The following is a 131,587-nucleotide window of genomic DNA, read 5'->3' as shown; positions in this document are numbered from 1 at the left end:
GAAGGATGGGCAGCGGCCCGGGCCGGCCGGAGGGAGGCGAACGCCTCTGCAACGACAGGGACCTCTCTCCGGTTTGCGCTAATCTGCTTTAAAAACCCGTCGCCAGAACAGGATTCGCCTAATCCAGCCCTGCGCTGGGAGGCCGCCGTCTCAGGGGACACGAAATGCTTTAAAGACACACGCAAAAACCGGGGCGGCCTCTCCAGGCGCCCTCCGCCCTCCTGCCTGCCCGCACACGGACACGCACCCTCGGCTCTTCAGCGATTTCTGGATATTTCTTTCTCTCGCGCCCCTTATTTAGGGCATCGCAGCGAATCGTGCCCCTGTGGGACACGACTGTCCTTGAAAGTGGTTTGCTGCAGAGCCTCTGCCTCAGCATCGCGCTCCCTTCGCAGCCCCGCTCCGGGAGGGGACGGCGTGATCGCCCCGCCCGGCCCCACCCGCGCCCCGCCGGGCTGCGAGCGCCCTGCCTCGGACGCCTGCAAACCCCAGTGCCCTTGCCGTGCGCAGGCTCTGCACCGAGGCTCGCCGGCCTCCTCGCCAGCCCCCGCTCCGACACACGGGGGCACTGACGGATTTTCAGAAACAGTTCTAGCAAAGGGTTCTTTTTTTTTTTTTTTTTTTTTTTTTTTCTTTTTTTTTTTTTTTTTTTTTTTTTTTCCCCTCTAACTAATAAGGAAGCAAACGGTATTTTTCCTTGCCTTCCCCTCTGCGTCCCCTGACTGACACAAATGATATAAACACAAGCTGGCACGGATTCCCGGGATGGTAAACTCCGGCCCAGACTCTTCCAGTGACACGAAAGTGTTGGTGACTTTAAGGTGAGGAGGCGGGTGCTACACGCAGCCCCTCTGCCTACGCGGCAGAGCGATGCAATCCTCGATACAGCTAACCCGGCCAAATTGACTGCGTTTAATCGATGCTCAGATCGAGCAGTATTTAGCCCTGTATTTTGAGTGTATTGGCTCAGGCTTTCCAAACTCGTGGTGCCCAGACACGAGTGAGGGGGGCAGAGATGTTGCCTGACCTTTGCAGAGGCACCTGGATATCTCCCTCCCGCCCTCACAGCCCCCCCCCCCCCCCCGCCCTTGCAGTTATGTCAACAACCCCGTGGCAGTAGGATGCTGGAGAAATCCAGCGTGTCCCTCCGCGATTCAGGAAAACGCAGCCAGGAGAGGCCAGTTGCAGTGTCACCCGGTGCCTGGTGCTGCAGGCAGACACGTTGCAGATCCGCATCCATAAACCTGTTAAGTTCCATGTTAAAACCCCTCCTAACTTCTCCAGCTCCTCTCAGCCCTGCCTGCTACTCTCAGGGGTGGGCGGTGATAGGGCTTCTAGGGAGGACAGTCTGGGCAGTGTATTTACCGGGAAGAGAGGCACAGAAATTGCAGGGCACCTACCTCCACCCAACAGCCACAAAAACGAGAGGGGAGCTCCTGAGACTTCCTTGTTTCCATGCCATGACGCTCACGGTGCCCTGCCCAAGGCAGATGTGCAGGAACCTTGCCCACATACTTCACTGGGATAAAACCAGGCAGATGTAGCAGTTTTCTCCCCCCACCCAGTGCTGTCCTGAGGATTATATTTGGGAGCTGCCCCGCTCGTTTATTTTCCCCACTGAGGGCTCCAGTGACATCTGGGTTGTCCCTGATGCCTTCTCCTTTTGCCCTTAGTGGTCCCACTGGGGTCCAGCCATGTCCTCAGCACTACCTGCTGTAACAGAGGGTATTTCTTGGAAAATAACAGGGAACAATAGGTTTAAAAACACCTGTAACTGAAGACAGTGCTAGAGAAAGCAGCTGTAGCAGTGCTGTCTAGAGAGGAGAGAAGATTGTTCCCCAATTAACATGGACGCTGGTTTCTTACTCTGATACTGTGCTCAATCTGCATAAGCAGATGACATAAGTGGATTTCACATAAACAGGCAAGGTCTGGGGTTTGCAGGATTTCCTTTCCTTTTATAAAATATTATTTTGTGCAAAATGTCATTTTGAACCAACCTGCACAGTTTTAGCTGGTCACTTGTGCTTATGAAAATGCTGCTATTCTTTCTGCATATTTTATAGCATTGATCCTTCCTCTCCCAAAGGACTTCTGTTCCCTGTTGTCCTGGTTTCAGCTGAGATAATGTTCTTCTCAGTAACTGGTGTAGTGCTGTGTGTTGGGTTCAGTATGACAGTGATGTTGGTAATTACTCTAATAAAGGACTTGTCCGTTTCCCGTGCTCTGCTAGGGAGCAGGTGCACCAGAAGCTGAGAGAGCTGAGAGAGCTCGGCCAGCACAGCTGACCCAAGCTGACCAAAGGGATATTCCACACCACAGGACATCATGCCCAGTAAATAAACTGGGGGGGTGGGGGGGTTGCCCAGGAGCCACTGATCACAGCTCATGGGTAGGCTGAGCATCAGTGAGTGGATGGTGAGCAATTGCACCGTGCAGCACTGGTTTCTCTTGGGTTTTATCTCTCTCTTCCTCTTATTTTTATTGCTGTCATTATATGTTGTTATTGTTATAATTGGTATTATTATATTTTACTTTATTTCTACTATTGATTGTTCTCAACCCACAAGTTTTACCTGTTATTTTTTCCTGTTTCTCCTCCCCATCCCACCAAGGAATGAGGGGGTTGAGCAAGGGCTGCACAGTACTGAGTTGCCAGTTGGGGCTGAACATGACACCAGTTTAAAAAGACACAGTTGCATCAGAGCTATGTGGATGCTCTCTGATGGCTTCTCTCTCAGGAAGAGATTGCCTTTTGCAAAACCAAACTTCTCTTGGGGTGCTCATACACCTACTGCCCAGCCATTAATCCACATCTCATGCATCACACAGGAAATGCCAGTATGACAGGCTCCAGATCCTGGCACACAGTCTGTGAGTTCCCATTTTCTGCATTTTTTTCTCCCCCCAAACTCCGCACTCTTCAGAGGAGGCACCTAATCTTCACAGCAGCCTGCAAGGTGTCAGTGTTTCATGATTAACAGAGTGTTGTTAGCAGCTGCCTCCACCCATCCTCGTCACTGGACCACACAGGCTTAGTACTCATGCTGTCATGACAAGGAGCACCAGGCAGCCCGTGTGGTATGGGCTAAGCTGCACCTTCACACTCCTGCTCAAGTTTCTCCCTCACAGCGCAACCCTCCCAATCCAGCAGTTTGCATGTATATCCCATAATGCCAGGGGAAGGGGCAGCTGCAAGGCTTGGAAACCAACTGGGGACCACTTGTGTAAGAAGACTTGTGACAGAAGTGTGCAGAGACACCCAGCAGAGCTGGTACTGTGCTTCACACATCCCCTGAGGCTGATGCAAAAGCCTGGATGTGCCAGGCACCTTCCCCATGCCCTGCCACAATCCAATCTTGACATGTACAGAGCAGCCACTGCCAGGCAACAGGACCCAGAATCCCAGACCAGCTCCAGAGACATCCAGCAGCTGCAGGATGCTGAGACCGTCCTGGATGAAGAGCAACTCCGCCTTCACCCCTCCAGCTACAGCCAAGCAGCTGTGGATGTGCCAGACAAGAGTCATTCCCCGTCCTCGACACAGCAGCTCTGGATATTCTCAGTGTCGCTGTATAAACATTAGTATTAATTTAATCCTAATAAGTTTTGGCTTCAATACCTTATGGCAGAGACTTCCATGTACTGAGACTAGCCAGTTATTAAATGATTCCTAAGTGAGGAAGTACAACATTTATGAGGCCACTAACATTATAATTTCCTCCCTTGCATACTTTGCTGCATTTTTGCCTTCATTAAAAAATGAAATAAAGACACCATTTGAATCATAACACGGAAATTCTAAACACTCTTTTCCCTTTTGAAGCACTTTCCCCCTGAAAATCTTGTTTATTCCTCTTAATCTTATTATTGCTCTTCTACACGTAGCAAACCAGGTGGCCAGGTAGGTCAAGAGTTTCTGACCAGATCCACGACAGATGACTGATTGATACCAAACCCCAGGAGTCCCAGCTTCCTCCACTACCCCCATTTGAACGGGAGCACCATTCCCACCAGGGAGGACAGCAGCCTGGGCTGGAAAACAGCCTTATTTCTGTCTGAAATAACCACAGCAAAGTCAGGAGCAGAGATATCCTGAGCTTTATGCAAAAAGTAGCAGGTCATGAAAAACAAGCATGGATGCTATTTTGCAGAATATGATCTAGGAAAACACTGGGTAATCAAGTGAGTAGTTTACACATGGTTTTCACTTGCAGTCTTTGCCATTGCACCTCTCCCGAGCTCCAGGCAATAAGGGGAATAGTGGACAGTTTATACGCAGTGCAAATGGAAAAATTATGTGTCAACACATCTTTCAGACTGGCTTCCAGCCGAATCAGGAGCTGTCAGAGCCTGAAACTGGGCTGCTGAGTCTGCTTGGGTAAAGTCTGGAGGAGAAATAAAACAGGGAAAAGAAATAAGCTGCTTCTTAAAGAGAAATGAGTTTTTAAAGCGTTTAACAGCATAAACTCCAAATCAGAAGAAAATTTTGCCCGTTAGGGAAAAACACAATCTTTCTAGACCTGCAAACTCTGAAAGCAGAGTTTACAGGTCTAGAAAGATCAAAGTGAATCTTTGCCAAATACTGGTGGTAGCTGTCCCAATCACCTCACAAAACAAACCATCATGCTGTTAATTGTGGCCTGGTTAATCCTGCAGATGCAGGCTCTTTGGTTTCATGGTCTATTATCCTTTTTAGGTGTACACCAGCTGCCCACAGGGTGATGCTGTCATGGGAGAGGGATCAGAAGAGCTGCTTCAAATGCTCTTAGGGGCAGGTTAGTCAGCAGTAGTGCACATGGCCGCAGAAGTCTCCCAGAACTGTCTGATCCTGGTGGGAAACTTGACCACAGCTGTTGGGAGTTGCAGCCTGCTGGGAAGTCCTGCAATCCCTCTCTGGCAGCTCTGATCACAAATCCTGTTATTTGTGCACATCTCACATTTTTCTTGGAGCAGCTTGAAGCTTTTTGCTATTACACCTGAGTGGCTGTGCCCCCAAGCACCCACAGCAGTGAAGTTCACAGCAGCGTTAGCAGCTCCTCTGAGCCTTGACAAAGGTCCATGCTTTCCACCCACCTTGCTAAAAGATGAAAAGAGAGATGTAGCTCCTTGGGTTGTGTGCTAGGAATGTGGCCAGGAGCAGGGAGAGGCATTTCCCAGCCCTGAGTGTCTTCGGGCTTCTGCAGTCCTGAGTCTTGGACTGGAGACGCAGTGGGGCTGCTGTTCATGCCACACGGTGTGAACACAGCTCAGCTCCCAGTCTTAAACGGTTACAGCAGCAAAGAATAAAGTCCATACTGGTATCAGCTCTTCTTTTCCTGGCCCCATAAGGTTGCAAGGTTGCACACCACTGTTGAAGTGGGTCCCAGCAAGGAACAGATCTTACAGCTTGCAGCAATGGGGGAATTGTCAAGGTGCTGCCCCAGCAGCACTTTGCAGGCAGCCTACTCAGTCTGAGAAAAATCCAAGTGTAAGTGCCAGCTGAGTAAGAGGCAGGAGAATTGGGAGACATTCCCCTTTTTACCTCCTGCTTGAGCAGCCCCGGTGACCAGCAGGCTCACTGCTGACCCCTGGGTCTCTGCTCAGCAGCTGCCTGCCCCACGGCCAAGGCAAGGAGCTGGCTTCCAGATGTGCAGCAACATGGGCAGTGCAGGAACCCCGCTCCCAGCTACAGTCTGAGTGTTTTCATGATGTATGTGGGTTTCCCACAGCTCCTTACAAGCAGTGGGGTGTGGGCACAGGTGGAGGGGACTGCTCACCACATCTCTTTTTCCCAAGAGGCTAGTGAATGGGAAGTAAATCCAGAGCTGGCTGCTCTCTAAAAATCCACATGTATTCCCTCCAACCTAAAGGCTCTGCTAAAGGCTTGGGGCCACTGTGGGCACCTGCATCCACCTCTCCTTCACCATGCTTAAAGGGGATGATTCAAAACAAAGAAGCCCAGTCTGAAAGTGCCTGGGTTTTGAATGTAAGCAGTAACTTGTGTCATTTATGAAGTTCCCCTGAAAGAAAGGATACACAGGGATTGAGGCAGTTCACCCTGTGGTGGGATCTTTCTCCCAAAAAGGTCATCAAGGCAGACCTGCATCATGCTCCAAGTGGCAGAGTCCAACACAATCACAACATTGTTGAGTTTGTGCTCTCAGTAACACCTGCAGGGTGCCACCTCCACGAGTCAAGGCAGGAGGCAGCCCGAGTGCACCCATTCAGGGAGACACAGGAGATGGAGATGTATCTGGGCCCACACACTTTTCTTCAGTCTTATCTCAAGCTCACATGGCTGCCCAGAGCTGCTCTCAGCTCATGCTCCCTTCCCTCTGGAGCTCTGGGTCAGCCATCTGGCCACTGGTCAGGATTACCTTTTTGCTGTTGTATCTGCTCATATTCCTTTTTCAATCCCAGGTGCACCTTCCTCTCCTTCTTTTGTCCCTGGAGGACACCCAAGAGGCTGGTACAGCATTTGCTACAAGCAAGGGATTTAAAATCTCCACCATTTAAAGGCTGCATCTGAGAGCCCATCTGTCACTGAGAGAGCATAAATTTTGGGGGCAAAACAGAGACACCTGTGCTGTAACCTGCTCCCTATCTCACAGCAGTAAGGGAGTGCTGCTGAAATGATGAGTTCTGAAAGATCAGTCCTTCAGACCATCACTGCTGGGCTAGAGTCAGCCTCTGGGTGATGGGTTCAGAGGCTGTTTCTATGGCTTTGGGATGTTTCTTCCAGCGCAGGAGCTCACATGCCTCACAGTTCCCCATATGGTGGCCCGGTGCCAGTCCTGCATCTTACAGCAGCCTGCACAGTGATGGATCAGTTTTCCAAGCAGTAAATTGATGGGTAGCAACAAATGACCTGTAGAAAATAATTTAATGCTTGAAAATCAACTTCACAGAATTTGCAATGGGAAGGCTTGGGAACAAGGCTGGCTCAAGTTCATATTACCGAATCTGGTTCTAAACTTCAGAAATTATTGGCAGCTCAGTGCTGACTCTGGACTGATTTCACTGTCAGTTTGTGAAATCTCTGTAACCTAATCTCGCTGGTCCTCCCCCTGGAAACCATTGGGTCTTCAACACAAAAAAAACCCTTATCTGAACATAAATTCCTTTTATGGCTCCCTGTGCCATGACCTTGTGCTTTGAGGTCATTCACTGAAGGTTGCCACAGCTCTTTTTTTTTTTTTTTTTTAAGCACCTCCAGCATCAGTTGAGAAAAACTAATGGTTTTGAAGTTCTTTCCAGGACCTCCTAGAGCAGCAGTCCCAAAGGACCCCCCAGCTCCTGATGAGCACAGGGGATGGAGGAGGATGCCACAACGGGGGCAGGAGAAAAACCATGCAGGGAGCTCCTGAGAGGAGTTTACCTGCCCTCAGCAGTACCCTGCGGGTGAGCAGGAGTCCCAGCCTCGGGGTGGGGCCCTGCAAAGTTTCATCCTGAATAAATCCAGTCACATCAAGGGTTCAGCTCTGAACAGGGCTCAGCTACTGAGCTGAGTTTCTAAACGCTTCCAAAATTGCACGGGGTCAGCAGGAAAAAAAAAAAAAAAAAAAAAAAAAAAAAAAAAAAAAAAAAAAAAAAAAAAAACCACAAAAAACACGGAAATTGTGGTAAGACAAAGGCAAGCCAGAAAATCACAAGCAGTAGGCTGGGCACAGGCTGACATCTCCCCCTTCTCTCCCTGCTGGCACCTTGGCTCGTCCTCACTTATACCCATTTGGGATGAGTGCCGGCTTGGAGGATGAACAATGTGGTCTCGTTGTCCCTGCCTCGCACCCCAAAGATGCCTCTTTAAGACAGTGCAGGGGGGAACTCTGCAGGGAGCCTTCCTGCTGGGAATGTGGTGGAAACACACAGTTCAGACTCAGGGAGAGGCATCCCTAATATGGTCTCAGCCATGCTGACTGGCTGGGGGCTCCTGGGGGAGGAATGGAGCCCCTTATAAAAGCACCCAGGTCCTCCCACAAAGGCAATCCTCCCTGGACTTCAGCAGAGCCACAGTGAAGCTAGCTTGATATGGGAATTTCATCCACCCTTTGGAGATTATCCAAGCTTTCTTGGGTTTCATATGGCATGGGGTGATGGCCTGGTCTGTGCGTGCCCTGGCGGATGCCAGCAGAAAAAGCCCCTTTTCAAGGAGCACTCGGCTCCTGCCAGCACCACTCTGGGAAGGAAAGCTGCCGGTATCCCCCTGCCATGGGCTCCTGCCTTGCTCCCTGCTCCCTGCTCCCCTCTCCCTGCCAAGGCAGCAGCAGCACACACCTCAAAGGGCGCAGACCTGTGCCACCACGACAGCCCCCACTCACTGCTCTTCTCCGCAGCAGAACCCGCAGCAGCTCCTCTTTGCTTTTGCTTCTTCCAAATACGCTCAGGCGCCCGTTCCTGCGCTGTCATCGCCCCGTCCTCACCCTAAGCAGCCTCCTTGGCCCCAGGAGCCATGTGGGGGAAATTCCCTGACCTGCAGCGCTGACCAGGGCCGGACACACAGGTCAGACCCCTGCCGCCGGCACTGGGGAGGTGGCGGCACTGCGGGAGCCGACCCCTGCAGCCCCAAAGGGGCCGGGGGGGCTCGGGCCACGGCTGGGGCTCACACGAGCTGGGCTGGCTGGAGCACAGAGGGGTCCAGCCCCAGATGTTTGCTACAGCACACGGCGAGGACGCTTGGAGGAACACGTGTGCCAGGTGGCACTGCTGGCTGCTGGGATGTCCATCCCAAAAGGCAGCACAACCATCCCACAGGGCCAACACGAACACGTAGCAAAAAGGAAGGTGCTTTTCTAATAGGTATTCTCTGGCTTATCAAAAACAAACAAACAAAAAAAAGTTAAAAAAAAATTACTTGTTTAGAGAGAACTCACTGACTTGCTCAGAAATATAAACCCATTATCTGCTGCCTGTCGGGGCAGGGCTGCGGCAGGAGCACCACAGACATGCCAGCAATCACAGTGCAGTTGCTCGTTCAGAACAGGGCAGCCGGGGGCAAACGCAGCCCCCCGAAATAGCACTCAAAGCCGGGAGCCAGCCCGAGCAGCCGGGGGCTCAGGAAAGAGAAAGAGCCTTGAACAAAATGCCGCCACCATGAAGGCATTTGCTCAGGTCTCGCAGAGGGCTGTAAGGATGGAAATGCATGGCGCACCTTTAAATGGACATAAAATGTGCCATCAGCGGGGTGGGATCTATTTTTAACCCCTGGGAGTCTGCAGATGTGCAAACCCCCTGAGAGCGGCTCCCGGCAGCAGGAGACAGGCATGAGATCAGCCTTTGGCTACCGGGCTGGGAAATGCCACGGCAGTCAGGGTTCGTTTATCCCCAGTGAGGAGGGAGATTAAAGTCTTATCGTGCCCCTTCCTTTGCCTTGCCAGCAACCGCGGCCGGCAGCCCGAGCGCGCACGAACGTGCTAAGCACCACCGACCGCTCGCCAGCTTTGCAGTTTTCTTTTCGGAAAAGGACTTTCTGGGTCTGGTAAATAACCTCGGCATCCCCCCGGCTCTGCATGTGGCGGGGAGCTGGAAGAAATGCTGCTGCAAGGCGAGGAAAAGGAAAAGGAAGGCTCCCTGGGGAGGCGCACGCCGGTGACCCGCTGGCGGCTGCCGGCGGCAGGACAGCCCTGCGGCAGGGGCTCAGCCCTTCTGTCAGCACCCCTGGGAAGCCATCCGAGCTGGATGCCGGCCCTCCCGGCCTGTGGTCTGGCATTGTCCTGCACCCCCGGCCCCTGCTGCAGGGACACACACCCGCCAGCCCAAGCCCCCTCCGGCTGCGTAGTTAAAGCACCAGCCTACCTTGGCGGGGAGCGGCGTGTGCACCTGCAGCCCCTCACATCACACAGCATCCTGTAAAATCGCCCGTCGGGTCTTAAGGGTTTCCTCATCACTTCCAGGGAGGAAATCCAGCTGTTCAGCAAACCCAGTACTGATTCAAAATACAGAAAAGCAAACACTACAGCCATTTCCCTGGGTCTCTCCAGATTAAAATTTTAAAGCATTTGTCTCCAGGCACCTGTTTGTCCTCTCTAGTGCTCTCCATCCTAACCCACTCCAGCAAAGCAGCCTCCTCACAAGGACAGTCACCAAAAAGGGCAGCTGCAATCAAAAAGCAGCCATGGATCCTGCAGCATCCCTAAGAGAAGGGTACTTTAGTTCTGCTGTCACATGGCTTGGCAATCAGATTTCAGTTCTCAGAGGATGGGGAGGAAGCAAAACCTGTGCCCAGTGGGAGAAGCCCCAGCTTGAAACACAGCATCCCTCCGAGGCACCAGAAATTATTTTGAGAACGGTTTTGACAAATGGGTGCTCTTGAAAAGAACCGGTGAACCACTTGTGAGCTGCTCCCCTGGAGAGTGCTGACATCTGCGTGTATTGTTTATAATGAATTACCCACTCAGCACGGGAACCTGTCGGCTCTGGAGAGCGGTGTTAGGCTGGCTTTCATCTCCCCAGCCTGCTGGTGGGAATCCAGCCTGAGCCTCCTGTGAGCCAGACTTCTCCCTGCAAAAGCCCACCGTGGTGCCTTGACCCCCTTGTCCTGCCACCCCACACAAAATGAGCTGTCCGTGTCCAGGAACGCCACTGCAAGCATCAGCCAGGCTGCTTCTGGAAAATTATCTGCTCATTTTGCCACTGACGGGGGCCAAGGTGGTGTAAGGGGATGTTTCTGGAGCAGAGAAGGAGCTGGCTGGGGAGCTTGTCAGATCCTGCCCCAGCACCAACATTCACCTGCTGCCCCACTTGCCCTGGGTCAGAGATGATGAGCACTGTGAGGAAACTTGGGGGATACAGAACTAAAAAAATCTTCACTGAGCCAAGCTCACAGGAGAAGCTTTCTGAGCAGGGCATTTTGCTAGCAGTGGCTGATGAGGTGTCTGGCTTTACTCTTGAGAGAGGGGACCGGGAATTTGGGACTCTGGCCTGTGCTCCTGGCACTCCCATAGCTGTGTGGGCATCCTTGTCAACCCCACAATCCTGCTCCCCCTGCCCTGCAAGACCAGAGAAACATATTCCTCTGTTTCAAATGAATGAAGCACTCATTCATTTGTCATTGGACAGCCCTATGTGACCGCTTCCAAATGCTGCCCCGTGGTGCTCAGACCCATTGTCTGCTCCAAAACCTCTCTGCAGGAAGGCACTCAGGATAGGTGAGTGAATGCTGCCTTGCCGAGCTGGACAGGAAAGAGCCTGGCTTCCTGTGAAGTCCTTCAGAGCCAAACCATGCCCAGCAGAAAGCAGTTAGCTCCTGCACACAGAAAGAGGTGAGCAGGAGTAAGAGCAGTTCTTTCAGTCACTAAAGTCTCAGAAACAGGGGATGCTGTAACCCCACTGATCTGCTTTCCAAGGTGCTGGTTTTGACTGAGGTAGAGTTCATTTTCTTCACAGCGGCTGGTATGGGGCTGTGTTTTGGATTTGCACAGAACACAGGGTTGATAATATTGAGATGATTTTGTTATTGCTGAGCAGAGCCAAGGCCACTTCTGCTGTTTGTGTTACCACACTGGTGAGGGAGCTGGGGGAGCATGTGAGTCTGGGAGGAGACACAGCCAGGACAGGGGACACAAACTGACCAAAGGGATGGTCCAGACCATGTGTCGTCATGTCATTATGTAAAGTGGGAGGAAGGAGGAAGGGGGGGGGACATTGGCAGTGATGACATTTGTCTCCCCAGGTAACCATTACATGTGATGGGGCCCTGCTTCTGCAAAGGCAGACTCAGGATGTGCTTGTGTCCCACATTCAGCCCTCATCTCTCATTTGCCGAGTCATTTGCAGATGACCACCATGGAAAAACGACTGACAGGGAAAAAACAAGATCATGCATTCATCCAAACCACTCTTTAAAAGCGATGTGCATGTGTTTGTCCCTCCTCCCCTGTTGTCTGTGAAGAGGAGATGGACAAAACTGGTCAGGATGTTTCCTCCTGCCTTTAGTGGCACCCCTTCTGTGCTTCCCAATACAATTTCCGCTGCATTCCTCGTGTCCTTTTGCCTCATCTCCCCCGTCCTGCACCTGCTTGATAACCACTATGTCATCAGCATTTGGAAACACGCTTTATTGCAGCTCCAGCCGGAGCCCTGGGGAGGAGGATGCAGCCCTGGAGATGTGTCCCTCCTGTCCTGCACATCCGAGCCCTGTCAGCACCGAGGCAGCCCCCAGCCGCAGCCAGCCGGGGGGCGGTGACCCGGAAAGGGCTCCCTGTGCGGCAGGGACCAGGGCAGATGCCTGCAGGGACCCCCAATGAGGCTCCACTCCACACCTGCAGCGGGGAGCAGCTCCCCAGCCTCCCTCCAGGCACTGTGCACAGGGAGAAAAGCACTGGCTGCTGGCTTTGTTGGCATGCTTCCCTGGAGTAACCTCCCCTGCTCCTCCACACACCCTGGAACACCTGCAGGGGCTCGGCTCAGACGAACCTTCGCTCTACTCTGCTTTCTCCACCTTGTGCCCAGCAGACTGAAGCCCTCCACCCCTGCCTCCTGGACGTTTTCACAGTGAAAAAGCCTAGCAGCACATTTGATCTGGTCTTCAGAGGGCAGTCAGCGTGCAGTGATTTGTCACGTCCTTTCTAACTTCCCTTGCTCCTCCAAATTACTCCCTGGTTCCCACACTGTGCTGCTAGAATCCCCTCCACAACTTGAAAGGATTATTTAGCGAGTCAGATATAGCAAGGCACGGCTTTATAAATAGAGAGGGGCATGGTTGGGGACTGTGCAACATGACTCACAAGTCAAACTGCCAGTGAGGAACTTATCAGACATTTGCTTGAAATATTCATTTAGCAGTACCAAGCCCTCCTTACAGTTACACCTGCCATATAAAAATACCCTTCCCATATGCAGTCAGCGTATTTATGTTACTTTCTCCGAAACTCTTCCAAAGCCACTTACCGTTGGGCTGGTCAGAGATAAACCGGAGTCAGAAAGGAAAATTCCTCCTTGGAGCTTGAGCTTGCCATTGTTTCCAGCTCTGCGGCTCAGCACTCTTTTCCCAGCACAAAGTCAATGGCAGAACAATTATGTCATAAAGCATATTCTCTTTTAAGGCTTTTTTTTTTTTCCACCCACGTATCTTATTCGTCAAAACTACAACAACTACAGAACACCTGTGGCCCAGACTTGGGTCTTACTGCTCTTCAGCTTTCTTCTATACTCTCATTTGCTTAACTGCTCCTTAATTCAGATAGATTCTTCCACAGAAAATGGAGAAAAATAGATGTGAATTATGAAATGGGCAATAAAATCTCTGCAGAACAGGCAACGGATTCAATGCATACATCTTATACATTCCATGGTCTCAAGCCATGCCAAGTTCTGGACCTCCAGCAGCAAAATTAATTATTCCTTCTTTCTCCTTTCTGCTTCCTCTTATTGCTATGGCTTTTTTTATTCAATCTGGGACCTGATCATTCAAGCACTTAAAAATTAACCAAACCTGCTGATCCCCCCTCAGCTTCAGCGGGGCTGAATCAACTCCAGCACATTTGCACTGCAGCAGAGGGCATCTGAGACTGGGAACACGGGCTGAAACTTCTCTGCATGCTGAAATGGAGCCAATCTAACATGCACAAATAGTAGAAATGGATACTGAGTGTAATGTCGCTACAGCACCCCGGAGCCTTCTCCGTTACTGCTGTGCTGCAGAACATCCCAGACGCCTCCTCTTTACGTGGCTATGCCTCCACGCCAGTATTTGTCCTGTCCTTGCCCAAACCCCCCTGCCCAGGCACGAGCCCTTCCCCTGCCGTCTGCTGACCTTGCAATGTTTTCCGTGTTATTCTTTTCTCTCCCCTTTTTATTTTTAAACGGTGATGCACGTTCAGCAGGTGCGCTCCCTGCGCTGCCCGCAGTCCTGCTGCAGCCTTTGCCATGGGAAGCTGCAGCTGGTGGAGAAGCCAAACACCTCCAGTTTGGGCAGAGCTACACCTGGTTTCTGGATGCTGATCAAGCTTTTGTGACAGGAGTTACATCACCTTTCTGTCAAACAATTACTTCTCCACTCAGAAACTTGTGCAGCAGGCACTAAAAATAAATAAAGCAAGATGTCAGCAGAAGCTAAGTAGCTCAAGGATTAAATTACACCCTTTTAACATGACTTTGGAATTTAGCTCCAAGTTCCACTTAATACCATATTTTGCTCTCTAAGCAGAGTCAATCTTTATTAACCTGTCTGGCATTTAACCTATCAAACGTGAACAGAGGAATCATAGCACCTTGACCATGCAGTCTTGGCCAGGATGGGCTGTCTCCAGTGGACTAACGACAATTAAGGAAAGAGGGGATGAATCTCAGAGTAGAAGGTCTAAAATCAATCACCATGTTTCTCCTAAAAGATTTATCCCAAGAAAGATTTTGCATATTCTCCCTGAGTAAGCTAGTTTGAACACTGTAATTCTCCTAAATTCGGCACTTCTATTAGTTTTGAGGAACAGCCATCACAAAAGGCTCTAGGAGGCCCAATACAGAGGCATCAGACCCAGAACAAGAACAGAAGCTCCTGGAGTTTTGGGTTGCTGATGGGAACAGCTTGGGTTAGGATGTGGGAGGTCTGGGCTCTCAGCAAGGTGAAGGACTTGCAGGCAGCACAGCCAGAGAGCCCCAGAACCGCCTGTGGCTACTGCAGCCTCCAGCTTGTGGCTGCAATTGGAAAATGTTCAGATTTCAAGACTTTCTCTGGTATTTGTGCCAGGAAACTGGGCTGCATGACTTTGAGTGCTAAATTTAGGATCACAACTATTTCACATTTCCCAAACACCTTCTATGACAACATCTCAAAACCCTTCATGAGCATTAGCTATTCCTATTTATCTTCCTTTGAGATGGAAAATAGAATAGCCACTTTACTGGCAACAAACAGAGCTATGAATGTTGACTTGCTCATGGTCACAGAGGAAAACTGTGATGGAGGCTTGGTATGGAGAGGAGAAAGGAGAAAGAAAATCAACTTTCCAATGTGAACAGCTTGGTTCCTGCAGTCACAGAAATATGGGGCCTGTCACCTGCTGCAGTGCTGCTGGGATTAAGTAGGTATAACACCGCCACTACTTCAAAATTATCGGGATAAGGAATCTCTGGTAGCTCTTAGGTTTTTAGGGTTTGCGTGGGTTTTTGTTGGTGGTGGTGGTGGGTTTATTTTATTGTTGTTTCTGGTTTTGTTTGTGTTTGGGTTTTTTTTTTTTTTTGGGGGGGGGGGCGGGTGTTTTGTTTTGGGGTGTTTTTCCTAGTATTGAGGATAAGGGGTTCCGGAGCAAGAAATCCTTAAAGAGAAAATACCCTGCCTTTGGAAAAGTGCCTCACCACTCTGAAAAACCTGTGGCATGAAAGTGGGCAGCCTTAGCACGTGGACCTGCTAATTTTCAGGGCAGAATGCAGTGCGGGACAGGCAGAGCTCCCCAGGTGCCCCTTGGTTGCGCTCCGCAGGCAGACAGCCCTGTGACAGCATCGCTCAACGCCGGCAAACTCAGACCGGATTAGGCTTTTACGCCTCTGTTATTGTAACTATTTTTTGTGATTATTGTTGCTAAAGGGAATTTAAAAGCCTTACAAGAAGCAGATACAGTTGCCCTGAGATACATTGTGGGCTTCTTCCGTGTGGATCTGCTCCAGATCTCCTGCCGCTCGCAGGGTCCCGTCCTTCCCCCTGCAGGCAGCCCTGTCCCTGCGGGCACAGGGAGGTTCGGGACGGGTTTGACGCTGTTCTGTGGCTGTCTGCTCCCTCAGCACGGCTGCCTGTGCTCCGGCTCTTGCACCGCTCCGGCCTCCAGCCCTTTGCCCGCTCTCCGGCTGTCCCTTCCCAAGGCTGAGCCACCCATCGCAGCGCCAGCAGCTCGGCGCCGGCCGCCATAAACCGCAGTGTAACTTCATTTTGCACTCGAGTAGATTCGATTCAATTCGATTCGATTCGATTCGATTCGATGATGTCTGTGTCCAGGGGGTTTTGAGGAACCAGTGGTGTGAGATGAAGGTGACTCTTCTGTGACCACCATCACTCTGCCCTGGGAGCACCCTGGTCCCTGCCCACCAGGCCAGCTCTTCCCCTGGGAAAAAACCAGAGGTACATCCATCCAGAGATCTCCTTACACACCTGTACCTGAAGACTTCTGCTTAGGAAAGAGGACAACCCAGCAGAAGTGTGGCAAGGTGTGACCCCGCTGCAGACAGAGCCCAGCTCCTCGTGCCTTTGTGAGCCGGGCTCGAGGGCTGATGCCTGCTGGTCCTGGCTTTGGGCTGCTCATCTCCGAGCTTGTGTGAGAGTCTTCTTACAAGGAGATCTTCCCCCTTTTCCCTCCTCCCTCCAGCAGTAGATTTCTCAACTTTAGAGCCTTGTTTACCCTGGAAGAGAGAGAGAAGCTGCTGGAAGCCAAGCAGTGAGGGCACAGGGGAGCAGGGAGCGTTTGTTTGGAGAGAGTTAAGGGTGGGAGTGATGTGCCAAGGAAGAAAGCCGCTTCCAGGGATCTATATATATGCAGCTCCCTGAGGTGGGGTTACATAGAGGCTCATTCCCGGGCTGCCTGTGGCACTCCCTGAACAGCACCAGCCAGGACTGCCTCCGAGCTGCAGCTTTATTTTCAGAGCGTGGCCTTGAGCAGCCGGGACAAGACGGGGTTTGGCTGCGGTCCCTGCCAGCACAGAGGATGAGCTGCCCAGGGTCCCCACCGTGCGGGGTTTGCACACTGCTGGCCCCAGCTCTGCTCAGGGCAGCGTAGTTTCAAGGTTGACAGGGTGCCCTGGAGGGGGGAAGAAGGAGAAAAGCGGAGAAATGAAAGATTTCTCCAACATCTGCTCATCCCCATGGCACACGGCACACAGCCCTAGTGGGAGCCAGCAACACTCCAGCTTTCCCTGCTGCACAACACTCAGAAGCTGCTTTATTTTTTCAGATCCTAGACAAAAGAAAAACAGAGTCTCTGCAAGCTGCAAACACAACTGCTTCCCAAAGCCTGCAGCCAGGGCCTTTTGGTCCCTCCAAAATATGTTCTGGTTGTGATGGTCTGAAGAGGATCCCCAAAGCTGTCAGCGATTTCCAGGAAAGTGTGCAAGGCTGGGGGATATTTTGAATGGTCCTGTTGCTGGAGCAGCCCACACTGACTGGCATCTGTCCCACGTGGGAGCCCTGCCCACCAGCAATGCCTGCGGTTATCCACTGGCTGATCAATAGGTTACAGTCACCCTTGTGTACTCCATTTTCCAGGCCCGGGAGATGAACCATGAAAATCTAAAATCTATACAACTGCATAACTCTTTAATATATATATACATATATACATATATATATAAAAAAAAAAAAAGAAAAATGCCTGTTTGGTTCAAAATATATAAAAATAAACAATAAACCCAAGAAATGTTCCATTAATTCCCCCCCCCCCCCCCCCCCCCGGATTAATGAAATAGAAACAGCACAATTTTTTCCTATAAAGTAAAATTGTTCAAATCTTTGAAGGCCTTCATTTTAATGCCTCACTTTCAGAAATAAAGATTGCCACAGAATTTTTTGCTTAGGAGTTTCCTGTGAAAAACAATGATAATTTTCAAGAATATCTCTATTCTGTCCCTTAGTAAAACTCATTGAATAGATATTACTGGCCCAATGTCCATGGGAGACACACAGTCAGCAGAGTACCCAGTGGGGCTGCGCTGATGTCAGGTCTGAGGGGTGTTCAGGTCCTCTCAGCAAAGCCAAGCCCAGTAAATTCTGTGGGTCAAACTGCTTTTTGTTCCTCCAGTTTTGGGACCCGAGGGTGAAGAATGTTGGGGTGCCAGTTCCCTTTGCACAAAGCCATCACCCTTGTGGGAAGGTAGCCCATCCTGGGTCACATTCCGCTGTCTGCACAAATGCAAGTTTCCAGTTTAGCAAAATTTATATCAAAATAAAATTAGGAAACCCCTCCAGTGTGCTCATCTTCTTCAGGATTTCCTTTGTTCTTTGTCCAGAGGCTTCCCAGATTTTCCCTCAGCTCCTTATGTCATAACCTCAGCTTGAGGTAATGCCCCAGGCATCTTACATCAAAACCCAGTCATGACAGTGCCTCCCAAGCTCATCTAAACAGCCCCACATCATTTTTGTCTTTTTGAGGGCTCTTCATCTCCTGAGATTTTCCATCCCATGGTGATATTTGGACTGAGGGCAGGTTCTTGTGTTGCCCACTGGATGTAGACCTAAGCTATGGAGGGTTGCCCAGCATTGGTCCAGCCATGGATCCAGGTGTCTGTAGAGCAAGCACTGAGCTGCAGCCCCAGAGGATGTTTTTGGTGCAGGCAAGAGCCATTCCCCTTCATTTCCTCCCCTCCTGCATCCTTCCTTCTATCCCCTTTTACTCCTCCGATGCCCCATTTATCCCTTTGTCTTTCTCAAAAGAGAGGATGCTGCTCTTGGGGATCCTTTGGGTCCTGGGGATTCTTTGCCTGCTGCCAAGAGCACTGTTAGAGGTGCAGGGAGGGTAATGAAGTTATTGAGGACAGCACAACAAAGACCAAACACAGGCCACTGTGCACAAGCAAAATTTCCCAAAACACCTTCCCAGCAATGGGGCTTGTGAGCCATGCGAAAATCCAACTCACCTGTTTCCAAACAATCTGGGTCTTCTATTACTAAAAATATTAGGGAGCACCCCAAGTCCAAATAAAAGTATGGTTTCAGAATAGAGTGCTTAAGTTTGAAATTAAAACCTGAAGATGGTGGTTTCATAGGCTTAAGACTCAGGGCATCCCTGTCCACTGGCAACAGGGACCCAAAAACAACAACAAACAAGATTTTTTTTTTTTTTTTTTTTTTTTTTTTTTTTTTTTTTTTTTTTTTTTTTTTTTTTTCTTTCCCCAGCTGTAAGAATGCCCTTTAGGGCATTTATCTTCAACTGGATGAAATTGGCACTGAGGCTGTTGAGAACACCTGATGCTCTGTGTTAGAGTGAGACCAAATTCTGCTGTTAGAGGCAGCAGACAATGACATGCCAGTGGCAGCATCAGCCTCTTGGTGCAAGGCAGTGCCTGTGCAACACCCTGACTGCTGAAGGACTCACTTAAACCCAAGTTTGGCACTGCACAATACAGGTCTTCATTCAGAAGAAGTAAGCAGCTCCTGATCTCTTTGATTTTGATCAGGCTAGAGAGAGTGGCCGGCTCAGCATCACTCCCCCTTTCAAAAATCAGCCTGTTCCACTGTGGGTTTAGGACCATAAATTAATATTACAGGTGAAAAAGTGGAGCATGTGAATGCTGTTTAACTCATAAGGCTACTATTCTAAGCTAACTTTTATCTGTGTTTATAAAACAGTCTTTTAATGAAATAACAGAAGCAGGTCCTAAAATCCATCTCAAAACACCACCTAAGCCACAACTGAACCTGAGATCAGTGGTCAGGTACTGAGGACTTCATGTCAAGCACCTCCCAAAATCCCAGCAGGGAGCTGACAGATGGAGTGTGTGCCCCTACACAAACGGCAATAAAAGTTTGTGTTTGCTTTTTGAGGAGTAGCTGTTTTTTGAGAAGTGACTGGTTTCCAGTTCATCCCAGTCACTGAGAGCCCTTAGGGCTGCCCTGAGGCCCCCCCTGCCCTCAGATACCAGGGAAGGACCAGGCAGCTCCTCCCACAAGCTTTTGCTTTGGGTTAGCGCAAAACAAAACAAAAAAATGAACTCATGTATGGGTCTCACTATAATGCAAGTAAAGCCAGCCAAAAATGCAAAACAAATGCACCCTTAGCATAGCCACAGCAGAGCAAAAAACCTTCATGGGCTGGAAGTTTACCTGAAAATCATCTTTTTTTCCCCTGGTACTGCTGTTCCCCACGGCAAAAGAACACCCCAAAACTCAGGCACTGCTTTCATGACAGGGTCCTGAGCTCCAGGCGTCCTCCCCCTTCAAAGGCTGATGGCTCCTGCACGTGTGCCCTGATGCAGGAGCATGTGCCAAGCCTGGCGGGGCTTTAAGGGAACACCTGGGGGGTGTGTCTGAATGCTGGAAATAAAGGGAGGTCCCGGAGCCCCCTCGCCCCAGTGAGAGAGAAATGAAACAGGCCAGGAGCATCTTTCCCTCCTCCCATTCTGCTCTGCCTCCTCTTCGGCAAACAGGACAGGCAGATGCCCGGCAAGGGGAAGCCCCTGGAATTTTCCTTGGGGCTCCTGGGGAGTTCCTGAGCACAGGATGTGATCCCGGGAAGGGCTGGGTGGTTCAGGGGGGCAGAGGAGGGGGTGGTCCCTTCGCAGGCAGCTCCTCATGTGTGACCACCGGCAAGGGCAAGCGCGTCAGGCAGGGCGAGGAAGCGGCCCTGGCTGCCCTCAGCCCCCCAGGGACAGCACCATGGCAGGTGGGCTTCCCATAAGTGGAGTGGAAAGCTCTTTATTTAACCTGCACCCGCCACCTGCCCTCAGCCCCAGCCTTGCCTTCCTCGGGAGCTTGCCAGGGCTACTTTTTTGGCAGGCTGAGCCAAAAGAAATATTTTGCAAGCAAAGGCTCCAGGTAACCCCTTCCCTCCTGGGCCTGGCACACTGCAGAGTGCCAGGGCAGCCCCCTTGCAGCAGCGTGATGCAACACACAGCCCCCTCCCGAGCAGCCTGCGCCCCAAGGGAGTCACAGAGCCGCCTCCTCTGGCTGGGGTCCTGTCCCCTCCCCAGTCCCATTCCTGTCTGGGGAGCTCATCCCCACCGCCCACTGCCCTCACGCTACCACAAGCGATGGAAGAACCCGAGCAAATGACGACAAACAACAGCGTGAGGGGTGTGACAGAATGACCGGTGATTTAATGCTTCTTGAAGTTTTTTGTTTCCTTCCACAGGGCGTTGGTTTTAAAAACAAACAAAAGGAGGTAAAATAAATTAATTTATGTACACTTTACATACACTGTGTCACGTGGAGCTTTGCAGCAACAGTAACCAGAAATCGTTACAAAATAGAAAGTTACATGGCTGTTGCAGGCCCTCGGCCGCCTGCAACCTTGAAGGTCGTCATCCTGAGCGCCGTTGGCAAAGTGGTCATGTAAACATGTTTAGAAGCATTTACGGTGAACAATGGATGGGCCAGCTTCATCGTATTCCTGCTTTGTGATCCACATCTGCTGGAAGGTGGACAGGGAGGCCAGGATGGAGCCACCGATCCAGACAGAGTACTTACGCTCAGGCGGGGCAATGATCTGGAAAACACCAAGAGAGCAGACGTCAGTAAACACGGCTCTGCTGCGGGCGGCAGGAGCGGGGCTGTGCACTGCCCCACGCTCCCGGGACCTTCGTGCTCCAGCCTTACCTTGATCTTCATCGTGCTGGGGGCCAGGGCTGTGATCTCCTTTTGCATGCGGTCAGCGATACCTGGGTACATGGTGGTGCCCCCGGACATGACGTTGTTGGCGTACAGGTCCTTCCTGATGTCAATGTCGCACTTCATGATGCTGTTGTAGGTGGTCTCATGGATACCTGCGGACTCCATACCTGGGGGCAGCAGGGGGAAACAGGCGGGCACGAGTTAGGCGCAAAGTGAGAGCTCTGCGCGAGGCTCCGGAGAGAGGGGAGAGCTGCCGAGGGAAGAGAGAGGGAGGGGGGCACGCACCAATGAAGGAAGGCTGGAAGAGAGTTTCTGGGCAGCGGAAACGCTCGTTGCCGATGGTGATGACCTGCCCATCAGGCAGCTCGTAGCTCTTTTCCAGGGAGGAGGAAGAGGCAGCAGTGGCCATCTCGTTCTCAAAGTCCAGCGCCACATAGCACAGCTTCTCCTTGATGTCACGGACAATCTCACGTTCAGCTGTCAGGGGGAAGCAAAGGCAAATCAGTGTCTGCAGAGGAGGAACAGGGAGCAGTTGTGCTGCCTCCACAGGTCTGCTGGGACTCCAGACCCCCAACCACACGGAAACTCCCACCGGGGACTGTTTCGGGGCTCGCAACGGGGTGGGAGCATCTCTAGAAGTGCGAGGGTTGGAAGCGAGAGGGAACTTTTTGGAGGAGGGAATGGTGCTTACCTGTGGTGACGAAGGAATAGCCACGCTCAGTCAGGATCTTCATCAGGTAGTCTGTGAGGTCCCGGCCGGCCAGATCCAAGCGCATGATGGCATGGGGCAGGGCGTACCCCTCATAGATGGGGACGTTGTGTGTCACACCATCGCCGGAGTCCAGCACGATACCTGGGGAGACAAGAAGCAGCCATCTGAGAGATGTGGCCCGCAGAGGGTCCTGCCCCGGGGGACAGGGCGCTCGTCAGATGTAGGGGACCAGTCCTGGACGTCCTTGCTCGGGGGAGAGGGGCCAGCGGGACTTTGCACTCACCAGTGGTACGGCCAGAGGCATACAGGGACAGCACAGCCTGGATGGCCACATACATGGCAGGGACGTTGAAGGTCTCAAACATGATTTGGGTCATCTTTTCACGGTTGGCTTTGGGGTTAAGGGGAGCCTCAGTGAGCAGAGTGGGGTGCTCCTCTGGGGCAACACGCAGCTCATTGTAGAAGGTGTGGTGCCAGATCTTCTCCATGTCGTCCCAGTTTGTGATGATGCCGTGTTCAATGGGGTATTTCAGGGTCAGGATACCTCTCTTGCTCTGGGCTTCGTCTCCTACGTAGGAGTCCTTCTGACCCATACCCACCATGACGCCCTGCAGGGGAGGAAAGCGGGGGCTCAGCAACCTCTCCCCGGGCAGCAGCACGGGGCTCCTCAGCGAGACGGGAGGATGCGGAGGGCCGGAAGGCGGCGGGGATCCGCAACCGCGGCCGTGGCGGGGCGTGCGGGGAGGCTGGGAGGGGGAGCGCGCCGTACCTGATGGCGGGGGCGGCCGACGATGGAGGGGAACACTGCCCTGGGGGCATCGTCCCCGGCGAAGCCCGCCTTCACCAGGCCGGAGCCGTTGTCGCACACGAGCGCGGTGGTCTCGTCCTCGTCACACATGGTCTCGGCTGTGTCTGCGGGGGCACAGGGCACGGGCGCTGAGCCTCACGGCCGGCCGGCAGCCGCGGGCGGTGGCGGCGGGGCCGGGGCTTACCTGGGCTGGCTGCGGGCTCCGCGCGTCGGGCAGAGAGAGAGGCTCCCGCTCCTCGCCGGGTCACTCGTGGCCGCCGCGGCCGCCGCAGAGCCTTTTATCACGGCGGGCGGCGGCAGCGACCGGCCCCCAGGAATGCGGCCCCGGCCGTCCCCATATTTGGGCGTCGGGCCCGGCGCGGCCCCGGCCCGGCGGTGCCCAAAGAAGGCGCTCCTGGCCTCGGCCCAGGTGAGCCGGGCCCGGCCGTATAAGGCGCGTCTGCCGAGCCCCCCCCCGTCACCGCCCGCAGCCGGGGCCGAAATAATCCCCCGGCAGCACCGGCCCCGTTAAGGGCAAGGCAGGTGGGGGCGGCCGGGAGCCCCGCGGGGCGCAGAGGGGCAGGAGGCGAGCGGCCATCGGCTCCGCCGCCGCCACGTGCCGAGGCTTGGGGCTCCGAAGGGAAACGCGTCTCTCCCGCGTCTTTCCCATAGCTATAGGTGAGCCCGGGGGGAGAAAAGGAGCTGGGAGAGAAGAAGCGACAAGGTAGATCCCTGGTTTGCAGGGCACACGGCGACGGCCCACGCAAAAAGCACAACTTTACACATCAAGTTAAGCCGTGCATCCTTTCCTTGCTGTGACTTAAAAATGGAAAATAAATGCATGGGATAATGTCGGTCAGACAAATGCCTGAAGAGAAGCCCGGTAAAGGATTAATCCTGGTCTAATCCCAGAAGCCTGACGTAGTCGTGAATGCTGGTGCCATTACGAGTGCCCGTTGCTGGCCGCTGAGCTCCACCAGGCAGCACGGGAACCCTTCAGCTATCCCTGTGGCTCACCCTTTCCAAAAGGAGTGCGGCCTCACAAGCAAGCCATCTCTGACAAGCTGAAGGTACTACGCAAGTGAGAAGGAACAGTTCATCTCCTTCAGCTACGGGTATTTAAGCAGAGATTCCATGTGGGACGCTTGGCAGATTTTATGAATACTTCGTTTCCAACAGGAAGAAGAGGTAGTAATGCAAAGCAGATTTGCAGCCCTGACACTGCGTTGATGCTAATCAACTTCCAAGATCTTCTCTGAAGGCACAATCGGTCAAGTGTAAATCCTTTGAAAATTCAGGGAGTCAGGCAAGAAGGAGGAGGAGTAGTAGGGTAGAAGCACTGCGCTGTGAGGAGTCTCCTGAGAGTGAAGGTATTTCTGCAGGTGATCTCCTCCACTGCAAGGCAGAGAAGATGGCTCAGTAGAGAAGCAGACAAGTTTTCTTCTCCTCTTCTTCCCCCAAATTGGCAGCATTCCTCTTTACCTCAGGCAGCCATCTAATTCCTCCTGCTACAGATTTTGAATTCCTGTCAAGATACTGTATTAAAATGCGCTCCTCTCTCACCCTGTTTCTCAGCTTGTATTGTTCTTCAGCTCTGTCATCAACAACTGGCCGCACAAAAATCGGAAGCCTGAAAGCACTTAAAGGCATCACAGCCACCAAATCTATTTACAGAGTTGTAGTGCTTCATTGTGGTTTCCAAAATACAGTCGGTTGTGTTGAATCAGAAATCTAGTAACAGAAACCCTAATGTCGCTGAAAGATAAACATCCTTAATCCTGCAATGAAACATGATGCAAGCACAAACCCACTCTATCCCTTCTGTTCCCTTTTATTCTCTCTACCCCAATCTAGTTTACAGCAAAGTGCCCAAATGGCAATGTTAAATTCTCCCACTTCTGAGTAAAATATCATTTTCTGCAGGTAGATCTGATGCTTATCTGGATTCACTAAATGAATGCGGTTTCTGTCTCAAGTCAGAAAGCAGTTGGAGTTAGTTTCCAGTACAGGGCACAAAGAACTCACTATGCACCATGCATAGCTTCTGAAATTGATCACAAACGACAACAGATAAACTTTCCTACTGCTCCGGTGACAACCAAGAATGCAAATGTGTACCTCCCCCACTTTGTGTGCTCTCCATTACTGAGAAAATAACTATTTAAGAAACAATGTATATCCTTATTCAAGAGGAGCTATCCATCCCCCGCAGGCAGTTTTGACCCTCATCTTTTTGTCACAAGTTTGTTTATGTTACACTTAGAAACAACCTAGAGCTGCGGCATTTGCCACCTTCCTTGTGCAGTGGTAAATGAAGGCATCCTCCTCGAGCAGTAATCCGAGACAGGAGTTCTGCACCAGCACAGTTTATTACATAATGAAACAGAAGACAGAGAGGAGGAACGGCCCTGAATCCCAGACTCTTCAAACTTTCCAACAGAATAGAGAACCCGTTCAACAGTACTAGTACAAGAACATTAAACATCTGTTTAAACACGGAAGTTATTTTAATGAGGCTTTGTTTAAGTAAACTCATTGCAAGTAGCCTTCTGTTTTGGCAATAGTCAGATGGAAAGCTGTTGTACAAATGCCAAGTGCCTCCCAACCCAGTAGTAGAGTAAAGCAGTTGAAAACCCTACACAGCTCATCCTTTCACAAAAACCTGGAGAACGCACACCAGCCATGATGAACATGACCCAGCAGAGAAGCCAGGCACTTTGAAACAATGGATAAGGGTGATCAGAACCACTTGCACCTGGAGCAAGATTTCCAGGGCTTGCCTGTCCGCTCCTGTCAGAACACAGAGATCGGGCCAACAGTCCAGGAAGATACAAGATATCCCCAAAATGATTTATGGTGGACAGTCCATTAAAGTGATTCCTCTTCAGGCAAAATTGAAGTGTCTAGGAAAAGTTAAGGCAGAACATATTTTGGCAGGGGCCAGCAATCATTTATTCCATTAGTCCCTTTCTCCCAAACCCCTAAGTTTATCAATGTGAAACCACCCTCAAAGTGACATTTGGGTAAACACATGGAATTCCTCCAAGGCTTTAAATGAGTGACTCCTTTGAAGCTGGAGCTGGGAGTTACGCTCACACTTCTCAGCCATGCAAGACTGCAGAAGAGCGAAGTTCGCTGCTTAGAACAATCTTAGAAGATGACTGCTAGTGCATGTCTTTCCCATATTAGTTTGAACCTCTCTACATAAATCTATTCTTCCAAACATGTTCAGACTCTCAGTCCAGCTTACTGTATTAGTACAGGGAGGAGGGGAAGCCACAGAAGGGGAGCTGTGCTTTTAAAACTAGAAACTGGATTCTCTTCAACCAATTTAACTTCTGACCTTCTCAGCTGTTAGATCAAGTTGTTGCAGCAGGCATGGAGCCAGACAAGTAAAACATAAGGGCATGCAAGCTGCTCTGCAGTTTCTGGCTCTTGAACTACGTGCAAAAGAAAGGTGCAACACATCAGATCGCAGTAACTTTTATCGAAAGACTAAATTCTGCTGCTAATAACTGAGAAATTGGGTTTTTTTTTTTTAAATTATTCCCATGTCAGAGACAACTAACTGGGGCAGTGGGGTTAAAAAAGAAAAAAGTAGTGCCTACCAGGAGAGGCCAAGGCATGGAAGTAAGAAGGATCATGCTGTACACCCACACTTTCCTAACTGCTTTCGAGGTTTCTTCTGAGGCGAGGCACAAGCAGTTGCTGTGAATGACTGCATGGTGAGCTGCTAATCCCATTTTACATGTATGCTAGAAATAGCTTAAAGGGAAGTTAAAAGGATACAACACTAAATTGTTTGGAAAATGCTTAATTTAACAGATATGAACTGAAAGAATGGAGCATTTACTGGACCAGAAGGCTTTGAAGGAGAGCTGTGCTTTATTCCTCTCTGTCACAGATAAGCCGAATGATCAGTGACAAGCCAGTTATACTTTTTGTGCAAGAAACCTTTAATGTAAAACTGAAATTTATTAGTTTCCACTGTAAGAAGTGTACAAAGAAAGAGTGGAGTTACTGACAGAATAACCTGTTGTTTCTTAAGTAATGTACAGTCACCCCGCATTGATGCGTTCAGTATTTTCTCTGAACTGAAACCACAGCCCCAGTGCTGACAACACAAGTTTCCCACCCTCTGCAGTGGGCCCTGCATTTCATCCTGCATGTCTGTGTATCTTTGAGTCCGAGATAGGACACGTTCTAATCAAGATACAAAACAAAACAACACGTTTAGGAAAGGCACAGAAAATGAATTCTTTATTTTTACTTTGTCTGAAAACACAACTGCATCCTCTGACTAAAGCATCAATGTTTACGCATTTAAGACCAAGTATATTACTCATACAGAATTTATCACAAAGTTTTAGCAAAAAACTGAACAAACAGAATGTAAAAAAGTAAACATTAATTCAACAGCTCTTTAGAAAAAAATATTTAAAAACCCCAGTGAGAATCATGCTTGTCCCTGAACGTAGAGTTCATAGTTTGCTTTTAACACAAATTCGAAGTAGGCGTTGTATTTCAAGTTGCCGAGTTCGTTTGCTTGAAGCAGGTCCTTCACCTCTGGTAAATACTCACTTAACTGAACTCCTACAAAACAAAACCATTTATTACAACACTGATTAAAGTACTTTGCATCAGCAGTTAATGCCATTTTTAAGCAAACACCTGTGCCTGCCTCACAGATGAACTACTCTTTTGGAAATGGGAAGCTCTGATTCTATTATACACATCGAGAAATACAATAAAGCTTAAATAGCCTGTTAATTTTTTTTTTTTTTTAAATCCAGAGTTCAGCAATTTAATGATTAAACCAAAAATCCAAGTCTTTACATAACACTTCACCAAAAAAGAAAAAAAAAAAAAAGAAAGAAAGCTCAGTCATACAACAACTATATATCCGTTGCAACAGTTCCAGTGTAGGGCGTACAAGTCTTACAAGTGCAAGGAAATTGACACAAAACTGGAACTGCTCTGAAGAACTTAAATTTTGTCTTTTGCACATTAAGCCTTACGTGTTCTGCAAAAAGTTCCTATACAGTCATATTTAAAACATGCTTTGATTCTCAGTTGCTTCCCTTCTCTCCCTCCCTCCTCCAGCTGTGAATTCCATGGCCATAACTTCCTATAGTCAGCTTTAAGTGGAAAATGGGAGGTGGATGTTTCTTTGTTGTTGTTTTATTTTAGCTTTTGGAGAGGGAAAACAAAAGAAAAAAAAATTGGCTAAAATAGATTCAGTTCTACAGAGTGATGGCCAATTAGTTATTATCCTGTATCTTACAGAAGAGACATATTTACCTCCAGAAGACCTACTTTACTGTACAGCAAGCAACTGCTAAAAATCTGTTGAGTGCCCTACTCAGCAAATAACTAAAGATCCCAAGATTATAACCAAGAAATCTGCTCATCTCTTATCCCCCTGAACAGTTCACAGAGATAGAATTAGCTCCAGATGATTTTAACTGCCTAGTGAAATGATTTTTTTATTACTCTGAGAATTTAATAATGCTACTATTTTATATTATTGTTCATCTCAAGCAGCTTTTGAAACAACAATTTCAAGACATTTAAGTACACTTTACCTTCTTTCAATAGCTTTTGTAGTATTTTCACAAATATACTATCTTTAGATGCTTCAATTGGATCATCTCTACCATCTGAACAGGACCATCTGCAAGTCAAAGAATAATTTGGGGAAAGAATTACAGACAAAATAATAGGAAAACTAACAAGAAAAAAGCCCCACAGGAAAATTAGATAAAGTATCAAAGGGAATGAATACGTGTCCATATGGAAGCATTATGTGCATAGTTATAACTCAAAGCAATTGTGTTAATTAACACAATTAACAATTAATTAACTCTTTATTTCAAGTGTAAAACTGGAATGAAACTGCACTACTATAATGTAGTCAAGTTAGGAGGAGAATAGAAATATTTCCCATCTTCTAAACCATTAAGAATCCCAACCAAACAACATTATTTCTTTGATAAAATAAAAGTATTATCCATTGAGATAAGAACTACCTATTCTCAGCAATTCTAGTCTACAACTAAGGTGATGAAAGTTTAGATTTATTTTTTGACAGAATAAAGCAAGAGAAGCAATTCTCTTAACATAAAAAAAAATCAAACCAAAAATCAAACACTGAGAAAAGAAATGGGGAAGAAATTCACAAAATCTAAGTTGCAGGCCTGTAACAGCACACAGTCACAAAAACAAATAGTTTATCTACTTTGTGATTAAATGTGAAGACTCATGAAATACCAGTCTCATCTGTGATACAAAAAAAATCCCAAACAGATTTTCCTAAGAGGAAGATTGTTTTAAATGGCAGTTTTTCATCCTTGCAGAGTTTTTTATGCACCAGTTTAAAGTCAACACCAACCTAACTTGTTTTGCTGTGGTTCTAACCTTTCAGTTGTTAAAATTTCCTGTTGCATGTGCTAAGCTGTCAGACAAAACTGGTTCTCATATCACTCCCTAAACCACCATGGGCTCGTGGGACGTGCTTGTAACCGATCTGGACCTGGATCCAGAAGCTATTATTGACAAATCCTCTGTACTTCACTGGTTTTACCCCGGATGTCTCTTAGCTCCTAAATGTCTAGGATTACATCTTTAATTCCACTGGGAAGAATGTGAGGAAAGGAGGGAGGGAAGGGGGATTTTTTCCCCTTGGGCACAAAGGAGGACAGTGAGGACACAAGTAGAGCATCAGGAGCACACTCAGCAAGGCTCTCCATCCTACCCAGCGACCTCAGCACCATCTGTAGCCCTCAAGTTAGAAACAACAGGCCATCCTTAAAAGCAGGTACTGTCACATCAGCTGGGACATCAAGTTTTCTACCCACTATTCAGCATAAAGTCTGCATCTCAATTGCCCCTGGTTAGCTGCCAGAGTGGCCAAAATCTTGTCAGTATTGTACGTGTCTGAACCATTAAAATATCGCATTAAAAACCCCGTGCTTGTCCCGGGTGGACAGAACATAAACCAATAACTGGACTGGTGCCATGCAGGAGCTCTGAAGTCTTCTGTCTTTAAAATAACAGGAAGGGAAAACATTTGGGATTGTGTGAACCTCTTTCTGCTTATTTGTGCTACATGTGGACATAAGTTAGTCACGCAATTAGGAATTATTTCCTAGACACCACCGCCCTTTGGAATCTATCCTATGCATAAGTGTGAATCCAAATGCTGCTTATTTCCATTTTAATCACAAATGGCACAAATGCATCTGGAATGTATTATCGCCTCATCTTTTCTTCCTTAGGTCCCTCTTGGAACATAGGTGGGAGTTAGGAAAGTAGGAAGATTTGTGGAAGTTAGAAAGGAGAGGGAGGAAGTGCCATTTGTGTTATTTAACCTGGGAGAGAACAGTACCACTGTTTGATGAGGAGATTCTTGTGACCAGCTGGACTCGGCCTGTATCTGGTTTTCAACATCCAGAAGACTGGCTTTTCTAAGCACTATTTAGGCTTTGATCTCTTACAGCCAAGAATCAGTTTTAACTCAAAAAAAAATAATGAAATTGCCAGTGTGGTTCAACGGCAAAACCCAAGCGAAATAAAAGCTTGCAGGAGTGACCTCAACCTATGTTTTCTTATTGAAAAGTCTCTATTTGAGATGGTTCAAAGGAAAAAAAAAACCCAAAAAAACAACCACACAAACAAACAAAAAAAAACCACAAAAAAAAAAAAACCCCAAACCCACAACCAACCAACCAGCCAAAAAAAAAAGGTTAAAAATGTTCAGCACTGGTCACTTCTTTTACCTCAGGAAAGGGTTCAAGAACAAAAGCTGCACGGGTTCATCTCTGTGTCACGTGCCAGGACTACACAGTGAGATAAACCAACAAAGTACTGCAGATTATTTTTGCTGTGGTTTCACTTCACAAATAAGAATACATGTTCTGATCAGACACATTATACTTGACTAACCTTATCCTGTGAAATTAAATATTTTTGGTGAATTAGAGAATAATACACTAAAATAAAGTTCTGGAAAAGCTGTGTCTCAGTAACTTATAGGTACACTTACCCATCTCTTTGGAGAGCCTTACAGAGAATTTTAAGTTTAAGATCATTTACATCCACTTCTTCTTCCTTCAATTCATACAAGGAGAAAAGACAGGCCAATTAAAATTTTGGGGTTTTTTTACAAAGAAATTATCACTCTGCCACACAGATTGTGTAATTCATCAATGAATTAGATTCTTCAATCATCAAGCATCACGCTGTTTTAATAGATGGTCTGATGGGACTGTTGAAATACCAAACACTGTTTGTTTCAATTTGAAATCATGAATTCAGACTTTCTACACCAAGACTCGACTGCTGAAGACCAACCAACACAGTTTGTAAAAGGCACATTTTAAAATACCAGTTTATAAAACATTGTATTCTTGGCAAATTTTTATTTTACCATGTGCTAAATGATGAGTGGAGTCAAAGCTCTTTTTTTCAGTATGGCCAGGTTAACTAACATGCATTAGTGTCCATATCAGGATACATGTATTATGAATATATTAGTAAATGTTTTCAGAGATATACATTTGATCTGAAAAGGACAGTTTCTTCATGACACAGAAACCACCACCTCCAATTTGTGCTGAATGGTTCTACACAAGTTGTTAGAAACTTCAATATCTGTGGGAAAGAAACCTTGAAATTGCATGGGTTTAGAGTAACATTTATTTTATTGAGATGAAAAAAATACAGTTGGAAAAAAAGCAGATGGCAAATCTGTATTTCAAAGTATTTTACATGTTAGAAAGTGGTGACTATCCTACATTACCTCATGACAATCAGTGAAACTGTCAAGAGGGAAGATACAAGAACTAAACTACTAAAAACAGTTGATCTTTGTCCTGTTTGGAGACAGCCTGTAGTGAAGCAAGGCTCTAAAAAGAAACTACAGCCTATAAATGGAATGTGAAGATTAAGAGTGTAATTTTTCTTGAATTATCTAAACCACATTTGGCATTACGTCTCCAGTGAGTTGAAAACAAACTGAAAAAACATATCAGGGGTTGCTTTAATTACCATACACTAAGCTAATGTGTAAACTAACTACAGATGCACCACACTATCTTAAATAAAAAAGTTTCTAGGTTAGAAATCCTTCAAAAAGTTTTCCTACCTCGTCAATATATTCCAGCAGATCAAGTGCTTTCTTGAAGTCATATTCATTGGCTCTTCTGTTCTCATCACATATGAACATCTGTGAAATCAGGGAATTAACACGGAGAATTATTTTTAGCCTACAAACGAACATAGCTGGTATCAGGGACAACCCACTGTGGGAAGACCACCACGTATTTTCTACTCACATGACCTTCTCATGAAAATATGTCTTGATTCAACTGCTAGTATTTTTATAGTAAGGAATATACTTAAGGTTTTAGAGCAGCATTCCATCCACGTGACAATGGTCTGTGGACAAATGATACTGGATACAAGGCTGCTGGGTTTCAAATTTAAGTGCCATTTAAGGCTGTAACATTCCTGGACTACTGTAGCCAGAGCACAGCTCCACAAATAAGCTCTCTGAATTATTTTGGTAATTAAGCTCAAAGAAGTACTTCAGCACATGTGCTGCCTTTCACCCCTTAAAAACAACAAGTTCCCCTCGGTATTTCATATCCCCCAATTATAAATTAGTACTTCAAGAAAAATTAACATCAACAGTCTTTTAATTTACACTTTCTGAGTTTCATTTTGCATTGCAAGTAGCAAGTATTAACACTGGTTTGACAATAGGAGAGAATTCAGAAAGAAAACTGTTGTGGTGCCAGCACTCGCCAAGTCCTGATTGACACACTTCCTACCCTTCCCTAATCCCACAGATAGCCTTATTTAAAGACACAGGTAAGGATTTCACAATCTGCTATTAGCACAGTTCTAAGAAAATGATGATAATGTAAACAAGCATGCTTGTTTGCATGCTAGCTTTAGATTTTCCACACGATTACAGAAAAACACTGAAAAATTGACACCAAGACATCAGTCACTTTTACATTGTATTGCTATTATTCATGGAGTATTTTTTGTGGGCATCACTGGATGGTAAAAAAAATGTGGCAAACAAGGCAGAATCAGTAAGGCTGATGGTTCCTGGCTGATACCAGAAAGGAGTGGGAAAAAGGAGTCAGCACTATTCCTTATCCCAGTGCTTGAACAGTTCAAATTTTTGTTTTACTACGGGTTGGATTTCTGTAAAAGAAAACAAAAGTAGAAAGACTTCCGGTGCCTCTTTGCGACAGGTGACCAAAAACCTCTTCCTGATTCTAGTACTTCCTTTTTCTATCTTGCATCATCTTTCTCCACTAAGGTAGAACTGCTTGTTCATTCTGCCTTCCAAGTTCTGCTCTACCAAGAGTGCAAAGGAAGGTAGAAATTGTCTCACATCCAAAAAGTGGTTTAGACCAGTAAATCAACTTCTGGCACTGATCTGATTTGCTTTTTCGCTTAGCAGCACTCAAAACCACACATTCAACAGAAAAAAACTAGGACTAAACCCATCATTCTGATGTTTGCTGGTAGAAACTAAGCCAAGTTGAACCCATTCATACATCAGATCTTTAGGTGCTCAGCAAGTCATATAAGGCATAAAGGCAGCTGTGACCTTCTCATTTATCACAGAGGGGCAGAAAACATACTGGAAGTTTACCTATGCAATGAAGAAAACATGAGACACTCACATCAATGAGCTGAGATGCAGACAGCACTGGCATATCATTGAGGTTCAACTGTTTCTCTGCCAGGAGTTGCTCGGGAAGTGTCTCCTGATGTAACAAAAAGCGCTCCTGCTCTGATATTTCTTGTAGTCATTTAAGGAAATGAATGTTTCACGTTATTAGAATGTAATAATAAATTCTGTGGCACAACAGTAACTGTCAAGTCACAATATTACTCAAGCCTACAAGTGTTTGTTATGAAGCATTCTCTTCGGACTCTCACCCATGTTCCCAAAGCACAGAAATACGTCCACTTCAATACTGCCATCCCAGGGAACTAGCTCTTACTTTGAAAATGCATAACTCTAATTTTGGCCCAAAACATCACAATTAATACAGAGGACTGGATGGAAGCTGTTGCACTGTGCAGGAAAATGAGCTGGTTGCAACTTTAAGGAGCTGTGCCCTGGACATGTTCCATCTTAGGAACTGTTCAGTTTTTGACTGTTTTATACATGCCAGTATGAGCTGCTTTAGGATGAGGAACTTGCTAGTCTGAGACATTCAAAATGGTACAGTATCAACCACACTATATGAACCCTGCCCTTCCCATCAAATTCCACTGCACGTTAGAATAGGGAAAATAATTCTGTAGAGCATTTTATCTGTTTAGAGGAGTAAGCAAAATATGGCAGAAATAATTAGTCTTACTTTATCAATAGGAAAGTGATATACTAAGAGTCTAAGTTTTAAAAACTACATCATGTGCCACACAGAAATGTGTAGCAGAATTTTGAGTCCTCTAGCCATTGAAATACAGCTTTGATTATCTCATTTGGCATTTTTAAATTTCCCAATTTAAAGGCGAGATTCCTCACATCAGCATAAGCATTTTCACAGTGATAAAAAAACATATTTAAACTTCAAGATTTCATGCAATGCTATACAACATAAAAGGCAGACAATACATTATTATTATGAGCTAAAAAAAAATTTAAAGCCTATTTAGTTAATCTAATTATTACCATGCTTTTTCAACAGGATTTAAGAGCTATTCATTACACAGATGGATAAATATACAGATAAACAGAAGTGAGCTTGAGCAGCAACCCTGAGTCATATTCCAAAGCTTCCCCCTGGTGGCCAGAATCCTTTAACCAGTAGTGCAAAACTGCTTTTTCTCAAACTCACAGCACATGTGCTGTACAAACAGCATTTTCCAAAGGGATACGAATGGCAGAGCAGTGGAACCATTGCATTTGGTAACGAAGCAGGATAGATATTTGTACTTTTCCTGTTCACATCATTTCAGATAGAGTACAATGAAACACTGTCATGGTAACCCTCCTACATACAGAGCACAAAAGCCTGAGAAAGCACGTCTTGATCACAATTGTATGTATTTGCAGTTCCATGACTGCACTACAACACAGCTACAGGATTTCCTTGTACAGCTTAAGAGCCTCAGGACTTGAGAAGAATTCAAAAGTGAAAGCCATTCTAAAAATGGGCTCTAAGAAGTTAATTAATTTTTACCTTCTATCTGAAATAAAAAATGCAGATCCAATAAAATACATTCAGTGTGAATGGTTGATAACTCTCAGCCACTTCTCAAAGTACAGGTGCAGCTTGTTATTTCTGCCAATATCTTACATGCTAGTAGAAAAAATGGAAAGGTTCAAATTTGCCATGCTAACTCACATGAGAAAGTGAGTACTGAGGTTAGTGCCTCATGCTGTCTTCCTTGTGCTTCCTAAAATGAGCAAAATCGTCAGCCCATTTATGCTTACCACACTAAGTCAGCAACCTCAACATAAAAAAAAAAAATCAACAATCTCCAAAATTAATGAGGTTCTAATTCAGTAACTTAGTAAGTCTTTTCTTCACTTTGCCCTGTTTTCATTTCTTACCTTCTATTTTCTCTTGTAGTATGTCTTCTGAGAAGTCCGATGCTAGTGCAGCTAATTTGCTCAAGCCAAGAAGCGTTTTCTTCTTTGCAAAATATCGTGTCTCCATATTTGCTAAAGTCTGCAACGTTCTGTGAGCCTACAATTAATAAAGATGTTAGAAATCAGTTTTGTAAATTAGGATCAGGTTAACAGACAAGATTTTTATCTGAACTGAAGTCTCACAGCTATTTATCGTTTGTTGTGCTATGACCCTTAATTTTAAAAGTTGTACAATTTGCGCAGTTAAACTCTGCATTACACTCTTCAAGAAGAAGCTCTCTACTTCAACAATATATTTAAAAAAAATCTTTTCATTGCTAATCAGAAAAAAACCCCAAACCTCATTCTCAAAGGATAAATTGCAACTTCACACATTGTTATCTTTAGGATCTAAATCAATACTTTGCAATAAAAGCCAGGCAAATATGCTTTTACAGAACACATTTGCATGCAGATTCACTTGTTAATTTGGGAATTTGAAAAAACAGAATTGTGTATAACTGCTGCAGTAACCAAATACAAAGGCAACAATCTGTATATCAGACAAAGGAATAGTTTCTGAGCACTTATTCAGAAATACACTATACTGAACTAATTGTATATTTAGAATCCTTACCCCTCCTTCAAAGTGCTTTGCCACGACATAGAAAAGCTCAATTGACACAAACGGAATATTACAATATTCTCAAAATGGTTTTTGTTTGTTTTGGTTGGGGTTGGTGGGTAGGACTTTTTTGTTTGTTTACGAGGGATATGGCATTATGTACCTAGAATACGGAGTAGAAAAAGTGTTTCCATGGTTTTTATGTTTAACAAATGTGCATGTGGATTGAAAGGAGCCATTTTTGATTTGAAATTTTTTAACTGTTAAATGAAATGCATTTTTAAGTCTAGCAGAAGGATGAAATGACTGACCAGCAAGAGGAGGGGATGTAACTGGAAAGCCCAGAAGGCAACAAATCATCATGTTTAAAAACAATGTCACATTAATCTACCCACATGCACATCTGCTACCAAAAATACTTTAAATTATGAATGTAAGTGAATAAAGTTATCAAACGCTATTTTGCTTTCAGGATATCTCCAAATTCCTTAGCTTTAACATGCCAGTCTTGAAAAAGAAGTTTCAGTTTTCCCCTGGCTGGATAATATTATAACGCTATTTATATTCAGTGTAAATTCCCAATTCCACCAAAGCAGTGATCACGTAGCCAAACCAAACTTCCTCCTCAGAAAGTATTAGCCACCAGCCAGGGATGAAAAACAGCCCCAAGTCCCATTACATGGTGCAGCGGCGTACATGAGACACCAGATGGTGCCTGAAGGGAGGCTTTTGGTACTCCAGAAGTACCAAATTAATTATCTACCATCTTTCCCCTAACTGACCTGGATAAGCTGTCTTTTGATGAGGAAGAGTCATTACTTGGTAAATTACCTACTCGAATATATACCTGACCTGTTTGATGTGTGGTGTTTCCATGTGGCTGTATTTAAGAAACCCTACCTTTTGGAAATCCTGGCTATTGATGTCATGTAACCAGCTCAGGTGTTCATGTGCTTGCAAGAAACTGGCCAGCTGTCCATGCTGAGCAACAGGCTGAGATAGCAGCTTTCCTCGCTTTCCCTTTTCCAGATACCAGCGAAACAGGAAATCTGAAAAGTTCTGAACAGAACAGAAATATGAACAAATTTTACAAGTTACATTTCAGAGTCTGGTTTGCCTTCCAAGTGCTTTATAAAATACAATTGGTAAGAAAATAGTAAGAATATTGATAAAGCCAGCCACACACATGACACAAAATATAGTGTTGATAAAAATTCCCTTAGGAGTCCCGATAGAAAGTGTTTAAAGCATTCATTAGCTCTCTGCAAGAGATGCTGATATACACAGAATCCTTCAGTTAAAGTCATGCAAGTGCCAAAAGTAAATTCTTCACATTAATATACAAGAATAGAACAGGTACCACATCCATCACAGTTCTTCTCATCTTGTTTTCATACCTGTTCCTTTACCCCCTTTGAAACTCCACGCTCACTATTTCCTTTCAGGAACAAGTTTACTTCAGCTGTCACTGGTTTTGAAACGCTCCCTCATACCAAATGAAAGTTAACCTGCAACTCTCATTCTCTCAGGCATTGTTTAAGAAAACCTGTCTTTTTAAGAGAAAAACCACCCTATTTTGTCCTCACAAACTTGAACGTAAAATAACCGATCAGGATTTCTGTTCGAGATTAAATTTAGTCTTTTCACGACAGTATTAGAGTAACACTAAATTTTAATTGCATTAACAATTTAAAAAATGAAGTCTGAGGAGGCCATCACTCTGATAAGTCTACCATTAGACTTATCTATTCTGCTCTACATTTGCCACAGTAACTTCTTTTCAGGAAGTTTTACATTTCCCCTTTAAAATAAAGCATGTGAAGAGAGGGAAAAAGAAGATAATTTATCCCCTTTGACAGTCAGGCTCAGTATTTAAGATGCATTATTTAAAAAATTTGCCATAATTTCTATCTTTCTGATACTTCTGTTTTTTTGTTATTAAAACAACCTTTATGTACTCTCTTTACTAGGAAACATGTAGTCTGCAACATTTCTTCCCCCAGAAGCTGTGGAAAGCTAAACAAATTCACCTTACCAATTCTCAAATTAAGCCCCTTTTGTTCCACTTGCACACATTTCAAGTAATGTCTACCACCCTTTCCTTAAGCTTTCTAATATTTCAGCACATAGTTTTTACACCAGATTTTAACACAGTGGAAAAACTGTCAAACAAATATGTGGCAGGACAATGCAAAAAACCCCAAAGCAATGGCCCTACCTTCTTACCCTTCCTAACTACTTTTATACTTACATATTGATTACTTTTCTATTGATACATTTAACAATTTCATCTCTTTTGGAAATCATCCTCCATTTTATATTATGTTAGTTTAATAAAACAACAATGTAATGACGACAGCACCTAAGTGAAGAAGTCACAAAATGCTGAAAAATGTTAAGAGTGAGAAAACATGCCTGAGGCACAAAAAGGTCCCATGAAAAGGCACTGCCCATACAGCTAGTACCTGTATTTCTGCTGGCTAGCTTTGCCTTCCCAATGTAGAATACTCCACTGAATATTTTACAATGAATATCGACTTCAGCGCCCCACATTACCCCTGTATGTATACATAATTACATATGCATTTAAAAAAAACAGGAAAAGAAACCCCAGAAAGAAATAATAAATTTTGCAACATTTCAGGTGCAGCCTTATCATAAAACACCAGCTAAAGGAAATAGGAGAGACTTGCCTGATCTGCAAACTGAGTCATGTAGCGTTGTAATCTGGCCTGGTTGTCTGTCTGCTCACACATTTGCACCAGGATATCAAAGTCACAGTACTTCTCTGCTAAAGCCGCTGCCAACTGGTACTGTCCCAAGGAAACTAAGTAACCAAGAGAAAGAAGTCTTACCAAAGCAGCTCACCTTTGTCTGAGACCAGAAAAATGAAAACAAAGTTTCAACTTTGTTGCCATGGAGGAGATATATACACACATACTCCCAAAGGAACACCCCCCTCCTGTATAGATCTCCTGCGCACACCCACACTCACAGACCCTACCACCTCTGTTGCACAGCACAAGGAAAAAGGGAATACTAAAAGCCATCATGTCTTCTATTTCCTCTGGAAGTTAGCATCATCTGCTATTTGCACTGGGGAAGGGAATTCCACCCATGACTTAACATCTACAATACCAGCCACTTAAATACACAAAGCAAAAAAGCAGCAGCCATAGGCTTTTGAAAAAGAACAGGACAAATAAGGACAATTGAGCTTGCATCAAGGAGAAACTTCTTAGAATCTCTCTTTTCATTCAGTTAAACATGTAAGAGTCAGCAGGAGACTTAGTTTTGTTTGTAACGAAATATGAACCTTAGATTGAACATAATGATATAAAATGTATTTATAAGCTAACAGAGCCCATGAATGTCACAAAAATGGACAATGATAATTTTATGAAGCTTTTTCTAAGAACGCTCAAAAACTATCACTAGATTGTTCTACTTATATAATTTACTTCAGTAAAAAAAATTATTAAACTTTCCAAAGTTACTAAAATGCATTTACAACAACTTATTTCCATTTTAAAAGGGAGCTTTTCTATGGCTTACTCATTCAGGACTTGATCACATCCAACACATTAAACAATGGGTACAATTATTAAATAATTGGTATTCAAAAAGTAACTATTCACTGATAAACACCAAACAAGCTTTCAGGCATATAGGTTTATCTCTACTGGCAGCAATATAAACATTTAGAATCCATTTTCAGGCTACTTTCAGCCAGGCAGCCCAAGATAAAATCCTGCCAGAAAAATAAAACAAGTAAGCAGAAGACAAAAATTCAAGCACCCAGGTGTCTAGTAAGAGGTACACACATGGAGTGCGATCCTGGATGCTAACCTGTAATCTGCTTTTATTTGGTAATTATCTCATTAAATCCTAAACCAACCATTTGTACTCTGAAAGCAACTGTGTGAAGCAAGCAGAATTCACAGACAGATGCCATTTGCTCTATCACATCGTGGTCATTTCCCCATCGAATTGACCATTTAACCTTCGCGTTGAAGAGCACGGAGAGCACTCACGGAGAGGGGACAAGAGCTCGGATCTCTTCTGCACGTATTCCATTTCCACACTGCTGTACCGCTCCTGATCCGCCAGACGATCCACAGACTTGAGCTGAGCGACGTAGCCATCCAGCAAGCAATCCAGGAGTGCCACCAGCTGCTCGGCCAGCACGCTGCGGAGGTTGCTGTCCACCTGGGGATACACCACCTTCAGGATGATCCCGTGCTGGCGCGATATCGCTGCACGGAGGCCGCTGGAGGCTTGGGAAAACAACACAGGACACGTAAAAGCAAGACTCCAATCACCACGCCGCAGCAAAGCGTAAGAAAAAACATTACTGTGTATAATAATACTAAAACCCCAAACAAACCGAGGAAAAAAGCTAATAAATGTTTTCATTTTGAAAATCGAAGTAATAGCGTCACCACTCCACCCCTGCAATAAACAACTACTCCCATCTACTTTTACATATTAAACTGGGCCAAGATGTGGTAGAACAAAAAGCCTGAACTAGGCAGTTCCGTGCTGCCAACTACCAACATCAGCACTTTTTCCAGAAGAAAAGAATTACTTGCACTATTTCTAAGCAAAGAGAACGCACACAAGGAAAAGGCAACTTCTGTTAAGCTGATTTAAATACTCTGATATAGTCATCAAAACCCAAGATCAAAAGAGTGTGCATGGGTCCTGCTTTTGTGAAGAGGAATATGGATTGCAAGACTTTTGTCTTGGAAGCACTAAACAAACGTGTTTTACATGCAGAGGCTGCAGTGAACTTGAGCACCAACTGGAAAGTGCTTGCTTGTGAGAACATTTGTTCTGATAGATTTTCACACTATTAAACCATCAAAACAGAACATATTCACGCAAGTAAAGAATCATCAGTCCTTTCAAAACAGCTATAGATCATATTTTATAATTTTAATATTATGTATATATATATATATGTTATATACAGAGCTGCCAACCAGAACCAATGCATTAAAAAAACTATAAAAACCCTAAAATTAGTTTTGTTTCCCAAACTTGTGGTTTTATAGCCAAATTTGCAATGCAAGTTTTAAAAAAACATAATTAGTACTGGACAAACTAAGTGTTCATTGATTTAGCCCATTAATTCCCCAAATGAGAACTTCATTTTCACTTACTCTCACTGACAACCCTGTAGCTGCTTTTAACCATAAGTTTAAATTTTAGACTGAAATTCCTGTGTTCTGAAACTTATGGACTTGTAATAGTATTTTCTCACCTGTCCATGGAATATATTCAGGTTCTCTTTCTGGAAGTTCTCCTGTTTTATATAAAGAGGCTCTAGACTGACGATACTGACAGGCAGCTTGTAGCATATCCTATTGAAGGGTAAGGATGTGAGTATTTTAAAGTCTACTTTGGTATACACAGACCACAAAAGATACTGACTTTTGTAATTTGAAATGTTCTTTTAATATCCACATTCTTTCTATACCACTTTCTGAACAGAAGGGGACATACTGACTGAGCAAGAAACCTCAATGCTCAAACACAATCTCTTCACTCTTTGCTACACATTCATGACTTCACAACTTCCAATAAAGCTGCAACTTCTCAAATTATCTTTAACAGTGGCTCAAGAGGAAAAGGAAAGTCCCTAATTCTGCCCAAGTATGTCTTCTCCTTCCTACTGTATTTGGACACGTGAAAAGCAAATTTACTTTTCTTCTCATGTCAGTAACTCAGATGTGCTACAATCAGCTAGCTCTGTGCTCTTCAGTGTTCATCTTGCCCTCCCACAATCATCTTGGTTAAGGCAGTTCTGTACCTTAATGATGTTGTTCACATCGACAACTATCTGAGCCCACTCAATTGATTCAATAGGCATATCTTTCAGGATTTGTTCTTCCTCTTCTAATAAGGATTCAAAGATGGAATCTATCTGGGATACCTTGAAGACAGAAAGAAGTTACACTGAACACAAACATGTCCACTGTCAGCTGAAAACTGAAAGCCAAGAGTTGTATGAAAAATAAGTACATTAGTATAAACCACATAAATAGCCAAAAATATTAAAAGGTAGCAACTACCCTAATGCATAATGAGATCACCAGCTTATGGTTCATACAGTACTTAAAACTACAAAAAAACCACCTTCTTTCTGGACTTCAACCTGAAAGGAAAAGAAAAAAAAATCCTCATTTCTGAAGGCAACTCCATACACTTCCATTAAGCATATTCCGTCGTCATCTTCTGGAATATTTGGCAGCAGAATTTTTGTTAGATAAAGTATACTGGATAACATATCTGCTTTAAAATAGCAGACTACTATTTCTGTTTTCTTTTATATTTATTTTTCTCCCTTAGCAACTATTGTTCTCTGCAGTAAAAAACTTCCCAAGAATAAATGTTTTGTGCATAGTTCTTCTCAAGAAGGAAGAAAGAAAGAAAGACGGAGCACTTGACTGGAATGCAGCATAAACTGAGAACTAACTTAGCTTGACTAGAGAGGACAAAAATTATAAGTGACTGAATTAATATAATTCCATCCAGGACAGATCATCAAAGCAGCTCTCCTATAGGGAAAGCTTCATACTCTTCAGTTCATCCCTTAAAAAATACAATTTTGCATGCATCTTCTTATGTGTCAGAGCATTTCAGTTGTCTTTTTCATTGCTTATCCATGTTGGGTAGCTGGAAATTGTAACAACTTTACTTCTGCTACATCAAATTTATCAGAATTCACATTTCAGCTGCAAACACAAAAAGTACATACACTGATGTGAGGAAAATACTACCACATTATCCCTATTTAAAGGGCAGTTGTGTAAAGTTGAATTGATTTTTACGGTTTCACAGGGAAAGGTTTCAAAGCACGTTTCAAAGCACCGTGACATCTACCACATGCAAGGCTATACAGTAATTCAGGAACGACAGGTTTCTTACCTCCCTGAAGAACACATCAGCAGGGGTAAGGCTTGGTGGAACATCACATTCCCTTTTGTTTAATGTCATCAGTATAGCAGCATTGACCAGCTCAGGCAGCTTAGAGTGGTGATTCTTGAGAACAATAGCTGCTGCCAGTTTCTCTGCATGCTCACAGAGCAACAGTCGAGTGGCCATCGGCATCCCTCGCGCTGGAAAACTGCCCAGACGCTCAAACACTCCAACCTTTTATTAAAAAAACCCAAAACAAAACACCCCATGCACTTTAAACAGTGTTCTAGAGGAATCAAAGTAATAAACTGTCTGTGCTGATAACAAAAGAACAGTAGGACTTACCTGATGAAGAAACTCAATGAAGAAGGAGTGTGCTTTTGTCTTATCCTCTAGCTGATGAAGAAGAATGAGAGATGTGTTGCTGAAACCAGCTGCTTCTAAAAGGAGTAAAATCTTAGGTCAGAACACCTGGTATCCTTATTTCTGGATAGCTATGTTTTTTCCCTCTGATCTCTCAATTTTTATAGTTGTACCACACTAGTACTTTTTACAAATGCACACATTTATGTACTGCTTACCATGTTGCTTTTAACCTGTTTTTTTTCAACTCTATCATGGCTGAAGTAAAACTTGTAGAAGAAATAAGTATCTTCAGATCAGTACTATTCCAAAATACTGAATTCATTATGCTGCTAAAATAGCAGCTCATGAGCATATTCTTGTTTTAGTAGGATTCAGACTCATACTTTTATCCTCATGGTGGACTAGCCATTGCTAAGTTTATTATGCCCTAGACCACAACTAGAAACCACAGTGCTAACAGTCATTCAGATCTAATTGACTCTGTATCCAGATTTTTTGTATAAACTAAGTGTGCTTATAATATCAAGATAAAAAAAAACTTGGAAGAGCTATCACTGAGCAAAATTAGCAAGATGATTTCCAAGAAGCTATCAATTTTCATTTCTGGCTTGAGTCAGGAATAAACACAGACAGGCTGCCAAATTAAAAATAAAGTTGAATCAGAAAATAGTACGGATCTGATGCCTGACAATTTCCAATTGGCTGCCCCACACAACAACAGGAAACATCATCCCTCTGTAACTATTCACATGAACTTTCAAATTAGGCCTCTACTTTCTAACTGGCAACTACCCCCTAGAGGTCTGAGGCCACTTTCAAATTAAAACTTGTAAGAGACACAGAACCATGAACAAAAAGGTTTCTTGCTGAAAACATGTTCGCTTTAATGCTTTATGTACAACAAATACTTGTAAACCAATTTCTCTAGTCCTCTTTCAGTCAGACATAAATACCAAAGCCCCAGAGGAATACGAGCTCACTTCTACCCAGGATCCAAGGTGACCAGAAGCTGTGCAGTCACACTGACAAAAGGGCTAAGAATGAGCAAATAAGCTCTGCCTTTTAACATATCTGTTTTTGGGAAAATGATTCAAAACTACACAAGGAATCACGGAAATACTAGAAGTGACACCACCTGATCCTTGCACAAAGTACCCTTCTCAGAAATATGTTTTCCTTGAAGTTTGTGTTTACTGTATGAAGTCAAGAACTAATCACAGCAGACTGCTGTTTATCTGGTAATATGAAAAGATGCATCTTTAAGTCTTTCTGGAAATGCATCTAGCGGTGATAGAGGGCAAGCGACACCTATGCCTTCTTTGCAAATCTTAAAGTATAATGTTATCTAGAATATTACAGATACCATTTCAGAAAAAACAAACAAACAAGCAAAAATAAAACCCAAACAAACCAAAAAGCTCAAAACCCAACACATTACATTTACCTTCCGGTACAGACTCAGCCCATCTTGGATCAGAGGCAGGGTAATCATCCATTAAGTCCACACTGATCTGAGTCACTGCTCTATCCAGTTCAACATCAGAATCCACATCTGCATTACTTGGAAAGAGCTCAATTACCATGCTTTGTGCATTGACTATATCTTTCCTGAAATTAAAGAAACAAAGTGTGCTAAATAAAATCAACCAACAGGATTAGAGAAAAAAGAACCCCTCAGTTAACAAGACTTTCTGATACACTTTTTGTGAACTGCTTTAGATTATATACATCAATCATTTTTTGCACTCTCTCTAAACTAACTGTGTAAAAAAGGTATTCCAATTCTTTAAAAGCAAGTAGGCAGTACAACTTGTAAATCAAAAAAGCACAAGCCAGGAGTCAAGACACATTTTTTTTTTAATTAACTCTATTATTATTACTTAATAGAAAAGACTCATCACACAGAGCTAAGCCTGAATGTATCTGCTAGTTAAGTCACTAAATTTCTATTGCTTGCTTTGAAATTTTCTCATTTTCTCCATCACTCCCACTAATGGCAATAGAGGGGAAGCTCATAAAAGCTCTCAGGAAAATGCTTCAGCAAATATAATGCATTATTTATATTTCCTATAATTTCAAAGAATCCTCCTTTATTCATACCGATAAGTAAAAGAAAAAGAAGCAACCAAACACAGACCTCCAAAGTGTGAAGTTGTACTTCTGTGTAAAGAATTATGCAATATACACAAACCCCAGGGATTTGATTTTGTGACTAAAAAATCATGGTATTCCGCATAAAAAGGGATGATGTGAGTCCAGCACTAGAAGTATTTATATTTTTCATGTAACTTTCAGTTTGAACACTTACATGGCCTAGATGTTACAAATTGTAAAAAAACAAGCCAGCAGTACATCCAGAAATCGCACAAAGGTTACCTAAATCAAAGGAAAAACCAGAATACACTGGATCTTCTATGAAAAAAGAAAGTCCCACCTTTACTAACCAGCAGGATATGTTTCTAAGGAAATCACATGGGACTTTATTAGCTCCTTCAAATCATGAAGTGCCCTCAGAAAGGGTCAACCTGATCTTTCCATAGAACTTCCTATCCCCTCTCAAGATCAGACCTTTAGGTCTGTAAAGCTGCCAGAGCTCACTGTACAGCTGGAACATTTGACACTTCCAGTGGCTGCACAACTTTCCATTATTTGGTCTGCACCAATTCACTGGCCATCTGGACAGGCCACTGCTACATCTGGTCTATGGAAGACTGCTCCATTCATTTTACCAGACTGTTTTTTTCTGGAAAAAAATCAGAATAACTATTATACACACAAAATTATTATTATTTTCTTCTAGTTTCATAAATGTAACCCAGATTTTTATTAAAATATTTTCCAACTTTCATACTGTTTCACATTGCTTTCCTTACTACCTCCCACTTTTCTGTTTCCAACGCCCTCGTACATATCCTCAATGACATCATGTTTGTTAACTGTGCTCTCAGACCACAGCTATTCCAGCCACCTTCAGCAGCACTTCTGTTTAATGACACTTCTGAACACATGCAGAATTTGTCTAAATTCTGCGCCTGTTTACAGATCTTGTATTGGTATCCTTTACTCTCTGTGCCTAATCCCCTTCATTATCTTTTACCTCACATGAAGTTCTATGGCAAAAGCACTCCTACCTCTTGTTATCATAAACCTGTTCTTTCCAAGTTTTAAGAAACTTTAAGGAGATTAGCTCCTAAGAGAGCTTGTGGGTTGTTTATTTTATTTTTTAAATACATAAATATTGTAAACAATTCCCTCTAAACATAATTAATCTAAGCCTACGGATCTGTTTATCTTCCTCTTTTCCTCCTTTGTTTACATCACTCATCTCAACATCACACCTTTCAGGGGAATTGCACACCTCCCCACACTCTAACTGTTTTAATCAGGATAGTCTGACTATCAGGGTATTTTTTTCCACTCATTCTTCCATATCAGCCAATCTAACATAAAATATCATCCTGCCCAAAGTCTGCCATACCCAATTAATCTTCATGGCCATAAGTATATTCAAATGTATTACTGAAAACAGCTAGGCAAATAAAAATGAGGACGAAAAAGTTTTTTCAACAACAAAACACCACTTACTAAAGAATAAAGAAGTCAAAATGCAAAGTTCTTTCACAAATGTACCCATAGAATTTAAGCAAAGTAAGTGACAAGTGATTGAGATTACAGAAGTCTGCTCCTTTCTAGCACACATCCCTCCTTCACTAGCCCAAGGCTTATTTAAGCTTTCCTAATAAAGATGTGTGCCATTAAAATAGCTACAACTAAAATAGCATGGGAATATCCGAAGCAAGACAATCTCCTACCCAAATACCAGAGTGCCTTCAAAAACAGCAAACAAAGTCTCAAAAATGAAGTGCAATTTCTACCTGCAGTACTGTAGAAAAGCAGCTTTCAGTAATTTGGTTTTATCTTCTTGAGCTATAATTTCTAGCCTACCGGTTGTGTCAAATGCAGGACTCTGAAAATGCAAAATAAAAACTTCAGCTGAAAGACAAATATGAATCTCCATTATGAAATTAAAACTTTTTTTTTTAAGTAGTAATGCCATAGATTTAAAATAAAATCACCACCTGAAAGCAGTTGTGTCAAACATAAACCTTTAAGATACATTACAATGAAAGTCACACAGAGGTTTGACCAAAAAACACCAGCTGCAAAGGAACTTAGACCAACTTACTCTGCCCACCAGATTTTTTAATGACAATTATTTGAAGATTCAAACCCACCATTTTTGATAGGAGTACTAATGTCCACAGAAACAGTTTAACTGCAGACAAACTTAACTAGAAACTAGTTTGTTAAGAAAAACACAGTTTCATCAGAGCAATCACTCAATTCCTTCCACTAAAATAGTAGTTAATAGTAACAATTGACTATAGTGTTATATTAGGCCTAGTGAGAGCAACACAACTACAAAGAAAAAATGCAAATTTCATGGAAACCTCAACTGTGAAACAAAGGGGGGGAAAAAAGCTACCCCAACTGGCAGATGTAAAAATTTTTGTTTTGAAAACTGCCTTCATTACAAGCACTTGAATCTCTATTTAAAAAACCCCAAACTTTAAAACCCAAACAAGCCAGCATTTCCACTGTGAAAATTCAAAAGTGACATACAAACCCGCTTTGTTTGTACCTTGTTTTCAACTAGGCAGGCAAATAATCCTTACCTCACTTCTTGGTCCAGCAATAGAAGAGGACAGGGCATCTTCAAGGTCTTCAGGAAGCACAGAAATATTTTCCCTGGACAAGATAGTGAGAAGTCCACTTTTCTTGGCAAAGAAGATGGGAAGGCTATTACAGGAACCTGCTCCTAAAATACTATCTCCTAAAATAAGGAGATGGGGAAAAAAACCAACCACATAAATACCACTTTATTTTAAAACCAAAACGTAAGAGTTTCATAGCCAATTATTGACTTCTGTCATTAATCAACCAACAGTAATTGATAACTGCACGTGACTGAGAAAAATTGTCGAACTATTTGCTACTCTAGATGTAGACTTCCAGATACTGCAAGTGTTATAAAAAATAAAAAAGGAAGGCAAGAGAAGAAAAGAAGAAAAAAATTCAAAACACCTTTGAAGGTCATATTCTTAGAGACATCTGGCACTGAGTTAACTTCAAGGAAAAAATCAACCCACGGTGAATGTTAGGAAAAAGCTACACAAGCAAAACCCCCATCCTTTCATATACCAAGAACTGGGATCTGCTTCCTCTTCATTTGAAGCACTATACAGTAAGAATACTGGATGTCATATCAGCACTTCTCCATACACTTATAAGAAATTCCCAGCTTGAAACATTTAATAAAGGAGCACAAGTACAACACTGCTCTCTGAGACATCTAAATACTGTAAAAATATTGAATTAGGAGGTACCAAAAAAATGTGATTTGCCTCCACAGCAAGTTACCTTGTATGCCAAATATGATTTTTTCCTGTGGTAAGGAAATTCTGCCAGTTCCAGTGGAACAAGCAAACACTTCATCTTCCTTATAAAGGTAAGCAGCATGGCTGAAGTAATCTGGGACTACCAGGCAGCACAATACTTCATCTTCTGACTGAAAGTGTTGAATAGAAACAATATTACATATATAATCAATCCCTTAAGCGTGCTAATCCATGCTGCTTGAACTTGTAATTTTTAACAATGAGATATGGATGTAACTTACAACCTAAAAAACCAAACAAAATCACTTTTAATTTGCCCTAGAATTTTAGATCCTGGGTTTTTTCTCCCCGCCATTTGCATTATATTCCTGCTAATTTCACATGGAGAGTAAGTAAATAGATCAATTATTCGAGAGTTTTCACATTCTTCTTCCACCTTTGAGCTTTAAGATGCCATTACAGGCAGTGGAGAGAGGGGGAAGAGTGGAAGAAGTTTACCAAAGAAATGTAATCCCCAGGTTTATGCTTCCAGAAGCCACAGCACATACAATGTATTCCACAAACAACCAATGTGTCCTCCCCTCCCAGCAAGCCTAGCAAGGACCAAAAAACAGATCTTGTAATTCCTTGTTCTGCAACAAGAGTCTCAGAATCTGAGATCTGTTCTAAATTAATTGCAGGAGCATACAGGAAAATCACTCTGTCGAAATTTTCACAGACAGCAAAAAATTAAAACAGTAGGAGTCAGATTAGATTTATTTTTTAGGATATTATCTCATACCTTAAAATGCAAAGCATAAACTTTACATACAGTTAGTATTAAACATTAAGAGATGCTGGTACACTTTTTCCTCAGAGTACTACAAACACATGCTTCCAAGGGAAACTGATTTTCCTTTAGACAAAATCCTGACATGTGTTTTATGTACAGTAATACTCTGAAACACTGAACTTTCTTAAGCTGGCATCAGAACCTCCATTAGCATACCTGAAAAGTTGGATTATACTGTGTGACCTCCACAACAACATCATCAGACATCTGATAGCCTTTATCTTCTACTGTTATCAGAGTGTAGTAGACAAGACATGGATGATCTCCAGGATGCCATGCTGCAGCAAGTATGACCAGTCCATCACTATTCAACAACAGATATCACATCATTGAGAGATGATTATTCCATTATTTTACTTGCTCAAACACTACCACTCAAAAAAAAAACCCAAAAAAACCCCAAACAAACAAAACAAAAAAAAAAAGTAGCCAATTACAATCTCAACTAGATATTGTTCAATTCTTTTAGAAAGAAAAACTATGCTACTTATTCTTCCAAGTTACTTTATTTACAGTATTCATATTGCAGTCCAAGCTGAACCAAGGCAGCTGCAATTTCATGCAATTAAATCAAATGCAAGAAATACTAAATTCTCTGCATCTGCTGGAACAAGTTACAGTTGCTTCTTTCTTGTCTTTGTAAAATCAGGACAAAACAAATACACAGTCCTGATAAAACGACACTAAAACAAGTAAAGGGAATTATTATCAGGTAAAGGATTTGTAATGCTAAAAAGATGACAGCACAAAATATAGGATAACCTAATTACCTAAGATAAAGTGTTTATTTTATCAAGAGTTCCACTCCAGTAAAATTAAACTTACTTTCATTAAGTTTTTGCTGGAAAACAGAACAGATTTATCTCATTAATGAAGGTCTTACCAGATGCAAGTGTACTCCCTTACCGATTCTGTTGCAAATCCATGTATTGTATATTTACTCCTCCTTTAATATCTTCATAGTTACTTTCAGATCCCTAAAAAAAGAAATACATCTGTTGTGTCACTGTATATAAACAGGCTATCAGTTAAAACAAACACACTAACCCTGTCCAGCTGGGCTGGCTCTTACCCAAATTGCATCTGTAATATGTTCTTTCAGGATCCTGTTGATATCCCAGCTGAGGATGTAACGTTCTGATGAATCGTCAATCTCCCATTTGTTTAGATTTGAACTTGTTAGCATGTAAAAGCTTGACTTCTCTCTATCCCAAAGAACACTAGAAATCTGCATTTAAAAAATGAAAAAGCTAAAAAGGTTAAAGGAAAGCCTGAATATTTGGATAGAATAATCTAAACAACTTTCAGTCCACAAGATTAACTTCCTTGGGCAATCTACAAAAGTTACACTCAGGATGAGCATTATGATAACTTCCAAGAGAAGTCTCATTTTACAGATAAAAGAGCATCTATACTAAATACATTTCTTGTACTTCCTGCCAGCTTCTGTGGAGTTGGAGTTGTTTTGTCATTGACAAAACTCAACCCAATCACCAACCATTGTCAGTGTTAAATCAGAAAAGAGGAATTACAAGCTGGTTTCTTCCATTAGTAATGAGGCTATCACTAGAAAGGGCCAGGACACGCAACTATTGCATATTCCCCTGTATATTGCACATATAGGAAGGAATACTGCTCCAAAGTTTCTTTTTATTTGGAGCTGAAGAGTAAGACAGCATTTGCCTTCACAAAACATACAGATTTATTTGGTTTCTGTATTTGTTTCAAATTTCAATGAAATATAAGTAACATAAATGAGCTGTCTTTTTCAGTTGTTACACATCCTTACACAATCTCTTCTTTTTCCTTTCTTAAACACAGACTAGAATTTACAAAGAGAAATTAAAGAAGATGAATATTTCTCAAACTTACCACAGCATCATTTCCAGGAGACAATATACCCAGGAGAGAAGAAACCTTTCTACCAATTCCAGAAAACATGCCCTGCCCCTGTGGCAGGGCATGTTGATGAATCTTGCCAGAACTATCAGGTATCAACCGGACAAGCTGACCTCTGGAAGATGATAAAATAAAGCTTCCTCCCTTACAAAAAGAGAAAGCAGCTACAATTAAAAAAAAAAAAAAAAAAAAAAAAAAAAAGGCAACACATTCTAGAAAACTCTACTGTCAGCTAAAATTCCTCATGTCAGTTCATATGGGTAAACACTGAACAAGACACAAGGCATCCTTAGAAAAAGACAAACATCTCATGGGTACTTAGCACTGGCAGAGACTAATTTTCTTAGCTTTGTGTGACGTTTTTGTCCATGAATCTCAATTTCAGTTAAACAACAGAACAAAACTCTCACATAATTATTGGAATCTACTGACAAAAAACAGTGTTACTTCCAGGACATTTATTACAGATTTAAGACTAATAAAGTTGAGCATACTTTTCCATCTTTAGATTTAGGAATAATACTGGTATTTTAATATAAATCATAGTGTTTTACCTTTACTGCTGTGAGGAAACTGCACAGAGAGCCTCCAAAGTCTGTGAAAGTGTCTGTATAGGATCCTTCATGTGCAAGATTGGGCCAGTAGCGCACAGAACCTTCACTGGTAGCAACCATTATCGCCAGAGACTTGAAGTGGAAAAGTAATTAAGAGAACAGGCAAGACGATGATGGTAATAATATAATATTAAATCAGATTGCAGCTTTAACTAAAACATGTTATTTTACATATCAAGATTGTGGGTGACCAAGACATGAGAAAGTAGTAAATGCATATGGATGCACACTGACAAACCTGGAACTGAATCAAAAAAACCATTCTGCAGCACAACTTAGTTCATGCAGGGAATGTCATACTCGTTTATTTTCCTACTGAATATTTTCTACTGGTTCTTGATTCTGATAATTCAGGGTCTGTTGCTGAAATGCAAACAAAACCTGGAGTTGTAAACAGGAAAGAACCTGTTTCAGATGCCAAGCTACTATAGAAGACTTCAAATGTAGACTATAATTTAATGAAGAAACTGCTCTAGTATCTTTAAGAGAAGTATCAAATCACATGGTGGCTCTTCTCTTCAAAGGCATAGGTCTACAGCATAACCCAGGAAATCACAGATACCAAATTAAAAGTGTGAAGCAAGAGACTGTTCAGGTGGAGATTTAGAGAAAAACATTGTACTTAATCTATTGGTTGTTAAAAAAAAGTAAAAATCATAGAACAATAGAAGAACTGTAGCTGGGAGTTGTTATTGAGCTCCTTGGAGTTTTCTAATCAATTTTTTACTAGACACTGACTTTCAGGTCACAAGAACAATGAAATTTAAAACCACAACAAATAAAGTATTAGGGTTAGGTGTATTGCTTCCTCTTAAACTAAGTCAGAACATTTCAGGTTTCACGAGATAATTCCAAAATACTAAGATTTCTTCTATCATCTGGAAGAGTAAACAACAACAAATCAAAAGAAAAGATTGTATTACATATTCTGCACTGCTGCTTACTTCCAAGGACAGCTTCTTAGCCAGTTTTATCAGAGCATCACATATATTAACTCAAATCTAAGCTGTAAACGAGAGGTTCTTTTCATGAATGATAGTAACATGCACATTAACACTGAACAGAAGCTCACCCTCTAGCACAGTAACTGACAAAAAGCCACTTAGGAAACCAATCAGTCAAGACAGATGAATTCTGTCCTTCCAGAGTCAGCTTCCTTACAAAGACCAGCCAAGGGAGGGTGCTGGGGTTTGCCTCTCACCTATGGATACTGGGAATTAATCCACTGAGCAATGTTTTCAGCCAGCACTTAAAGTGCTCTTGGTCAAACACCATTTCTGATTGCCCTGGTGTATGCTAACACACCACCTCTTAGTTTACTGTATTTCTGTTTGTTATGAAAGAATGTCAAGTAATCCTTAGAAAAGGTATTATTTAATTTGATCCCATAAGATGCACATGGTGCAATTTAAAAGGACTAGCAGAAGTTTGTTTATTTTAAAGGTATTTACTGCCAACTATCACTTCTGACCTTCTGAATAGATGCTATAGCACCAAATGTTTTCAAATACTTTGAATATATCCTTTTGATAAAAAAGGATATATTCAAAGTTATTCTTAAGGCTCTTTTAAACACTAAAATTTAAAATTTGATCACCTGAAGAGAAGGTGCTTCACCTGAAGAACTGATACAAGATATAGCTGCTAAATTAGAACTCCATTGGAAGTCACTGGGTGGCAGCTGCAATTCCTTGCACAGAGATAACTGGAAGAAAGAAAGAAAGAGATGTCATATTAAATGAGACTGGAAGAACTTACTCCTCTGCCACAAAATCCTTAGACTTTTTGACCCTGCTAAAAATTACAGTTCAACTAACCCAGACACTATGTAAGGGAACCAAAGAAGGGTCATGAAACAATTTCAACAAGGTTGTCACAACCAGCAAACAGCTAAAAAAGATGTTCAAATTTTCAAATATCATTGGTTTCCTTTAGTTATTTCTGGGTGTTTCTCGCAACACTACGATATTGGATTATTTCTACTGGAGATTATTTGATTATTCCTTAATACAATATTCTAAAGAAAATTAAACTAGAAACACGTGAGAAAACTTATTAGGTACTAACAGGGTAGAGAGGGAAAATGCTCTTCATTTCCCTGTGCCCTTGAAGTTAAACAACCAGAAAAATTTTAATCCCTTGAAAAATCTTTCCAAGTGCCAGAACGTGTATACCTGACACTCCCCTGTAAGTGCAGGACCTGTATAACTAACATATATTGTCCTGACTGAAAGAAACTGATTTTGTAACTACAGTTTTTCTCACACCATCACTGAAATGATGCTGAAAGAAACACTGTCCAAAGGGGATATAAAAACTCTTGACCTAAGAAATTGAGGCGAAACATACATTCAGTACCTCTGAAATTAACCATGTTTTTGGGGTTTGTTGCAAGCTGAAAATTGGTCCCAGAATAATCTAAAGCAATCTGTACCATATCAACTAGACTTTAATTATCAAAATAAGCTTTATCAAGACTATCTAACCTAAGAGCCACACCCATTAAAATATGAAGAATTAACCTTAGCGTCAAGGTGACAATGACAACGGAAGAGAGGAATATAAAAATTATAAGCTCTCTCAAAAGCCTGAGTTTCAGTTGCTGTTGTTAGCATGACTTCATAGCAATCCTGCTGCTTTTGAGGGAAACCAGACAAACTCCAGCTGAAGAAAACCCCAACCCCATAACTGCATAACCAAACAGCATAAAATACAGACTTTCCATCCTGACCCTTCAGTTACCTTAGCTACTGCAGACTGACCAATCTTCCAAATAATCAGCCTCTCCTTATGAACTAGCCAGGCCCAACCACTTTCATCCACTTGAACACTCAGCTGGACATCAGCTACATAAAAAAAGAGTAACTTTTCTAAAGCATTCAGATTTTTAAAACACTGCAGAGTAACCTTTAAACCAATAAACTTTCATTCTTATATGAAAATAAGAAATATTTTCTATTAAATTAGTTTCCATGTTAGAATTTCCATCTATTTGATTAACATATCAAATTACTACATCTAGTTTAAAAATCTATTTGATAAACCCTCAACCTCTGAGAATGAAAAGACAACCCTAAAACCCATTTCCATGTACTTAGAGCAGATTATAAGAGCTTAGTTAATCACTCAACAATTTTAACATTATTTTAAAGATACATATTTGGTTCTTCTTATATCTACTATAAAGGAAAAAACTTATTCACAGAGAAAAAATTGCTTAGGAGACCAATTTCTTGAACTCAGGGAAAGGTTTGCATCACTAGGGCTTCTGGAAGAGATAACAGATGGGAACTGAGGTAAAGAAAAAAAATTAAGCATCCACTCTAGGACACAGCAAAATCAAAACAAGAAAAAAGGTGAGAAAGAACCAATAAGTGAAAGTTTCTAAAAACCTACTATTAGCTTTATTTATGCCCTTGGCTTTTTAAAATAAATTGCATAAGTGGCACCAGAAGGATATTTCCATGCATTCACACCCACGTGGGTATTATTATAATTATTGTTACATTGATAACCAGGTTGGATCCAATGCAAGGCACAGATATTTCAGCTCCCTCTGCAAAGTCAGCATTTCAATGGCATCGGCACGATAAGAATTCTCTCACCTGTCAATTTTCATGGAGAAAAATAACATCAATTCTTACCATCAGCCTTCTTCAGAGCTTCCATAACCTTAACAGGCAGAGAGGATCCAAAAGCCTTAACATCATAGTTAATAGTCTCAGTTGCTGTAGGAAGCTGGATAACTCTGGTAGGAGTTGCTCTTAAACAAAACAAAGTTACAGTTAACTTTCTATTGCTTCTTCATCAGTTTCAGCAGACATTTACTTCACAAGTATCTATTCAGAAACAAAAATAAACATGCTTCCTTTGGGAACACCTCCTAAAGCAATAATTTGGTGGCTTCCACGCAAGTTGCTAGCTGTCATCAAATTCTCTATTTTTAAAGAACTGACTTTAAATATGCATTATTCCACCAGCAACAAACTCACTGTTCAACTTCTCTATACTCCGGTTACCTACAAGTAAAGACATTCACAATGTCAGGAGAACCTCAGCAGCAGCTCTTCCCTGGCTGCAGGGTCTACTTCCCTCTCTCTCTGCAACAGCACAGGTCTGTGTTGTCTTTTGAACACAATTACGTGGGCAAATTTCTCTGCTTACAGAAGTTAATGCCCTCTTTTTATCTCTCCTCACAAGTGAAATGATGTCTCAGGCCTCCCCGTGTGAAATGGCAAAAGCTGATCCACAGCCAACAGACAATTCTGACACTCAGTTTGCAAAAGCAGACTTTAAGTAAAAGTTTCCCAAAACTGAACATGGGCAATTCTCTTTATCTCAACAGCACAACAAATAGCTGCTCCTGAGAAAAGAGACTGTGAAGCCTGAAATTGATCTGGGGCTCATGCTGTATCTCAGCTTTGATCCATAGGGAAAGGAGAAGACGGGAAGAAGCTGGGAAGAGGGGTGGGTGTGAAACGCCTGAACTTTTGACTATTTTATCTTCTTTTTAAATACGGGAGCTCTTACTATTTTCATGTATCATACCTGTATAACACAGGGATGTATTTGAGGAACCCGCGTATTCAAAACCTAGTAAGAAGTAATCATAACGCTGAGCACGCGGCACCGTATATTTACGGATTTAATGTACAGCAGTGTAGCGTAACCCACACTGGCTCGAGCACCGAACAGCGAGGCCGGCACTCACCGCGCCGAGAGGGAGCCGCTCCTCCGCGCCGCCGGCGAGAACAGCACCGGGGAGGCGGCTGCCGCCACGACGGGCAGGCCCTTCTTGCCGCCCGGCCGGGAGAGAGGGCTGGGGGCGGCGCTGCCGAGGGCCCTGCGGGCCGACCCGCCCGGGGTCCGCGGGGAGGCGGGAGCCGACGGGAACATGGCTGTGGATGCGGCAGCGGCCCCGCGCTCCCGCCGGGCGCCCGCTGAGCGCGTCACCGCGGGGCGGAGCGGCGCGGGAACCGCCGGGGGCCGAACGGCGCCGAGTGTGACCGGGAGGAGCCGAACGGAGCCGAGCGGATCCGAGCGCGGCGCGGCCCCTGCCGAGGAGCGGCGGAAACCCCGCGGCAGCCGTGCGGTTGCTCGTGCAGGGCGCCTGCGCCGGCCTCCAGCGAGGAATGGGAGCGCGGGCTCCGCTTGAGGGCTGCAGCGCAACACGCTGCTTTCGCCCATATATCCATGAAGCTACGCTTGCGCCCTCAGGACGTTCCCAGGAGGATTCACAGGGGTGGATTTCGGTGCCATTCCTCACCGAGTTCATGCGAGTAGCTGGCATTAACCAGCTGGAGCAGGGAAGGCTGCATGTGATCGAAAAGCAGCTGTTCAAAGACCATTTGGAAGGACGTATTTTCCACTAAGAGTTGCCTTATCTTTAAAATACCCTGTGTGTACCTGTGTTTGTACCCAATTTTCTAATTAAATACATACACAAAGCCATGTTCCATTCAAACCTAGGCACGCTTCACATCTGTGGTAAATAAAAACCGTGCACTACAGCTATACTATGGTATCAAAATAGATTTTAGCCTTGAAGGGGGACTAAACTCTCAACGGCAAGCGGTGTGCACGAAAAAGCTTTCAGAAGGTACGTACGTACCACCTCTTGGGGAAGAAGTTGAGTGGAATGTATATTATCAACAAAGCAAATCAGTTAAGATAAAGTTAACTAAAACCAACATATAAAAAAAGTTGCGTAACTTTTCAAAAATAGGTTCTTTGATAATAGATTCGGGGCTGTTAGGCTTTCTATGTGGATTGTGGTCCCGCATGACTGAACCCAACTGCAGATGAGAAAAACTTGAGATGGTTCATCTGGCAGGACGGAAGCATGAGGCACATGTCAGTGTCAGTGCTTTGTCTTTTTCATTCAAGTAAGCGCCTTCAGCTTTGATTTTATGCAAAAAGCAAAATACCAAAATTTAGTGGAGCATCACTATATTATTACATTAATATAGTATCCTTCTAAATAGCCTTCTTTATATATATGATGCTAAATCATCATGTTACTGTCACTTCATCAAGAAAAACAAACTAAACCAAACAAGTTATTGCACACACAAGCAAACACAGAAAAATCTGGAAGAAAATACAAGCTGACATTGACATTTCCCAAAATTATTTTAGAAACTGAAAGCTCCTCTTTGCAGCCCGTTCCTAAAATATTTAAAATTATACAGCATGAACAGTTGTGTTTTGCTGATTGAACAGCAGCAGCTGTTCTTGAACAGCTTGATTTTGCTTGATTGAACAGCAGCTATCTATACGCAGCTACACTTTCTCAGGGAATTAGTTGGTTTCCTTTCACTGTCCCAGCCCTGTAAAAGCTCCATCTTCAGGAAAGAGATACAGTTCAACATTCAAATCTCACTGATGACACAAATAATTTGTACTGATACCAGTTAGAGATGTAACCAGTTCTTGAAGGTCCTATAAATATCTCAAGGAGTTTGAGTGGTGCTAACGCGAGTAAAATCTGCTAACCAATGTACCCCTGTTATGACAAACATTTGCCTAGAGCAAATGGACTGGAGCTTTTGTGTAGCTCTTTACTCTTCTCTGTTGGCTGCAATACCTGCCAGGACAACTAATGAAGGAAAGATATGAAACACTCATTCAGTTCAGCTGCAAGTTATTCCTGTAACCTGTGTAAATACAGGAATAAAGGGGCTCGCAGGATCCTCGCAGGATCTCACATAAGGAGAAATTACATAAGTGAGGATTAAAGATGCAAACCTCTCTGAATACATTAACTAATAGCCAACTTTGAAATTAAACATTGGGTCAGGAGTATTTTTTTGCATATCTTTAGTACAACATATGCTTCTAGGCAAATTTTATCTGAAGATAAAATCACATCTGGATGTAATTTTGTTTTCATTCTCTAATATTTTGACTGAATTTCACTAGGTGCCATTAATGGGATTTATGCACAACATTTAAGCTTGCCCAGCACTAGGTATTTCAGCTATTGCCAATAAGGTCTTCCAGCAACAAGTTTTCCTAGCATGGATGAGTTTTAATGTGACCTGGAAAATTTCTAAAGTCTCCTTGTGGGGTTTAGCATCTTCAGAAACTCTGTTGAAAGAGACTCTTCAATCAAAAACATGAGGGAAACACTTCACTGCTATGTTACTGGTTGTCCTTGAGAAGGTTGTTTACTAGTTTTTTCTAATAAAGTAGTTACGCAAAAGTCATGATTTCCATCACTGAAGTTTTAATCAACAAAACAAAACTTTCATATGCCTTTAAAAAGGACAAAAACGTATATGGGAGGGCATGTTCTTCTGGATGTCATCTTAGAAAGGAAGTGAAACTAAAGAAATGGGAAAATAGAATAGGGAAGAAAACACATACATATTTTAGATTTTCCTATGTGACTTCATACAGTAATACACTTCCATTGTCCTTACGTAAAGTCAGTTTTTTGTTTGGTTGCCTTTTTTTTCTGTTGGGTTGTTTGTTTTATTAAAGAACTTTCCTCCAACTCATGCTTTCATACTCTCTATGTTTTAATATGTAATTCTCTACAGGAACTGTAGATGGGGATCATAGTCAAGTTCAGAACACAATCACATTTTGAAACAAACGGTAACTGGAAGGACAGTGCAGTGGAAGTCAGACATAACTTTCACAGTGTGTTAGCATCATGCATTTTTGAATTCCAGCATTTTAAGACTACTGACAAGCACAAAACACAAAAGTTCCTTGGAAAGAGAGAGACAATGATATGAAAATGATAAGATTGTCATTTAATTGCTTTTAAAATACTGAACTTACTTGAGAATGGAGCACATCTCCATACAGTGCATTACAGCAAACAAGATTCTAGACAGTCTCAAAGTAACACATGGAGAAAAATCTATGCACTGGAATTATCTCAGTGTGACAGGTATTTTTAAAAGATACAATAGTTATTAAAAAGCTTTCCATAAAAAGTTTAAACACATTTAAGTTTCAGAAGAATATTTTGTACATTTTGGAAAAATATAATATTTACTTTACACAACTGAAGCATAAGTTATAGTCTTTGTAAGTTTCCATTATTCATACATTGTCTCATACATTTTCTTTTAATATATCCTTTTCTCTGGACTGTAAATCTAATGCAAAAGTATCATTATTCTGAAGAAAAGCTTGTTTCTGCATTAGTTTCCTGAAAAGTCCATTTGGATTTGCAAGTAGTTCCTCATGTTTCCCACATTCAAGAATTTTACCCTGGCCAAGGACTGCAACGAAATCAGCATTTTGAATAGTAGACAGACGATGAGCAATAATTAGGACTGTCCTCCCTTCCATCAGCCGGTCCAGAGCTTCTTGCACGAGATACTCATTTTCAGCATCCAAAGCGCTAGTAACAAATGGGGGGAAAAACAGATGACAGGAAGATATTTGTTATTGTACAACAGGTTGGGTTTGTATGCATGATGCTTATTTTGCCAAAACTGCAAACTCTCTCTATTCGTGGTGAAGATGAACTGCTGGAACTGCAGGAAGGTTCTGTGAATACGCTCAGTGCTTGTATCCAAGTAACAGGGATTACATATTCTCATAGGGAAATAAGCATGGAGAAATAACACCAAATTAAGTCAGTGGAAAAAAAAAAATCAGTTACACTGCAGAATAATCCTATCTCTTACACTAGGATCTAAGTTTAAACTAAAGATGCAAAAAGCATTAAGTAGATGTTTCAAAATCACGTTACATATTATGAATTTAACTCCATGAAAAATTACAATGTATCAGCTATTCTTTGCTGCTCTTCAGCTTTTATTACAGGTCTCCTAACCAAGTCACACATTCTAGAAGGCACATTCTTTTTTGTGAGTAGAGAGCAGTAAGGGGCTAGATAACGTATAATAACATGGAGAGAAAGAAAGAAAGAAGAGGGAACAGTTCCCAAACCTGAGTTTTACAGGTACATAATTTCTAAGTTTCTATTTCTTCTTACCTTGTTGCTTCATCTAACAGAAGAATTTTAGGATTCTAAAAAAAGAAAGTAAAACTGGTTATAATAATAATAATTAAACAAAATCTGAATATTTATATCAATAGAGAACAGGACTCATATAGCTTAAAACTCCAAGTATTAGTACCTACTTCATCAAAAGAACTGAGCATCATTCAAAGCATTTACTTCTAAGAAAACTTAATGCTAAATGGACAAAACAGAAACAACACTCCTCCATTTTCAAATTTTCCAAAGTAATATAGCAGAATACTATTCCTGGATAACCATTTGAAAGATACAGACTAAAGCGAGGAGATGATTTTTAAGGCATTCTAGGCAGCACTCTGGTCAGAAGTTCAACATTCTTATGTGGCCCTCTCACAGATGCTCAGCTACTCTGCTTGCAGTCAGTCTGCCATATAAAACTGTCTAGTAACTGAAGTAACAAAGCCCTACCAACAAGAAGTGTTTCACTCAGAGGTAAAACACGTAGTACTTAAGAACTAGCATTTAAGAACTTCTCCCAGTTAGATTATAAAAAAAAAAAAAAAAAAAAAATTGTCAGCACTCAAATCCCTGAGAAAAATTCACTACTGAATTACAGAAAATAACCCAAACATCCTTGACAAAGTTGAGAGTAAAGGCTTTAAACTTTCTCTGGGACAGATGGGACTCCACTGCACCCCCAGCAATCACAGTATATCAACTAATCATTTTTTATTTTTTACAACCTTTTTACTTCCACAAAATAAAGTCTTTAATTCCATGAACCATATAAAATGCATGGCTTGAAATATAATCAGCTTTTTCAGCTTTTGTGATAAGAGAGAACTGGTATAATGAAATTCCTATTAATCTAGTTGAACTGTGCATGTCAGGACGCTGCAGACACCCGTGTGGCTTACCATGAATGTAAATTGTGTTCAGCAAGGACCAAAACGTCCAGCTGAGCATCAGCACCAAACTGCCTCCCTGCAAGGCCCAGTGGCTGTCCCTGAACCAAACTGTGTCGTTCTGATCCTCAGAAGCCCCCTCAAATTTGTGCAGCACAGAGCCCGCCCTGAAGCTAGACCCATACCAATCTTTGCAGAAAACCATAACACTAGATTATGCCTGAAATACCACCTTGTCCCAAACCCAGGCCACCTCCCCTCTAAGCTAAGACAAGGCTTCTGAAGTACTAGTAAACTACAACCCAGAAAAATTAACCTATGAATGATAGAGAGCTGAACATATATGCGTTTAATAGTACCACATTCTTCACGTGGTACTTCCACATGACTTCCTTCATCCTTGACCTCATCCTAGGGAAGTGGGCCATTATACAATGATTTAACATCAGTCTTGGCAAGAACTATCAAAAAACATGGCTGAAAGATAGGAAGAAGCACTGACATTTAGTAAATTGTCATTAGTTAAGCCACTCAGCCCTTTCAAACTTCATTTACATAAAAGGTAGTGTTCCCTTTTTAAAATGTTTTCCTGCCTCTCCCTCCCTACCTCCTCCTTGTTAATCCTTCCTACCTCCCCCCAAGAAGTAGTTAAATAGTTGTTCAGGTGCTGGCTTACCTTGAGCAGAGCTCGAGCAATTGCAATTCGTTGCTTCTGTCCACCTGGGGGAAAAGAATCAGTAAATTCAAAGAGAAAAATAGATGTCAGGTAATTTTAACTGAATGCCTGGGCTGAGCAGAATTAGGCCCATGTACTTTAGTGGGGAATGGAGGTGAAGGGTGGATCCCTTTAATACTTACGGCAGGCTACAGCTTGGAGAAAAAAAGTGCTAACAAAAAAATGATGGAATTTTTACATCACTCAATAGCGTCAAGATTTTTAAAATAAGCAACATGAAGACATACCTGAAAGCAAAATGCCTTTTTCTCCAACTATAGTGTCAAACCCTTTGGGAAAATCTCTGATAAAATTTGCAGCATTAGCTATTTCAGCAACTTGCTGAATCTCCTCTGCAGTCACAGTGGAAGGATCCTCTGCGCCATAGGCAATATTTTCAGCAATAGAACAGGAGAAGAGAATTGGTTCCTGACAAGTGCAAACACAAAACTAATATGGTAGATCTGTAATTGTAGGCATGTGTTTTCTATTATGTCAGATAACATAAATCCCACTTACAAGACCCCACTTACAATATCCATACAAAGAATATGTAAGCTAGAATTAATTGAATTAAAGACTAATAAAAAACCCTCCTCCTCTTACACCAAAATGGACAGAGAAAACCAATTAAAAATTAAGTTGCTTTTTTAACCGACAAAACAATAACCCTCAATTCCTAATATTTTAGGAAGAGTTTAGGAAGAGCTAGACATTCAAACATCAAAGTCCCCCCTTTGTATTTTGCCACATATCAACATAATGGAAGGGATGGAACACCTGTCCTGCGAGGGAAGGCTGAGAGAGATGAGGCTGTTCAGCCTGGAGAAGAAAGGGCTCCAGAGAGACCTGACTGTGGTGTTTCAGGACTTAAAGGAGGGCTCTAAGAAAGATGGAAACAGACTTTTTAACAGGGCCTGTTGTGATAGGACAAGGGGTGATGGTTTTAAACTACAGGAGCATCAGTTTAAACTAGATATAAGGAAGATTTTTTTACAATGCAGGTATTAAAACACTGGAAGAGGTTGCCCAGAGAGGTGGTGGATGCCCCATCCTTGGAAACATTCTAAGTCAGGCTCATTCAAAGACGGGGCTCTACAGCAACCACATGTAGTTGAAGATGCCTCTCCTCAGTGCAGGGAGATTGGATTAGATGACATTTAAAGATCCCTTCCAACCCAAAGTATTCAACGATTTGCAACAATGATGATTCTTTTCTTCATCTCTTCACAGATTTTATGGCATTATGAGCATTTAATTTGTATTCAAGCTTGCAACAGAGAACTGTGATGATAGGACAAGTGAGGTATAATGGGAAAATGTTTGAAACAAGGTAAGTGATCTCTGTTTAAAAAGTAGAGTCATGTTCTTTGAGTACCAGTATTGACCTACTGGTAATTTAAATGGAATAGATTCTTTCAAAAAGAAAAGTGCCAATGTGCCAACAGGAAAATAATTTTTGCACAAAAGATTTTGGTGGCATTATTATATGAAGAAGTTGTTTTGAAATGCAACAAATACTCAGTTACTCTTATGCTTTTAACCAGAACATCAGCCTAAAAGTTAATTGTACTGTGAATATCTGGGGAGAGGAGGGAATGAACATTTTAATTGATGAAATAGTGTATTTTTAAGACACCATTGGCTTCCAGAGTCTGGAGGTTGCTAGGAAGGTGGCACTATAAAAGTAGGTGCCAACTGCGCTGTATTTTCATGTTTGCCTAATGGAATTATGTTTTCCTGGAAACTACTCAGAGCACAGAAGGTCATTTTTTTAAATGGCTGTGTAAGATATGATTGTGTGACTTCCATCAATACAAAAGGTAATTAAGTGTTACAATTTTTGTAACTTTCTTCAACAAATTATAGCAAGCATTAGGTTGGTCATACCTACGCAATTTACAGCAATTTACCTTCCAGTTTCCACATGCACGCCTTTCTTCTAAACTAACACTTTCCATCTCTGTGATTGTGTAAAAACAGACTACCGAATACTGGAACTAGCTCTAAATACTTATTTTTAGAACAAAGCATGTGCAACAGCAGTTATGATGAGATGGAAGGATTTCACTGAGAAACAAGGTTATGTCTTTTTACAAAGAAGGAAAGTGAGGAAAAACTAGCTGATCACAAAATTATTTCATCCACTTGGATTTTTTTTTTCCCCCTTCCTTACCTGACTTACTGTTCCAATCTTTGTCCTGAACCACAGTGGATTTAACTGACGGATATCAAAGCCATCAACGGTGATAGTACCTTAAATTGGGAAACAGTGAAGTCAGGTGTGTTTGACACATACTGAAAAGAGTCTGAAAGAACAGCTGAGGACGACAACCCCTGGGGAATCACACACTGTACTGGTGGCTCAGAAATCCAAAGCTACGTAGGCACCACCACAAGGCAACCATACACCCCAGAAAGAAACATGGATCGCAAGCACAGGAACCCAACTCTTTATAAGGTTTATTTGAGATGCAAAGCACTAATTGTTACAAATGAGAGCAACACACAAACCATACCTGAGATAGGATCATACAGCCGCAGCAGAAGGGATACAATTGTTGATTTCCCTGCACCACTTGGGCCAACGAGAGCCATAACAGAGCCAGCTGGAATGGAAAGGCTGAAATCTTTGAAAATTGATGTTTCTGGACGTGTTGGATATGCAAATTCAACATCTTTGAATTCCAAAGCACCTCGGAAAACATCTTTACTTAATGTGATTCCCTCTATATAACAAAGAATAAAATACAGACATGTGAACAGAAACAAAAATTAGCTCAGCCCTTCTAAGAACTTGTTTTACAGACACTCAATAGAAATATCTATCTCTACATTCAATCTATGAATATCTGAAAGCCACAATTCAGTACCACAGTGGTTATATTTCAGCCATGAGTGAATCAGTGTGGTATACTAATCACTCCTGAATGCAATTTCAGGTTGCTCACCAGCACTGAACCTGTAGGCTACCTACAGCAAGAGGGAGAATTTGCACCTTGCTAATACCTAACCACTAACAACAATCAATTCTCAAAGAATTATCTGAATTAGTGAACATACTATAAGCAATTTAAACTTTGTCAATTAGGAGCAATGAAATAAAAAGGCATTGGTGAAGGCCAAAGTCCCGTTACCATAGAACACAAAAAGACAAACATTGCAAATCATTTATTGCCCTTTCACCGAGCCACAAAAGTCACCTGAAGCACCCTCCTCTGAACAAGAGCAGCTCCTGTCACTGGAATAAAGCTGCTGCTAGGTTTGTTGCACTAACAGACAATTTTTAGTTTTATTTTCTCCTTTCAGTGGAAAGCATATTTAATAAATTCAAATACCAATCAGGCCTAACTCTTAGGAAACGGTTCACTGAAATAAAAATTTCAATTTGTGACATTTTCCATGAACGAAACCACCATGAATGAACAACTACCAAAGCTAAATAAAACCAGCTTCTTTCTGGAACACAGCATTTGACTTGAACAAGTATCTTAACATCATTACTAGAAAAAGCTGATAAATAGTTAGGACAAACAAAGAAAATTTCTCCAAGCCCTGTTAAAACCCAGTGACACATATCCATGCTAAGCAAATTAATTAGACAGCGGGGCTGCATTCCCAAAAGACGAAGTTCCCACCAACTTTGTGAAAACTGGCAGTACTAGCGCAATAGCCGAGTCATGTTTATTTGTGCTGGAGAAGCACAGCTCAAACCCTTAATTCTTTTCAGATGAAGTGCACGAGTAGCTCCCAACCAGCCACAGCACATGGTAGCACATGCCAATATCTGGTTAAACAGTAACTGTGGATAGGAAACAAAGACACCCATCAGGAGCAATCAAGATTTCACTAGCTCTGCTCTTTTTTTCCCAGGTTTTCATTTCTTCTCCAGGCTTTCAGTTCAATAATGGTAGCATTGGAATGAAAAAGGCAAGAGCATGTAATTCCACATTCCTTCCTTGACTTTAACCCATGGACATACACATTGTAATGTTTCTACAATAGCCTGTAAGCCTCATCCAGGGAAAAGAAATGTATTTGCTAAATCCTGTGTTAGCAGCATAATCCTTATTATTACCACAGTAGCAAGTAATCACTTATCTTAAGTCTCAGTTCCAGTTATTGCAGTCTATCCATGGTCCAAAACACTGAATCTACTGCAATAGGAAGGAAGTCTGCTACCACAAGTCCTTCCTCTATATATCACTGTAAAAATACCTAAAAGCTACGTACTTGTCTCATGTTTGAATTCTAGACACAAGAAAAAAGACATTATTATTTGTTGTCACCAGCAACAACCAGAGTTCTGCAAAAGTAAAATCTTGCCTCCCCAAATAAGGAAGAAATGTGGGTAATATTACTGCGAGGATAAAGGTGCAAATCACTCCAAAAGCAACACCTGCAGTAGCTGCACATCCACACTATCCCAGGAAGCAGAAGTCCCCCTATCAGTCCTACCCTTCACTTCCTTTTATTCCCCAGTTATGCCTCAGTCTCTGATTCCTATGGCAGAACAACTCAAAAATTCAGTTTAGTAAGTGTTGCTGAAAGGCCTCAAACTGTGTGTTTGCAAGTTAGGATTCAAACTAACATGTCTTACTGTGAGCTGATTTTCACTGCATCAGTATGAAATGTTTAAGCTTGCAATACTCTTAATGAAAACCACCTGGTTTTGAAAGCTTCTCTGATCATTTCTCAGCCATTAGAGAAGAGCACAGTAAACCTTTCAGTGGAAATATGAGGTACAGCCATCTCAGAGCTCATCCCTCCTCTCCTTTTTCTTCATTCCACTTTTTTCACTCTAAAGCTGAATCAAGAGGAAGTACTGATGACATCAACAAAAATTTCCAAAAAGCTAGAAATGACCATGTGCTCAGTCACACAAATTAGGAAGGAATAGGATTTAAAAATCATACTCTGAATTAAATAAATAAAATTAATTAAACCAAAAGTAATTAATTAAGCCAAACTCTTGGCTTCTAAAATTTTTTATTAAAGGAATTTTTCATCATCTCTTTCATACTTAGGTAAAGTCAGAAGGATTATGACTATATCTAGTTTCTTTGAAGAGAATGTAAATCAGTACTACCTTTAAGTGTTACACACACCCTTCTAAAGTACTACTGACCCATAAGAGAAAATCAACCTTTAAATAGTAACAAACCAAGAACCCACCATTAAATGGAAGTTGGGGCTTCCTTTCAATAAGTTCCCAAAGACGTCCACCAGCACCTAGTCCTTTCATTAGCTCAGAATAAAAGGAACTTAGACCTAAACAAAAAGCAGAACAGTATTATGCATCCAGACTGAATGGAAGACATAGAAGAGATAAAGTTAACATTATACTTTTCAGCAGCAGCATTGAAGGATTAGATGTTTAGGGGATTTTTATTCCAACAAACTGTTAAAACATGTTAAATCCTATCTAGTCTCATTTAAGCACTGCCAATAACCCTTATTCACCATTCTTAATATATCTGTAAAACAAATCACTCTGAAGAAAACGTTAATACACTTCTGCTTATGTATGCCCTTTTTCATTCACATGTGAGGAAGAAGAGCATCCAACTTTAGGAAAATGGCTTTGCATTCAACCAGCTACATTCCCAGATCCTTCAGCAGAACTGAGCATTCTGAATGCTCTTTGTCAGACATGTTTACAGTAATACAGGGGAGCCTGACTGAGTCAGCCACAGCCGAGACAGGGAACAAAACCTAAGGCTGAAGTGATGCTTGAGAAGGTGTGTGGACAGTGGGCAATGGAAAGAAATGTGTCTCCCACGCCAGAATACTTCAAACACTACTGGAGAAAGCAGAAGCTAAGGACAAGGCCTGCACACAGTACTGGGCCCAGCTCTTTGCAGCTGTGTGAATCATCCTGACGGTAGCTTGGCTGAAGGGCTTTCCATCTGACATAAACACAGAAACCAGCATAGGACTAAAAATGGAGTAGTACATAGATACAAAATGTCCAATTTCTTAAATTTTTGTACACCTTTCAAAAGAAAGAAAGAAACGGATTTCATGATCTTTGAATTCCAACAGACTAAACAGACTTACACTGTAAAGTGCTTCCAGTGTTACGAGTTATTTCAGGAGGGCAGAAAAACCAAGGTGCATATAGAAATATGTATATCTAAATATTTATATAATGGATTCACTGTTTTATTTTTGCAGTGTAAAGTGTAAGCAGGGTGTTTCATCATGCTGCTGCTGAGGACTGTCTGAAAGTTTGCAACACTAGCCATAGTGAGAAGCTGTCTGCTTGGAAAAAAGAGCCAAAGCATCACATCCTAGAGCAGGGCATGGCAGGGGAAGGGATAAGCCTCACAGAGCAACTTCAAACTCAAACACTGAGGTTGGCAAATTCACAACTATTCCTAAAAAAAACATTATATAATATGGAAGCAAATAAAAATCAGAAAATGTTTTTATTTTTCATAACCCGTGTTCTGTGTTTGGAAGAAAAGATGGCAAACTTACAACAAGGAGGGGCAAAGTCACAGATTATGCAGTGAACTTCACAGTTGTTGCATTGCCTCCTATATGTATTGATGACATACATAGAGCAGACTTAGCACGTGAAGATTTATATTCCCTGTGGGCATGTAGGAAGGCAGGCCACTTGTGGCAAGACACCTCTGTTTCAGAGTCCCCATGAGAATGAGCTCTGTGCAGAACTACATTCTACAATAATCTGAACTAGAATTTAAAAATACGTCTTTATAGCAAATAAAAGTTAATTCAATTATATTTTTAGCAGTGCTTCTAATCTTAATTTATTTAATATTAGCTTGTCCTGTGTTTTCAAAGTGCCAAATAGCTCTCCATTGACCAAACTTCAATGATTTAAACAGAGAAGAAAGGGGGCTAGTAGTTGGAATGGGTGCCACTGGAATTTTGACATACAAGGAAGCAGGTTTGTTAAATTCTGCCCTCAAGTACAACTTTGTGCTCCCTGTGATATCAGGCCTCATCTTAAAAATGAAAATATAGGCAAGCTGCATCACCCTCCTAGTCTATCAGAAGTAACAGATCCATTTTAAAGAAGAATGCTTCCAGTAAGTTGTACAGCTTCTGAGCAACTTATCTTCATTTTTGCCTGTATGCAACCATGAAGACAGTTCTGTCAAAAAGATGAACAGCTTGTTGCTGGGCCAGTAGATTACAGAGTGCGGGCTTCCAGGAGGAGTCAGTGTGGAAAACCAGAAGGTTAGTACCGAGTGCGGTATTCTGCTGGCACTTTGTTTACTCTTCCAGTTGAGGACACTCTATACTGAATTACAGCTAAATGTTACATGCCTTTCTAAATAGAGTATGCTTAACATAGACCCACATATTTTACTGCTTTACACAATACAGCAAGTATCTTAATTCACACCTGAAGAAAATTAAAGTAATATATACTGTCACGTGCACACATTGAAAAAAACGGACCTTTCTTTTGGGGGAAAAGAAGGCACATAATTAGGTTACAGATTATTAGTTTCATTAACTCTTCAGAAAAAAAGTGATTATGATTTCTTGAGAAGTTCATTTGGAAGACTTTTTAAGAAAGTCAGATTTTTTAAGAGCTTCTTCCCTCCCGCCCCTATAGTGACTGTAATGCTTTGAAGGGAAGAAAATCTAATTTCCCATTCCATACCTCCAATGCTTACGCCAACCCAGAAAGCATACATTAGGAAAGATGAGAGTTCACCAACTGTCATGTAGGCACTGCCCATTAGTAATCCTCCTTTGTATAACACTGAGAGGACAATTAAGTTCCCAGAAAGGCCCGTCTAAGGAAAAAGGAAAAGGCAGATTATGTCACATCCATCTTGAAATTCATCCTCTAAAATGTTGTTTCAGAACTTTCCTTGTAATGAAAAGAACTCTCACACCATAGGTATCTAGGCTTTTGGAGGACTGAGGTAAATTCAACAATTCTAACACATAGAGCCAGCCAACAGCCAGACAGACATCCAGTGGCACTGTGCTATCCAACAAGTGTTCAAAAAGCAAGCAACTCTTTTTTGGCTTTCTTTTTTTCCCCAAGGTGGAGAGGAACACTAAACATTATTCTCAACCATCATCACCAAGGAAGAATTGATAGTCTGCAGTTATGTTCCAGTTTTAGAATTCAGTTAGACAAACAGTTATGGAAAAATCCAAGCCTCCCTCCCCTACCTGTGCACTCCCCACCTTCCTATGCATTGATGCTCCTCTCACTGGGGAGCCAAACCTCTAACTGCTCAGGGTAGGGGAAGGTTTCCACTAGTTTAATTCCTTGAATAGAAGGTGTAGACTCAGATAAGCAGTCCCCAGCTATGGGGCGTGGTACAGAAATAGAGGCTTAAAGTGACTTTATCATACCATTTTATCTTGAGATGCAGTTTCACAGCAATTTAGACTGATTTAAGTCCAGTCTTCCCACAGTTTTCTGTAGGTTCAATTTATTCTCAATCATTTACTTGCAGATTTTTAAGTATCATTGGGAGTTTTAAAGTAATTGACACTTTGCATAACATGGTTGGCTTACTTTCATTAAATATACTTACTGCCCCAAAGAAGCCTGCCCGAGCTAGTGCCTCTTTTTTAGCCAGCTGTAGCACATAATCAACTTTATTTGTATACTTCTCCATTTCAGCCACCTCTTGCCCAAAAGCTCGAACTGTTCTGATGTTTCCGATACGCTCTTCAGCTAACTGCATTGAAGCAAAGCACAAAACAGATCCACTGAGACACACAATTTGAAATGCTCACATTACAGAACATCTGAAAGTCAAACCAATATCACTTCACTAATCTACATAACTTTGGATAGCACTGGAAAATTTCTCATGCCTTGCTCTCTCCACCCCAATCCTCTTTTTTCAAATTCTATTAAGTTAAAAGCAAATGGCATGCCCAGGCAGTTTTAAAAAAACCCTCAAGATTGTCTTAAGTGCTAGGAGAGACAGAAAAATATAAAAGTAGGGTTAAAAAATTCAGTGTGAACAACACCCATAGGGAAGTTACTATTCACAATATGCAATAACAACGTGGGAAGGGAAAAAATAAAGAATATTCTGTTCCTTACTAAGCCATGCAAAAAAGCCTGCAATTGTTTCCTAAAACAATTCCACTCATTTGATCAAAGCAATGCTGGGGATTAATTTAGCCCAACTACTAATGTTTCATTTCAACTCAGTACTTTAACTTCTAAACAGCAAAGTATTAATTCTAAAATACCTCAGTTGTAACCAATTACACTAACTTGTTAATGGACATTGTGATGGTCTTAGAAAAAACAAGTTCCCCTTTTGCAAGTAAAAGTACGATACAAAAATATAATTCTCCTTCTTCCATCTCCCATTCAACCTGAAAATTTGAATGGAACACAAAAATTGCTTGTTCATATGAAATCTCACACCTAGTTTACAAAGGCACGAGCTTCCCACCAACACAGTCTGAGGAACACAAAGAGAAGAAGGCTAATCTTCCTTTTGCACAGTTCTACAAAGGACATCCCAAGTTCATAACAGCTGACAACTGTGACTATTTTAACTAGAGCTTTTCTAATTATACTTCTATGCTTTATAATAATGTTTCCCCACCCTAAGCCTTTGAGGAAAATGTTTAAGAAACAGACCTCATAAACATTTAAGAACTGACAGTAAGGTCAAGCATCAGGGACACATTTCAGAGACAGACTTGCTAGCAAAGGAAGCATTTATCTAGAATGCTCCCGATAGCTTCAAGCTCAAAACCATAATCCAAGAAAAGTGGTTTTCAGACCCAGTGTCATGGGGTGACTGTGTATCCCCAATCGTCTGTTGGGTGCAGGGGGGAGGGCAAGCGCGGTTTGTTTTTCCCCAGGAAAACCCTGCTCATCGGAGTGACCTTGAAGCGGGGGAGCTGGAACACGGCAAGACAAAAGAAGCTCTGTTGTTTTTTTGCCCCGGCAGTTAGTTAGTTTAGTGCTAGCATAGTTAGACGCTGTAGAATAGCTGAAGCTTTTTGCTTTTTTTTTTTTTCTTTTTCTTTTTTTGTCCTTTTTTCCTTCCTTTTTGCTTTTTTTGTCCTCTCCTCGGAACTGTTCCAACCTCTCCGGACTAAGGACCTGGGGAAGCACCGGGGGCCTCCACAGGGGACCCACCCCACCAAGACCAGCCCTGCACATCTCCTTTTCTCCCAGCGTCAGCAGAGACGGAGCGGTGGAGCACAGTGACGACCCTCGAGGAGACTTTCTTTAAGTTTGTTATCCCTCCGTAAGCGGCACGAAGCTCTTGTCATCGGGTATTGTGCTGGGAGTGCTTTGCCTGTTTAATAAACAGGTTTTTTCCACTTCTCTCTGAGGAAATCTTTTTTCCCGAACCAGTTGGAGGAGGGGAGGGGGGCCCTGTGGGAGGGTTTCTCCCAAAATCTGCCTGAAACCACCACAAACTTATTGGCGCCCAACGTGGGGCTCGAGAGAGTGGAAAAACCCTGTACTGATTAATATTTAGCAGTCAGTAATTATGCTGTTTGACCTCATGTCTCTTGGGATGGGGGCCTTGCTGTGTTTTGGATCCTTAGGCTTCTTTGAGGTCTTAATACCTTTGTGGTCCTTAGGTTTATTTGCATATCCAGAGATAGCCCCAATATTGTCACTAATACGCAGTTTTTACAGCAGAGGGACACGGATTAGAGTAGCTATTGGCCTTGGTTTAATCATAATCATTTGTAGGAAGTTTATAAAGGTGCTGAGATCTTTCCCTAGTATGTATGGGTCATGGTTATGGTTATTCACCCTGTTTGTGGGAAGAGGAGCAGAGGATGAAGCGTTGCAGTCTTTCGTTTCCTTCTTCTCCTCTGAATCGGTTAAATCATTGCTGGAGAATGTTGAGTTTCCCCTGAGTGTTAAAGAGACCATCTTTCTGGTATGTCATCTGGTAAGCCTCCTCTATACAGTACCAACTTACACAGGACTTCATAGGCTGATTTTTTTATGCTCTCACAAAGCTGAAGCCTAAGCTCCTTGCCATTTCTTACATTTCCAGATTCTCAAGGCCTAATATTATATTGTTATGGACAAAGGAAGCATGGTTGGTTTTGAGATCTGTAAGTGTTACTGACATTTACCTTTCATACTACTCAGGTGCAAAACTACAGGGTCAGAACTAACAGTACAATTGTTTTCAGAAGATCTGTAACTTTAGAGATATTAACCTAAATACATTAGAGCAACTTTAAAGTTAACTAGAAAGATTACCTGTGTTGCTTCTGCAAGAGAATCTTGAGTCATTTTAGTAAGCTTTCGCAAGTATCTGCCATAAATCACAGCCAGGACAGCCAAGGGTGGCACAACGCTCAGAACAAATGCAGCAAGGCTAGGGGAAACAAAAAACTAGAAGAAAAAGGTATTGTCAGAGTTTAGCATTCAGATTAAAAATAATCCCTGGAGTACTGAAATGCAACTCCTCTCGCTACTTTTCTAGTAGGGATTTAGTGCTACCATGTTTTCATTTCTCATGTTTTAATTTTCTTCCAGGCAAAATATCCATTCTTCCACAGCATTTGGGAGGTTAGAACAAAGGACTATAAACAAAGCCATCTGGATTTAATTTCTAGCTTTCTTGCTGGTTCACTGTGTGGTCTTAGTCAAGCATCTTACCCTGCTAGTAAACAGGTCTACCAGGAAATCTCTTGGGGATGCTGAAAGACATAAGCTATTACACAGTTTCTAAAGTGCTTTCACAACTATTAAATAGGTGGTGTAATACAGAAACTCTGAGTAGAGAAATATCATACAGTATTTCTGGGTAACTGAGGAACAAACAGATGGAGTCACCAGTACTTCCTAGCACCCACAGATGGGTGGAACAGGGTATTTAATTGATTGCTGCAAAACTTATCGCTTATAATGATCACCATCAAAGCACCTAAAGATGTTATCTTCATAAGATTTACCGACATTACATCTAATGTGCTTTAATTTCAACTTGCTTTCTGTATTGAAAACAAAAATCTCCAAAATATTCAAAATCAACATAATTGACAGGCTTTATAATTATTTCATAGTAATATCTTCTTTTCTTGGCAAGCTTTTATAATCCACCTCTTACAAGCATCTCCTGGCAGTATTTTGGAGCAGAATGCATTTTATAAAGTTATCTCATTTTATCTATGGTAAGATAAAACCTTAGACTCCCTTTGTAAGAGAGTACAGAAAGCCATTCTTATCAGCAATTTTTATGAGTGACAAAATAGTAAAGCTTTAAAGCTTCGTAGAGGAAACTCTTAACAGTTTCTAATAATGACAATATTGAATGCTTATTTTTATGAGGAGACTATTTGCTGTCTGTTTTTAACTCCAGGTACGCAGCAGAAATTACTACACCTTCATTTACAATAATTACAACCAATGCATAAGCATAAAAAAATTAATGCCACAAAAAACCCAAAAAAAACCCAAACAAAAAAACCCACAAACAAACAAACAACAAAAAAAACCTCCCCCCCACCCCCCCACAAAAAAAATTAACAGATGCCCTGAACTGAAGCCTTCATTAACAAGGTTCCTACATAAACATATTCTTTACTGACAGACTAAAGCAGAAAGACCAATGCTTGTAAAAATCCTCAGTATTAATTAGACATGCAGTACTGCCTCTGCTCACCTAGGTTTTAACCAGAATCAACCAATTTTAATGATTTTCTGTCAGTTCCTTCACACCATATTTTACCTACAACCATGGGAATGTTATTACTGGTTTTAGTATCCTCAGTAAGAATGGAATTCAGCGATTTGCCTACTACATTTTGCTTGATAACTTTGGGTAGCAACAGTAGTTAATGTCAATCCATCATCCTCCAAATTCTGCTTGTAAGTAAACATCAAGTGGCTGGCTACAGGCACATCACCTATTGCAATAATCTCTGCATCTGTTGTAGCTAACCAATGAAATACACTTGTACCCAAGAGCACACGATTGCTCCTGGACCGACTCACACACACCTAATAGAACTGAAACAAACGTGAAACTACAAGAAGTGTCAAGCAAGTGTCAAGAGACCACCATACCATCATTCCAACCCCCACAGATGCTTGTGCTCCTGCCCTGAGCCCATCTGAAAGGTTTTCAGTCACTGAGCGGCCCAAAAGGGCTGTATCTGAAGATAAGCGGTTTATCAGCTCTCCTGTTCTGGTCTTGTCAAAGAAAGCCGTTTCTTGCTTCACAATAGAGGAGAACATGGTTGCTCTCAAACGTTTCACAATTCTTTGTCCTGTCAAAAACATAAGTCAGTCAAGCATAACATAAGAGACTTTACACAGACACCAACAATGTAAAAATCACAGGATTGCACAGCACTGAACAAGGCACATTACAGGGAAGAGAGTCTGGTAAGATGTGTTAGATGGGATCTTTAAGATCTCACCTAACAGCAAATGAAAATGAGCAATCATTCCAGCACAGTTCTTTGCACTATTAGTTTACCTTTGCTCTGGTTAAAAATAGCTACCGATTCCAAAATCATCTCTTGGCCACTGCCAAGAATTTGTTTAAGATCATTAGATATCCTGACTCCACGAAAAACAAGATGACTGTCAGTACCACTTTTGCTTGTTTTTACCTGCAGTCTGCATGAGGTAGACACGAGTAGCATTAGCAGCACCACCACATAAAAAGATTCCGCTCAGCAAGGCACACAGGCTGGTTAGGCTGTCAGTGAAATCCTCACTGGGATTTGTGTAAATAATGTCAATAACTTTCCCCATAAAGAAAGGGGCTGACATGGTAATGACACTGGAAACGGCGAGAAAGCCAACAGCAGCTGCAAATCAACAAGAAAGAGGAAAGTTATTCTGAACTTACAAGATCATTAATAGTACAAATCAAATAATTTTTCACTTGAAACTTCTATTAAGCTTCCAAGTGCCAATTGAAATAATCAGCACTCTTTTAGACCCCATTCTGGATGGGGTATTTTAAGCCACTGTATAAATTAACTTAGGCAAGGCACGTTTTTAAGACTCTGAAAAGCCTCTATATACAATCACAGTCCTGGAATCGCTTCTCTTGTCTGATCTTCAACAGCACCAATCAAAAAGGTTAACTTCTCACAGGTGTCACCTTTCAAGAGGATTGACAGTTTCCAAATTCTCACATACAATCCTTCAGCTCCTGTTTGGTTTGGATTTTATTATTCATGCTTGTCACTCTATGGAAGCTTCTAGCTGTCTGTTTTTGAGATAACAATGGACTGTAGTAAAGATCTGATCTGAGAACCATTTAGCCATGCAGGTTTATTGGAAAAAAACAAAAAACAACCCAAACAAACCAGAAACCAAAAAAACCCGTAAATTTGATTTCTTCTTAACTGATAAATTTTATAAACATTCATTTTGTTTTACTCTTTACTATTGTTGGACTAAAAGAAAAATAGTGTAAGTCTTAATTAGAAGTACAATTTGCTGATGAGCAGAGCTCTTGAATTCCAGTTGCAGGACCACCCATGGAACAGCCTGTTTGAAGTAGCTTTTTGAAGGTGTATCACAAAGTATGAAAATCACACTGGACCAAAACTTAGCCTTTTGAACTTAAACCTGCAAAGAAATTCCTTGAGCCAAGAACACAGTTTAATTCTAAAAAGGCAAGCCAAGCTTGGAAGGCTGAGAGCTAGAGAAAACCACATCTTAATTGAAAACTGAACAAACTTGATATGAAAACCACTGAACCACAACAAACAATGACCTTTATATAGCATTATTTTCCAAGAACCAACCATACACTTAAAGCAACCATTCATAGGATTGCTGCGAAACTACTAGCAAATAATGCCCTTGAAGACAAAAATACACAGTGCTGAAAGTCCTGAAGTTTAGTTCCATTCTACTGAGCTTCTTGTATCACTTCTGTGACAAAGACAGCAGCCAGCCTCCCTACTGCACACTGCTGTAAGCAGTATGTCTAACACCTGACACAGATGGTTTGATGCCTCTTGGAAAACTTTGTTTCAGTTTTAACTTGAAGTGTAAATACAGCTGTGTATTTATAAGGAAGAATTCAGAGTACAAAAAATTCACAGCTGCAGCCCTTGTGCTTCTTAGTCAAGATTTGTTTGCAATCTTTCCCTTGCGTTACAGTCAGGCCAGCAAGCGCGTGAAAGATACAGGATTTGGATCTTTAACTTGAAGCTATAGAAACTATAAGAAACAAGAGGAGAAAGTGAAACACTTTCTGGTGCAAAATCACTGCTCTATGCCATAGGCACATCTTGTAAGGATATTGCTTATTAGCTAAAAATTAGTGGATGACCTTATTAACAGGCTGGCAGCACTGGTGTATTCAAGCTGTGAAGCAGCAGGGAAAAACACAACAAACCCCAGGTTATTTCCTGTCAGAAAAATCTGGTTGGTCTCCAAGGCACCTGGAGATGGACAAAAGCAGTGATTATAAGCACATTACTGCATGGCAGCTCAGTCTCCATTAGTCCAGACAATTTCTAAGTTATGGATGGAACAGCACATATGAACTGCAGATATAAATATTCACAGAAGGAAGAGGACTATATAGCCAACCCCCCCTTATGTTTCTGTCTAGTGGCTTGAATTTATCTTCAGCTCCTCTTCATTCAAACAGCACGGGTTTCACTGTAATAACTTCCAACAGCCTTAATTGAATGAAGAGCAAATACCAGTACCTAAAGCAAACTGAAAACTACTGAACTAAGTATCTTACATGTATTTATTAATTTAATCACAAATCACATGCAAAATAAGGTTCCCTGAATGAAACTCTCATGTTAATTAAACCAGCAGACCAACTAGAAAATAGCACAGTTGTCAAGCAGCTGCTCTTTTTTGTTTCTTTTAAAATGTTGACTTTTTGAAGAAATAGGAACCAGCAAACACTCATTGCACTGCCTCCTTCAAAGGAGCTGTCATGGTGATAACTGGCTAAGGGAGGAGTTCGATGTGTTCAGCAACGAGATATGAAGACACTCCAGTAACACTGAAGGTTGTTGCTGATAGAAAAAAAAGGTCAGACTAAACTCTATAGTATTAGTTTCACATGGCTTACTCTCTTACCCAGAAAATTACATCAAACAAAGCTTCCTTTCATTTTTTAAAGTAATTTTTTTTTGTAGGCTATGAGATGACAATAAAGAAAATATGAGGCAGATCAGTGGAACTTACAAAACCAGGACTTCAAAGTAGCAACAGAAGCAACGACAAGGAAAGCTGGCTGCAGCAGCAGCTGAGCAACCCTCTCGGAAACGTTAGGCAAACATTTTGTTGTCTGCTTGCACAGAAATCCATATTGCTGCACAAAGTGATATCTTTATTACTATTAAGATCAACACACTCTGTATTAAGGCTGACATGGGTTTGCTTCTTGACAGCAAACCTGCAACTTCCTTCGAGGACAAGGCTGCCAGCTGATAAACCACAATGTTTGCTAGCAATAACTAGGCAGAGCTTTCAGAACCCTCTCTTCACAATGTAGACGAAGTGACTCGAAAGAGTCATAAATTAATTTTCTACACACAAAAATAACACCAAGACAGTGAATATTTCTAATTTTGCTGCCTCCTACCAAATATCCTTCTCACCCAGTATAGTATGTGGAAATGTATGAAGACAAAATACTTGCAAGCCTGTTTGGTGGGGCTGTTTTGAAGACAAATACATAAGGATTTTACCTCAGGTGAATTAAGATCACCATCAGGGATGAAAGGAGGAAAAAAGAGGTATTGATGAGATCTGGCAGTGCACAGTAACCCAGCAACAGGTCACAGTAGCTAGTTTTTACTATTCCATAAGCTATGAATGTTACCTCCTGAAATCTTTTAGGTATTGTACTGGTTTCATTTAAATTTGGGGGGCTGGCAGGTCAGAAGCAAGCTTTGGATTTGTGAGAAATATCCTTCTACCAGTAACAATGAATATCTGTCTATTACCAGTTATCTGTGCAGTAATATGTGGGGAATTTTTAAGCTTAACACTGACTGGCTTTCCACAAGGACATTTGGAGTGATGAATAAAACCTACCACCTTATCATGTGCGTTCAGGAAGGTCGGGCTCTTCAGTTGTTCTTTAATGGGAGAAAGATGCACTGGTAAATTTTATATTTTTTGGTCAAAGTTAATTTTCTTTTGGTGGACCCTGGTCCATAATATTTTTGGGTATCAACCCTGCAAAGGTATCAACCCTGTAAAGAGTCAGCTCAGCAAATACTACAAGATAAAAATCTTCCAGAGTACACTGTGAGCACTTAATGATGTTCTGTATAGTTCTACGTTAGGTATGAGTGGTGTGATTTCCTTTCTGTGTTAAATTCATACATGACATCTGCACATCTATTATTATGCAAGAACCTTTTAGAACCACCCTCCTTACACTGTTAAGAACAACTGTGTTACTGTGCTCAGAAAAAAATTACAATTCACAAAATCCTAGAAAGTAACAGGATAACTCTAGGTTTAGAGGAGAGAGTACCACTTCTTCTTTTAGTGTGTGTTTAACAGTAAAGCATTTAACTTGTTCACATTTACCTTGTATAAAGACAGTCTTTATGTCAGACCAACCTAGCTATGACTCCTATCTCCACAGTTCACACAAATAATGCACCAAGAACATTCCCCAAGGAAATTGAGGTCTAAGCACCTAACTGATCACAGTGATAAGCAGCTATGGTTTCTGCAATATTTTACTTAAGTAGTTTCGCTAACAGTTCAACACCACTTTAAAATAAACAACCATCACCAATTAGGCAGAGAAAAACCAACTTTCTATGATAAAGCTACAAGACGGCTTGGACCTTTTGTGTGTTTCATACCAAACATTGACAAAATCAGAAGAAACACTAGCAGGAGAAACAACAAAAAGCACCTAGCCTATATTTTATTGGCGCACTGCACATGAGAAAACACTCAGTAAGTTACCTCTACATATATACACATATAGGAATTATGATTTTAAAACCACAAGAATTGCCTTCCAAAAAAAATATCAAAGTGCATCACTGGTGTAATTTTAAAGTAAAATAAAATCCGATAATGAATAAGGCAGTGCTCTCCTGACTTAATTGAAATTTTAATCCACAGGAAAGCAGCCGTTACAAACTTGCCAAAAATTACCAAATAAAACTTGTGAAATAACATGTATTGTATTGTATGTACATGTATTTGTATTGTATACAGGTCTTCCTTAGAAGACCTGTGTACAATACAAAACTTTCTGTGCACTTTCTTACTCAGTGCACAGAAAGTTTTATAGAGGGAAACAGCACATTTTGCTATGGGATTAAAAATTTCAGAGTTCCTTGTGCTTACAATTCAATACCACTATTGTTTCCTTCGAGTGTGGTTTGGATAAAATGCAACAGATTCTCACGGGGAGAAACAAGGATGTAAAAGGGATCACTTTGAAAAGGCATTTTTGTGGTCTCACACACACAGAGCAGGATTTAATAATTCCAACTATGGCCCTGTCCTCTTTCCCAGGAACTGAATTTAACTGAAGATGCAGGTTTAGCTTACCTGACTACACCAGATCGGCCAAAGAATTCCTGCAACTACTTCTCTTTGTTAAACCTGGGAGGTATTATGGGATTTACAAACTCCTAATCACTACACAAAACTATGGTCACTAACAGAGTAAATTCCCACCATAGTATTTGGGCTTCTTTTTACCACTTAATTACAAACAACAAAATTTAACACACATGTCCCATTTAAAATATACTCATAGCTCTACCCGCTGTAGAAGTAACTCGGAATATATTACATTGATACTTTTTTTTTTTTTTGACAGTATGACATTTGATACATTTATTTTCATTCCCAGGAGCCTCCAGAGGGTCAGAAGCTCCTCCTGCAAGAGGGAGTTTACACGGGAAGTCTAGGCCAGAGCACACCACTTCTTCCTGAGCCACTGGATGGCGAAGAGGCCTTGCAGAGAGCAGGATGGGACCTTCTCCTCTGGTGCCAACCACAAGGGGAGCAGGTCACCTTCACCTCTGCACCTGCACCTCATCAGCTGACACCACTTCCCCAGCACACCAAGATGGGTGAAGCTAGTCATGCTCAACTTCCTCATAAATCATCCTCTGCTCCCACTGTCCTTATGGCACCAATTCACCTTCTGTGACTGTGAATTTCAACTCACATCTGCAAGGAGCAGACAAGACCATCACGACTCGTGTGCCACGTGGAATGCCAGAAAAGGTACACAGCACTCCACATTGGTACTGCTATACCCCCATGTTACCAGCGACCAGTTCTATAAAATACAAAAAATCTGAAAGAACTCAACCTTCCTGCAGAACTAAACAGCACCTGTAGACCTCTGAAGAGACCTCACATCATTTGCTTAATGGTTATACAGACTTGAAAAGGAAATTAAATGTTTTACCCCTTGGTTCATTGTTTCATATAGTGAAACCATTAACCTTCCTCTTTTTTTTGAATGGAGCGAACCCAGACACACTAGGTTTTTAAGGACTAGTTTCTCAGTACAAAGCTGTAACAGGAAGAATATGCAACATATTTTAACATATTTTAGATACAATGGGTAGATGCAATTTCCCTACAACCACCTACAATGCATTTTACCCATATTTATTATCCCTGCGCTCTATAATGACCAGAAGCATTCCCCCTGTTAGCTTTTCCATCACGCCACCTAGTTACAACTTTTCCCCTAAGCAGGGTGTCAATAAAGAAGAATCTTACACAAATTCACTTCTTTCCCAGAATGAAGACCAACTAGACATTGAAAAGCAGTTATTACATGTTCGTATTTTTTCTATTGTCATGACTTGATATCATCAAGTTGATGTGTTAGGGTTTTTCTAAACTTTAATTCAGGCCATTTTGTTATCTTAAAAGACAAAACTGCATGTAGCTGGTTTTTAGTAATTGTGATAGCTGATTACTTAAACCATCACCAGACTGCACAGATTAAGGATACTTTGCTCTATTTCAAAATATAATTAGAAACAAACATACCATACCCTGCCTGTGATAAACAAGCTGGCAGCGAGTGCCCAGTAAAGCGAACTAAATTAAATTTCAGTTATTTGGAAGCCTTGGGTCCTAAAAGCCGGCCTTAAAATAGCTGATTTATTTACTTGATTAAATTTAAATGGGAAAACCACAGACTTTGAAAACTTCATTGTAAAACCAGCAGGTAGTCTAAAATCTATAAACATTCATTTGGATCCAAATCATGTTGGCTATATAATACCAACATGTAATGAAACTCTGTAAATACCCACTGTGCATAAAATCTTGCGCAAAGTGTTTTGTATTCCGCAAACCACCTCTTTATGTCTAACTATCTCACCTCTCCTCTCAAACACCATTTATACATTATATGGGAAGTACCTAAATTTTTACAGAGGACTACAGGCCTCTCACTCATGAGACAGTGCACATGCTGCCTTCTACTAAAGTGGCCTTACAAAACCCAAAGGACATAATAATTTGATATTGTTTTCTTACCAACAGCTATTATCATACTAACCCATGAGAAACAATGTCAAGAAAAGTTCGTTTATACTCTATTGAAAATATCAGTGTTAAGGGTGTAATTTATACGAACACGGTGCTTTTGTTTCACCACACAGCCACTAGAAAACAAACAATTTTCAAAACATCTTACAAAAGTTTTAAGCAAAAAAAATATTAAGGGAGGGAATTCCAATTTACTTAAAAAACCCCAAACCAAAACAAAAACAAAACCTCATCAGGTTCCCCTTTTTACTTAATGTCATGTAGACTTGGGCCCAAATTTATTGCAGGCAGATTGTGAAGTCTGCTCTGAACACGCCCAGGAGCATTTAAAAAAACGGAACCGAGTTCTGTTAACTTCCGAAACTTTTGCCTTCCCTTCAAAAACCAACAGATTAAGAGACGGGAAAGTGTGAAGAGGGGGGAGAATGTATGTGTGTTTAGCTTTTCACACGTATGGAAGGCTCGCTTCAAGATTCCCAGCGTTGCGCTGGGATGCTGCCAGCAGGGCCGGTTCTCCAGGGAAACGCGACCTTCTCCTTCGCCCCGGCGGCGGCCGCTGCGGGGACGCACCCCGGCCGCGCACCCCGGCCCCGGCGGCCCCTCCGGGCGGGGCGCCCGCCGCCCCCTCCCGCTCCGGCAAAGCCCCGGGGCGGCCCCGGTACCTGTCAGTCTCCAGCGCTCGGGGTGCGCCAGGGCCAGCAGCCTCCGAGCCTCGAAGCGCGGCGGAGCGCCCGCAGCTCCCCGCGGCGGCTCCGCGCCCGCCGCGGTGCTCAGTGAGCGCGGGGCGCCGCCCGCCGCCGCCGCCGCCGCCGCGGGGAGGAGGCGGCAGCGGTAGGACGCGTAGGACGGGGAGCCCGGCGGCAGCGGCGGCGGGAGCCGCGTCCCGCACCTGCCGGGCGGGCGCGGCGGAGCGCGGAGCCCGGCGGCCGCCCGAGCCCAGGGGGGCGGCGCCGCCCGGCGCAGCAGCGGCAGCAGCCAGGGCAGGCGCGGCGCGTAGCCCGCCATGCGGCCGGCGCGGCAGCCCAGCTGCTGCTGCCGTCGCCGGTCCCCGCCGCGCGGGTCTGCGGCGGGAGGAGGAGGAGGAGGCGCCTCCGAGCCGCCGCCGCCGCCCATGGGCCGGCGGCCGGGAAGCCGCGGCCGCGCGGGCCCGGCCCGGCCTGCGGAGCGCTGATAAGGCTGCGGCTGTCGGCCTCCTCCCGGCCGCCCCGGCCAGCGCCCTCTGCCGCCGCCCGGCCCGGGGAAGGGGCAGCAGGGGGCCCGGGCCTGCCGAAATGGCGCCCCAGAAGACAGAGGGGATCTCGGTAATGCGTATAAATATCTCGAAAGCGGGTGCCAAGAGGATGGTGCTGGGCGCCTTTCAGTGGTGCCCTGTGAGACGGCGAGGAGCGGGGGCTATAACTGAAAGCATAAGAAGTTCCATCTCAGTGAGAGAAAGAGCGTCATGTTGAGGGTGGCAGAGCATTAAACAAGGAACAGGCTGCCCAAGGAGGTTATGGATTTTTGCTGTCTGGAGACATTAAAAATCCACCTGGACGTGTTCTTGTGTCATCTTGAGGTGACCCTGCCTTGCTGTGGGGTTGGACTGGATGATCTCCAGTGGTCCCTTCCAACCCTAAAACGTCTGATTGTTTGAGTCTGCCCTGCCCTGCCCAGTGATGGCAGAGACCCACCTGGGAGGGGATGGGAGCTGAGGCAGCCAATCCAGGGAGAAGAAAGCAGGGATTTGCCCCCCTTCCCTGTTCCTCATATTCCAGGCCCCCATGGCTCACAATATCTCCAGCCATCTCAGGCTGGCCACTAGACCTTGCCAGCCTGTGTCCATGGGTTTGGTCTTGGTCCAAACAAGGGAAAATGTCCATCCAGAGGAGAGCTGCCTTTCGGGGACACTATGTGCCTGATCCCACGCTCAGGCTGGTGTCTACAGGATTGATATAAACTGGCCTTATGTGCCCATGCTTGGGCTAGAGCCTACAGGATTAGAAGGACTAATGGGTTCAAATGGAAAGAGGGGAAATTTAGGATAGATATTAGAAGGAAATTCTTTACCGTGAGGGTGGTGAGATACTGCAACAGGTTACCCAGAGAAGTTCCGGATGCCCCATCCCTGGAAATGTTTAAGGCCAGTTGGGATGGAGCTCTCGTCCAGTGGGAGGTGTCTCTGCCTGTGGCAGGGGATTGGGACTAGATGGTCTCTAAGATCCCTTCCTACCCCTTAACATTACTATTTTCTTCACATATCGCTGCTCAAGGTGTGAACCATTTTCCAAACAATCTTGTGCCCCAAACCTGACTTAAGAAAAAGAAACTAAGTCACGGCTTTCCTGATGCCACACAGTACCAGCAGCCAGAGCAGGGAACTGACTGTCCTGTTTTCCCCACCAGAGTGGGGATACCTATACTTCAATTTTAAATTTTTGGGTCAAGCTTCTGTATAAATTAGTTAACATTGTTTTGTGAGACTAGGTTTGCTACAGTTATTTGAACAATCACACTTTAAAGTCTACAAATGAGTAAAATTGTATTAAAAGATCACGAGAAAACATGAACAGTCTTTTGCTACTGCAAATGATATAGCCAAATTCACAGTATTTAGGGAAATCAAGGGGTTAGCACACCCAGAGACAGTGCTGAAGAATGGAGCCTCATCCTGGGAAAACCACCGGAGCAGTTTCCCTTGATATTTGAGTGAATTAGCATAAACCTCCCTTGATGCTCAAGTGAATTCGCATAAACCTTCTTCGAAGAAGGCCTGAGGTGCAAGGGCAGTAGCTCTGCAGTCTCTCCCCAGTGTCTGGGTTTCCTCCTTTCCCACACCCAGCCTTCCTGCCCTCTATAATGCTGCTCTTAGGCACTGCTAGGAGGGTATGGTGTATATCCTGTATACTAAATCACAGAGTGGGTCAGGTTGCAAGGGACAACAGGCAGTCACCGGGTCCAGCCTCCCTGCTCAAGCAGGGTCATCCCAGAGCACCTGGCACAGGATTGTGTCCAGATGGTTCTTTAACATGAGGGAGACTCCACGACCTCTCTGGACAATCTTCTCCATTGCTCGGTCACCTGAAGAGCAGGTGAAGTTCTTCCTCACATCCAGGTGCAATTTCCCGTGTATCAGTTTCTGCCCGTTGCCTCACGCCCTATTGCTTGGCCTCACCGAGAAGAGCCTGGCTGAATCCTCTTCACACCCAACCCTTTCGCTGTTTCTACGCGGTAATGAGGCCGCCCCTCAGCGGTGCCCTGCGGCGAAAGCCCGTACCCCTTTCCCGGCGCTCCAGGGCCCTGACGGAAGCCGGGCCGCGGGCGCTGCGGCCGCCAGGGGGCAGGGCCCGGCCTGCGCGGGGCGGTGTTGGCGCCGCTGCCGCGCGCGGCGCTGCTCGGGGCTGGGCTCGGAGCGGAGGCGCGGCCAATCGAGCCCTCAGCGAGCGGCGCGCCGGGCCGGGCCGGGCCGGGCCGGGCCGTCCTCCCTGTGAGGGGCGGCGGGGCGTGTGTGGAGCCTCGGCTGCGCTCGGCCCGTGACCAGGTTTAGGGCGGTTTTTTTGAGTAATTCTCTCCCGTTGGAAAGGCAGTGCCGCACGTGGCCGCTTCCCTCGGGCCAGGAGAGGGCCCGGGTGGCTCCTTTCGGCGGGATCGTCCTGACCGAACCCGCGTTTCCCAAACAGTTGGTTTGGGAAAGACCTCTGCGATCACCCAGTTCAGCCTATGGCCAAACGCCACCCTGTCACTTAGATCATGGCACCCAGTGCCACGTCCAGTCCTTCCTTAAACACCGCCAGGGACATCGACTCTACCACCTCCCTTGGCAGCCCAGTCCAGTGTGTAATCACCCTTTCTGTTACGAAATTCCTCCTAATGTCCAACTTTAAACCTCCCGTGGCACAGCTTAAGACTGCGTCGTCTTGTCCTGTCGCTGGCCCCCTGGGAGAAGAGCCCAACTTCCCACCTGGCTAAACTCTCCTTGCAGGTGGTTGTAGGGAGCGATAAGGTCACACCTGAGCCTCCCATAGGCGAAACAACCTAGTTTTGGAAAACTACCAGTGTAGTTTTGGGGCAACACTATGCAAGGCTGTTAAAGGGGGAAACACTCAAGTAGTATATTTTAGGGAGAGGGTTGGTGAGTTAACCCTGTTTTGGCCTGAGGAGCCTCGCACCACTGTGGGCTGTGTGCCATGGTACCCTCCAGGGGCTGCCCCCCATCTCTGAGGGCTGGAGATTAAATGGGCTCTGGGACACAGAACAGAGCAAACTTCAAACCTGGGTGATGCCAAGGGCCAGGGATCTTGCCAGACCTGCTGCAGCCCTGGACCCCTGCCCCTACAGAGTGCTGGAAGGTGCAGAGGAGAAACCCATGAATGCAGGGGAGGACAGAGATGAAAGCACCACAAGAAGGGCACACCCAGGAAAGTCTGCAGAGATGAGAGTTTATGTCTTGCAGTAAAGCTTCAGGTGCTGTCAAATCTGTACTGTCCCCAGGTTATGTGACTGGGTGTATGAAAGCTGATTGGGTTAGATGTTGTAGATTAAACTGCAAATATTAAGTTTCTATTTAGTTATTGCATGATACTGAAATAGTTTTGTAGCCTCTCTCCATCTTCAGGGAGAAAAAACCAGGCACTTCAGGACGAAAGTCTTTGCATTGAATGAAGCAAGCAGTACAAAAGCCACAGAGCATTGAAATTCCATAATACATGTTCTTTCAAAGTGCTGTTTAAAGGAAAACGAAACATTTCCATTGTGAAATTAAACCTGAATGAAGCATACGGTTCCTGTACCAGGTGCACCCGAGCAGTGAGGTATGCAGGGTGGGGCTCTGTCATCTCTGCATGTAGATGTCATTGAGGTGTGTGATTTCTCTGTGCAATAAAACAATGGAGACACAAACAGTTCTGCAGAAAGGCAGGTTCTCAGCTTGTGTCTATCCTATGCTGGTTGCAGGATGATAGCTGTTGGAGAACACAGGATGTTTTTTTCTTGAGAGACTTTGGAGAAGCGAGACTTATGGATAATTCATTTTAAAAAGAAAAGAGAAAGCCAAGCAATCCCCACCTCCTCCAGGACAAGGAGATCTGCCTAGCAAAGGCACCAGAAAGTTTAGGTGAAGCACACCTTTACACTCCAGTTTGGTTTAGGCTTTGTTTCTGGGTTAAAAAAGTAATATACACAACCACCTCCATACTCACAGTTGGTTTTGTAGTCATCCTAAACGGTTATGAAATAGTTGCACTAGTGGAGTTGCCAGGGGGGGAAGAGAGTGCCTAAAATTCTGGCTGTTCTTTTCAGTCTGTTAACCACATGCAGATTGCTCTGCTATTGCCTTAAGCAAAAATGGCAAAAAGCAGCAGCAGTCCTGCACATGTCTCCAGCTAAGCTAGTCACCAATTAAAAAAAAAAAAAAAAAAAAAAAAAAAAAGTGTGCAAACATGCCTTGCTTCAACTCCAGTAATGGGCTGAAGTTGTGATGTGTTAACCTAAAATACTACAAAGTCACATGTGCACTCACAGCTCCAGTCCCTGGGAGCAAATATTTAGGGCTTGGGAGATTCCTGGTGTTGAAGTACATGCAGCTTTGGAAGGATCTGTGCTAGTTCTAAAGGGCAACTTGTCACTACATGAGTCTTGTTGTGCTTTTCTGGATGCCAAACAAATGGCCATTCTCCACATGCAGTTGGCACTAGCTTGTCTGGAGTTGTCTTACAGCATGACCCCAGTATATCACTGCAGCAGCACACGGCAGTTTCTGCCCTTATTTGCCCTGCCTCTCTCTGTGAACCACAAAGCATCAGAGGCTGTTGCAAAGCCAGGCACACGGTTGGCCTAAGGCAGACATCAGAGAGCACAGGTAGCGCCACTGCTGTCCAGAGAGCAAGAAACACCTTCTAGCAGGAGTGGTTTGTTACCTAGCAGCCTTTCTCCCCTTAGCATCCACCTACCTCATCACTTCCAGGAACTTCCCAAGATTCACGTGCAATCCAGCCTTTGGATATTCCCGTGGAGTATTGCTGTGTCTCCAAATAGAACTACAGCACTCACTGCTGTCTAGGTAGCCCGCTTGTCTAAGTGTAAAAATGTAGTCTGATCTGGCATCTTCCAAATTAGGGGCACAGGGTTCAAGATATCCCTAAATATCCCAAAGAATATCCCAAGATCAGATGTTTCTTTCAGATGGAAACAGGCAATTCAGTCTGCTACAGCCTACCCCTGTTAAATAATTTTAAGCCACGGGGGAAAAACAAACCAACAAAAAAAGGCAAAAATTGAACAAAAAAACAACAAACAAGAAATACCCCAATCCAAAACCCCAGGCTTGATATTTACAGGCCATTTGCAAGGAATGCAGGGTGATCCTTTCAATTAGCTGCCTGACCAGCCCCACTGCTTCCCTACCAAGGCTGCTGGAGTGAGTGTTGATGCATGATGTGCAGCAAAGTGAACAGAAGCATCACTACTAGGTGGGGGAAAGAAGTGATAGCAAAGAAATAGAACTGGATACCATCATGATCCTGGTCTGGTGCACTGACACTCATAGATCCCGAACTACCCCCTTCCCATTCTCCACAGCTGGGAGAGCAATCCCAGCATACCTCCTTCCTTTGGCAATCCGGTAGAGGGATTAGGATGGAATTACCTCCTCCTGCTCTCAGGCAAAGCATCAGAGGAGCACTGCCCATGTGCTGATATGCTTGTCCAGCATCAAATGCTATAAAGCCCTGTTAGCTGATCCTCCATCTGTATATGCTGAAATATTGTTGTTATCAGGCTTGTCATTAACCGAAGACCACAACTTCAAAGATCACAAACCTGTGCAAAGAGAAGACAATTTTATCCTAAAAGGAACTGCAAAGACCTGGACTAGGTAGGAAATCAGGGCTACTGATAAAGCAGGCTTCTGAAATTGCCTCATTCCTCCCCTAACCCTCAGCTTAATGCAAGAGTAACACTTGCAATATCAAGTTATAGGACTTCTACAACTTCCTTGTTAAACTACTTCCTTGTCCCAAGAGACTTTCTCCAGGATAAAACACAGTAGGTAACACCTTGCCTTAAACTGTGCACTCAGAATGTATCACCTTCTCCGTTCACCTGCTGCTCAGTGCAGTTGTATAGCAGTGTCCACGAAACAGAAAGCCAGACAGAGGTTTAAAATTCTTAAAAGAAATTACCAGTCCAGAGGAAAATTTTTATTAGTATTTTGTACTTGAACTACACTGAGCAGGGCGAGCATTGTTATTCCAGTCAGTTTGGGCTCCTATCCAGTACTTTTAAAAAAAGAACCCTATAACTGATGTGCAGCATGCCAGGATAGTCTTTGGCAAGGGACATCCAGGCACTTAATTTTACTGTCACATCTGTGTCTTGTAGTGGTACAGTTTTAGAGCCTGGCTCACCATAAGCAACTAGACACCACCCAGAAAAAAGGCTATTTGGGGACTTTGTTGAAAAACCCACAGAGCCCAGAGGTCTAACAAAAGGCAGCAAGTGTTGAAACAAGGTTAGCAACATGGCCCGAAGCCCTTTTTGTTTTTCTTGGTGAACCCGAAGGACTTGTTAATGGAAATACCATTTTCGTAAAATGTTTTTAGACCTAAAAATACTTTTAAGAGACAGTCTTTTCACCAAGTGACAAGAATGGGGAGGAATGGGATGAACTTTACCATTTCAGGAATTAAGACATTTAGACTGGACAGTGTGGCAGCATACTGCTTGAGAGACACCTGCGTTGAGAGTGAGAAGGGCAGCTTTAGTATAGACCTGTGAATAGGTGTAACAGTTTATCAGAGCACATACCCTTTCCTTTCCTCAGTATTCAGTGACTAAACATGGACTTTTACCTTACCTTTGTCTATACCTGCTGTGGCCTGGACTACCTCACAACCTAGAAAGGGGTTTTGCTTTTCATTGTCTTTATCAATTCAAGATGTTAGGGAACAGAACAAAATTATCAGATAACAAATGTCAAAACCAAGGAAATACACCCCCCCCCCCATAAAATCAAGGTGTAGAACTTCTCGCTGCAGGAAGCTGTGAAAGCCACAAGTATATAGCTGATTAATAAAAGAGATGAGTGTTTTAGATGAAACTAAATACATAAACACATCAGCAGCTACATAGCCTGCAGTGCCAGTGGTCTACTCTAACCCCAAACCTCAGCACACTTAACTGTGAGAAGACAGGATTGTGTAAACCATGAAAGGACTGCTGTCCATTTGTCCTCTTTTTCTGAGTATTTCCTGACAGCCACTGGCTGGTACCATGCAGTGCCTGGTGCCCTGTGCATCACCCAGGAGGTGAAGTAAAGTTTTGCAGGAGGAGGACCCAGTTACCCAATTGCGAACTATGTTACACAAATGGCAAGATCCTGCTATGATGTTTCTTAACATTTGAGTTAACTATGTTAACTTAAGTGCTTTTGTGGTTTTTGGTATATTTAAAATAGAAAGTGGTCTGTGCAAGTATACTTATTTCTGAACAAAATAGATAATAGAGACTGCAGTCCAAATTTTGCTAGATGTTATGGTATTCCTTCCTTCCACTCATACTTTCCTCCCAATTCTGCCTTAAAATTTAGCCTGTCAATCAACTGCAAACATTTTTTATAGTCTAGATTATTTCCTAGCTTCCTTCAAAGACCACTCAAAATCCTCCACACAGTACATTGTTGTTTATAGGTTTGAAGCACATAATTAGTCATTGTTTTTCCAACAATTCAGGAATCACTTTTACATCTTTTAGCCTATGCACATGTAACAGGATTTGTTTCTGAAATCTCTTTACTCTATCACTTCTACATGCAATACTTCAGAGCAACCTAAGTAATAAAAAGCCCAATTCTGCCAGAGAAGTAAGGTGTTAATAGGAAACTTTGCTCTCTGACCATCTCATTCTTATTTCTGCCCCTTACTCTTTTCCCCTCCCTTTCCCCTCTGATTGCTGTTAATAGGAAACTTTGCTCTCTGACCATCTCATTCTTATTTCTGCCCCTTACTCTTTTCCCCTCCCTTTCCCCTCTGATTGCTGTTTGCGCTGTTTCAGGACCAAAACTCCAGCTGCTCCAAATCTAAACACTGCTCAGGACATATGGCAACAAACAGCAAAATGAGTTCCAGTGAGCCCTGGTGGGCCATATCCTTCCTGGGTATTCACACAGGCATTCAGCCAAAACAGTCATTTCACAATGAAATCATTGGGCTAGAATCTACAGAACTGTGCACAACCACTCAAAACAGTAAGAGGGATTACTGCGGGTTGAGGAATACCATGTGTTTGGTCTGGTGAGCAGTATTGGCTCAACAGAGCTGAAGGAGGTATCTCTAGAGACCTGCATAGCACAAAGCATCAGCGACACAACCATCTTCCACACCTTTTTCTTCAACATGCCCAATCCTGGTCTGAGATTGTTAAGCTGCTTCACACTTCTGACACGCAGCTATCAGATCAGCAGCGCCATTCAACTCCAGGTGTACAGAGAGGTTTCTGGTACTCCCAGCACTGAGCCGCAGTGCATGCCAGTGTTAACGTCAGAAAGGTCAAACACTTTTCTGGTAAAAGATTTTTGTAGTTTACTCTTTTGTAAATACATAATAAAATTAAATGGCAACTGTGAGTTGTTGTCTGAACTCTTAGATTGTTTAGATGTTCAAGAGAATTTGCTCATGAAATCCAGAAGGGCTGAGGGAAGTTGACGGGAATTATCATTTAATACTCACAGCCTGTCTAGAAGACATCTGCTTGGAAGAGGCATTTTGAAAGATCAAACCACAAAGTAAAGGTCATGTAGTGCTACAGAATGAAGCCTTCTGGTGCACAGCGTTAACTTCAGGGGGTACCTAGGTCCTCCACATACATATCAGCTGACCTACAAAGGTGTATCAATATCCCACTCCATGACGTGTCCCATCAGCTCTGTGGAAAGCAAGCAGGGTGACATCAAAACAGCACCAAGTGAGCAAGATCACCAGATTCAGCCTCCAAGTGGGGTCTGGCTCAAGCATGTAGGGGAAGCTGCTGCTGTCTTCTTCTCACACAAGTGAGAGCGAATTTCCCAGAAAGGGACCAAACAATTTTTATTTTTCTTTTTAAACTAAATGCTTTTAATAGAAAACAAAATACAAAATAACTCTTTCCAGAAAGCAGAAATATTTAATCTCTCCAAATGACAAACTAGAACGTGCTTTTTCTGCAGATCCTTGTAAATGCTGATGATTTATCTCACAAACTGTTCATGAAACCGGTATTGCAACATTTGAGAAAAATCCAACACTGGCAGAGCTGCCTCTGTGTACACACAGTAATTTAGTAATACTACTTCTTCCCATGTCATTTTGTGTGTTTCTCCTCATCCCCCTCTCCCTAGACTGCCAACTTCCGTTTATGGAAATCTTTCTGTGAGGTGCCGTGGTGGGTTGCCATGCCCTGTTCCCATTAGGAGTCCAAACTTGGCCGTTTCCGTTCTATGGTGCCTTCCCTCCAGACAAGGCAAGTTGTTGTTCATTATCCTTAAGGCCACCACTCTGTCCCCACAGTCCTCCCATCCTCAAAACACAGTGCAACCAGAGTCAGAAAATTTCCTACTTAATGGAACATAAATACACATAATCACAGCTAGTACCAGGAACCAAACCCAAACAACAATGCAGAGATGGGCCCCAACTGAGGTCAGATTTCCTCGCCCTTACTCAAAGAGAACAAGGGTATTTTCTACTTATTTAGTCCAAAATATTCCAGAAGTGCTATAGGGAGCTGAAATATTTAGGATCTCTATCACTGTAGAAAATACATAATGTTCTTTTAATAGAAGGGTCTTAAAAATGCTGGTCCTCTGCAATACCAGGAAAGCAAAAGCAAAACAAAACAAAAACCACTGGGCCAGTAGTTCTCCACACACTCAAGCCAAATTAACAGTAGGTAAGATATGCCCATCAATCAATGAAGGATATTTAAGTGCAGGTCACCAGCTTATCTGGTTGGCAGTTTCACTTGTCTGGACCAGGCTTTCAGTTTCCCCAAGCTACTGGATTTACTCCCCTTTTTCCCATTCCTACAAGTACAAAATTAGAATGTATATGTATTTTCATCAATCCTCCATTTTTCCTTATTCTGTTCAACAGCACAGGCATTTTTGTGACATCTTAAAGCATTTGCATTACCCAGAACATGCCTTTCAAGGGGGCAGAGGAAGAAAAGTGTTTCACAGTCAGTAACCTCAGCTTGCAATGGACTCTGGCATTCAAGACACCCACCCGCTTCCCTAAGACAAAAAGCAGAATTAATGTTCCTGATTTTCTTGTGCAATTCCAGTCACTAGAAGAAGATTACAGGCCATAAACTGTACGCTCAGTACATTATTCATCTGTCCGGTATATACACCAACCAGTTCACTGGAAGACCCATCCGCAGGGGCGTTGCAGTAAGTGTTCCGAATGTCCCAGACCCGAACCGAATTGTCCATCGACGCTGAAGCAATTAAACTACTGTCAGGGCTAAAAGTAAGGCTGGTTATGTTGTCTGTGTGCCCTCTCAGTTCTTTGTAAAGAGTTCCCGATGCCAAGTCCCACAGCTTCAGCCGCTGGTCTTCACCTGCCGATGCCAGGTACTTACCGTTGGGGGAAAAGGCGAGCGCCAGCACGGGGCCCCGGTGCCCGGTGAAGAGCCGCACTGAGTTGCCCTGCTGAGTGCTCCACAGGCGCACGGTTTTGTCCGTGGAGCCCGTCGCTAAGTAGTTGGAATTGGGGTGGAACTTGATGCAGTCCACGTCCGCCAAATGGCCTGCGTATATTCGCAGCGGGTACGTCCGATCAAACGACCAGAGCCTCGCAGTGCGATCGTGGGAAGCGCTGGCAAAGTACAGGCTGCAGGGGCTAATATCCAAATCCCAGACAGGATAGGCATGTCCTTGGTACAACACAGTGTTTGTAAAACTTCCGAGGTCCCAGTACCTGATGGACATGTCCTCAGAACAAGATAAGAGTCCTGAACTGTCTGAAAGGAACCTCGTGCTATACACAGGTCCACAGTGTCCTCTCAGGATCTTCATTTCTGTGCCTGCGTTGTCATCCTCTTCCTCCTGGTCATGAAGAAGAAAAACAAAACAAGGAAGGAAAGGATGCTTATCTAAATATAAAAACCTCCATAAGGAAAACAAAAGGGTATTAATACAGAAGGAATTAGATTATTTACTTTATTTACTTTAAATGTGGCACAGTTTGTGCAGCTCTGAGACACAAACATTGCTGGTGCATTTGCTGTAAGTGAATACTGAAAGAGACGATGAGGTAAGACTTTCTATAAAGGCATTATCTTTAATTTTGGTAGCCTTATTCTCAGTCCAGAAGGCATCTTAACCTGAGACTGCAGGGACAGAGGCGAAAAAATATTTAATAACATTTTTCCTTTTGCTAAAAACATATTTATAGTCACTATCCACTCAAATAAAAACATTTGGCTGAGATGTTGAAAACAGATCTTGGCATCTACTCTTTTTGTGTGGTCATTTTTGGAACTGAATCTCACGGTAGACAGAAAAAATCACAGATGTCTTTAACAAAAGGCAGGAGATGGAAAGACAAGGCATATCTGACAAGCTGTCTGCTTAACATTCTTTCTTAACTCTGCATGTGAACAGAAACCCAGCAAGGCTCTAACATCTATTTCTCCCTGCAAGCTTCATCAGGATGCTTTCACAGCCTCAGCCTACAGGAACAGCAAAGGTATGCAGCTTATTTAGGTCAATGTATCTGTTTTGGTGTAGAAGATGGAACAATCACAAAAACAATGGCACTGGAAACCTTTCTATCCTGTTATTCTCCAATTCAAGTACCAGGGCAGACTGTCAACAAGTAAACGCTTTTGTGTTTATAGACTATTCAGTGAGCTGTGCTAAAGCAATCTCCTGATGGAAGGTAAGAGTCTCTAAAAGCCTGCTCAGGTAGAACCTTTTGACACTCAAAGCCTACAGACTACACAAGGTTGAACAGATTTCAGAAGTGTCTTTGTCTGACAAGCTGGGGTCTCACTGACAGTGCAAGATAACCCTTGCTTGGGGTGCACCTGTGTAGTAGCTTGAGACCACCTTTCCTCAGGGCTGTCAGGCAGACTTTTCCTCAGTACTGAATCAGTAACACTCATTCACAGACAATCTCTGCACATCAAATTCAACACAACATCCTTTTGTTTGTGAGCAGCCCATTTAACATTTATCATCTTAGACTGGCCTAAGATTTCCTGCAGAAGGAGCACTTCCTGCCCCGAGAGGAAACCCAATTCCCCAGGGCTGCTGGACTGTTGACAACCAGCAGAAGTCAGAGCAGTAGAAGTTGGTGTGTTGTAAGCAGCTCTCTATCTCCCATCTCCCTGACCTCAGGACCCACAGACAGTTTGGCTTCAAACTTAGCAATAGCCAGGAAAGTGCTTCTCCTCCAGCAGTTTCAAATTTCAGGCTGGAGGTGAGCAAACTGACTTGATTATCTCCTTGCCTTTCTCCATCTCAATAACACGTTAAGTAGTAGGTAGCAAGCAGTATTTAGCAATGCTGCTTCCCTTCATAGCCAGTGCCCATGGGAGCTTTATGATGCGGCTGGAAGCCAACTTCATCTCTGCTATAGAGGTGAGGCAGAGAGAAACTGCAGGCTCTGGCATGCAAAGCCCCATTCTTATTCAAATTGCTTTTCTACCTCAGATAGAGCATGGCTCACTGGAATCCACAGCATCTCTAGGCTGTGTTACCACATTAAAGGAGAACGGCCGATACCTGCAGCATTTTATACTACTTAATTATGACCATAAGATTCCTGACAAGTTACCAGTGGGAGCCCCGGTGGGATTCAAGTTGCCTGTATTGTACTACAGTTTCTGCAAATTTTGCAAGTCCAGGTACTTAATTTTGTGCATTCAAATACATGGCTACTTGGGCTGTCTGCAAGCACTTCCTCTTTCCCTCCTTGTTCTACAGTACCAGGAGATTTGACACCTTCTGCAGCATGGAAACCCACACTCCTGTATGGTCACAGGTAGCAAATCTTATCTTTCTGTTTCACATCCACTTAGCACAACTGCACACTCCTGTCATAGCTCACTGAAAACAGTACATCTGTAATTCTTCTGAGTCATCACAGTTTTCAGTTTCCTCCCTATCAAAGATAGTCTGCTGACCAGATTAGCACCTACAAGTGCAGCCACCAAGCCTCAAAAAGCAATAATGATAGCCTCAAAGAAAAACAAACTATAATCTCACTTTTTTTTTTTTTTTTCCCCCCGTCCTAACAGGTTTTCCTGGGTGTCATTATCTCTCTCATCCTACAGTGCTCTCAAGATGTCAAAAGGGAAGATGTCTTTTTTGCCTACAACAGAAATGCCCTAATAGGGAACGATGAGGAAGGATGGCTCTCTTTGCAGGACATTTTTTACTGCTCCTTCCAGAATTCCCTCCCATTTGCCATCAAACAAGGTGTCAGCATCATTTTCACTCATTACCACTTGAAGGACCACTGCCACTTAAAAGCAGACCCTTAGAAGCAGAGCTAAATGGGATCAAGTCTTACAGCATTTAAAGGCTGGCACTATTGTGGCTTGGAATAGAGCATTATTTTCCGATGCTGATTTATGGAGTACCAGAAAGGAGCATGGTAAAACCACAAAAAGACAGATAATACATCCATTTGTACAGCTACAAAACTCCATTTTTATACTGGACCCGAAGTAAGAGAGACTATTAAGTGGCATTTGTGAGATGTTACTATAAAGAAAACAGAATTACTGTATCCCAAAATAATAAGCCTCTCTTTTTTGCAAGAAGCAAAACTACATTAGTGAAGTACACTGCAGCACCACACCGAGCAAAATTTAGTAAAACTACACCTACAAGATGATTTTGACCTTAGTGACACAAAGGCTCCACATGGACTAGGAAAAAATGTTCTAATGCATTTGCTAAGTCTCAACCTCATTTATACATATATATACACACACACCCCCCTTCACAAGAAGAATTAATAAACCCAACAGAGCAGCTTTAGTGCCACCCTGAAAAACATCCACTGAAACTAGCATGATTTTAGACCTTGTGACTTCATAGAAGGAAGGATCTGTTTCCTTGCAGAAAACAGAAAACCAGGCTGAAGACTACTTACTTAATGCATTAGTATTTAAATACATTATCCAAAACTAATTAAACAATACAGAAATAAACCAACCCAAATTTTAACATCCTCTCAAGTTATTCTATGGAACTCACAGAAATAATGTCAAAGCATATTCAGAATTTTTGTTCTTTGTTTACATCAGCTTTATCCCTGTGAATTGCTACTGATCAGACTGCAGTGACAGTTTGAAATACAGCCCCTGCTCACACAGAGCTGGCAGCCCAGTCAAGGGAGTCTCGTTTGCTCTTGATATCTTTGGCTTCCTCTCCCATGGCATCAAAGCAAGTGCTGGCCTGCTCCCACCTGCAACGCTGTGGGTGCCTGTGTATTTTCACTTAGGGCTCCCAGAAAACTGAATGCATTTCCTTGTAGTCAAGAGGTTTTCATTTGCATTTGGTAACCAAGTTTGTGTTCAGGCTGGTATTGGTATCCTCCCTCAACTTTGAACTCCTGCTCAGGTCACTATTTGTTTTGTCAGTGGTGGAAATTTTTCGGGGCAATGACGACTTTGATCTGTGCTGGTTTTTGACCAGTTTTTGGCTTTAGACCTGTGCACAAAAACTGCAGGGTAGACTAAACATCTAATAGCCACCAAAAGGCATTTGCATTCAGGATTCCATGGGTCTCTCCTATTACATGTACAATATGCAAGTCTATGACTACCTTCCAAAGAAAGCTAATACACACACTGCTGATAACTGGTAATACCACACTTTTCCACAGTCCAGAGCCAAAGAAGGTGACCTGCTGATTTACCAGACAATTTCTCCTCTTTTGCAGGCTGCTGACATTTGGCTTCCATGATGGGCAATACACAATAGTCACATGCCCTATGAACTCTTGCAGTTTATAGTGAAAACAAGTCCATAGCTCCATTTTGGGCTAGTCTGACCCACTTACCTGCTCATTCTGCAGAAAGGGTTAACCTGGGAAGCAATGAACATGCTGCTGTGCTGTCTCATCTCAATGCCTGCCTCTTTTCTCAAGCTGTTTAACAAAGCAATCCCTAATCACAGGTCCCTGAATACACCAAGCTCTCGACACTCTTCCAAAATAAACAGAATCTTGCCACTAAGTATTTTTTAGAAGAAAAAACTGGAAAAAAGGGTGTCTCTCCTGCTAAACACTCAACACAAGAACAAATTATTTGGTTATTTTTAAGGAGAAGAGTGATTAACCAACGGAAGAGTCAAAATTTTGATCTCTAACCAGATATAAGTTGCTACTTAGGCAGTTGTGTGGAGAGGGAAGGAAGGGTGTGACCAGAAAGAAAAAAAAAAGGTCAAGTAGAAGATGCCATCTAACATTGCATGTGAACTGGCGTAGGAAGTCTCTGAAGTTTCTACACTTCAGATTCCTTAAAAGAGGCGTTTTGCATAATTTTTCCCTAACTCTTGACCTCTGGTAAATGAAGGTGATACCTGAAATAGTTTTGCACATAGGCATCTGATCAGACTTTAGCTCTTTCCTTACTTTGTCTATACTTTCCTCTTCCTGTGTCTCTGCCCTTCTTTCCACCCTTCTGCCTGGTTGTTCTGGGCTACTTTCCTTCTATTTTTCATTTGGCACTGTGCTTTCGTTGCCCATATGCCTTGTTTGATCTTTCCCGTCCCAAAGTAGGCTCCATGCTCCTCAGGGAAGGGAGCCTACTCTAGTCACCTGTCCTTTCTGGGTTGCTGGTCAACTGTGATTTCTGTTCAAGGACGGCTGGAGAAGGGGGACCAGCACCTAAGACTAACAAACTATGACCTAAGCACGTACTGATTGCACCTCAGTTTAGCATTTACGACCACTGCAGGGAAGAACAAGGATGAGAGTAGGTTATAAAATCTGTGTATCAAGGCAGACAGGTTATGCAACAGCCTCAGAGTTCCCTAAGACATTACTAGATACTCAACAATCCATGTTCAAAACAGGTCAGCAGAAGGGGAACAAAGGGTAAAAAAAAGGGCATTCAGACCTCCTCATCCAGAATGTCACAAGCCAAACGGATGCGGGACACATCAACAAGGTGGGGCTCAGATTTCAACTTCCTGGAGCGGAGGCTCCACAGCTTCACACATGAATTATCGAACCCAGCAGCAAGCAGCTTGCTATTTGGTGAAATTTCTGCAGTGTTCAGCAACTGCTCCGTGTTATAGAAGGCATAGAAACAGATGGTGGTTAAGGAAGGGGGCCCGTCCTTGACACGTTTAATGCTGTCCTGCAGTAAATCCAGCGCCGCCTCATTCTGCAGAATAGAAGCTGGCACATCGCTGGGTTCCAGGCCGTTGCTCTCGTTACGTGAGGAGCTCCCACCGGCATAGAGCTGGTAGTCAGTCCTCTTGGCAGGCTGCACATCCAGGTGAATGTGCAAGGTCAGGACTTTGCACAGGGCGTTGTTGTTGTCACTTTGGAGGTAGCGAAGAAGGTAGTTGTAGCTGTCCTCTTGAAGGCGGATGACATATTTGTTGTCCAGAAAAGCCCGGAGCTTCAAGTTGGACAGGATATCTTGAATAGTCATGGTAGTCTGCAACTGTTCAATGATATCCTTCTGGCTGGCATTCTGCAAAAACATGCCATGGAAGCGGCTGTAAAAACTGTCCACTGTGCTTTTTAGGCCATTCTGGACCATGTTCAGATGGAGGTAGACAAAGAGGGGATATAGAAGAGGCATCACTTCATGGCTGTGCTGAGAATCTGAATCTATATTAAAAAAAACAACAACAAACTTTGAATGACATCTCAAACCACTTCCTACTGGGAATAAAACAGAACAAGGACGACTACTGAAAAAGCCTTGACAGTGACATCAGAGAGCAAGCAAAGAGAGACATTTGTTGGCACATCTAAGTGAACTTCTTCTGTCACCTAAAGGAGGTACAATAGAGATTGCCACAGCAGTGAGGTATCTTATCAGAACAAAATGCAGAGATTTCAAAACCCTTTTCAGGTGTGGGACAGCTAATAATATAGCACCTCATAAAATACATGACAGTGGAATTTTTCCCATTTATTTCAAAAGAAATAGTATACCCTTTGTACCCTTCGTTTATTGCGATAAATGAACTTAAAAATGTATTAATTTATTTAAAAGAGCATTTTAAGTGTTTAAGCCAAAATTATTTAGCTAGATTGACTGACCTGAGCTTTGGTGGCTTTTTTTTTCTCTCAGCTTCAGTAAAACATGAGTGTGGTGCTTTGAATGGAACCAATCAGTCTCCAGGGGAAAGGAAGCTACAGTTTCCAGAATGTACTGCAATATGCTGTGCTCTTGTTTTATTTCTGTGCCTGCTTGTGTACACGCTTTTCTCTCTCTGCCAAGGCAAATCCCAGCAGTAATTCCGAGTACACAGTGTAACAAACCCCGATTAGGCTGTGCTGTACCTTGCAGAGGCTGATCTGTGCAACAGCTCCACCCCTCCTTCCCCGGCTTCTCTGGGGCTGTTGGCCAGCTGCAGGGAGCTCTGAGGAGTGGAGCCCTGCCCAACACCATGGCAACAAACAGGGCCACAATGAGTTACTACCACAGGACCAAATGGTCCAAATTACTGGAAAACAAATAGGCACTGCTGATCTTCAAACATTTGCTGATCCTCAAAATGAAAAAGGCACTGCTGCTTTTCAACATGCTCTTCCCTCCTGCCACTCATCAATGCATATTCCCTTTTCTCCCTTTCCATTAGTTTATCTTTTCTTCGTGCTGAGCACTCTTCCAGACTTTCTCTAGTCTATACTGTGCCTCTCTCATTTCTACAGGAGTAACTACAGCGTATGTGTGGTGTGCAGCCTATACATACGTATTTGCATACTTGAGCATCACTCTCCTTCCTATCCCACTGAAACTGGGCCAAAGCCAGTGAAATCAGTGGTCTGCACATAGTAAAAGCTCTAAGCTGTCAGCAGGTCTCTTTTTTTCTCCAGGTGTACTAGTCCAAAAATGAAACTTTTCAGTAGGGGAAAAAGGGAAGAGACGGAAAGTTGGCAGAAACAGGAACAAAGAAAATGTTCCCTAGGAACATATGAAGAGGTTACAGGAGCTGGGTCTGTCTAGCCTGAAGAATAAGGGGGTATGCAACTGCTTGCCTTCAGTACCCGATGGGACATTATACAGGAAAAGGAGCCAGCCTCTTCTAAGAGGTGCTTAGTGGAAGGACAACAGGCAAGCTGCTGCAAGGGAAATTCTCACTGAATTGCAGCAGGGCCCAAGATGCACAGCAATCTCCAGAGTGTTTGATTTTCTAAACCTGACTGGAAAAGGCTCTGAGCAACCTGACCAAACACCCATCTTGGCTCGCTTTGAGCAGGTGGTTGAACTAAAGACTAGTTAGTTAAGTTACTCCATGTCACTAATCCCCTGCCCAGTCCCCAGTGGGGCAGGTGTCACAGAAATGGGAAGTGTCCTGCTGTGCCTTGTGGCTGGTTGGCAAGCTACTCCCTTGAACAAGAGGTAGTTCATGTGTGTAAGATATCAGACTAGAGCAAAAGGGGCAAAAAAGATGAAAGAAGGCAACCTGAACACCAAAACCTGGCACTTCGTCAAGCATTAATCAAGCACTTCACCAAGCACTGAACAGAGCTATCGTACTTCTAAAAATCTATTAAACCATAAGGATTTACTTCAAATACTAAAGTGCAAAGGTATTGAACTGCTGTAGGTAGCAAGGCTCCAATAAATCACTATTTTCTGCCTTTGTCTTCCTGTTTCCTTCCCTTCCAAAACTGTCAGAAATAATAATAATAATAATAATCCGGACATTATGCACCCTGGGATCAAATGCCTACATTGGACAAATGCTGTGTGCAACAATTTCACTTTCCTTGGTACTGTTCTTTAAAAATTCTACCTGCTTTCTTTTTCACATGTTGGAGACTTAGAAAAGAAATAAGGATATTCCCAAGAGTATCTTTTAAAAACAATTATTGAATAATTATATATTAAAAAAAAAAAAAATCACAATTTGTCTTCTGCATTATTACGGAGTAAGACTTTTTTTGCTTTGCTGTATAGCTCCAGTCTCAAAGCCAGTACAGCTGAATTCAGCTGGAACAGATTCTCCCTTAAAAACCCAGACCATCATAAAAACAAGCCAATTATGGATGAAATGAAAAACCTTTAACTAGGAGACAGCAGAGAACTACAGTCATTTCTCAGTTACCTGCCTTTCACATGAAACACTAATTTTCCTTCCTGTCCTTTGTAAATAGGGTGTTGTCTAGAATACCTATAAAAAGCAAATGCTTGAACAAGAAAAGGCAAAGAGCCAGCCATCAGCAAAACTCAGAGCTATTCAGCACACAGAAAACAATCCAAAAAAGAAAAATTAAAAATTTCTATTTTAACTGAAATCTCAAAACTAGAAATCAAAACATGGTTAGACAAAATAATATGTTTTGAATTTTATTATTTTGCCCTTTACCCATTGAAATGACAAAAAAAGTCAGCTACTTTCTCCCTCCTTGCTTCCTGGTTTACCTGTCAGAAAATTGCGTAATCGTCCAAACTGTACTTCATATTGCTGTGGCTCCGCCAGGCAGGGAGCTGCAGACACGACATTGGCACAACCAGACTCAGATTGGACTGTGAAATAAAAGAAGCAAAAATTACATGAGGATTTAAGGATTTTTACATGTGTGTCTGGAAACAAAGCTTCTCATAAAATCCAAGGTATGCAGCCACTCAGATGACATTTCATCTTTCAAACCATCCAAGTATGACATAGTCCAAAGCATCTAAACATGGCATTAACCACCTACACAGATCATGAATGAGACAATACACTGAAAGCCAAAACCCACCCTAAAAATCTCAGCAACTCATCTGCTCCACCCAGAACACATTTTCAAGTTTTCAAATACAACCTTAAATTTCCAAGTAAATCAGAGTAACAACTATCACAGACTCCTTAGAAGTTTTACAACTGTGGTTTTACAACTTCTCACTCAGAAAATATGAGGAAAGCAACATATGACTTTCCCCAAAATAGTTTCCTTTTCAGCGATCCCACCAACCATCATGTACAGGTCTAAAGTGACACTACTTCCGATTCTCTAATTTCTTGTCCCAGTCATTATAACTTACAATGAATTATAATCATAATAATTTATTAATTCTCACAGAGGTGGTGGAGAAACACTGAATCTCTAAGCAAACACCTAGTAATTTTTAATCAAAATGTGCCCTCTTCCCTGAGGATTTTAGGTTAAGGGGTAGCTGGCAACTGACCACAAACCCAGTTGTTATGGTCTCCTCAGACTGTTAAACTGTTCTTCAGAACCAGACCTTGGAAAAAGTGGTTCTGAACTCTTTAGAAAGGGAATTGGCTTCTCGTTCTCTGGAACCAAACGCACATGCAAATACCAGTGATTAGAAACCCAAGTTCTGCTGTTGTAAATAGAGCACAAGAGGGCAAGGAGTTTCACTGTTCTCCTTTCCGATTTTTTTTTTTTTTTCAAATCATGACTCTCATCCCCTCCAAACCCTGTATTTTTATTACTTTCACTTCAATTTATTTCAGCCTCCCTTGCCCTGCCACCACTTTTCATCCTCTGCCTTTCTACTCCTGATTGATTGGGGGGCTTTTTTGTTCCAGCATTTGGCTCATGCACAGAGGCACAAGTCTGCCAGCCCTGGAAGTCTATAAACAACATTATCAAATGTTCACACGCTAAAGAGAGATAGGCCAGGCTCCAGCTCATCTCAATGCCTCTAATTAGAAAGAGATCAGCACATGGTACATAGGCAGCCTGTCACTATTCTCCCCCCACTCCTCTCTCTGGTAAGACACAGGTTTACCTTCCCTCAGCTTATGTAAATACAGGAGATACGTTTGGCAAGCTGAATTCAGCTTTTGAAACAGAGATGGGCTGAGCTCATCATCTTCTCTTGGGGGAAAAAAACCAACCAAACAACAACAACAACAAAAAAACAACCCCAAAACCACCAGATTCCAGCACCAATATGATATCATGTCTTAAATCAGTTTAGATATAAACAAATGTACCTTGCTGAAAAGCACAGCTACACTGAGCTTTCTACAGCCTGGCTCTTCAGAAACTCAAAGATGATAAGAACTCCAGGCTCACATACTGGTTAAACTCAACAGCTGAAGTAAAAAGCTCTGCTATTTGGATGTAAAATTGTATATAATCAATAATCAGCATGAGAAAGTAAGCTATGCATTATGTACACATAGTCACTCAGGAATACTTAGTGACACTTTCCAATGTCACTCATACCACACTCTGTAAAAGCAAAATACAGAAATATGAGGGCACAGGATTACATGTAACAGTCAGCTCTTCACAGAGATCTGGTGGCCTCATTTTTGCAGGAATGTGAATGGCCTGCTACCTTGCTCATGCTATGCAAGCACAACTCATTGGCCTAGACTTTATAAGGTATTTTCACCACGTCACAACCTTCTCTGCATAAGCAACTTAATTCCAAAATTAAGGTCTACTTCATGCTTCAGAAAGTGGAGTGTCATCTTTGTCTACCTGTCCTGAAACAGCCTGACTGGACAATCATTATTGCCTATTCTTTCAGTAACGATGCCAGAGGTCATTCCCATCCAGCAAATGGTAAATAAACCCTACATGCCAGACAGTTCTAACAAATTCCAATTCTTTGCCTTCCCAAAACTTTAAACCAATGAGAACTGCCAAAAGGATCAAGAAGTCAACTGAATCCAGAACAAGACTAAAATTTCATGCACATTTTCCACCTGGTAGAAATAAAACACTGGCTCTATCTTTTTCATACATTAATAACCCTACCACGGTTTCTTTTTCACTCTCCCCAGTGGTCATAAGAACATCTATTAGAAATATCTGCTCCTTCATAACCAGTAAGTGCAGCCAGCTATGCAACCTGATAGGAAATTCAAAGGAACTCACTCCTAACTCAGGGATATGGACAGTACCCTCCTGGCTACCAGCAGAATTGCTTCCAGTTAACAAATGTGGGGCTACTATAAATGTTGTGCAACAGCAACTGATTCCTATTTTAGGTGAGTGTGATGTATAACTGTACATTATTTCACCTAGTCATATGTGCTAGCAGCACTATGGGCAGTATTAGAGAAACTTGTTCCTTGGTCACTCAGATACTGTTCTCGTTTTCTAGAGAAATATGGGATAATCAAAAGGAAGCTCTGTGCTGCATTTTACTGCAGATATAATCAGACAGAATCCTAGATAATCTCATCTGGGCTCCCTCTCCCACAGAAAAGGATGGACCAGATCATCTTCCAAGGTCCCCTCCAATTGTCCCATTCACAGAGGCTGGTTAATTTAAAAGTCAAACAAAAGAGCCAAACATAAAAATTACAAGGTGAGCTTTGCTAAGGAGAAAGCAAAAACATCTTCAGAAAAACACGCTTGATTACTTTCCCCAAAATAAAGCACTGCAGGCTTTACAATCTGCTCGGTTTTTACTCAGTTCACCAAACTAAGATGACTGCAGCAGAAAGTATTTTCAGCATCTGTTGTCAGATTAAGTAACAAGCTTGGTTTTGCTTTTCTAACAGTCACTGATGGAACTGCAGCATGCTCCCTGACAGCTCACTGCAAGCACGTTTGACAAGAAGTAGTAAGCAGCTGAACACGTGAGAGCAGCCCATTTTCAGTTCTAATGAAAATTGATGACTAAATTCTCAATCACCCGCCACAAAACCAGTGCACTGGCAAGAGGATACAGACCAATATGAAATTTAGTAATAGCATTTGGTGGAAGATCAGTAAAAAAGACAAAACCCAAAGACAAACTCTTTATTGAATTTGTTTTTTCCCTGCATGAGACCACATGCTCACGGAAGGGCTTATAATCCAGGTCATCTCCACTACTTCAGACACTTCTGTGTCCTCCTCATATGGCTGGTACCACATTCTGAGCATGTTTTGACACTGACCTTTCTACCCATTTCTCAAATAAAGTCTCCCACTGAAAAACAATTGAGCAGTTTACTTTGCTTTCATTCTTTCCCCATCTTCCCCAGTACTTTTTCAGGGATTGCAATAAACTTCTGATAGTCAGGCTGAAAAAAGCAAGGAAATGAAAAGAACTAAGATGCTAAGTTGCTTCTAATAATGAAATATTGTCCAATTTCCTCCAGGCCACTAAGGGACTCCTCTGGGACATCCACCTACAGGTCACTCATCTTTGGATGGTTAACTATGGTAAAATACTCTATAGGTGGAAAATCTGTTCCTGCATCCAGTCTTATATAGCCACACAGTTATATAGCTACTAATATTTTGTCAAATCAAGTCATATTACAAGGACCTCCACCAATCACCTTTGTCTGAGAAACTATCATAATCCAAGCAGTTTCATTGACAGAAAGTTTCTCCTTGCTTTTTTCACCCAAAATGTATTCTTCAGCCCAGTATTTTTTATTACTTTTACAAATAAATTTAATCTCTACGATGTCTGCATAGCTTTCATCCTTCCAATACTTCTATGTGCTCAAGCACCAGCAGTTTGTTAAAACAAAAATAATAATTACAGTGAAAACTGTCACAGACACAATCTGGAAAACAAGCAGCGTGGCAAGATTGAAAAGTCTTTAAGAAAGAGAAGAAAGTTTATCTCCTTGCCTGTCTTGTCTCATCCACTGAAGATTTTGGGTTTTTTCCCCAAATGACAGAGCAGACTTCTCATAACTATAAAACTGACTATGTCAGAAAAAATACAGCCATATCACTTTAATTTCACATGATATAACTCTGCTGGAGTACAAAGGTACAACAGAATTTCCTGCTTCTACTTCCTTTCTCATCTAGGTTCTTCCCCTGTTCATTCCAAAGCACTACTACTCACCAGACTTCAAGTTACTTGGGATAAAATATATTTATTTTCCACTACCCTCACATGGTATTTCAGCCTGATATTTCACTGACTATGAATGTCACCTTGTTACACTTCCACCCACATTTTCATTCTTCAAAAGTTCGTAACTCACGTCAACTTAACAGTGAGAAATTTCTTAATTTCAAGAGGAGAAATGCCCATATGTGCAGACAAATTCATATTGCTGCCAGCACACACACTCACAACGCTGCCAAGAAGTAGTCATGGAAAATACGAACGGATTACCTGTGAGATTAGCTGCCATCTCTTCAGCAGACTGACACAGCCTCAGCCCTTGTTTTAGGGGACCTTCCGAGTCCACATACTGACGGCGCTTGAGGTAGCAGGACACCGCCATCTGAATCTGTTCTGTGCGTACGCGTTTCATGACCTCAAAACAAAAGGAAGAGGTGATGAGACTCCTACGGGGTAACCCGAGATCAACTTAGACTCTAGCTGCATTAATAGTGATAGAAAACAAACATATCCGTATTTTCATTGCTGAAGCATAAAAAAGAACCTTCAGGGACTTGCCCCTCAGTACTATGGCCTAACTAGACATTTTATAGACCCCTGAAGAGATTTTGCTGCCTAATTCTACTTATTTCACAGAGGAATCAAAAATAGTTATGAGGATTCTGGACTAAAACTGCCATGGTAAACTGAAGCATTTGTTAAAAACAGCTCATAAAAAAGGAAATGTCTCTCCTCCTTGAGTTTTGACAGCAGCAGTTGGAGTAATCTTCAGTCATTTTCTGCTTCCTCTGCTTGACCAACCAAAAAAAAAACTACAGAAGAGTCAGTGGAATCAGAAATTAACATACAACAACAGAAATTTTGGAAACATACAGCTTTATATAGCAAATCTGTTTGGGGACACAGGAAGCAATAGCTTATTGGCTGAGCTTAAAGGTTAGAGCACTTGTAGCACTTCACTCAGATAGGTTCCCCAGGAAAAAAAGAGGGATTTTAAAAGCAGAGCCTTCTGTCTTTGTCACCTGCCTTGACCTATCCAGGCTTCCCTCCCACAAAAGTTGGAAACAAAAAGAATCCTTTGAAGGTTTTTTAATATATATTTAGGAAGCCATCCTCACAAACACCACTTGGAATGAACCTCAAAATCAAAATGAGCCCAATGCTGTATTTTAGCCCCTGGCTTGTAATAGAGGAACCTCAGTAAGATGAATGCAATAGTTCCCTTGCTATTTGGGTAGCCACTGACTGTACCAATCCTTCACAACAGCCATTGACTTTACACAAAACTCTAGATAACCCAAAAGGCTTTAAATAAAGTAGAACTAAGCCACAGGGGTTTTTTTTCCTATCACAACACCAGGTAAAGGCTGCCTGGAGATAGTTCAGCACCTTACAGTCCCACTACCAATGACATGAATGTTTCCTGAGTGCTAGTGCTTCCTGGTTTCAGCTCCTAAATTTGATGAAACCCAACTTCCCAGAGAGACAAGGATGCCCTTCCTCCCTTTGTAAGAACCATTATTTCTACCAAAAGGACAGCTTTAAAAACATTATTACAAATGTTTTTTTCTAATACCTATGCACACTATAGTGCTTATTCTACTTGTTAGAACAATAACTCTTCTGTGAGGAAGTTAGGTACAAGTAAGTGGATGAGGGTGCAAGGTTTCAGCAATAGTTCACTACCAACAGATACATGGAATTGCAAACCCACGTATGGGTGAACACCTTAAGAAGATTCCCATTTGTTCCCACAGGTTAAGTAACTATTGAGGGTGTAGAAGGGGCATCAAGAGGTGGGAGTTTTCAAAGCATTTCCACATAGACCCATTAAAATAAAAAATTTTCAACACCTTTTTTCACTCCAAAAGCAAATTGCATCTTCCCTGCAATTAAAGAAGTTATATCTGTCTCAAGAGTAACACTTCAGCTGCACAAAACTGTAGGAAAAACAGAACTCTTATCAAGACCACGAAGAAGAGTGGACACAAGGATGGACCAGCAACTTAGCACCCTCCTAAAAACTACCCTGAACTAAGCTTCACAATGTATTGTTACCATTCTGCATTTCAGCCAGCAGCATGGACTGAAAAAAGCAAGTGACTTGTCCAGATCCACACCGAGGCATTTAGGCAATAAACCGAGGCATTTAGGCAATCTGTAGAGTTCCCTGCTATTCCATGTCCTCCCCCCTGCAGTCACAGTAGGGGATGTTACCAGCAGTACCTCAAGGAGAATTTTTCCTTATTCCCAGGTGACACAACAGGAACAACCTTAAGGAAATGCGCTTTCACCAAGAAACATCCATTGGCATCAGACACACTGTCACCCATACTCTAATTTCTGCTCTTTGTTTCTTCCTTCACTTTGCCTTTATACTTCACATTAAGCATTACAAAGAACAATGTCACTGAGGCAGGAAAAGCAATCATGAGAAGTGCAAGAGCAAAACCAACACTCCTACAGATACTCTTTATTGAGCCCTTTATCAAAATTAGAGTGTATCATAAAATAAACATAATGATGGAAATGCCTTCAGCCTGGTTCAACTATGCCAATTCACAACAGGTCAATGATGCAGAATTTAAAGGCATATAAAAGGACAAGCCTGCCATTTTTACCTTTCAATCAATTTTAAGACTCTAGCTCTCAAAACTGAAGATAATCTCTAAAATATGTAACAAACTGAAAGCATATAGAGTTCCCTGTCCACAAATGCATAAAGGCTGGAACAATTGTTCGGAAGCCCCAGCTGTCTCCTTCTTCTTGAACAGCCAAAGAGAATAACAAATACTAATGCTGTTAACTAATTTTACTGATAAGCAAAATACATAAGGAAAGAGAGAGGAAAGATCATATTGTGAGAATGCAGAGCTACCATGCAGCATCTTCTGCAGTGTTCCAAACCGGAGCACTGAAAAAAGATTAAGGTAATTTTTTCTTAGGAACCAAAACCACTGAAGGAAAAAAAAAAAGGGGGGCAGAAGCTAATAACACAGAACACATCACAAATTCCTCCTTCCTGGAAAAGCTGGAAATTAGTTGTGAACTAAGCATTGGGCCAAGGAAATTATCTTCCCACCTATGCTACATTTCAGGTACAGGTTTAGGCACAGTCCATGGCCTTGAAATAATCCCAGTACAGACATACTAAAAAGAGCTTGAAAACTAGCACTGGAAACATTGCTTTTAAGGATTCTGTATTCCTGTCCCGACACTGGTACAGCAGTGTCTTTCTTCCAACAGACTGAGGAAAGACACGTGAGCATCAGAGAGCTAAGTTAAAAAAGACCCGACCCCCAAAGCAATAAAAAGCATAAAGCAAGAGCATCTTTTAAATATTCTCTAGTAAGGACTCTGTCTCAGGCCTCAGTTATGGACAGCAAAAAATAATCTTTTATCCATTATCACTCCAGGTGAAATCTGGGGCCAATCAACAATAATAGGTCTCAAGTTTTAATTTTGTGACATCAGGATAATCTAAAATTTACAAAATTTCAGAATAAGAGAGATAAGGATAAACTGATATGAAGATAACCACGAACGCAGAGCCAAGAGACGTCGCACATGCAGCAGCTGCAATTCACAAAAACGGACAGTAAACATGACAAGTTGACTTGGAGAGCACGGTGGTGGTGCAAAATAGGAAAATAGGATAGGAGGAACTACGGAGAAGGCTTTTGCCTGAGCAGTGGCATTCATGTGAAGAGGCAGAGAGGGAACAGCTGTGATCTTAAAAGAGCATGAATCCATCTGCATTTGGACCGAGCTCTGGCCCACAATCTAGGAATGACGCTTTGCCAATTCCACGTTGTTTCCCCCCGACCCCCCCGCGGCCCCAAGGCGGTGCCAAGCAGCGCTTCACCGATGTCCTCTGCGGGACACGCTTTCCTCCGGCCCACTTCACACCACCTCGGCTCCAGCTCCGCACCCCTGGGCCCCTCCTGGGCCGAGCGGAGCCGCGGGACCGGCACTGCTCGCTTTTGGGCCCTGCCGGGGGACACCGGGGCCGGGAGCCCCGCGGGGCCCCACGCCCGTCCCGGGGCTGCTCCGCGGGCCGAAGGGCGCTCGCTGAAGGGACGCGGAGGTTAAAGCCTTCTCCTGTCAATATGAAAAAAAAAAAAAAAGACAAAAAAAACAAAAAAAAAGAAAAAAAAAGAAAAAAAAAAAGGGAAGAGAGATGGCGCGATAAGAAGACGCTCGCTGAACCCACGCACTTTCCAAGCGAAGGGACGGTATCACGAGCAGAGGCCCCCCCGCGACCTCCGGGGGCAGGGCACGCGCCCGGCCCCGTCCGCAGCCGGGGCTGCCCCAGGGCCGCGCCCGTGCCCGAGGTGCCCCCGCCGGCCTCCCGAGAGCCGCCGGCCGGCCGGGCCTGCGGGCCTCCGCCACGAGGCGGCCGCGGGACGCCCGGGCCCTGCTCCCGCCGCCGGCCCCGCCCCCCGCGGCCCCCCCCGCGCGGGCCCCGGGCCGCGGCCCCGGGCCGGTCCCCACTCACTGAGCATCGCAGGCGGCGGCAGGCGGCGGGAGGCAGGCGGGGGCCGGCGCGGCCGGGGAGCGCTGTCACTGCGACCAGCGGCGCCGGGCGCTGCCGGCGGACGCGCCGCCGCTGCCGCCTCCCCTGCGGGCCGGTGCCGGTGGCGCGGCCGGTGCTGCCCGGGGCCCGGCGGGCGGCGGCGGCCCCTCCATGGCCCGGCTGACACACGCCGGGGCGGGCGGGAGCGGGGCCGGGGCCGCGCAAGCGCCCTCTGGCCGCCAATGGGCGCGGGCTCCCCCCAGCGCGCCGCCTCCCGGGCTCGGCGCTCGGCTGCCGCGGCTCGGCGGGGACAGAGGCCGGCGGGGAGGGCCCGGCCGTACCGGGAGCGCGGAGCGGGCAGCGACGGCCCCGCGAGCGGAGGGGAAGGCGAGTGGGACCGGGGGCTGGTGGGGGGGAGGTGGGCGGTGGGGAGCGGGGCCGTGGGAGGCTGGCGGGAGGGCGGGCGGAGGGGTGCTCGGGCCCCGAGCGGTGCCACGTGGGTGAGTGCCGGCTGCGGGGCCGCTGCCAGTCCGAACTCCTTCTCCTTGCTTGGCGTTTCTTCCAGACGCCTGTCTGCCTCTCTGCTGTTCCCACCTGCCGCCCCCATGGCAGCAATCTACTCCGGGATTTACCTGAAGCTGAAAAGCAACAAGACTTCTTGGGAGGACAAACTCAAACTAGCCCGGTTCGCGTGGGTTTCTCACCAGTGCGTCCTGCCTAATAAGGAGCAGGTGAGTACTTTTTAGTTGTGAACAGTGATGAAAGAAGAAAATACCTATGGCGGTTTGCTGCTGTGGATGAATCAGTTCTTAAAATCCAGATCTAACTTCTTAGGTAGCTGATAGCATTGTAAATATAACGCTGTTTTAGGATTGTGATCGGCTCTTTCTTTCTTTGCTGTTACGTGAAATGTCTTTATAACAACATATTGCAGGTAGCTTCAGGACAAAGACCTGCATTCGTGCAGGATGGAAGAAACTTCCTTGTAGAGAGGGTGGTGCCTGTGTTCCGTCTCTCAGAGACACGAGAAATAATTGTCTTCAGAGCTGTCATTGCCATTGGTGTTATGTCCAGTACAGGTTCCTGTAAAGTCACATGCTCTTGGTGTTATAGTGTGTGTTTTCTCTGATGCTCAGAACTTGTTGTGCATGAGTTAAGAGCACACAGTGGATTCATGGACTGCTGCTTGGAAGGTGATTTGATTTTTTCTTCATAGAACCTAGTCTGTCTCCTAAGTCTTGTTCTGACCCCGTTTCCTGAAGGTCTGTGCAGTGTTTCCCCTGGGTTAGGGGTGTCTTGTCCTATTTCTCCAGCCCTGGTAGTACTTTGGGGTCTAGGTTTGCACATCTAAGATCTATGTTTAGGGTCTTGTTATTTCAGTTACTTAGAATCCTAAACTTAGCCTTACACCACAACTTCAATTTTAAAACTGTAATAAGGAGATTTCAACTTTTTCCAGTTTGCACCCATCTAAGTTCTTAGGCCTGAATTTCTAGGTAGTAAGTTTAAGCATGCGAAGAGAAGGATGTGAGTGAAATAGCAACTGTCAGAAGGTGAAAACCAGCTGATTCTCTGAGCACTGATTTAAAAGACTTCATTTGCTAATGAGTATCAGCTGTTAGAATTAGAATGTTGTCAGGTTAACGATGTTCACTCCTGAAAGCTGTTTTGGGATGGTACATGCGAGCACAGGTCCAACATTAGGTATAGAGTGTAAGCTCTTAGGAAATGAAGCCTTTGACAGCAGTCTTCTCTGCTCACTCAGAGGCTATTCTGCTTGGATGTAGCTCAGTTCTCACAGCACAAGTGCTGTAGCTGTGAAGGTGTACTGCTTTTGTCCTGGTTTTGCTTGGGGCTTGTTAAAGATTTCTTGTTTTCCCTTCTGTTAACAGGTTTTACTTGATTGGGTAAGCCATACGTTGGTTTCCAGCTACAATAAGAAACTTAAACTGGAGGATGAATTTGTTGAAAAACTCTGGGCATATCTTGACAATATTATCCATAGTAAAAGACTACAGGATCTCGTGAGGAGTGGGAAGACAGTTGGTCTCAGTTTTTCAGTTGCACAGGTAACTATAACTGCGGATATCTGGTAAAATTCTGAATAGCAATATGTATTTCTTACAGTACTTGACTCACAGTGTCAGACATTGCATGAAATATATATTAATCTGATTGCTTGCAGGACCTATACTGAAAGTTTCTCTATTTCTGTCCTGGAATACAGTGTGTATTTGTGCAGCTCTAAGGTTAAAAATGGCAGAATTAGTGAGTGGCTGCAAAGGCAGTGAAAATGACTGGGAGAATGATCCTTTTGGTTTTGATCAGATTGAAGGGAATCAAGAAAAGATTGTCTTTACATGTAGAAATTGAACTATGGAGAGTTGATTGGATGAAATCTATGCTTCAGAGATATTGCACAGAAAGTATGCCAGATTTAAACGTGGTCTGGGTATGAAAACCTGTCTGGATGAAGATTAGGTCAAAGGTACAGGACAGGGTGGTAGAGGGTTGAGTGGGAAGAATTTAAGGGTCTGTTTTAGTCCAGCAATGTTCCAGCTGAAGAGATGGACCATCCACAATAAGGTGTAATGAGACAGGTGAAGTTTTTAACAAAATAGAGGCAGATTTGTAAATTGTTACTGTTTGCAGGCATTATCTGAAGGTGAGAAAAGGGAGCGTGTGAGAAGTGGATTGAAGGAGAAAACAGCAGGGAGATGCACATAAAGTTTGAGAAAAGGAAGAGAAACACAGCATTATTTCTCAACAAGTGTGTATCCCTCAAAGAGAAAAGAGAGTAGTCCTTCACATTCCAAATACCAGGACCATAAACTGTCTGCTTTTCAAATATAAAGATGATATTTAGTTGTGGACATTCTTACTAAATAAGCTCCCTGTGTCAGAGCAGGGATGTGTATTGTGTGGGCTTTTTCGGTTTTGGGAGCATAATTTTGGGGACCGTTCAAGTAGGGAAGAAATTTACCCCTACTCCATTTCTGCAGGATGAACTATTAGTATCAAGTGTGGATAGTCTTATGCTGTTGCCAGTAGCGTGCATGAGGGCTTCCTTACTCATCTGGTGCTGCAAACAAATGCAAGGACAGTGCAGCTTCTAGTTTGAAACCTATGATGTGAGAGGCCCAGCAGCAGCTGTTGGCATGTCCCCCTTGCTTGCAGCCACAGCTCACAGAAGGTGTTGTTGGTTCGTTATGATGGGCTTTATCTTTGTATGCTAAATTGACTGGGTTTTGGGGTTTGTCTTTGTTTCTTTTTTCAGGTCATAAACAAAAGGTTATCAGAGGCCTGTTCTGAAAAAACACAGCAGAACATTGGCACCGTGCTGAGCTGCTCCAGTGGGATCCTTTCTACTCCTTCACTGTCCATCATTTACACAACAAAGTGTGAGCTTTTGGTTGATCTCCTCAGCAAGCTGTCCAAGCTGGCATGTCAGCAGCTGGCTTCTGAAGATGCTGTGAGCTCCCAGTTGTTCAGTGTCCTCCAGCTTACCTTTGCTCAGTACCTCCTATTCCAGAGGCAGCAAACCAACCCAATACATGTGTTTGGGCAGGTGACGAATCACTTAGTCCAGCCGTGTTTGCTCCTGAGGCACCTGCTGGCTGTGAAGAGCTGGACACAAGCGGACGATAACCACGTGCGTCAGCACCTGAGCAGAGAAATACGAAGCCAAATAGAGACTTTGCTGCAGGGTGGGTTATTTCAGCCTGAGCTTTTCTCATCCTACAAAGAAGAGCTGCTGCCAGAACAGCACAAGAGGAAAGGAGCCTTCAAAACTCTCTTACCAGTCAACACTGTGCAGACCAAGCTGGGCACTGACTTGTGTGAACCTGCCCTCCATGGAGCGGTTGTAGCCAGTTCGGTGTCCCTGCTATATAAGCTCTTTCTGGACTCGTTCTGTAAGGCAGAAAACCACCTTGTGTGTTTCCACATGCTCAGCAGGCTTTTTGGCTGTCTCAGGCTCTCTGGCCTGCAAGAGGAAGAGAGGAGCGATACGCTCTCCCCGGTGGACTGGAGCACAGAGCTGCTTGCTCTGGAGCAGCTTCTGAGCTTGGTGCTCAGCAATGATATCTATAACGTCGCTAGTGACCGTATCCGGCACAAGGAGGTGCAATTTGGGTTTTACCGGAAGCTAGCACAGACGCTGCTGACACACTCCCAAGCTTCCATCCCTGCTTGGTTCAGGTGTCTCAAACTCCTGATGTCATTAAACCACCTTATAGTAGAGCCAGACCTCGATGACTTGGTGTCATCAGCTTGGATTGACGCCGAGGCCTCTGAGCCACGTACGAAGAAGCCGCAGGAGACTCTCATCAACGCCATATTCCAGATTTACTCCAAGCTGAGGCAGTTCCCACGCCTCTTTGAAGAGGTGCTGACAGTCATTTGCCGGCCAGCTGTTGATGAACAGAGGCCGCCTGTCTTCTCTGCTGGCCTGACAGTCAAGCTTCGTGAGTGCCTTCTTGAGCTGCCACCCAACCAGATTCTGGACATTCTGTGTCTCTTTGTAGAGAAATGCCAGGCCCTTATCATTCCAGCTGTTGAAGGGTCAGTTGACATGGCCTTGAAGCTGATGTCAGTGTGCTCGGTGCTGCATGCATTTCTGTTCAACATGAGGAGCATAGATGATGTCACTCCTTCCCCTGTGGTGCTTCGCACTCAGCGTTTGATGGCAAACATACAGAAGGGAATAACTCAGCCACTGATGGAGCTGCTGCAGGCTCCTAGGAGAGGGCAAGGAAAGTCAGAGCTTTGGCTAAGAAAGGCCAGTGATGCTGCTCTCCTCCTTGTTTACACTTGGGTTGAGGTAGACACTCTGTTTGGTATTAGCTGCAGTAAATACGTGTCTCCAACAGCTGAAATTGCTGTTACTGAACCTGCTGCAAGGCACTGCAGCATTTCAGCTTTTCTGCCTGGTGTAAAGGAACAGTGTTGGAGGACAGTTACGGAACTCGCAAGTAGTTTTGCCTCCACTAGTAAATACTGCTTAGAACTGCTCACGCTTCAGAAAATGAAGATGATGTTAATGCAGACTGAAGCTGACCTGCAGGCCTTGCAGCATGCTGCAGCTTTCATCCTAGAGTCTGGAAGATCCACCGTGAGCAGAGGAGAATCTGAACCATGGGATGGAGATATCAGCGCGATAACTGAACTTAGCTACCCCACAGCACACTGGCACCTCATCATGTCCAACCTGACCATCCTGTTGCCCTATATTTCCTTAAAAGATGTAGAGTACATTGCAGATGTTCTTCTAGAGACGTTGCTGGCCGAAGCTCAGGAAGGTGCCGTGGATCAGGAGCCTTCCATCAGCATTGGAAGGATATCCCTTGGTTTCATCCACAGCTCTCTTCTACCAGAACTGAAGGTCCTGCACTGTGCTTTTCTGACCCATCTTATTCACCAGTTTGCTATGGTGCTGCCCACTGCTACCAGGGATTCAGTAGATCTGCCACTTCAGCAGCTGTCTGTGACTAATATTCCTTGGCATGAAGAAATTCTGGCTCCTTGCAAAATTGTTAACCCATTGGAACTACCATCAGAAAACAAACTGCTGAAGAATGAGCAGAGCGTGTCTTGGAAAACACTGGAGAAAGTTGCCCAGTGTATAGTATCGTTAGCAAAAAATGGCTGCCCTGTCATCCTGAAAGAACGTCAGCTACAAAGATGCCTGGGTTTGCTAGAAATTGTTTCTCTCCTGAAATTAGACAGTTTTCTTCCCTCTGACTGTGCTCGGTGTTTTCTGGTGCTGCTGTCCCTGCTAGTTAATACCAGGGCTAGTGTCTCTTGCAGCAAGTTGTTATTGCTGAAGGTTTTAAGTACTTGCCTCCACCTTCTGAGGTGCCTGCAAGCTGGCAGGAATGCCAACTCTGTTTTTAAGGTGTTACATGCCAGTGATGTTCTTGAAGCTGTCATGACCTCCCAGTTTACAGCTAGCAAATTCTTCACTGATGTCTTGACTGTTCCCATTTGGACACAGTATGTCCAGGAAGTCCAAGAGTTTTTGGAAAACTTTCTTCAGATGATTATTGAAAGAAGACAGAGTGTGAAGCTCAACTTGGAGAAGTTCATGTCTTTCCTGGTGAGCTGCAGGCCAGACACAGGTGCAGCCAGAAGTAAAGACTGGAAAACCTGGAATCCTGCAGCTGAGCAGTTACTGCTCACAGCATTCACCACACTCTGTCATGTTGTCACACTGCACCTCCAGCAGCTGCCAGAAAAGAAGCTGCATTCTGCAGATGTGCTCTCTGCTCTGTTGGAACCAGTAGTTCTGCAGATGGTCAGAACTGTTGAACACGGTCTTCAGAGTAACACCCCAAACCAGATTTTGCCTGTAGCATTCATACCATCTGTCACTACTCTCCTCAAAGCAGATCTGAACCATCCTGTCAAGAAGGACTGGCAGAAGGAGCCCAGTGGGTTTTTGGAGCAGCCCCGTATTAAATTGTACCAGGAGTTTTACTCTCAGATATTGAGAGAGCTGCCCTGTGCAGGGAGTAATCTGCAGTTCCTCCAGCCTGCACTGCAGTTCCTGACCGTCTTCTGCTCCGTGCCAGAGCTGTATCCTGAAAAAGAAACTGCGGTCATGGTTGTTTTTGCTATAAAAAAGCTTCTCTCTGGTATGAAAACTCTCTTTCTCCACCTCCTTTGCTAATTTTGCGAATTTTTGCATTTAGCAGAGCATACAGCTTCTTTAAAAGTCTGTTTACTTGTGTTAAAACAGCAGGCTATCCTTGTTTAAATGCATAACAGGAAAATTTTCGAGGAGGCGATATTGTGGTACCTGCACCACAGCCGCCATCTAGTTTGGTGATGACCTTCTGATGAATGGTAACATCTTAATAAAGTAGAGGTCCTATGTTACTCATCCCTGGTAGAACATTTTGAAAGTAACTGGAACATGGTAGTACTTCTGGAGGTAGGGCTGAAGTGCAGTGTCCTCCTCATGTAATTGATATAGTGGGCACCACTGAAGCTGCTGATCTGCACCAGGTCAGATCTTAGAGTAAAGTACTCATCTGCTTTTGTATCGGGTAGTGAGTTTATAGAACACTGGAAGTTACCCAACTGTTAAGGATGCTGAACACCATGTGGTGATTCTAAGAAATTCTGTGGGATATTGGCAGGTTAGTTCCTTTATCCTTATCAAATAAAGAACCAGGGCTGGAGATTACATCAAAAACTTCTGCTGCCAGCTGTGGGACCTAATGGCTCCTTTATATTGTTTCATTCAGAAAGAGAGACAAACACACAGCAGGCATAACTGCTGACTCTTCTCTTTGACTTCTCCAAACTTCTTTGGAGAAGTTATCTTTGACTTCTTCAAACTGTTGGAATTTGTCAAACTTGATGCTGGCATGCTCTGGTGCAGTGGTCTTCAAACATTTTTGACTGCACACACCTATCATTAAAAAAACTAAAACTGAACACACTGCTGGAATATAATTTACTTATACATGTGCTACTCCACTATGTACATTACAAAGCACACATACAGAAAATGTTTAAAAAGCATGAGATAAGGATGAAACAAACACTATTTAAAATATCTTTTTATATTTATTAAAGGTATTTTGCTTAAAATTCCCACACCCTAATGGATTGTCTTGTGCACGCCCTGCTTTGGGGACTCCTGTTCAAGTGAACTACAGTTGTGATCTCAGTGTTTGTGTTGCCATTGAGTAGTCATTAAAAAAGCTTTTGTGATTTGTGATGGATGGTTGGCCACCATTTGTAGAAAAGAACTGTGGCTTGTTTAGCTTGCTCCCTTGGCTTGTGCAGCTGGTTTTTTGGTGTAGTCTTTCTGTATTATTGAAGACTCTTTATTGGTATGATGACTGCTCTGTGAACATGAGGGTAGGATATACTTGAGATCATCAAGTTATTGCACTGGTGGGGGGAAAAGGTAAGGAGGAAGTATCAAGCCCTTTGTGTATTTGAGTGTTAAAAGGGTACCCCCAGAGCTGTTTTATTTCCAGTTTGCCCTATTCTTACCTGTGGAAGTGCTTGTCTTGGGAATTGATTGCTTTTGTCTCTTGAATATGCAGGTCCTGCAATTACAACCCAGGTGATCCAAAGTATGGAGATGGAGCTGACAGAGGTGCTTGTCCACGTGCTGGGAAACTGCTCTGCTGAGGAGTTTTATGCCATAATGAAGCTGGTGCTGCAGGGGCTGGAAGTGAGGAATGTTTGGCAGCAGAAGGCTAAAGTAAGTCACCTTCCTTCTACAGTCTGTTGTATCTTGAAAAAAGGTCATTGGCTGACTGACATTTGTTAAATATTTTTTTCTTCTTCCTGCTTTATGTTCAGTGATCAGGTGAAATTAATTTACGTGGATAAGGGCTTGGTGACGGTGCTGTGTTCTGTATACAAATTGAGAGGTGGAAAGATCATGGAAACCTACTCAAGAAACTTTCTGTCCAGCTTAAGGACTCAGCAGTCTTGAGTCCATGTATTGTCAACAAAAATCATGCAGCTATGTTGTTACAGACCATGCTAAAAGCTCTTCCCTACTTGCTGCTCAGAGCTCTTGTACAGCAGATATGACAGTCAGTGTTTGCCTGTGGCTCTTTTTTACAAGCTTAAAGGCACTTTTAGAAGTGCTGGTGTTTTTGAATAAAACAAAAACCATACCTGTGCTTTTTTGATACTTGTTGCTCTAAAGACTACCCAGCAATAACCAGATAGCACTCAGTATATTTTTAAATTCTGTGCCCTTCTTCAGAGCAGCTTAAGCACCAGTGGTAATGTATGGAACACTTTTGGCAAAAAAAAGTCAGCTGGGTGCTCCATAGAAAGCCCAGTGACTTGAGAATGACACTTGGATTAAGCTTGTGGGGTTATCCAGCCCTCTCTAATTTGTCAGAAAGAGACGTGGGTGTGCTGCATCAATTCTTGATGCATCTTTTTGAAAGCGGATCTGGAATTCCTGAACTTCACAGATAATTCCTGCCACCTGAATGTAGCTTTCAATATGCTTCTTGTCTCAGTCTGTATAAAAGACTAGCAAGTAAAAAAACCCTGCTGCCAAAACCAGCGTTCTTAATTTATGGTGTACTGGTGTCCTTGTATTGCCTCTGCCTCCCTCTGTTACCTAGTGGCAGTTGTATGAGAAGGTTTTCCTTTCTTAAAAGTCATGTAAGCCTTTTTGTACAGTAAGTTGATTGTGAAGCAGATGTGGCGTAAAGTACGTTCGGGTCAGTGCTGCTCAGTGCATTGAATTCTGTTGAGCTGCTGCTTACTTCACAATTTCCAGAGAGGTATCGGTGGGAGGCCTTTCATATGTCAAGGCTCTGGTAATTCTCAAAAGTGCCACTGGCCTTGAAAGAGCTCTTCTGTACCTGAAAGGAGCTGGTGTGCCTTGTAACCCTGACTGATGATCTGTCTGCTTTCTGCAGGAAGTGTTGTCAGCTGTTACACTAACCAAATTATTACTCAGCTGCCCATTAAGTGGAGACAAAGAGAAAGCTTTCTGGTTTGCCAGCCCACAGATAATCACAGCTTTAGCTGTAAGTATCTCTCTGTTGTAACTTCATTACCTACCCCTCCTATCTGTTAGAGTCCCTAGCGCTTACATCTAACGTGCACAGAGGCACACAGGAATAAAAACTAAACAAATCCTTGTCAGATTCATCTGAACATTTTTGTCTAGACCCTTTTTCTCTTCCTTCCTCAAGTAAATCTCCTGTGAGTGCAGTGTGCAGGTCATCCAATGCACAGTAATTTTAAGGAACTACAATGTGTAATAAGAGCTTGGGAGAAACTGTTAGACTGCGAAGTTGAGAGTCTGTCTCCTGTCCTTCCTCTCCTGTCCAAAGGAAAAGATTACTGTCAGCCATGTGTTGCAGCAGAAGCCAACAGCAGCAAAACAAAATAAAATAAGTGCTTATATGTGATCGGGACGCGCAAAGCAATCACACGGAGACGAGAGATTTTGCAGGGCAGAGATGTTTCTCTGAGAGAGCCCAAGGCTGAGAGCCCCTCTGCCTGTTTATTTCTTACTTTTTATACATTTGTGGGTCTGGCTGTGGATTGGCTTCTGGAGTTATCACCCCTTAGCTGAATGGCCAGACCAACTGTCAGTTACAATTGTTTTCAGGTTAGAAATATGCAAACAAAGGACAGGGAATGAAAACCAAAGGATTTGTTTATGTTACATGTGTGAGAAAAGGCAGAAACTGCTCCTAATATTGTACAGTAGCTAAAAGGTCTGACTCCATCTTATGAACAATCAAAAGGCTTTAAAAAACTCAGAAAAACCAGGGTGACACTTACAGAAAAAAATAATTGTATAAATTCACAGAATTATGAAAGAGAAACTTAACTGAAACATCAAACCCAAGTTTCCTGCCCTTCATTTGTACAGCATATAAACCTAGTGATGTAGGTTTTTCTACTCTTGGGATGATATCTGTAGGCAAGAGTTTGTCAGAGGTTGGTTCTGCAATGCCTGGGAGTCGTAAGCTTGCAGTTTCTGCCCTTTTTTATAGGTCTGCATGCATGTAGGGGAGTGAACTGCATCTTTGGATTCGTGTGAAGAGGTGCAAAGAGGTGCTGGTTTTCAGGGGGCTAGGGAATAGTTGCCATTACATGTATGTTCACAGCAGTGTTCAAAATGCATCCTCACACAGGGCACAATTGCATGAAAATGGCTCAGGTGCAGGAGTCTCCCTGCCAGTCCAGCTAGAACAGGTCTAGTTCCATTGACTCCAGGCAGAGCATTAGTGTTCTCTGGCGTTCCAACACCAATGATAAGTGGCTAATGCATGTCTCATTGTCTGTTTCCTGTCTTGTAGCTGCAAACCAAAGAGGCCTGTCAGGACCAGTCACTGATTTCCATCATAGTTATACCTATTCTAGAGACTATAGCCGCTCTGCTAAGGCAGGGAGAAAGGGTTCTCGTGAATCCCCATCACGTTTCATTGGCATTCAGCATTCTACTAACAGTCCCTCTGGATCATCTGAAAACAGAAGACTATCGTGGTGTCTTCATGGGGGTCCATGAAGTGCTCTTCTCCATTGTGCAGTGTCATCCAAAGGTATATCTTTGAGGGAATGGGAGAAGGGGAAAAAGTTTGGAAGAGTAAACATATTAGTGATAGAAATTTTTTTAATATGGTTTTGAAATATTTTGTATTGATAGTATGGAAGTGCATTGTACTGCTTGTCCTTTAAAAGGCTGGGAATGTCAGAATCACGTAATTTTGGTTGCTCTCCTGCTTTGCTTGTGCCTGGATTGTTCTTTGGCGGTGGATTGTTTATGAAATCTGATGCTAGATTAGGAGAAAATGTTTCCTTTTTCTGTGATTGATTCCAGAAGCACAAATGGCTCAGGATGCAAAATGAAAAGATAGTTTCTACCCTTTCCACTCCCTCTACTGTGTAATCTCAGATGTTTTTATTTCATGTCTTTTTCAGGTGCTGTTTAAGGCAGCACCATCTTTTCTGAGCAGTTTCCATCGTCTGGTTATTTCTGTCATGCATGAAGGACGTCAGAGAGGAGACAGAGGTACCATATCTTTTCCACCTTTGCACTATATATACACTTTAGAAGAGGAGATGCTGAACAGGACAAAATTTTCAAAACCTAGTTGTGGCATTGAAACTGTCAGCCCTATCTGTCCTTTATGACAAATTGGGGATCAGCTTTGTGGTGCTATGGGCTTAGGAAGACAGCTGGGGCTCCCAGGGAACTCTATGCAGACAGCATTACTTTTGGTGATTAAGTTACTCTTCACTGACTGGCTGGCAAGTAGACAGGAAGCGGTAAGGCTTGCTGTGCCCAATTTCTGCTCCTCCTGTCAACCCTTGTGTCTGCAAGCATGGTGGCTGTGAGCTCCAATGATCCATGCTAGAATGTGTGAGTTACAATCCCAAATGGATGCTGCTGAATGGAATTTCTTGAGATTGAAACTACGTTTTCTGCAGACCTGAGCTGTCACCATTCTATGCTAAGTATAAGAACTCTGTATGTATCTGAAGCATCGTTTGGGATTAGATGCTATATCTGTATGGTCAAGGATATGGAATAAGTGTAATTAAATACCTAAGAGGAAGGGAAAAAACCAGACTTCTTACTGGAAGTTATTAAAGAATTTACATAGTCAAAGTAGACAAATCAGAAGTGTCCACAGTGATTAAGATGGTCAGGATACAAATACCCTGTCCTTAATAGTGGAGAGTTTTGAGACAAGTTGACTTCATGGCCTGAAATGGATTGTATCCCAGCTTTCTGCTGATGTCCTGCAGCCTGTGGCATGTTCGGGTTTATCTCAGCTGATATGTTGCCCACAGATGTGGGCAAATATTAGTGTATGTATTTATTGTAGGGGAATATGTTAGCTGAGGCTCAGTGATGGAGAAAAAGCTATGTTAAACTGGTGCCAGATTTGGAGAATTTTCTTGCTTCTGCAATTTGTTTAGATAAAGCAATTGTCACAGGAAGCTTACAGGTACATGGCATTCTCAAGCTGAAAAAGATACTCTTTATCTTTGCAGGATTGTTCTGTTTTTGTAGCAGATAACATGAAAGTAATTTCTGGATTTCCCTTCTCCCTTGTTTGTACCAGCTCTCTTCATTTTCTGCCTACTGGGTTAATTCTCAACTGATCTCCCCAGTCTCACTTTAGATATTTCCAGTGATGTAGCTTTTGCTGCTATATTCCACATAATAGATCTCATCAGAAAGCTTTCTTACTATGCTGCTTATAAGAAATGTCTTCTGATTTTCTCTAGGCAGGGAATACAATTTTCTTGTCTCCTTGTTCTCTCCTCCACAGTGCTAGTTGTGGACTGAATTGTGGAAGGGACCATAACTGCTGTTTTGAGCGCTTCAACATCTATAACACGTAATTTTTATCTTGCAGTGCGCATGAAATTGGAATCAGTATGCTCTTACAAAATGGCCATTGTAAGAGATTATTTTGTGTGTTGTGGGGGGCCTGTAGCTGTGGCTTGACAAGAAAAGATGATAAAATAGGCAAGCTGTCCTTGGCCTCATGTAGTTCAAGAATTACGGAAGACTGGGTGATTCTTTGGGTTTTTTCCCCTAATGTTTTTAAGCTTCAAATGCCTGGCTGCATCTCACTTTATGTTTTAGGCAACACGGATGAGTTTGAAATGATTCTGAAGTGTGCACACTTGGTGGAGCGGATGTATACTCATGTTGCTGCAGAAATGGAGGCCTTCACCGTGTTTTCTGCTTTCATTGTGGCTCAGTATGTGACTGAATTGCAGAAGGTATGTTCTCGTCTGTCTTCAAAGTGCCATAGTATTGTGCTAGCTTTGGAGTTTTCTGTTCCTAAGGCAACTCTGTTAAATTTTGTAACATTTGTGAAGTTAGAGAAGTTATGCCTCATGGAGATGCAGGTTTGATCCAGGCTGTTATATTATGAAAGTGTTCCTGAGAATCTTTCTTACCAAACTCCTGGAAAATTTTCTAAAGGGTTGTGGGTTTTTTCTTTTGAGGTAAAACAATGCAGTGCCCACGTACAAAGCTTCTTTGCTTTAGTGCCATGTTGGGTGTTGCTTTTTTTTCTTAGAATCATAGAATGGTTTGGTTTGAAAGGTTGAAAGATAACCTTTAAAGGTCATCTAGTCCAACTCCTCTACAATGAGCAGGGACATCTTGAAACAGATCAGGTTGCTTGCAGCCACATCCAACCTGGCCTTGGATGTTTCCAGACATGAGGTATCCACCACCTCTGTGGGCAACCTGTTCCAGAGTTTTGTCACCATCATTGTTAAAATATCTTCCTTATACATCTGGTAGTTAAGTTTATCTCCCAAATAGTCTCAGTTGTCTGGGACTGATAGCAGTTAAGGTCCCATCTGGCAAACTAATGGTGGGAGAGTCTCCTGAAAAATATGTTTTAATATGATCTAAATGATTAAATGAATGGAAAAAGTGTTACCAAGGCAAAGATTGTTAGCTTTTCAGTAGTTCTCTTTCTGTACCAAAGATATCATTCTGATCCTTAATGAAAGCAACTACTTCTGCTCTTATGGATGCCAGAGCCAGATCAGTGTTTTCTCTCATCCAGAGGTAACTTCAGCTTGTCATTCTCTTCAGCCCAATAGATTGAGATTTCGCCAGGGTTTGAATGCGCCTTGTGGTGCAAGTACCCGCAAACTGATTATTTGTGGTTCTGGCCTGGGCATGGGCTGAAATACAGAAAGGAAATTTAGTCTTTGTTTTTAAGCCCTCTTACTAAAAAAAAAAAAAAAAAAAAAAATTCTTAACTGGTGCTGTGTTTCTGAAGGATTGTGGTGTAACAGTGTAACTAACCACAAAGGTTACTACAGAGGTTAGATTTTGCTGTCTTCTCTGTCACCTGTCTTTTTTTCTGTCTTTTTTCTTTTTTTGGGGGGTGGGGGAGGAAAACAATGGGAGATGTCAGATTTTAGCCATATTATTTAGTGTTCCTGATTAGTTCATTATTGTTTACTTTGTGAATGTAGTAGTTCAGCAAAGGGAAAGTTGCTGTTAAGGTGACTTCTGTTCCCTTTAACCGTCTGTGAATTCTGTAATCTGGTTATCACTGAATGTAGGTCTGAAAGCCTGACTTGAATTATCAAACAACTTTTTTAAGTTGGAAGGACACTTGTCTCAGTATTAGCAGGAGTACAGAGTTTCATGAGACTTCTAGGAAAGTTTTGTACGAGGTGTTCACTGGGAAATGGAGAGTGATGGATGATAGCTGAAACCACAGATCAGTGAGGTATGCATGGAACCTTTGGGTGTGGAAGGGGGAGTTGGTGTAGTGAGCCATCAGACACTGTGGCAAAGGAGTGTTTTCTGTCTGACAGAATAGATGGATCACAAGTAGGTGATGATTTATTTGCTCATTAGACTGCTGGGAATTGATGGATATCAGAGGAAAAGGGGGCCTCAGATGCCTGTCTTAAATGGGGCATGCACACATCTTTCATGTTGCTGTGCAGGGGGAGAGAAAAACTCTTTTAACCATTCATCTCTTCTGAGTCAGGAGCAGTTGCTTTCTCCCTGTGATATGAAGACCCTGAGGATCCATCAAAGATAACTGAGAAAAACATGTTAGTAGATTTAAGTCTTTGCATAGGCATCTGCACACTTACTGGAACAATTTTAAGGGTCTGCGAACTAGAGCTGATGAAAGCTACTGGCCTGAGCAGTCACTTACCCCTAAAGTGGTTGTGTAACAGCTCCCTCAGTGTTTCCTCTTTATACCACAAATTATTTTGTATTAATCTAGAAAGATTCCTTACCGGAGGTGGCATCTCTTTCATACTGTTGACAGTGCTTTCTGCTTGTTGCTTATGAGCTGTTGCTTAATTCAGCGATGGTGAAATACCTCTTCACACATTTAATGTCTCGCATCAGGAGTTCTATAATGCTTGACAAATTGGTTGTGCTAACTGTATAGACCATAAACCACTTACAAGCATAATTAACTGCCAGCCAGTAGTGACAGCTGTTTAAATCTTTGGTCCTGCTTGGCGTGGTGTTATTGGTGTTCATGGGAAATTGCAAAGCCAGAATGGCCCAAATAAGGCATGGATCCAGATGAATTTGTGATGTGAGGGATGCAGTTCCATTAACTGCAGCTCTGAGATAGCTGCTTATCCCAAGAGGGCCATCTGGTCCATATTGTCAATAGCTGTGGGTATTCCTGTCCTTGTTCTCTGCAGTTATTTCTCTGCCCTAGGAAGGGAGAACCCAGCCCAGTGCATTCACTGGGAGCTGTGATGCTCAGCTGTTCTCCAACTGTATTGCACAGTGTATGGAGAAATAACATCTGTTGTAAACAAACCAATTGATCAGCTGACAGCGAAGGGAAAAATTACAACCTCTTGGACATGCAAACTCTTCAGGGTCACAGGTCTAAAGGAAGTCTTATGTGCCTTAATGCCTGCTATATGATTTTCCCTGCTATGTTAGTGGATCTAACAAAACGTATTAGCTATTCCACATTTAGGGCAGAAAGACAGCAAGAGCCTGTCACAGTGATGAGGAGTGCACTTCATTAGCAGAAAGTTTATTAGTTGCCTAAGGAAGAAAGAAGCCTGAATTTTAATGACAGCTTTTTATGTAATTTTCATTAGGCCTGGAGTGCAGAGGCTCACATCTGGAGGCATAAAGCTAATTTTGGGATTCAGCAAAGATAAGACGTGGTTCTGTAGCAAAAATAACGTGATGATGCCAGAGGCCAGCACTGTCTTGGGCAGTGAAGTATTTAGCAAGTGATTTGTGAGCACAGGACAAATTCCAATTGGCCTAGAGCAGCAGAGCACTCCAGAATCAGCAGTGATGTTCCTGGTTGTTAGTGGTGGTTCTGCTGGTTGTGGGGTTGAGCAGAGGTAATGTCGGGAGCAGGGTGCTGAGTCCTGAGTCATTTCTTGTATTCCTCCAACTTTCTGCATGACTTCACACAAGGTACCTGATTCCTGGGGTTAAAACAGATTAAGGAAATACACATCTCCTGAGATTTTGGAAGGCTTCTTTTATTAAGGGTTGCACATTGAAGTAATCAGAAAAATATTGTTAGTTAAATATGAAATTGTTGAGTGATAAGTTAAAATTGTTTGACTACCCCATGTAAATGAGAGAGCAGCCTAAAGGAAGTCCTCATTTGAAACTGACTTAATAGCATGCAGGCTATAGGAGACATACAGAATCGACTGAAATGTGTAATCCAAGGCAAGTATTTTAGGCTTTTTTTTTAATTGGAGTTGTTGTGCTGAGGAGTGTCCATGTGATTCCAGGATGATTATTGTCTTTGCCACCGCAGCAATGTGTATAGTACTCCTGTGGATTTTACTGCAAGGGCTGTGCTTGTTTTGCAAAAAGTATTTGCAAAATTCAGGAAAATACTGCACAAGTCAAAATCTTGGATTTTATCTGATGGGCTGTTCCAGACGGTCTGATGCAGCGGATAATGTTGTCAGCATTTAATGTGTACTGGCTGTGGAAGCGGTGTTTTCTTGCCTTTCTGTCTTCAAGTTTAAGGCAATTTTTTTCTTCTTGTAGGTGACTTTGCACCCAGCTGTGAAGACACATCTCACAGAGGGAATATATCACATCCTTGACCTTTGCATAGAACGGGACATCAAGTTCTTAAATGCATCGCTCCCAGCCGGTGTGAGGGAGGTCTTTAAGGATCTGTATAATGATTACAACCACTACCACAAAGCAAAAAAGCAGGGGGAGGAAAAGTACACTGCGTGATGAATCCTGCCTGGTGCTGCATGATCAGCTATGAATGGATCTTGCCGTGCTCAGAAGATGCAGTTGCTGTTTGGTTTGGGATGACGAGTCAAATCGAACCTGGGGAGAGTCCTAAACATGGATTGCATTTATCCCTATACAGCCAGCCTTCATAAAGGGGAAAAAGAGAACTGGGGAGGGAGGATGTGCAGTGCTGTTGGTTCTGGTCCTGCATTGTGCCACAAATGGCAGAACTGCTGTGCCTCTGCTGGCCGCCCTGGTGAACTCGCTGGGATCCTTGGGGAGCTCACTGCAATTTGGCAGCAGATGTCAGGCATCTGTGCTTTGGCACATCATGGTGCTTTCCTGTGGAAGCAATAGTCTGGTCTAAAAGCCAGTGAGGGATATAACACCTGCTTTTGCTTACATGGTAAGCAGAATTAAAGCAATTAAAGTGCTCATTTTTGTACCCTGTTATTTTACATTTTTTTAACTGAAGAAATTTGTCAATGTTACACAGCCGTACAGTAGATTACTGTGGAAACCTGCCGAAGTAACAATAAAAAATTTGAAAGATTGTATCTCTTTGCTTAATTGGTTTTGCTGTCCATCCCAGCCCTGGGCAACCTGGTCTGACCTATTGAATTTCCTTCCCAATTTTATTATCCTCTGATCTCATGATAATCAAAAAGACTGACTACCCGGAGCTCTGGTTGATTTAGTGTCATTAAGCAATTACATTTAGTCATTGGAGCTGTGGTCACTCTCAGTGTACAGTTCTAGCTTGTGACAAATTTTAATTACCGCTGTCACTTTCTGAGACCCTTCTTGGACTGAGCTGAGCCTTGTTGCTTTGCATTCACTCCAGGTTAAGAGTAAGCCCTCGACTTCTTGCAGCTCAGCTTGGCTTCTGACAGGAAGCTTTATCAAGCTTTATCAAATAGCTCCCTTTCCATTAGCTCAATGATGGAAGGTTATTTTGTTTTGGTTTTTTTTAAATGATACATACTAAAGATATAAATTTTTATGTAAGTGGTAAAAGAGTCTTCACGCGTACATGTAGGTAGTAGAACTCAATACTTTCATATGATTATCTGCTTTAATCTATAGATAGAGGGTGGGCAGAGGGAGACTGGAATATGGCTTGCCACTTTCCTGGGTCCATCTGCCTCATAGCAAGGTCCAAAGGATGAAGTTTGTCTGGAACAAAAGACTCCATGTGGCTCAGATGAGGGAGGTGACCAGGGCTTGCTAAACTTCATCCTTTGGACTGGAGATGACCCTCGTCTCATCCTGAAAAAGCATCTTGGAGGGCTTTGATGTTGTGCAAGCACTGCTCAGAAGTAAGTGCCATGTTATTAACACTGTTCTAGTCGCAGATGCAAACCACCGTGACATATAGGCTGCCATGAAGCAAGTTAACTCTATCCAAGCTGGGTCCTGTGCACCACTGGGCCACTTCTGTATTTTATTTCATGTGGGCCAGTGATGGGAAGGGGAGTTACTTCTGGCCCACCAGTGACAGTGACACAGGTCCCAGAAGGGAAGCATGTAAGAGCTGGGGCCATCCAAAGGGGCACCAAAGAGAGGAGGTCTCCAGGGTGGAGACAGTTAACACACTGGGAAACAGAAAGGTTTTGAGCACTGGGAGAGGATGTGGAAAGAGCAGCAGAAAAAAAAAGAGCTGGGTTTGGAGCGGGGGAGGAAGGAAGTGAGGGAGGAAGGAAGTGAGGTAGCATCTCTGGCGTGTCAAGGCTCCCCTGATGCAGCCATATGGTGCAAGCCACACACACAGCTGAAAAGCTTCTGAGTGCAGACCACAGTAAATAACGTTAGCCAAAGGAGGTAAACTAGTTGAGTTGAGATCAGTTTTACTTCATTAATACTAACTTTTAAAATGTTAG

At 43.0% G+C, this 131,587-nt stretch overlaps 5 protein-coding genes and 1 long non-coding RNA gene across 9 annotated transcripts; 1 reads left to right on the top strand and 5 right to left on the bottom strand.

Annotated features, from left to right (window-relative positions):
* Positions 1-4,078: 4,078 nt before the first annotated feature.
* On the bottom strand, positions 4,079-6,485 carry LOC120750630 (uncharacterized). The gene is made up of 2 exons (XR_005700077.1): positions 5,077-6,485; positions 4,079-4,388 (listed from the first exon to the last, which is right to left on the bottom strand). It is a non-coding gene; the product is annotated as an uncharacterized LOC120750630 (long non-coding RNA).
* Positions 6,486-20,683: 14,198 nt separating this feature from the next.
* Positions 20,684-23,079, bottom strand: ACTA1 (actin alpha 1, skeletal muscle). Its single transcript, XM_040060914.1, has 7 exons — positions 22,931-23,079; positions 22,708-22,850; positions 22,222-22,546; positions 21,918-22,079; positions 21,512-21,703; positions 21,212-21,393; positions 20,684-21,101 (listed from the first exon to the last, which is right to left on the bottom strand). The coding sequence occupies exons 2-7, from the start codon at positions 22,834-22,836 to the stop codon at positions 20,958-20,960; spliced, it is 1,134 nt and encodes a 377-aa protein (XP_039916848.1). The 5' UTR covers positions 22,837-22,850; positions 22,931-23,079; the 3' UTR covers positions 20,684-20,957.
* A 3,878-nt stretch (positions 23,080-26,957) lies between these two features.
* NUP133 (nucleoporin 133) lies at positions 26,958-56,890 on the bottom strand. The gene is made up of 26 exons (XM_040059745.1): positions 56,706-56,890; positions 55,639-55,757; positions 54,737-54,840; positions 53,592-53,699; positions 51,935-52,066; positions 51,354-51,524; positions 50,554-50,709; positions 50,388-50,458; positions 49,638-49,785; positions 48,672-48,819; positions 47,927-48,084; positions 47,126-47,217; positions 44,695-44,858; positions 43,230-43,324; positions 42,894-43,118; positions 41,776-41,898; positions 41,227-41,326; positions 39,995-40,237; positions 38,654-38,787; positions 36,861-37,019; positions 35,318-35,453; positions 33,432-33,550; positions 31,871-31,951; positions 30,770-30,834; positions 28,311-28,399; positions 26,958-27,318 (listed from the first exon to the last, which is right to left on the bottom strand). Exons 1-26 carry the CDS (start codon positions 56,888-56,890, stop codon positions 27,182-27,184), a joined length of 3,462 nt encoding a protein of 1,153 aa, XP_039915679.1. The 3' UTR covers positions 26,958-27,181.
* Positions 56,891-59,205: 2,315 nt separating this feature from the next.
* On the bottom strand, positions 59,206-84,036 carry ABCB10 (ATP binding cassette subfamily B member 10). Its single transcript, XM_040059211.1, has 13 exons — positions 83,694-84,036; positions 76,143-76,343; positions 75,592-75,794; positions 73,780-73,914; positions 71,105-71,251; positions 70,210-70,345; positions 67,740-67,835; positions 65,084-65,293; positions 64,741-64,820; positions 62,813-62,993; positions 62,526-62,569; positions 60,957-60,991; positions 59,206-60,356 (listed from the first exon to the last, which is right to left on the bottom strand). The coding sequence occupies exons 1-13, from the start codon at positions 84,034-84,036 to the stop codon at positions 60,065-60,067; spliced, it is 2,103 nt and encodes a 700-aa protein (XP_039915145.1). The 3' UTR covers positions 59,206-60,064.
* Positions 84,037-93,136: 9,100 nt separating this feature from the next.
* On the bottom strand, positions 93,137-113,251 carry TAF5L (TATA-box binding protein associated factor 5 like). Of its 4 annotated transcripts, none has more exons than XM_040057535.1 (5): positions 113,116-113,251; positions 108,238-108,382; positions 103,615-103,719; positions 100,120-100,844; positions 93,137-95,086 (listed from the first exon to the last, which is right to left on the bottom strand). In XM_040057535.1, exons 2-5 carry the CDS (start codon positions 108,377-108,379, stop codon positions 94,289-94,291), a joined length of 1,770 nt encoding a protein of 589 aa, XP_039913469.1. In that variant the 5' UTR covers positions 108,380-108,382; positions 113,116-113,251; the 3' UTR covers positions 93,137-94,288. The 4 variants fall into 4 exon arrangements, with proteins under 4 accessions (XP_039913469.1, XP_039913468.1, XP_039913470.1 ...); XM_040057534.1 differs by lacking the exon at positions 113,116-113,251 and adding an exon at positions 112,466-112,537; XM_040057536.2 differs by lacking the exon at positions 113,116-113,251 and adding an exon at positions 112,185-112,278.
* Positions 112,764-130,264, top strand: URB2 (URB2 ribosome biogenesis homolog). Its single transcript, XM_040057533.1, has 10 exons — positions 112,764-112,870; positions 113,049-113,214; positions 114,376-114,552; positions 115,761-119,118; positions 120,547-120,707; positions 121,897-122,007; positions 123,295-123,537; positions 123,917-124,007; positions 125,598-125,737; positions 129,507-130,264. The coding sequence occupies exons 2-10, from the start codon at positions 113,089-113,091 to the stop codon at positions 129,702-129,704; spliced, it is 4,605 nt and encodes a 1,534-aa protein (XP_039913467.1). The 5' UTR covers positions 112,764-112,870; positions 113,049-113,088; the 3' UTR covers positions 129,705-130,264.
* The last annotated feature ends 1,323 nt before the right edge of the window (positions 130,265-131,587 follow it).

Source organism: Hirundo rustica, chromosome 3 (genome assembly GCF_015227805.2).
Source record: "Hirundo rustica isolate bHirRus1 chromosome 3, bHirRus1.pri.v3, whole genome shotgun sequence".
NCBI classification, from domain to species: domain Eukaryota; kingdom Metazoa; phylum Chordata; class Aves; order Passeriformes; family Hirundinidae; genus Hirundo; species Hirundo rustica.
This window is presented reverse-complemented; position numbering and strand designations above follow the sequence as displayed.

What these genes read in the sequence shown, in the direction of transcription:
- TAF5L (XM_040057535.1), bottom strand. Translation starts at nt 108,379, where the DNA reads ATGAAACGCGTACGCACAGAACAGATTCAGATGGCGGTGTCCTGCTAC. An exon ending in GATGGCAGCTAATCTCACAG is followed by an intron (nt 103,720 to 108,237) that starts GTAATCCGTTCG and finishes TTTATTTCACAG; the next exon opens with TCCAATCTGAGTCTGGTTGT. An exon ending in ATTACGCAATTTTCTGACAG is followed by an intron (nt 100,845 to 103,614) that starts GTAAACCAGGAA and finishes TTTTTAATATAG; the next exon opens with ATTCAGATTCTCAGCACAGC.
- ACTA1 (XM_040060914.1), bottom strand. Translation starts at nt 22,836, where the DNA reads ATGTGTGACGAGGACGAGACCACCGCGCTCGTGTGCGACAACGGCTCC. An exon ending in TCGGCCGCCCCCGCCATCAG is followed by an intron (nt 22,547 to 22,707) that starts GTACGGCGCGCT and finishes CCTCCCCTGCAG; the next exon opens with GGCGTCATGGTGGGTATGGG. An exon ending in CCAGCACGATGAAGATCAAG is followed by an intron (nt 21,102 to 21,211) that starts GTAAGGCTGGAG and finishes GGTGTTTTCCAG; the next exon opens with ATCATTGCCCCGCCTGAGCG.
- NUP133 (XM_040059745.1), bottom strand. Translation starts at nt 56,890, where the DNA reads ATGTTCCCGTCGGCTCCCGCCTCCCCGCGGACCCCGGGCGGGTCGGCC. An exon ending in CGAGCTCTTGTCCCCTCTCC is followed by an intron (nt 38,788 to 39,994) that starts GTGAGTGCTCTC and finishes TTGGTTACTTAG; the next exon opens with TTTCCTTGGGACAGTACCAG. An exon ending in AAGGCTCTCCAAAGAGATGG is followed by an intron (nt 28,400 to 30,769) that starts GTAAGTGTACCT and finishes TTTGACTTGCAG; the next exon opens with ATGGTCCTGTTCAGATGGTA.
- ABCB10 (XM_040059211.1), bottom strand. Translation starts at nt 84,036, where the DNA reads ATGGCGGGCTACGCGCCGCGCCTGCCCTGGCTGCTGCCGCTGCTGCGC. An exon ending in CGAGCGCTGGAGACTGACAG is followed by an intron (nt 76,344 to 83,693) that starts GTACCGGGGCCG and finishes GTTGATTTGCAG; the next exon opens with CTGCTGTTGGCTTTCTCGCC. An exon ending in CTACCTCATGCAGACTGCAG is followed by an intron (nt 75,795 to 76,142) that starts GTAAAAACAAGC and finishes TGTTTTTGACAG; the next exon opens with GACAAAGAATTGTGAAACGT.
- URB2 (XM_040057533.1), top strand. Translation starts at nt 113,089, where the DNA reads ATGGCAGCAATCTACTCCGGGATTTACCTGAAGCTGAAAAGCAACAAG. An exon ending in TCCTGCCTAATAAGGAGCAG is followed by an intron (nt 113,215 to 114,375) that starts GTGAGTACTTTT and finishes TTCTGTTAACAG; the next exon opens with GTTTTACTTGATTGGGTAAG. An exon ending in ATGTGACTGAATTGCAGAAG is followed by an intron (nt 125,738 to 129,506) that starts GTATGTTCTCGT and finishes TTCTTCTTGTAG; the next exon opens with GTGACTTTGCACCCAGCTGT.